The 127,895-nt window shown below is 40.0% G+C and overlaps 5 protein-coding genes and 1 long non-coding RNA gene across 9 annotated transcripts; 1 reads left to right on the forward strand and 5 right to left on the reverse strand.

Annotated features, from left to right (window-relative positions):
• Nucleotides 1-25,108: 25,108 nt before the first annotated feature.
• Nucleotides 25,109-30,364, reverse strand: LOC122361452 (gap junction delta-2 protein-like). The gene is made up of 2 exons (XM_043262205.1): nt 29,720-30,364; nt 25,109-28,903 (listed from the first exon to the last, which is right to left on the reverse strand). Exons 1-2 carry the CDS (start codon nt 29,788-29,790, stop codon nt 28,045-28,047), a joined length of 930 nt encoding a protein of 309 aa, XP_043118140.1. The 5' UTR covers nt 29,791-30,364; the 3' UTR covers nt 25,109-28,044.
• A 3,331-nt stretch (nt 30,365-33,695) lies between these two features.
• LOC122361613 lies at nt 33,696-35,804 on the reverse strand. The gene is made up of 2 exons (XR_006252985.1): nt 35,601-35,804; nt 33,696-34,378 (listed from the first exon to the last, which is right to left on the reverse strand). It is a non-coding gene; the product is annotated as an uncharacterized LOC122361613 (long non-coding RNA).
• A 509-nt stretch (nt 35,805-36,313) lies between these two features.
• On the reverse strand, nt 36,314-65,359 carry aqr (aquarius intron-binding spliceosomal factor). Its single transcript, XM_043263121.1, is given in 36 exon segments — nt 36,314-36,654; nt 37,405-37,518; nt 38,149-38,314; nt 38,895-38,980; nt 41,413-41,583; nt 43,703-43,874; nt 44,656-44,843; nt 45,749-45,820; nt 46,013-46,150; nt 48,133-48,342; nt 49,839-49,974; nt 50,228-50,337; nt 50,444-50,554; nt 51,560-51,629; nt 51,722-51,865; nt 51,979-52,220; nt 52,867-53,036; nt 53,365-53,532; nt 54,028-54,206; nt 54,527-54,668; nt 55,387-55,507; nt 57,608-57,710; nt 57,859-57,962; nt 59,867-59,980; nt 60,650-60,766; nt 61,553-61,617; nt 62,804-62,880; nt 62,967-63,067; nt 63,212-63,280; nt 63,964-64,104; nt 64,361-64,481; nt 64,555-64,590; nt 64,682-64,722; nt 64,871-64,896; nt 64,899-64,926; nt 65,010-65,359. Coding segments are annotated over 36 exon segments (4,368 nt in total). The 5' UTR covers nt 65,085-65,359; the 3' UTR covers nt 36,314-36,414.
• A 2,559-nt stretch (nt 65,360-67,918) lies between these two features.
• On the reverse strand, nt 67,919-96,174 carry paplna (papilin a, proteoglycan-like sulfated glycoprotein). Of its 3 annotated transcripts, none has more exons than XM_043263760.1 (29): nt 96,037-96,174; nt 94,405-94,451; nt 94,252-94,323; nt 92,095-92,198; nt 90,402-90,462; nt 90,091-90,193; nt 89,824-89,954; nt 88,307-88,430; nt 88,142-88,222; nt 87,884-88,056; nt 86,991-87,114; nt 83,187-83,313; nt 82,910-82,981; nt 79,939-80,143; nt 79,070-79,246; nt 78,812-78,962; nt 78,174-78,254; nt 76,625-76,781; nt 76,457-76,544; nt 75,229-75,346; nt 74,224-74,560; nt 71,586-71,744; nt 71,101-71,228; nt 70,885-70,936; nt 70,658-70,798; nt 69,676-69,803; nt 69,486-69,594; nt 69,210-69,385; nt 67,919-68,856 (listed from the first exon to the last, which is right to left on the reverse strand). In XM_043263760.1, exons 3-29 carry the CDS (start codon nt 94,300-94,302, stop codon nt 68,684-68,686), a joined length of 3,531 nt encoding a protein of 1,176 aa, XP_043119695.1. In that variant the 5' UTR covers nt 94,303-94,323; nt 94,405-94,451; nt 96,037-96,174; the 3' UTR covers nt 67,919-68,683. The 3 variants fall into 3 exon arrangements, with proteins under 3 accessions (XP_043119695.1, XP_043119694.1, XP_043119696.1); XM_043263759.1 differs by having other exon boundaries at nt 94,252-94,327; XM_043263761.1 differs by lacking the exon at nt 82,910-82,981 and having other exon boundaries at nt 94,252-94,327.
• Nucleotides 96,175-101,662: 5,488 nt separating this feature from the next.
• psen1 (presenilin 1) lies at nt 101,663-109,345 on the reverse strand. Of its 2 annotated transcripts, none has more exons than XM_043263612.1 (11): nt 109,267-109,345; nt 108,607-108,684; nt 107,149-107,408; nt 105,547-105,688; nt 105,398-105,465; nt 105,074-105,294; nt 104,888-104,986; nt 104,696-104,782; nt 103,554-103,721; nt 103,062-103,180; nt 101,663-102,693 (listed from the first exon to the last, which is right to left on the reverse strand). In XM_043263612.1, the coding sequence occupies exons 2-11, from the start codon at nt 108,640-108,642 to the stop codon at nt 102,538-102,540; spliced, it is 1,356 nt and encodes a 451-aa protein (XP_043119547.1). In that variant the 5' UTR covers nt 108,643-108,684; nt 109,267-109,345; the 3' UTR covers nt 101,663-102,537. The 2 variants fall into 2 exon arrangements, with proteins under 2 accessions (XP_043119547.1, XP_043119548.1); XM_043263613.1 differs by lacking the exon at nt 109,267-109,345 and adding an exon at nt 108,948-109,236.
• Nucleotides 109,346-109,910: 565 nt separating this feature from the next.
• On the forward strand, nt 109,911-112,188 carry adi1 (acireductone dioxygenase 1). Its single transcript, XM_043263144.1, has 4 exons — nt 109,911-110,094; nt 110,634-110,753; nt 110,840-111,019; nt 111,645-112,188. Exons 1-4 carry the CDS (start codon nt 109,960-109,962, stop codon nt 111,759-111,761), a joined length of 552 nt encoding a protein of 183 aa, XP_043119079.1. The 5' UTR covers nt 109,911-109,959; the 3' UTR covers nt 111,762-112,188.
• Nucleotides 112,189-127,895: the final 15,707 nt, after the last annotated feature.

Raw genomic sequence — 127,895 nt, forward strand, 5'->3', positions numbered from 1 at the left:
CATAAACTTGTTTATGTGGAAATAAAATGCTATATTCTCTAATCTGAGAATATTCATTTGAACACTGCATAAAAGAACCCATGGCAACACTTTATATAGATAGTCCACTTTAGACATTACGCATATTTGTCAGCAATAAATAAATGAAACAGCTGATGTCTCTACACCTGTATATGCATCACATATGACTGAATATGCGTCATCACATTATCTTTGTTTATGAAAACCGTGTAAAATAGTTGTACATTTTCTATGCACAAATTCTTTGGTCTTTACAGAATGCAGTTACTGCAACCATGTCAGAACATCCGGTTCCTGTAAAAGCTGCTTACTTTACTATTCAAAGTATCCTGCATATCATAATTTGGTGTGAAAATGCTGAACCATAATGAATTATTCATCGGAATGAATGTTTATGCAATATGTGCTTCTCAGCGGCATGCGTGGCTAAAGGAAAAAAAGTTATTTGAGGTTGCTTGCCCCATTTCACTAGACTGGTTTCCGCCCACTCTCTTACATATACACACATTTTTGCTTTGATTTGTCCTATTATAATCTTTATTAAATCGTACTTTGTGTGTCCGTAGCTCACGTGAAAATGAGCCTGAATTAATGTGATATTAAAAGTGACACATATATATATCATGCCCAATTATAGATAATTATTATCTTTATCAACAGAATGGTAAAGAATGCATTTTAAACTTTGAAATAAAAATAACATGTACCCAATGATTTTAAGTTCCTCCACCAATCCTTCTGTGAACGGTTCCATTTTAATAATGCAATGAAACTTTTCCCATAATAATGCTTTCTGTTCAAAAATATCTGCTCAGTAAGGCACTCGAGCGAAGGTGTCTCAGACGCTTACTGGATTCTCCATCTGATTGGCTGCAGCACTGGGCAGCTCTCAGGAACGAGCGGCTGATTGGCTGAAGGTGACAGTCGATACCTGCAACATCATCACAGCACGAATACGAGTCACTGTTGCAGCTGAAATGCTACTGCAGATGTTACCCTGTAGAAAAATGACACCTGCATGAAACAAAATAGTTGTGCCTTTATGCCTTATGTGCCTTATATGTGCCTATGCCTTTAAGATACATCGCTTTTAGCCAAAGACAGCGTGGCGTTTGTCCTTCACAATTCAGCAATTCTAGAATCTATTGCGCCAAGTTGTTATAAATGTTGATAGGATAACTCTACTTCCCACTCGTTCTCATAACTGCACGTTAAACATCTTCTGATTGGCTGTGATTGTGCTGTGTCATGCAGCTTTGTGCAAAAAGGAAAAAAATGCTTATCTCTGGGAATTCTTGACATCACACCTGGTTAGGACACGGTGTTAGCAGGTCGCTGCCATGCCAGGCGGCTCGTTAGCTTTCGGGAACAGAACGTGATCGTGGATACGTGTGTATGTGAACTGTCTGGGTTCCAGTGCAGGTACTTCTGGAGATATACTGACAGTATGACAGGTGTGCTGATGGCTAAACGGCTCTGTGATTAATGCACACAGCACTGAGCTTCACGTGGGAGCAGTCGCTCACTTACAGCGTGCTGGAGCAGCTAAATTTAAACACTGGTCAGCACACACACGGACCTCAGGGATTCTCACAGGCACACATAAATAATCACACACACACACACACACACACACACACACAGTGTCTCTCTCTCTCTGCCAGGACTGATAGCGACTTTAGATCCTCTTTTAAAGGAGTAGTTCATCCCCAAAACATACAGTTCATTCCAAACCTGTCTCCCGCGGAGCACAAAAAAATACACTTTGAAGAATCTTCACTCAACTCTTTTCTCAGTGACAACAAACGTAAATGTAAAAAAAAAAGGACAAAAAGAAATAAAAGTGTAGGATTTAGTAATAATCACAAATGACACATTTATTTGATTTACAATTTCAAAAATCATTTTTATAGCTCATGTCTTTTACATTAAATCAAAACTTCAGAAGACATACGCAAGACTGAAATGTCACTATGCACAATAATAGTCAGCCATTATCAGAAAAGAAAAAAAAAAACTTTAGAATGCTATATATAGATAATAAGTGCATGTAATGTTGTCTTTGATTTGATGTTATTTACAATTAAATAAAAATGTATTAACGTTTACATTCATATTAAATGTATTTCGTATCCTCCTTAAATATATGCATATTGTATTGTATTAAAGTTAAAGTTAATGTTAGGAAATATTTGCTAATTTACTTACCATCACGTAAGAAGATTTTACAACATTCTTTTTCAATGCAATTACAAAAAATGTGTAATATTCGCATAAAATCACTAATTAACCCAACTAAATAACCAAAAAAGCTTTCTGTTCTGGATCATTTGTTGATGTTTTTACTATTCCTTTAAGTGGAGTTTTGTGTGTTGTGTGTATAAGATCATGTGACGCTCTGACCTTTAAACATGTTTATGTGTCAGCAGCCCATGCATCTCTCTCTCTCTCTCTCTCTCTCTCTCTCTCCCCCCTTTCTTTCTCTTTCAATCCCATGAGGTCAGTCTCACAGTAACCCGAGACCTTTGCATTTTAAATATATGTGACATTGTGCAGCACAAAAACTGCCTAGGCCAGTGATTTTGAGGGTATTTTTAGTAGTGATGTGAATAGCATCACTATTACTATTCTTCAGATCTATTCTCATGATTAGTACAAATACAGACGCGCATAATTACATAAATCATGACAAGTTTGTTAAGACGTATCGTTTTTTTGCCTGGTTGATGATGACACAGACAAAATAATTATAATTATAATAATAAAAATCTCACCAATCCTTCTTCCCCTTGTCCCGTCTCCTTGATTTCTCTTCCATCCATCTGTCCTAGGAATTATTAATGATGGAGGTTTTGTCAACAGTAATCAGGATTAACTAGCTGATCAGCGATCTCTATTTGAGCTTACACTATAACCAGATGGCACAACATTCAGGTCATTAACTGTCTAATTTACATCGCTCAGAAGGTAGTATAAAAAGATGTTTCAAAGTTAAACGACCGTTATTCAGGCGTGTTTTACAAGAAGATTGCATTTCGGTTTTCCAATTTACAAATTGCACATTTAATTTAATTGGTTACTTGCTTTTTTCGGAATTATTTGTGAAATCGCCTAGAGATTTACGAGTGAATATAGCCTTAAAGTATATCTTACACCTTTTATTTGGATTAGGGATGTGGAATACTTTCATGTAGAATAAAGGCTTCTAATAAACAGCCAATATGTTAATAATATGCTAACTAGTTAATTGTGAGAATACTAAAATTGTAGGTGACACTTTATTTTAGCGTCTCTTATCTAGTTGTAATTAAGCACATATTAATGCCTTATTCTGACCTTATTCGTGATCTCTAATCCTAAACAATACCTAAACTTAACAACTATCTACTAACTTTTAAAGTGCAAAAGTGCACCTGAAACAAAAAGCACTAACTGTGTCTTCAGCAAGCACTCTGTCCTGAATTCTTCATCAAAGCGAGTGGTATTTGTCAACGGCAGTGCATAAAAACACATATATCAGCATTCGATATCGCTATTTTATATTTGGATTGGTTTCTAAAGGACACATACTTCCATGTAGCTATCCTTTCAAGACATTGAGGCTTGCTTTCTGGAGCGAAGGATACTAAAACCGTGTTCTTCTGTTCGGTCTTGCTCTATCACCTCACACTTTCATTAAAAAAGTGTACTTATTGAGCTCATATTATATTGCGAAACACTTTTGCTGCTGTTGAGGTGGATACGGGTAAGGCTAGGGACAGGTTTGGTGGTATGGGTGGGTTTAAGGGTGGGATAAGGTGTAAGGGGTGGGGCAACAGTGTAATATAGGTATTTTTAAAAATGTACAAAAGTACAATGTAAAAACTTGTATGTACACAATATCCATTTAAATGTAAGTAAATGGTAGTTAAGATATCTTTTAGCTAGAATAAATTGCATTTGTCAGACACCGTTATCAAGAGGCAATATTATTATTTTCTGCATTTCTTGGGAAATTAAACCCACTAGCTTGGTGTTGCTAGCTCCATGCTTACAGAAATGCCATGTGCTGTGCAATACTGCTATATATACCTATGAAGCCAGTTATATCACACACAGTACTGCACATCTGTACTGCATATAAAGAGCAAATGTAATACATATTTATGAAATATGCATAAAGGGGTAAACAGACCTTTATTTAGTCACTCCTTTAGGGCAGAAATAAAGCATCGGGTTCATATTTGCAATTCCTCCTCAGGCAGAGAAAAAAAAACAAATGCTTGAAAACACAAAGGCACAGAGAAAGAGAAGAAGCTTCTCATTAACAACCTATGAATTCTTTATCAGGTCACCAAATGGCTGCAGCGCTTGTACATCACAAAAAAATACCACGTATCTGTAGGAAATATACCCACGTGCCTGCTCCTCTGAGATGTTTGAATCACATATCCTAATGCTGCATACTAAAAAACATTTGCATTTCAGTATCAGAAACTGGTTATGGGCAGCTCTGTGCAGCACCCTGTTATGCTGCGGTAAAGAAATGCACAAAGCAATTTACTGGACTCGCTTTAATAAGGCGTTACCATCTGTAAAACTCAGCAGGGTTCATGCTTGTACGTGACTGTGATAATGAAGGGGAGAGAATGTGATTTTATGTGTGCATGTAATGAGGATGATGGGAGAGGGGCGATTTAAAGACACAGCACCATGCGGTCGAGCTGATCTGTGTTAAAGCAAATATGGATTAATCAGATATGTATGTGTAAAACTCACTGGAGTTATTTTTGTTTATTCTAAGCATTAAAGCTTAGTGTTTTCCTCTATTGAGTGCATTTTCGTTTAATCATCATAAGGATTTGGCTCAGATCAGGCTGTTCTGAGATTTTTGTCAGAATGACTTGGTTCTGCACAGGCCCCTCCCACCGTAGTTGATTGACATGAGCGTCTTACCTTAGCCCCGCCCTGAGTGATCTGTCATCAGTCTGTCGTTGTGTTGGCTCCAGCGCAGGTGAAGACAAGATGTCTCTAATTAAGTGATTGAGGTATAATGAATACAGCAGTCGTCATTTATTCCAGACATCTGAGCAAATTTTAACCAAAGTAAGATTTTTATTAAGACCCTCATCAACATCCAGTGACCCCTTAAAGAGAGGGTCTGAAAAATGGTGGCACTGAAGACTGGTGTCTGATGGTTTCACACCTAATCACGTTAATTCTTAATTATTTTGCAGTTAACTTATCTGTTTGCTGACTGCACTGACCCAATGGATCTTTTGCTGTTCATTAAGACTGGTGCATGGTTTGGAAAATGCGCTTGGAAAAAATTACAGTCAGAACTTATTTAATAATTATGCACACGCTGTACATAAATGAACTTAAAAACATTTTCATTCGTTCATTCCATTTGAAGCGTTATGCACAATGCATTTAAAAATATGAATTTTAACTACAACTGCAATACATTCGTTTGGCATTTAATCAGGCATTTAAGAGTGCAATCATAGAACATCTATGTACTACAAAGGGAAACGTTTTCCCTTTTGCATTTTTAAAATGATTCATGTAAAGATGATATAAAACCCCTTTCCGCACAAATCTGCAAAAAAATTGTGAAAAACACTTACAGTATACGTTCCAGACGCACAGTTGGCAATGTCACTTTATAAAGACGTATATGAATATAAGAGATTGAACGTGTACTATTAAAAAAAGATTATTATGGTACCGTTTATGGTGCTTGTGCATTTTCACAATATGCATTTTCAGGCCTCAAAGCCTATGTTGTTGTATAACACTGAGTTTTTCTCAGGTACCCTTAGAGACGAGACGTGGAGACGAAGAGCTTGAGTGTGATGGAGGGAAACTGCTGACCGGGAAGCACTCTGTAGTGATCATCCTGTCATCTGCCTGATTATGCAAACACCAGAACACTCAGTCAACATGAATAGTGGTCCAGAGAGTCAAAGCAGCAATAATAACCTGCAGTCTAAAAGAAGGGGTCAAATTCAGACGGATAAAGAGCAACATGTATCTGTGTTACAATTAGAAGATACTGTATTAATTAATAATTACTGTTAAGCACATCTAGCATAAGACATTTAGACATGTTAATACGGCATGAGTTAATTCGATGTAGTCATAAGTATATGTGTGTGAGTTTAACATTACTTTTTTGAAGATAGTAGCAGTATATAACATCTATATAATTACAATCGGTAAGTATAAACTGTTCCATAATTTAGTTACATGGTAAGCACATTGTTTCATAAAAGTACAATGGCTACTACTTAGTACTTACTAGGTAATTACACTGTATTATGGACACCTTAAAATAAAGTGTCACTCATTGTTTAAACCTAGTTTAAGATGCACACCAATAGTGTTTAGTGGGCACGTTTACAAAAGCTAACTCAAATGTCCTAATTGAACTACGGCCTAGTCCTGACTAAACCTAAGCTCGGTCTGTGAGATGGGTCCTTTTAAGATTAACAAAAATTAGCAGTTAACATTTTAGGTAAAAAAGTCAGGAAAATGCTATAAGAAATATAAACCCAAACACAAACAGCACAACAAGAAAACTGGACATAAAAGTGTTATCAGAAACCATTCAATGTAATTTTCAATTGCTTAGTAACCTTTTTTCTTGTTGAAAACATTCAGGTGATCTTCATCAGTGACCTGTGGAAACTCAGAGCAAGACGAAAGACACAACCGCAGGGAATAATTTATAAAACAAAACCAGCTTGGTAGGAGCAGGTCTGTGTGTAGAAACAAGCGCTGATAACAGCAGGCAGAGACTGAGCGTTTGTGCTGGGGTTATATGCAGTCTTTGATTGGCTGCTGATTGAAACCAGGTGCTGCTGATTAGTCCAGGAGCGTGAGCGATGGCGAGAGAAAACCGAGGAGACCTATGACAGACATAACCCACCAATATACACCATTAGCGGAAAGTTTACAATTAGTGTTCTTTTGTGTGGTTTGCACAATATTAATATAGATCTGTTAGTGGGGGGCAGTTACCATTGTGCTAAAGAATAGAGTCTGTGGGTCGAAGGTGTCCCAGAAAGTAAATAAAAATTATGTACAGTATTATTTAAAAAGCAATGGTTGTGCATAATGAGGTACAGTGATAGTCTCTGTGTTAATTGATTGACACAAGCTATTACTAGCTAGTAATTAACTGGAAAAATGTAAGCTTGCTTTTATGCTGTTTTGTGCATATTTATTAGGCAATACTAAGTGTAAAAAGCGAGAGGATTTTACACTGTTAAAATAGCAAGACTTTTTGCAAGTAGTGGCTTTATTATTTGTGCTTCAGTATTGTAATACATTATAAAACGATATGCAATTAATTAATTACTGAGTGTAAATTTTAATTCAGATTATTAAATGGATATCAATTATTGGTAAAAAAAAAAAGGACAATATTGGAAGTTAGTGTAAATAACCTCTGCCAACAAGGTGAGGTATTTGCATTTTATTATTGGACTTAATTAAAGTTCACAGTACTTATAAATATTGGTTTCTGAAATGTACACAGACAAAGGCAATCGGTTTCTCCAAATGGTTTGAGTTCCATCCCCTCATCAAGCTTTGAGAGGTGTCACTTACACAGACATGCACAGTATATTTAAGAAGTAGGGAGCGTGCGATGAGCCCTTGCTGTGAGGTGATGCAGTCACGCTGTGACCCTCAAGCTGCGGTCACTAATCAGGGATTTACCTCTACTGGGGCTTTTCTGCTATTTTTAGCCTGGAGGAGAATGAAGACTGTAAACCATACTGAGGACCAAATCTATCACTTTAACCCTCCATGCACCTCCTGAGAGGCTCTGAGCTCGTAGAATCTACAGATGCAGTATAGACTTGACCTTAGTACTTTAGGCTGTGTCTTCATGTTATACCCACAAAAAACTACAACAACATGCTTTTATATAGTAACAGTTTATGAACATTTCTGACTGAAAATACAACCTTTGAGACAGCGCTATTTTAGTGTCATTCTATTTTCCATTTTGGCCATTTTTCTTAGTTTTTTATGTCTTTATATTGTTATAAATGTGACCCTGGAGTCTTTGCATTGTTAATTACTTCGTTTGGGAAACTTTAAAATGGTTTTCTCAATATTACATTTTTTTTGCACTCTCAGAATGCAGATTTTCAAATATCTCAGCCAAATATTGTCCTATCCTAGCAAACCATTTATCACTGGAAATCTCATTTATTCAGATGATCTCAATTAAAAAAAAATTACCCTTATGATTTTGTCAAATAAACTCTATAGTTTATATTTAGTTTTTAGTTTATAGTTAAAATTTTTATTATTATTTTTTATCTTATGCAATGATTTAAGTTAAAGTAAATGGAAAAGATGCAACTATAAAATAAAATAAAAGTTTATGGTTTTTATTTGATTTGATTTGATTTTCCGTTTATTTCATTTCAAGTTACAACTTAGATTACTAGTCAACAACCTGTATATCATCAATGTGCAATGAGAAAACATTGTCCATACAGACAAAAAGCGATTGTAAAGTTGTCTACATTCTACAGTATGTTCTATGTTTGAATAAGTCAGGTTCTAAACAAAAGCAGAAGTGGTGGGAAAACTGCTTGTTAATGAGATGGTAACATCAGCGTCTATTCCATGTTGATTTAACACCTCATAAATACAGTCACAGCCGTACAATGTGACTCCAGCAGATGTGTGTAGACTTCTCAGGATGACTTTCTCCTGTCTTACAGATACAGATGGCAGCACACAGCCATCTGCCTTCAGGATATAGTTAGGTTGAATTTGAGGCTGTGGAAAGGGAGGATTTCAAACATGTTACCTCTGGGAGACATTACCAAGAGACTTGTTATCACTGTTATGCTGATGATACTCTATATTTCTATATTTCTTTCTATATTTTTTGTGGCCTGGTGAAACACACCAAATTGAGAAACAGAATGCATAGTCAATATAAAAAACTGGATGATGAGTACCTTCTTAATGCCCCACATTTGAGGAAGATACTTCCTTACTAGGAAAGATGATCATATTAGCCTGGTTCTGTAAACACCGCACTGGCTCCCTATCAAACATTGGATACATGAATCATAAATCTTGTTAATTACTTTTAAAGGCCTGAATGGTTTAGCGTCTCAATACTTGACAGAGCTCTTATCTGTTTGATAATACCTAGAATATCAAAATCAACTGCAGGCAGCAGATCTTTTTCCAACTGAGCACCCAAACTCTGGACAATCTCCCTAACACTGTTCAGGAGGCAGACACACTCTGTCAGTTTAAATCTAGATTAAAGACACACCTCTTTAACCTAGCTAACACATAACACACTAATACGCTTGAATTATTCAAACCCGTTACAAGATTGTCAGGTTGTTATAATTAGATCAGCCAGAAATGGGAAACACACAATAAACTTGTTTTGTATTGGTGATTTTAAAAATCAATAGTTTTTGCCTCTGCAAATTTGTATATTCATTCATGTCACGTATATTCTTAAAAAAAACTGAGCCCTGGTGTCCTCATAGCATAACATATTAATAATGTTTCTTCCTTATTCTGTTTATCGGTTCATATCCAGATCAGATGGTGGATCAGCACCTTTATGTCAACTTCCTGTACCATTCAATTAAAGCCCTCGATGACCAGAGACATAGTCAGGGTGAAATATTGCAGGTCAGAGAGATCTCTCACAGCAGTGAAGGCCTGGGTCAGAACCTGAAATGGGGCCTGTGCCAACAGAGAGATTTTATTAAGCTGTTTGGGCTACAGTTAACTAAGTCCATAGTGGATTAACCAGCTGAGATCTACTTAGAGGAATTGTACTAATATGCTTTCTCTGAGTAGACTGTACTATCTGACACAGGAACGTTTTGATGTTTTTGTTTTGATTGTTCTCATTGAAGGTCAGGCCATGTAAGCAGTTATCGATAGATTACTTACAAATTGTAGTTCATTACTGATTTAAAATGCAATTAGTAACCTAATCCGTTACACTACAAGCTTAATTAATCTAATTAAAATAGGTTTCTTGTGAAGATCAGTTACATTGTTTGTACTAATTTTGCATTGTGTCAAAATTTTCCGAATGAATAATTTTAAGGAGGAAGGATATTTTTAATATACACGTAATAAGCAATGTAAATAAAAAGCTTACTAAAAAGACATGAACATGTGACCTCTAACCAGCATCAGAGAATTGTGAACATGCAAATGTCAACTACATTCATATACAAATGTAACTTTAATTAATTAACTTAATTTACAATAAATGCTCCCAGCGACCAGCAGCAATGACTGTGACAGACTGACCAATGACATTCGTCTTATCTTTAGTGTTGAGATTGAGGTCACTGTAGATCTCTCTCTGCCTGGCTTCTGTCAGAGGGACTCACTTATCTCCTCTCTGCTCTCTGCGAGCCTTGCAATACCTCCCTTTCTTCTCATCTTCCTCCAGGGTCCTCATTATTTGTTTGACCTGGGTTTCCACAGGTGACTGCTTTTATAAAGCGCCAAGTTATGATGTAGTGCCTGTATGAATAATTTATTATGTTTGCCAACCTAGTAAAACTGCAGTTTTGAAATAAAAATGTGTTGGGAAAATACATAACTATATTCCAGGGCCCCTCTCTGACCACCATAGTGGACAAAGGTTTGCTACATTTTGAATAAAGACACCAGGACAACAGCCAAATGCCTCTTAACCTCTTAAGTTAAAAAAGTATTTTTTTCAGTGGAAACAAAACAGCCTACGCCGTCATTTTCTCTGATAAAGACAAGAGCAATGTATCATTTGGAACTATAAAGGGCTACTTTTATTGCACTCACAATATCAACAAAATGTTGCAATTTTATAAATGAAAAAAAACCCATCAAGATGCGTTTTCTTTTCTTTACACAAACTCTTCACAAAAAATGAAGGGTAACTAAGCGAAAACGAAAAAAAATCATTATAATCTTAATCCATAAGGAGACTTCTGGCATAAACTAAAGTCCATTTGTATGTGCTATAGACTATTCTCAAAATATTATAACTTTAATTTCGAAGATTTAAATTCCTGAAACATTTCAACTTTATTTTCAGAATATTTTGAATTAATTCTCATTACATTTAATCTCATAATTTTAGATAAAAATTTTTAAGGTGGCACTAAAATGCTGTCATAGTATTTCGCTATAAAAGTGATCAAAATATTATAAATTTGATCCTTTTTTTCTCAAAATTATTCTTTATTCTTATATTATTTTGACTTTATTTGTGTATGTTCATTTTTACTGTCAAAATATTTTTACTTTATTCTTTTAGTATTCCTGAAACATTTCAACTTTATTCTCATAATATTTAGACTTTTCTGTTAGTGTTTTTTAGGGTTTGTATTATATTTCGTTCATATGTTATGCTATGAGGACATCAGGACTCAGGTTTATTTAAAAAGATACATGACATGAATGAATACGTAAAAATATGCATAGGCAAAAACAACAGATTTTTAAAATCACCAATACATGTTTTATTTCCAATTTTTTTAACAAACCTTTATAAGTATAAAGATGATTTTCAACTATGTTATAACAGAATGATTTATTAAATACCATTTTTTTGGTCAGCAAAATGTGTGTAAAACAGTCATAAACAGTCACTGCATCTACAAACTAAATCTAATTTGCATATTAATGTTTTTGCTCCAACATCTAGTTAAAAAAAAGAAGTGTTATAATGGCTGTAATAATTGACCAGATTTTCATAATAATATATAATATTTAATAAAATAACGAAATATAATTTCCTTCTCTTTTCATTTGTTATGTCTCCCAAATTGCATAATAAACATGCTTCCCTGTGTCCTCATGTATCAAATAAATGTCCTCTTTCGTAACAGAAAGTCATATTTTGATCTGAAACACTTTTTTCTGAGATGTTGATTTATGACAGTTTTTACAGGACATCCATACTTAAATCTGTGGCATGTAGAGTCCCAGAGAAATTCACTAAAATTCACTAAATGTTGGCATTGTTGAGTATTATCAGTATGCAGTTTTCAGAATATTAATTGGATATGATACAGCTGATTGCAGTCGATAGCAGATACACTTTCAGGTTTTTGTTTGATGCATAATAAGCTCCTTCACTTTATTTCTTTCAGAGTAGCACCAGTTTGTCTTTCTCTGCATCCCACATAAATCACTTGCATTTTGCGCATCTTATGCACTTTATTCCTATTTCATTTATGTATCCGTTTAGTAGTTGGTGATTGCTTTTGTCTATATTTAGTTAATAAAATTAAATTTTTACGGTTTTATTACACTTGTGTCTTCCTTGTGCTGATGAACCAGGAAAAGGTAAAAGTAATTTTAATTGTAAAAATACTGTAAATGCCGAAAACCTGTTAACTGGTTAACAATAATGAATCTGTGTTTGTGGGGATTGCATGTATATTATAAAGGTACAAAGTTAAAGGTAAAATGGCTGTAAAATTAGATTTTGCTACTGTATTGTTTTTTTACAGTAAAGTTCGGCTACTGTTTTTTTGGTTTTGTTTTGCTTTGCTTTTTTTACAGTGTAGGAAGGCAGTTGTACAAAAACCTATTTTAGGTGAATATTTCCCACCGTCTCAGTGAGAACATAATCCCAGAGGAAATCCCAGAGGCCTGTTTCACACTTGTGTTTTCACACTGACAGTGCTTCAGTCATTTTCTTCATTACTACTGCGACTGCACTGAATATTTCATGAGGAGGGCCACATTTACATCCAAACGATGAACCACAGAAATCAGGCACAACGGTGAAGCTATAAACTGCTTTAATAAACGTCTGGATTCGGTCGTATTTACTGAATACACTGTGTTAGCGCCATTTAATATGCATCGTTCTCAAAAGATATATGTGTTTAAACCACGAGTAGTTTGCTTCATTATTATGTTGATAAACACTCTAAAACAATTTTTTGTAGAATTAACTTTCAATCTGAAATGGGTAGCAGTGCGTTATAGCAGTGCAATTTTAGTTAGAGTTGAATGAGGTGAAAAATGCTCTGCACTAAAAAAAAAACTGCTTCTGGGACATTGCAACGCTGCTTAATATGCATGGGTGCCCAAATATATAAGCACTGTTCATGCCTTACAGATGCAGAATATGTGGAACACACTAAAGGTTTGGAGCGCATGTTCGGGGCACAGAGTCGTTTTACTAATTCTTTTCATGCATAAAGACTAAGAGGACATTAACTGCAGGGACAGTTCACCTGAAGCCCCTCTGGAAATCCTCTCATGTCACATCTCTGCTCAGGTCAGTGCACTGACAGAGGCACATTCAGGACACGCCACTGTGACAGCCTACAAACCCACTTAAAACCATGAACAACACATCGTCGCACTTATTTTAAAACAAGGGAGATATCGTTATGAAATAAACGTGTTACACACTGGCCACGATTAACGGCACCCTTTTATTCAGTACGTTTTGAAACCTACAGCTGTAGATTTTCTCCTGAAATGTCTGTTGAGGTTAGAGAACACCTGATAAGAGATCAGAGAACGTTTCTTCATCCAGAATCCAGACGGTGCTTCTTCTCTTCACTTCACTCATTTTCTACAGGGACTGGAATGGCCAGCAGAAGCTTGCTTTTGTGCTCAGTGACCCATTTTTGTGTTTTTTTTATTTGTATTTTTTTATTGTCTGGTTGGAAGATCCAAACATGGTCCATTATAGGATTTGCAACAGAGTCATTCGTTGACTTTTTGTCTGTTGGTATTTCATATAATCCATGATGGCATGCGTCTAAATAAGATGTCCAGGACCTCCAGCAAAAATACAGGCCCACCATATCAAAAATACAGCGTTATATTTAAGTGTACACATAGGCTACTTTTTATCTCTGTGTTCACCAAATGTTCCAGTCGCGTGTGATAACGTGTGTAAATGACTTAGTGTGTGTGTGTGTGTGTGTGCATCAGGATCTAGTGATTGGTCCACGGGGCGCATCTAGGTGTTCTGGTCTCTGATGAACATAATCTCTGGGTGCTGATCCACCATCTAGTCTGGATACAAACTGTGAAACAGATTAAGAAAGAAACAAGACTAATATTAGCGTAGATGCCATTCTTTTTACGATGTCACAAGTACATCGTATTGTAGGAGTAGTGTTCCCGGTTCCAGCAAATCTAAGTAATGCAGCCTAAAAATCCTTTAATGGATTTGAATAATAAAAAGTGTGTTGGTGTGTTATGTGTAGGCTAGGTTAAAAAGATGTGTCTTTAATCTAGATTTAAACTGGCAGAGTGTGTCTGCTTCCCGAACAGAGTTAGGGAGATTGTTCCAGAGTTTAGGTGCTAGATAGGAAAAAGATCTGCCGCCCGCAGTTGATTTTGATATTCTAGGTATTATCAAATGGCCAGAGTTTTGAGAACGCAGCGGACATGCAGAACTACAATGTGATAAGAGCTCGCTCAAGTATTGAGGAGCTAAACCATTCAGGGCTTTATAGGTAATTAATAAGATTTTAAAATCTATTCGATGTTTGATAGGGAGCCAGTGCAGTGTTGACAGAACCGGGCTAATATGATCATACTTCCTAGTTCTAGTAAGGACTCTGGCTGCTGCGTTTTGGACTAGCTGAAGTTTGTTTATTAAGCGTGCAGAACAACCACCCAATAAAGCATTACAATAATCTAACCTCGAGGTCATAAACGCATGAATTAATATTTCTGCATTAGAGGTTGAAAGCATAGGTCGTAATTTAGATGTTTTTTTAAGATGGAAAAACACAGTTTTACAGATGCTAGAAACATGATTTTCAAAGGAAAGATTGCCGTCAAACAGCACACCTAGGTTCCTAACTGATGATGAAGAAATGTTCATAATCACCCTCAAAATTGTGAATATGGATCAGAATTTTACTCAGAAGAATTTCTAAGGGTGCCAATAACTGTGCCCAATGTGTATTTGAGAAAAGCATTTCATAATGATAATTCCCCCGCATTTTTAATTCATATTATCAATGGTTATTTATTTTTTTTATGATTCAAGGATCAAAAGGATTAACAAAGCAGATTCATTTTCACAGTCTTCTTTGATCATATTTACCAAGAGTGAATATATATTGAATAATTTATGCATTTTTTGATGTCTTTTTCTCTCTCTTGTACGGGCACCATGGTTTTGGATTATACCAATATTAACTCAGCATGTAAAATATAATGGCATGGTTGTTTCGGTGTTTTCAGGCCATATAATTATACAAATAAACTGAAAGTTCTGCTTTAAAAACTTAACTGTACAATGTTATTTTTGAAATTGATAAATGTTAATATTTGCAATGGCCTTGACCCATATTTTAGTGCACATATAGTTAATATATCAACTACATCTAGCAGAAAATGATTCATGTGGAAGGTGTCATTACTCACACAAATGACTTCTGAGCTGCTGTTGAATGAAATGTGACGAGGCAGACAGGGTCACGAGGGCATCGAATAAATGCATCTAATCCTAATCCTAATGTTCCTGAACCCTAATCCTGTTAGGTGACGCCTTGATTATCCGGACATGATTTAAATTTTCTGATCGAATTATTCAGTTCGTATGGATCAGATTGCATATTTACTTTTAGTGAATGACAAAGGATTCATTTAATGAATCATGCTTGTGGATCAAGGAAAAACCGTAGGTAAAAAGCACAAACTAGATTCAATTTAGATCCATTCATGCATGCACACAGCTATAAGAGGAGCAGAGCCTCTGTGAACATAAGACACGGAGCTGTTGGAAGGTTGCCAGCGCTGACGAGATCCCTCAGGCCTGCGTTTGCCCTCCACATCACTCCAGGCTGCCAGAATTTCTCTGCTGTACTTCTGGAGCCCCGTACTGATTAACAGCCAAACTATAGAATTAAAAATGCATAATCACCTTTTGTCTCTGTGCTCTAGGGAATCCCTTGCTGAATGTCTTGAGGCACGCCTGTTCTCATTTAACCAGACCCCCCTTAACTCAGTCACATCAAGCCTGTTTGATCCCAAAAGCAACACTAACATTAATTAGGAGTTGTTTACAAGCTGAAACCATTTATTTGTGTGCAAGTTGAAGATCATTTGCGATTCATTGATTTTACACCTGAAAGAGAGGCGTATGTGCGCTTTCCATTCGTACGTTCATTCTATGAATCACATATTCAATACGCATATTCAAGAAATGACCGTAAGATCAAATTTAGCATGGTTTCGGTGCAACATTTTATGAATGAGGCCCCAGGAGCGCTGTTAAAGAGCCTTTTTAAACACATTGATAAGGACTTCTCGGTGTAGTCTGAACCAGACATGAGCGGAAGACAATGTCGTCCAGATAATGCAAGTCAGAAACCCCAAATCCTCAGACTGCACTACAATCAGTGCAGTGTTGTCGAGGGAATTCAGCTTAGACAGGGCTGTGTCCTTGTAAAGGTGCAAAGTCACGAGGCTAGCACCAAGGGAAGAACCCAAAACTGGTACACTTCACCATAAAAAGTCAACCTGCATGTGAAAATAAGTGTCCTTTAGATTTATTTGGGATGCATTTTATTTTGATAGTCCACTTTCGACATTCTACTAACCATAAGTAAGTTTGCATGTCTACTAGCTCTCAGAGTAGACCGTTAGGGTATAGGTTTAGAGTCAGTAGAGTAAGTTGACATATACTTGTAAAGTTTCTGATAGTATGTAGTATGTTGTGAACACATCAAAATAAAGTGTTAGAAGATATTAATCAGACAGTCTACTAATACTCTAACGACTGCTAGTTGACTTGTTTCTTTGTCTGAAGTGGACTATCAATATAAAGTGTTACTCAGATGTGATATACAATATGCGTGTGTTGGCATTTTGAATCTGCAGAGTATGATTCAAATGTGATGTGGCTACTGGGAAGAACAACAAAGCTTTCTCCTTATTATTAATGTTATAGTGGTTGAGTCCCAGAAGCCTCTCCACAGCTACCTGCCACAGAACAACTCATAGATCTTCATCCATTCATCCAAACTAAACTGAAGTCGTTCTGCAAGGATGGACAGCGTCTATCTAGAAAGAGCTGAGGCAGCCTACAAAGAGCCTGTGTTTTGTGAGTCAGGCCAGTCTAAACTGAGTCTGGTCACGGCGCATGTTCACCAAGCACACACAACATCATTGATATTTGATTACATTTCAGTTGCGGTGACAGGTGACAAAACCTCAATGTCACTTCAATGTTAAATTGTCGTCCACGTCAGCTGATATTTTGTCAGATTGACATCAACTCAGTTTTTATTTTTAACCAAAATGACTATGTGGAATGGCATGTTGTATAAACGGTGTGATCTGGATTCCAGATCTGAACTCAGACTGTGTGCATCTGCCTCGGTTAGCACGCAGTAAAAGAAGAAAGCAAAACGGGAGTAAAGCATTTTCATCCAAAAGTTTCATCTTAAATCCTTTCAACGCACACGTTCAGTGCTCTAGGGCATCTCTAACCACGGGCACTGCGAGAACTTCAGGATGCACATTCTTTGCTCCCACTTCTTCAGTGCTGCATTCAATGCTTGTCCACACTTGTGAAGAAATAAGGACACGGAGACACACCAATGCCACAATTCTACACATCTACTGTTAACGGTCAGAGTATCTTTTGGTCCTTTTTTTTTTATTTACCCCAAAATGAAAATTTTGCCATTAATCACGTACCCCCATGTCATTCCAAACCCGTTAAAGCTTTGTTTGTCTTCGGAACACAATTTTAGATATTTTGGATGAAATGTTCAAATAAAAACAAAAATGATATTAATAATTACTTTACTTTGACAATGTCTTGAGAATATAAAATAATACCAAATATTTTGCAATTATGGCACCGTAGCGTCACCATAGCATCTTCTGGATCCAAATAGCGTACACAGATGCTCTGGTTCTGTTCAAATCAAAGAGAAAATACACATGGAATTATTTATAAAATGTGTTTTCATCCGAAATCAGGAATTCTGTTCAGAAGACGAACAAAGCTTTTGTGGGTTTGGAATGACATGGTAACTCTTTAAATATTAAAAGTAGAAAAATGAGAAAACGGCTTCTTTTTTTGTTTAAGGGTGGAAAAATGAATAAACAACTCGACAATCCTACACTTACAAATTCATTTTCATCGTTAAAACAATCAATGTGACATCAGTGGCCCAACTTCAGTTTTGTGATGCTAAGAGAATCATTTTTGGTGCAAATTAAACAAAAGTAACACAATTCTTCTCCCCAGAGTTACGTCTTCCTCCATTTTAGAGAGTATCAGCAACAGCCATCTAATTACTTTGATAATGTGTTGAGAACATTACTGGAGAATCTTCGAGAACATTCCCTGTTTGCTGAGTACTTTATGGGTATCAGCACTTCCTAGTATTAATACACACCCTAAAGGGCTAGATTAGACTCGTCAGTATACAGTTTTAACTCAGACTGTGAGTATTAGTGCCACACGGCTAATGTATTACTCTCCACATGTTTTTGTTTGCAATCCCAATCACCCTCGTGATGAATGGAAAAGCCAAGCCTCATAAACTCTATTGATTTGAGCGGCCAATCTGCAGGTAAACCAGAGAGAGAATTGTGTGTGTGTGTGTGTGTGTGTGTGTGTGTGTGTGTGTGTGTGTGTGTGTGTGTGTGTGAGAGAGAGCAGTTCTACAGCTTAAACAAAGCTCCATCATTCACTCTGCTCACTAAAGCTTTGGTAATAATTGGGATAGAATAAATGGAGCACGTTTCGTCAAACCATTAAAATATGGATCCCAGGAAAGCGCAGGGCAGCTCCTGGTTCTAGGAAATCCAGCGAGGAGGAATACAACAAAGAGGAAGCAGAACAAAGAAAGTAAATAACATTTATAACAACAGGAGAACACACACGTAAAGAGTGGATTATAACTAGTGCTCTCAAACTATTCATTGCGATTAATCACATCCAAAATAAACGTTTTGCTTTACATAATATATGTAATAGATGTATGCAATATAAACTGTTTGTTTATTATGTACACACATGCAGTATGCATTTAGAAAATATTGACATGTATATGCATTTATATTATTTAGTGCTCTCAGATGATTAATCGTGATTAATCGCATCCAAAATAAGTGGTTTTTTTGCATAAAACGTGTGTGCATTCTGTGCATATTTCATATATATATACACACACACGCAGTATATATTTTGAAAGTGTTTGCAAATACATACTGTATATTATGTGAACAAAAACTATTATTTTGTATGCGATTAATCATTCGGCAGCGCTAATTACATCTAAGTTTTTAACATTTCACAAGAAAATGTGGTGCTTTGCTGTGCAAAAGTTGATATCTGGCTGGTTGCTAGGGTATTTCCACGTGGTTGCTAAACGGTTAAGGCCTATTTCAGGAGAATATTTCCCAAAATATCTCCTTTTGATGTCTACGCTTTAGTCTCTAGATATGGCTCGGGTCCTTCCTTCAACGTAAACGTGTGGGATTCTCTATCTGAGGAATCATCCGTGTTTAATGATAGCAGTGTTCCTCTGGTTTCATCTCTTCTCCTGTCCTGCGTGTGATCTGGTTTCTCTTCTGCAGTGAAGATCCCTGCCAGACTCCCGCCGAGGCCCAGATGAGCCGATCTGAGCAGATCTCCACAGGAGCCCGTGCTGCAGACCCAACACACGTGGAACGGCAGAAAAGCACTGCGTATCCTCCGAATGAGCCTCGGTGCGCAGTTCGTTTAGCTACAGCAAACACGCAGCTGCGTTTAGACGACGTGGATTTATTTGCTGAATCATTTCTTATTAGTGGAGCATGCTTGTAGATGGGGTTGGAGATCCGTCTTGGACCTGGTTGACCGTTTGCCCGGCAACATCGCTCAAAAAGTGGCTCAGTGCACCATCGCCCTAGAAATACACCTTGTATGTGAATGTGTGTTTTGCATCGTAATACGTGGCACTCACTGCAGGGGACATCTCGTGTTTCACCCCGAGGTAGAACAGTACAATATGTTCATTATAATATCCATAACCATCTAAGGAAATCAGAGAACATCATATATCAGGTTTAGGAGGCATTACAAAATTCAGTCCACTTTTACTTTCCTTTCAATGGCTTTCTTTGTTCACGACACACAAAATCGCCTATATGTCTGCATTGTGGCAGTCCAACTAAAATATGCATATGAAGCAATCTTCCTGTGGACGTACAGCACCGCAGCCTGGCGCGTCATATTGATCACATCAGGTTTGACGTCAGCATCGTTGAGGCCGAAATGCATTTTTGAAATATTCTTTTTTTTTCGCCTCAGAAAAGTCTTTGAGGGAATGAAGCACCCTGTTCGCTAGAGATATGTGCAACGAACGCATAGAGGCAGAACCGCACAATGTCGTGCTCTAAATAGCAGCGGTGCTGACTGGGAGCTGGTGCGATGCTGCAGCTTAGACGTAGCCTCGGTAATCGGTGTTTTTTGGGACTGTCAGCCCGAGCTGTGGAGTTTATGAGACGAGCACATGACTCAGCAGCTTCATAGAAGGGATGAGTCGAGGAAATACAGACACTGACATGCTGCATTATGGGGATGTGATCAGGACTCTAAAAGCCTAATTCTTTATGGTTATGACAGGAAAGAGAGAAAGTGCAGCGAGAGAACTTTTAGACGAGCGGAACATTAATACACTCGTTCGGAAGAGCGTTTTTCGGACGTCGATGTCAAGAAACCTGCCGAGAACAAAGTGTGGTGTCTACTAATTAATGAGCAAATAAAGCAAATGCCCCCAAACATCACACTATGGCATTAGGTTTATACATTTCAGGAAAATTAAGCACGCTTTCCTTTCAAATTGCCATTGTTGAAAAATTATTTTTTAAAAAAAGCATTATTTGAAGATTCATGGTAAATTTCGCACAGCCTCTCAAAAAGTGCTGAAACAAACCAAAAAAATTGAGTTGCAGTAATTTTATAATAATAGTAGAAATTATTATAATACTGTAAAACTTACTGCTTTACAGTAACTTACAAAAAACTTACAAAAAGACTTGTAGTGTTTTTGACTCATGTCTTCAAGAACAAAGCGCCCAACTCAAAAATGAATGATCAAAATAATCACATATTTAAATATATAAACATTAAAAGTTCCAACGTTAACATCGTTTAAGGATATTACGTTTTTGTGCAAGATTTATGCTAAAATGAAAAATGCTAGATTATTTGAATCACATGATTCACGTGAGAATTTTTATGCTGCATTTAACGCGTTGCATTTACATTTTAATGCACCGCAATGTTACGTTTATGAACTAGCAGGGTGCTTGACTCATCAAAATCAAGATTTAAAAAAATAAATAAAGTGCAGTCAGCTTTCAAAATCACGCATTTGACAGGCTACTTCTCATCGATTATCACGTGTTTATATATCAAATAAATAATGTGCGTGCTGTATATGAAACCTAGATTTCAAATAGATATGCTGTGTCGTTATGCCAATTCCCTTCGTCTGTTTACAGTGGTTTAATTATTAACGTAAAAGTGCTAGTTACTGTATAAGAACGAATGTAGAAAGGTCAAAGTTCCCCAGCTTTAGAAGGAAGCTGCGGCTGTCGCTATATAAAAATCCTCCGAATCTTTTATTTATGTATTCCATTTCAAAATAAGGCATATTTATATATTTTCAACATGCTTGTCAAGACAGTAATCGTTGTTCAAAGGTAAACAACAAAAATGACAAAAGCCAGTGATCATTTTGTCTGAAATATTCATGGCGATCGCGGCACAGATGTGCTCGGCGTCCTCGGGGGAAATCCGCGCCGGAAATAATCGTTAGCTTAAAAGAACGCACGTGAAAGAAGTGTTTGTGGCGTGTGTGCTGTGTTGAGCTGGGCCGTGGGTGATTGATAGAGACGCCGCTGGGATGCGGCCCGCATAAATTCTAGCCTGAACCAGAGGAGGAGGGAGGCCTGATGGGAAATGAATCACACCATAAAACACAATCCAATACCAGAGGAGGGGAGAGCGTTCAGTGCCAAACCGGACACCTATTAGCCTTCCTCTGAGGAAACTATTCAGCCCAGCATCGCGGCTTCAAATGTGGCTTAGAAAGGCGGGGACTGTTTTAAGTGCACTTTTGTGGATTAATATTTAACTTTAATCGGTCTTTGGTAATATGGTTAAGGTTAAATACAGTTAACTGTTCTGTGTCAGACTGTTAATGAATGCATTTGCCAAAATAAACTAACAATGCATTTATTAGTCCTTAATTGATTGCACAGTATGTATACTTATATACCCAAGAAAGCATTGCTACTATAAGGTAACTACCTAGTTGTTACCTAGTTATTGTAATTACTTCAATAATGTACAAGAGGAGCAGGACTGAAATGCCATCAGTTAATAAATGCTGGTTTAAAGCTAGCGAATAATATTCACAAATGATATTGATATTATATGGTATTAAAGAGCATGCTGAAATTATTACTTATATTCATTATACGTATTTTAACATAAAAGGTTTATGCAGCGTCGTTGCATCAAAGCTTTAAACAGACTAAATAAATTCGATAAGAGTGAATTATTTCTTCCGAATAGTTGGTAAGGGGCCCGAGGGACGGCCGCAGTCACACCCCCGCAGCGCTGCGGAGGACATCCCCGGCTCCGGCTCGGCTCCGGCCCCCGCTGCAGCTGTTCCTCCGCGTCACGTGACTGCAGCGCTCGCTCGGAGAGAGACCAGCTTGCAGCCAGTGGAGACTCAGAGCTCAGTGCGCTTTCCACACAGCTCAAGATCAATTATGCAACGTTCAGTTGCGCGCGACAAAAAAAAAAAATCACGTTATCACGTCATCGCAGTGTTTGATGGCAGCAGAATAACACTACCAGACCCATTTTTCGCTATTTGCATTCCTGGTGACACCGATGGTGGATCTTTTTGGTTTGGCGTCACCGCCGAACACCTCAGAGCCGATGGTGGGGCTTTATGTGTAATTGTCTGAAAGAGAATTTTACTTCCAGAACCACCTGACTTACATCCAGCCTGTTCAATTGTGAGCCATATATGAGGGAAAAGGCCTGTTCTAGTGTTTTCACGTAGTGTATTAGGCCTAAAGAAACATCTTGTTGATGAGCAGGTTGCAAACTGGCACAATAATTAACCTCACAAATTTACAGTTTACAGTTAAGGTTACATTTTATGGGATGAAACACTCAGAGGTGTCTATAGGGTGCTTGGCAATAGTTCTGGTGCAAATGTAATAATTCAGGAATCAAACAGGGAATATTAAATGACTTCATTATAATAATAATAACAACAACAATAATACTTTTAGTGAAATTGGGTATCCTATAGACAATACCATCTTTGATTGCTTTTAGTCAAAAATAAAGTTTTTATCGTCACTTCATCAACCCCAACAAAATCCTATTTATAGTTAAAGCAGACAGAAGTAGCTGCAGAATGCCATTGTATTTACCAATAAAAATACCAATGTATTTCATTTATTTTTACGACGTAACCAATCATCATTATTTGACTAGTAGATTACAGCCTTGACCAGTTTGAATTTTTTCATGCCTAAACTCGACATCATGTTAGGTGTTTTGTGTCCCACTTTTATTAGCTGTCTTTACCGAGGCTATACTCATGTCAAATGTTTATTGGTGTGGTTAGGTTCAAGAGCTGGTTAAACTCTATAGGGTCCACATTGTATTCATACGCAGCTACAGAACTCAATTACATTTAGGTCATTTAGGTGAAATATTAGCACAATGTAAAAGCTGTCTACACAGAGTAAGTACAGTGCATCTACAGAAGTTAAAGATCAAGTCTTTCTCTTTTTTGCGAGAGGGCTCATTCGTGGTTAAGAGCTGGGTTCTGTGTCTTCTTCTGTACAATACAAACTCATATATGTATCATTTCTTTAGCTCTTTTCCCATTTTCTCTTCCATTTGCCGTTACCGCTTTCTTTTTTCCACTTGCTCAGTCTGTTTGGCCTGCTCTAAGCTTGTTAGACAGAGAACAGCTTTTTTAGTGATTAGGGTTGGTCAACCGGTGAATTTTATTGGCTGGCAAATGGTCTGTATCGTATACATTTATCAGGAACAATTGGTCTGGCTAAGAGGGCTTCTCGCTTCACCTGACAGCAGTGAGAGAGAGAGAGAGAGAGAGAGAGAGATGCTCTGCTTGACAACAAATAAAAGATAACATCAAAGGAAATTATTGATTTGTCAATTCAGCAGGCTCTAATTGGAAACTATCAGCTTGCTTTTCAGTATTCCTCGGTTAATTACAGCATTAGTGTGCGTCTTTTACCAGTCATTGGATTTGATCACAATCATTAGGGCATTATGGGATTTAATTGCTCAGATGAAGATACCGCAACAGCCAACAGATAACCTATATAGTTCTCACTTAATGAAATGTTATACTGCCAGCGCTGACTGACAGACATCACCTCGCTGTGCACGTGTGTGTGTGTGTGTGTGTGTGTGTGTGTGTGTGTGTGTGTGTGTGTGTGTGTGTGTGTGTGTGTGTGTGTGTGTGTGTGTGTGTGTGTCTGTTGGAGCTCTCAAAGTAATTGCTTTCATCACACTAGAGTCAGACGTGGCCGGGTTATGCCACGAAGCTGCGATCCTGAACCGATCCGCGTAATGAAAATGTGTTTTTATCATGATCTGACACGGATAAAACCAAATATCAACCTGCATCACACTTTGAGGCCTTTGGCTTCTGGATTGTAGGGTATTTTTTTTTACGTAACCTTTTCCCATTAAAACCACTCTTTAAAAAAAAGGTTCCAAAAGCTATTCTTTTTACACAGGGATACAGAACAAGTGTTTTTGGTTCCCCAAAGAAACCTTTTTTTTTGGAAAAGTGAAAGATGGCCATTAAAGAACCTTTATTTTTAAGAGCGAACTAATAAAGCTAACAAAGGGACATTGTTCATGTTAACTAATAATTTCTTTATACAAACAAAATCTCCCGTAATCAAACACAGATCACTTGGACTGAGATATCTAGTACCAATTCTAGTCATGGCTTTCAGTGACAATCAAACAAAGACAATCTTATTTTTCATGAACTAACAAATGAATGATAATAAGATGGGCGCGTGCTTTAAAGGAGGCATTTCTTTTTATTCGTAGCTCTTGGTGTTTACTTTGGAAATCTATCAACATCAAATGAATTACACAGTACTTTGACAAACACTAATATACACTAATAACATACGGTCCCATCACCCCGGTTAACAGTCGTTAGATAAGATCATTCTTTGACATTTGTGCTATTTTTGTGTATGCACACACACACACACACACACACACACTGAAGAGATTTCCAGCGGCCATGTTCAGTGATGTGCAGGTGAGAGCAGTTGTGCATTGCAGAGTTTCTGCGCAGCCCTTCCAGGACACTGCGGTTCAATGAAATCTCAGAGGAGCGGCATGAGTGTGTGTGTGTGTGTGTGTGTGTGTGTGTGAGAGAGTACGGCAAGAAAACAAAAGATCAGGCCCGTCACTTTCATCACCATCTTTGTAAAGAAGTGGATTTAATTCACAGTATATCATCCATCTTCATTTCATTCAGTTTACACATGTACCATCCTCAAAACCACAAGGACCGGAGGCTCAGAAAGGAACAGCCCGGCGTTTTCTGCGTTCACTACATGCAAGGCCCTTTTTTTTTTCTTTTTTTTTTTTTTTACCAATATGCAAATCGATCAGGATAAAATTGCAGTGCATACGAGGTGCTGCGACATTACGCCCTCACACCGTCGTTTGCTCTCAGATGATGAAGCTCCGGGGGGAGGAGAAACTGCAACAAAAAAAAAACGAAACACCCTATGCGTTTTGTGATTCGTGTACCTGCGGTAACGGCGTCCCATGCTAGCGCGTCCGGTCATCTCAGGCCTGCAAACAAGACAACGTTTCGTCGGTTTGGACCGCAGCGGAGACATCCCGGCGTGCGCAATGCATCTCAAGAGTCTCTCCGTCTGCGGGGTCTGCAGCGCCGCGTCGCCTGATGTATGCCACATCGCAGCATGCAGAATTACATTCATACATAACCCAATCATTTTGTCATTTAGCAGGAGCTCTAAAAACCCCAGGTCGGCTCTTGCAGAAAATGCACGGGAGAGAATGAGAGAGAGAGAGAGAGGGGAGGGGAGACTGCAGTACATATAAGGCAAGAGAGATACCAGTTCATGTTTTATTAAAGCTTTGCTCTGTCAGGTCCAGTACAGTCCTTCGGCTCTGGGCTTTCATTTCTCAGTAAGGACCACAAAGTTGTAAAAATCTCAGGAGTCCTGGAATGCTTATCCAAGGCGAGAGGAATAACTGACAGAAAAGGGAAGATCGCACCGTACAGCCAAGCCATTTTGTTCCCGTCCCCACCAGCCCGCCCCCTTCTCATAACACCAAACGTCCATCGTCCCAGGGGTCATCCCGTCAGGCTCCATCCGGGACGGTCCGTCACAAACTGTCCTTTATCCTCGGTGACCTTCAAGACGTGTCAGTTTTTAAGCATCTGCGGGGGTTGGGGGCGGTGGGTGGGGTGGGGGGTTGACATATCAATACTCGAGCGAATGCCGCATAAGATTTCATCCCCCGAAATTCTCTTGAATATAAGTTCTTAAACATGCAATACTTTCCCTTCAAGCTCAGAAGTGCAGAGAACATCTCCTCTCTGTGCACGCATTTGCTTGTCATAAATACATGGTGGCATAATCATAAAGAACCATTCAAAGAGGAGAAACAAAATGACATCTTGACGATAATGCACCGGGGCTCTGCTTCTGAGCGAAGCCTCGAACCAGCGTGAAGTGAAAGCGCGCGCCCGCTCGAGAGCGGAAGAGATGCGGCAGGCGTGGGCTTTTCACTTAACAGTACGTGAATCCCAAAACAAACTACACGGGTGGAAAGAAAAAGAAAAAAAAACAGCCCCAGAGCACAAAACATTGCTGAAACGCTGTTCCGTCGTGTGTTAGCGAGCAAAGACGGCTGTCCTGCGTGGAAAAGACCAGCGCTTTATTCCCCACCTGGCCGTTTTTTTTTTTTTTTTTTTCCCAAACGAAAGAGAAGCGACAACGCGTTGTGCCATTTTCAGTTCATTTACAGCAAATAGAGCTAAAGCAGGTCTGGACGCGGTGAGCATAATTCAAGCAATAAATCTGCTTTATGGATATGGTTATATTCTTCAGAATAGATTCTATATGTATATATGCATATATTTATATACAGGTATGGCACTTGATTACACTTAAGCGCGATTAAAACACGTCACAAATGAAAGCAGAGGGCGCTTTGGTGTCGAAATTAAGGAAATCGTCACAGACTTTAAGCGTTTGCAGCAAATTCACCCCTGCGCACGCACACACGCACGCGCACGCACACACACACACACACACACACACACACAAGGACGCGACAGCAGATTTGGAGCTCATCACATAGCCTACGTTAAGGTCAATGGTGCGGTACAGGCAACCAAAAAGAAAGAAACCGCAGCGGAAGCGATAGTGTTTGATAGCTACATGAAATATTGTGGCTCGAGACTCTCCCGATGTGCGATATTATGTCAGCATCACGTTCACTTTTTAGTGCAAGACGCCTTTACTCCCTTCAAGTACAGTAGAGCAGCTGGTTCGGTCACACTTCACATGTCAGTGCTCATGTCACAGCAGTCGTCGTGGAGCCGCTTGGAGTTTAGCGCGATGAATCATAAAGCATGCATTGTGCGCGCGCGGCACGGACAGTGTCATGTCAAGTGTCACCGCAGCTTTTTAGAGAGGCAATACGCATTCAGGTATCAGCATCTGCTCTTTGTGTACGTCTCAGAGTACAAACGTTGCTAAAAAGTCGCATTAATTATTCAGTAGTGAACCGCTTTACAAACGCGTCTGTCGTCCGCGGTTGCCAGTGGAGTCTTTAAAACAGTAACAAAAAAGTCCTACCCCGTGTTCTTGCAATTCATGAACCTTACGTGGCGACGGCACTCGTCCACGGTCTCGATCTCGGCGGCGCGCGGGCTTCGGGTTCTCGTTACGCGCCCGTTACACGTAGGCGGAGTCACTGGACTGAGTGCGGCCGAAATTGGGCATACTCATCCGGGGCAAATCCTTGTTCCGGATCTCGTAGATGGACTTCCTGCGGGCCCTCACGCCCCTCACGGCCGTTTTGATCTTCCTCCAGCCCAAGTGATTGAGCTCGGCCAGATTGAGGACCACGCAGAAGCCGCTGACCGCGAACATGAAGACGAGGAACACGGTTTTCTCCGTGGGCCTGGAGACGTAACACTCCACCTCCTTGATGCACGGGTATCGATCGCACTCGTACACGGCGGGCACGTTGAATCCGTACAAGAAATACTGGCCCACCAGGAAGCCGATTTCCAGAGCGTTTCTGAACACCACCTGGATGATGTAAAACCGGGAAATGCCCTCCTGCCGCCGCATTTTGGACTTGGCCGGTTTCGTGCCCGAGCTGGCCATTTCTTTGGCCTCCAGGCAGTCGGGCTCGGCTTCTTTGGTGGAGTTCTCCGTGTTCTGCAGTACTCCGTTCATGATGGTGTTCTTGATCTTTTGGTTCTTGGCCTCCTCTCGCTTCAGGGAATCCTGCTCCTTGTTATCCAGCGTGAGGAGGACGGTGGCGGTGGAGTAGCGTCGCTCCTTCTGCTTGGCCGACTGGTGGACCGAGTACGTGATGAAGCAGAGACTCGGCGTGCAGACCATTATGATCTGGAAGACCCAATATCTGATGTGAGATATGGGGAACGCTTTGTCGTAGCACGCCTGGTTGCAGCCCGGCTGCAAGGCGTTACAGACAAACATGGTCTGCTCGTCGTCATACACCGTCTCTCCCACTATAGCTACGATTAGGATCCGGAAGATCACCACCACGGTGAGCAGGATCCTAAAGAACAAGCACACAGAAACATAAACGTGTCAATTATACGCGGGGGAGCTGTCCGGTGCTGAAACCGGGGCTGCGCTTCTTTGCGTTCTTCACGTTCTCACCGAGTGCTGCGTATGGATTATGCAGATTACACACTCGGTACTGTATCGCCAAAGCAATGAAATACAAAGCAGACACAAATAAATAGGAAAAAGTTCACTAGTAAGGGTAGGACGATGCCCGGTGCATTCTCAACCACATTTCAGTTAACGAAAAACGCACATCTGGCAAAAGCGCGTATTTGCCTCAAAGGGTGGCTTCAAATAAAGCGATAAAACACCTGACACAAATACATTCACAAGCGGCGTGTTTCGTATCGATAGAGGGTTATTAGGGAGCTGAATAAACACAGGTGCGTTCGATGCGTTTGGCTGCGATATTACATAAATGCGTTTTTTTTTTTATTTTGTTCTATTTTCTACGGTCTTTGAAGAAGGTGTAATAGGCGGTGACGCCTTTTTTTTGTGCACACCTGGCAAGAAGCTTCGCCTGCGTTCAAACGTGGCTTGAAATGAAGCAAAAGCGTTCAAACACACCACGAAACAAACAAAGCTGTCGATGTTAAGCGTCGTTTGAATTAAAGGGTGCTGTCCGGTGCTGAAACCCTTCGCTATCGAAAGGATTGCATTGCATTTTTTTATGTAATATTTTTTGTCAGGTCGTGTTTGTTTGCTATCCTTACGCTATACTGTATTTTAAAGGGGGGAATGGGCGACTGCACCCGACCGAAACGAGCTGAATCTCGGCGTCAGATGCACTGACATTAGCTCTTACCTTCCGATCATAGTGGAGTGCTGCTGAACAGCAGCCTCCAAGAGCCTCTCTAGTATGGTCCATTCCCCCATCGCTGCTCATCCGCAGACTCTGCTCCAAATCCAGGGAAAAGCGTGGATATTTCCTCCCGCTGTCCGCCGTTACGAGCTGCGCCAGCTGTGGCAGTGCTGATGCTGGAAGATGCCACGCTTCTCCTCGTCTTCCAGTCTGGAGTGGAGTCATGTGAGCCCTCCTATCTTCGATCTCCACATCAGATTGATGGTGTGGGTGGAGGGCGGCGGGCTTTAATATGGCTTCAGTGCCGTGGAGAGCCCTGCTGCGTCATGTGGGGCTTTATCGCGAGCTGCCAAAACGCGCGGCTTTCATATGTGTGATGATGAAGGTGAAGGTGATGATGATGATGATGATGATGATGATGATGATGTTCATGCGCTGGGAATGAAGCCGGATTCTTTCCGGGGATGCTGAACTCGTGTCATGGCGAGGAGAGCGGAGGTGACCTCCACCTTTTTTTTTTTTTTGGGGGCTTGAGGTTCATACTTGTTGCTGCGTGTAATGGAAAGACGACACAGCTGTCGGAGCGCAAACGTCCTTGAGGAGAGCCAGGACCTTCAGCTCCGCCCTGTTCACGTGAAGCAGCTCTGGACACAGTGAGGCGAAAGCGTCAGCTGATGCTCTGTTTAAGTAAAGACACTTTTGACCCCGCCCATCGGACGCTGGTAGACATGCGCAGTTCCGCCAAACTATCTTTTTTTTTTTGCAGTTTGACTATTTTAAGGGACTACAGTGTCCCCGAAGACATTTGTTCACTTTGACAAACACGGTGTCACAATATTTCGTGTCTTGGCGTTTTAACATTTTATCAATTATCGCCCCAAGTCTTAGGGATAGCACTCTTGGTGTGCCATTTGCATTTATAGGATGCATTTTAAAAATCATTTCGCTAATGCACTACACACGTTTTATCTTGTAACCGTGGTAATAGCGTCTGTTAAAAATGCTGCATTGGTAACTTTCTGAGAACGACCTTCCATCAAAATGCTATTCTGGTAGCTTCGTTCAATTGTTGGATGGAGACGTCATATATTAAACATGTTCAAGCAAAGTATGGCACAGCAAAAAATTATTATATCGACAGATATTCCCACACTGTGCGCATGAAGAAAAAAACACCTGAATCTTTGTACGAAGCTGGCAAAACTAGACCAGTCCAAGAAAAGTTCCTTAATAAAATAAAAACGTCAGGTTTCAAAGCGCTCCCATCAGGAAGAGGAAGAGATGAACAGCTCAGCAAGAGAGAGAACAGGCTGTACATGTCATGAATCTGTCTTGAATATTCAGTAAAACTACTGACCGTGCAAGAAAAACGGCGCTAGACCCAAGAAGTCACATGCTTCGTTCAGACATCAATGTCAGTAAATCACGTTTTACAAATGCACCAAAATGCTGCTCTTTTTCAAACAATCATCAGAATATCGGGCGTGAATCCACACACGCTCAGTCAGGAGGACGGTTCTGTACGTGTGAGGGTTAAACGAGGAACGCAGTGTGGGGTTTATCACATATGGCAGAAGCGCAGAGAGGCATTCAGGCCTTTTTCCATCCTTGATCTCAAACACAAATGAAATATTTAGAAACTGAGTCCAACCACGGCGGCTGTCGAATGTGCTTCCTCCACCGCATGCCGCGAGGCAGCCCTGTGTGTATGGCCCCGTGCTGCCAGCACAAACTTGAAATTAAAACCAGGCAATTTTGGCTGGTGAAGGTTCCCCTCAGGACTGCTGGGAGGAAAAAAGAGGAAGACAGACACGCACACAGAGACAGACGGAGAGGGAGAGAGAGAGAGAGAGATAGGCTGTGCACACACAGGAACTTGTGCAGTCAACACAGTATTAACAATCTAATAACTAGATAGATAAGACTGAAGGACGGACGGACAGACGACAGATGGACGAGTTAGGCAGACGGAAAAACCAAGGATGGACAGACAGACAGACAGATGGATGGATGGACAGACAGACAGATAGATGGACAGACAGACAGACAGGTGGACGGACAGACATGGAAAGACAGAAAAAAATGGAGGATGGACAGACAAAATAAACAGATGGACAAATGAAGGATGGACAGACAGACAGATAGACAGATGGATGGACAGACAGACAGATAGACAGATGGAGGATGGACAGACAAGATAGACGGACAGATGGACAAATGAAGGATGGACAGACAGACAGATGGACTAATAGAGGACGGACAGACAGACAGGTGGACGGACAGACATGGAAAGAGAAAAAAATGGAGGATGGACAGACAAGATAGACAGACAGATGGACAGACAGACAGACAGATGGACAGAGAGACAGACAGGTGGACGGACAGACATGGAAAGACAGAAAAAAATGGAGGATGGACAGACAAAATAGACAGACAGATGGACAAATGAAGGATGGACAGACAGACAGATGGACAGAGAGACAGACATGGAAAGACAGAAAAAAATGGAGGATGGACAGACAAGATAGACAGACAGACAGATAGATGGACAGACAGATAGAAGGACAGACAGACAGAAGGACAGACAGACAGATAGATGGACAGACAGACAGATAGATGGATGGACAGACGGATGCACAGACAGACAGATAGATGGACAGACAGACAGATAGATGGATGGACAGACAGACAGATGGACAGAGAGACAGACAGGTGGACGGACAGACATGGAAAGACAGAAATAAATGGAGGATGGACAGACAAAATAGACAGACAGATGGACAAATGAAGGATGGACAGACAGACAGATGGACAGAGAGACAGACATGGAAAGACAGAAAAAAATGGAGGATGGACAGACAAGATAGACAGACAGACAGATAGATGGACAGACAGATAGAAGGACAGACAGACAGAAGGACAGACAGACAGATAGATGGACAGACAGACAGATAGATGGATGGACAGACGGATGCACAGACAGACAGATAGATGGACAGACAGACAGATAGATGGATGGACAGACAGACAGATGGACAGAGAGACAGACAGGTGGACGGACAGACATGGAAAGACAGAAATAAATGGAGGATGGACAGACAAAATAGACAGACAGATGGACAAATGAAGGATGGACAGATAGAAGGACAGACAGATAGACAGACAGACAGATAGAAGGACAGACAGATAGAAGGACAGACAGACAGATAGATGGACAGACAGACAGATGGACAGAGAGACAGACAGGTGGACGGACAGACATGGAAAGACAGAAATAAATGGAGGATGGACAGACAAAATAGACAGACAGATGGACAAATGAAGGATGGACAGATAGAAGGACAGACAGATAGATGGACAGACAGATAGATGGACAGACAGACAGATAGAAGGACAGACAGACTGTGAGACTCTGGTCCTGCAGAGGGCGGCACTGAGCGAGCTGCTGGAGATCTGAAGGTTTCTCTGGTTACTCTGCTTGGATCTGCAGTTCCTGACGGTTCAGTTCCTGCCGTCTCTCTAATCTGACACCACAGTCAGTCTCCAGTTACTGCTTCCATACAAACTCAGCACAATCCCGTGTGAACTCACATTTCCTCTTATATCCTGAACCTGCGGATGAAAGCCAGCTCCGATTCTTCAGACACGAGACTAAACATGTCCCTTAACCCGCCAGCAGATTTAAAAATAGCAGCATTTCCACTTTAATATTCATCAGAGATGATTATTATTCTCGGCACAGATGTACCATTTCATCATCACTCCTAAAACAAGCCGCCCTCAGAGCGTCGCTCAGCACTTGAACATCAAACTTAAGAAAAACTCATTTTGGTAAGACTTTACTCAAGTGATCGGCTCTCACTATTAACTAGTTGCTTATGACTAGCATAATAGCTGCCCTAATTCTGAAGATCTTTTAATCCGTCCCTATACCAAAAATTAACTCCCCTAATAAATACAAACAGGTAGGAATCAGGAGTTTATGGAGGCAAAAGTTAATTTTTTTATTTCAAGAAACAAACATTTAGTCAAGTTTTAGTTAAAGCTGCAGTGCATGGAGCCGAAAATCAGTTTATTCATTAATGCGTGAGACACCGTTCAGAGAATAATCCACAATAATGCGTTGATACAAACTCACACTTCAGCTCATTCTTGACCTGGAAAGGACCTGGTTTTGAAGAACTGCATCTTGCGTCCTCTCTAAAGAAGAGAGGTTAACAAACTCTTCTTGTAATGCAAGTGTACTGTATTTCAACACCGTAAACTCAGACATCGGTGGCAGAACATAATCATTTTCTATATTCAAACAGCCCAGGAGAAACAAAGGAAGCAAAAAAAAGCATCTGTAAGGCTTTAAGCATCACGTTCTAGTCACAGAGAATCAAAGGCACAGTTCACGTAGATTATTAATACAGCTGAAGTGAGGCCGAGCTGTCGCTCTCAGCACAGTGCTTTGCCGTGCCGCATGTTCAGGGCACACTTCCTGCCCAGATTGGCTCCCTCCATCAGCAGGTCAGCGAGCCGGTCCAGACCCAGGCAGACGGTGAGGGGGGCGACGAGGCCGTACAGACCCCCCAGCATGATGCTCAAGGGCCAGCCGAGAAGCAGCAGCACCAGCAGCCAGACGATGCCCCAGATACACGAGCCGCACGACATCCTGCGCTACGGGAACACCAAACACAGCCTTTTAACATTTCATTCACACACTGCTCTTTTTTTTTTCAAACTTCACCAAGCTGCGCTGTTCTCCAGAGGAAGACTTTGGGTTTTAATCAGGATGCACACCTGCCTTCAGAATATTAATACGTCACTCCCTTAAAGGAACAGTGCACCCGAGAAATGAACATTTGCAGAAATCTAAAACACATCTACCTCTTGGATGGCCCGGGAGCGTTCCCTCTAGCATTGCATCAGTGTCTCATCAACATACAGTGAATGGGTGCCGTCAAGCTGCCCGGGCTCTTATTCTGACGGCACCCATTCACTGCAGAGCATCCATCGACGAGCAAGCGATGCGATGCTACATTTCTCCAAACCTCGATTAAGACACTTTTAAAGAGATGAGCAAACTCCTTCAGGATGAAAACCAGCTTTTAAAGAGATGACAACATTTCCTGCAACACTGATGGCGAGCAAGTGCAATAAAAATAATTCAAAGTAATTCATCTGATGATCTGTTGAATAAAATCGTTTAGTGCATTAACTAATTAAACAACAGGACTTTACAACTGTGTCAGTAAATGCTGAAATGAACATTACTTGAGATTATTAAATACTGCAGAAGCATTTTTTGTCCGTTCAAGTTGAACCTTTAAGTGTAAAACTTAAGTTTTTTTTTTGTCTTGAATCTGACATTTGAGAATGAAAACGTGTCATTTAGTTTGATTAATTTCAGTCGATTACAGACGCACTAAAATATATATTTAAGTGCAACAGCATTACCTTCATGCATCTTCTCCTTCATGAGAGTAAGAAGTGGCACATCTTGCCCCGCTCCACGTTTTTGTATTTAACCCAGTAACTGTTTTTACATTATTCATTTATTTTTAAAGCAACGCCAAAGGAAAAAGAAACCAAACGGGGCATTTCATTTTTTTTTGATGCACTAAACGGTTTAAAGCCATTAAAAAAAAAGTGAATGAGACATGTGACCAGCGTGCGGTCTGTCAGACAGTAAAAACCACGGCTGGATTGAGGAAATCACACCATCACGCTCTGCTCCTGTGCTTTCGTTTTAATGTCCAGCTATTAATGAGAGCATTTACAAAAATCCTGCAAGCTGGTGAAACACTACATAGGGCACACTCTTTAAAGCCACATCAAATGTTAAATGACACCGAGCAAACACTGCTAGTCTTCAACCTGTGAAAATGAAAGGACTTACTGGCAGAGAGCGTTGAGTTGCGTAAGAATTCTTCTCGAAAGATCTGTTAATGTTTCGTGGAGTTGCTGCCGACAGACGCCAGAGACCCCGATGAAGCCGTGTTTCCAGCGGTCGCTCACAGCTCTGGCAGCGTTCAGGAACGGCTGGAGAAAGACGTCTTTCACGAGTTACACAAGCGACACATTCATGTGATCTACACTCAGATATGTGCTCAAGTTCACCGTTTATAGGACAGGGAAATTACCATCAGACAAAGCTTTAAAAAATAAATTATTCAACTTAAATAAAAGAATTATTACTGAAACATTAAAATGACATTATTTTAATTTATTAATAATTATTTTTAAATAATTTTATGAAACTCATTTCAAATTTACTATTTGAATGATGGTATCTAAAATATATAGATGGTATCTAATAGAATAAATAAATATATATATATATATATATATATATATATATATACATACATGCATACATACATACTGTATATACATATACACACACATCTAAGGTGTGTATTGTGTATATTTATGAGTATTTTAATTTACACAGAGCATATACTTTGAAAATATTTCCATGTCTATATTTACTTTTAAAACCATACAGCTTTAATATATAAAAAAATCGCGATTCAAAAACGCGATTAAATCGCAATTAATGGTCTGATAGCACTGATATATCTAGATAAATAAAAGGCATGACATAAAGACTTCATTTTTAATTTCTTTTTATTACAAAAGCTCTCTTACAAAAGATGAATGAACATTTAACCCTCGATGTTCGGTAATACTCTGTATGTGAGCGAGGTCCTCTAGGCCTCTCCGTCCTCGTCACTGTCTCCGCTGTCGCTGTCTCTGCCCGGGTGTTCAGGCATTTTACTATGATCCTGCTCTTCCTCCTCCGTCTTCGCCTGTCCCTCCTCTTCCTCAGCGGCTGTGGGCTGCTGCTCTTCACTCGGACTCTGAGTCTCGGGACGCTCTTCCTCGGCCTCCATGGGCTCCTCTGAACTGAGCAGCTGACGAGGAGGATCCAGGAGCTGCTGCTGCTGCTGCTGCAGGAAGAGAAGCAGTGCGTCGTCAATCAAACATGACGTGAATCAGAGAAAGGACAGTGCCTTTGTTAAACTGCACCAGTAATATTTTGTCCTAAAAACACGACTCATTTCTAAAAACATTTTGCTGCTTTAAAACAACACCAATGTCTATAAGGTCATTCTAAACCCTAAAATGAGTGTAAAAACTTTTAAAAATAAAGTTGATATAAACCACATATTTAAGCATAATGTTAAACCTTTAGTTGGTAAGAACCAAAACAGCAGATGGGCTAAATGAAGACAGGCAGTAAGAAACGCAGAAACAGCGGTTCGTTCATTCATTCATGTTAATGAGCATTATACAGTACGCAAAATTCAAAGTGAGCTCCCTTCAGTCATGCATTGCTGGATTTGCACAAATCAGGTGAATGGAAATCCAGTGTCAGAACTGCAAATAAACTGCATTTAATTAAAAACAAAATCTCTATAACAATTGAGGTTTTTAGACTGTCAAATGAAAATTAAATTACACCGTTCTGTCCCTAACTGGGCTCAAAAGCCAAAAGGTCTCATTGGGACCTCGCTTTGTTCGTGGCAGAGTATAACGTTGAAAAACACAGCTGCTTCGCATGCAGATTCAGTCAGTGTTTAGCTTACTCTGCAACACACTGGATCATTTACAGTCAAACACAAGACAGAAAACAAATACGTTTCTTCAATCACGTGCTTCACTGAAGGATAGCTCCTCACACGCTCTCCGTTACTTACTTGTCTGTGCTGCTGCATGCTCTGAATCATGTGCATGTACATGTTGTAAGCCAGGTTAGCCATCTCCGGCATGTCCTTGACCACCTGATCAGGCCGGGCCGAGCGCCCCTCCGTCTGGATGGAGGGAGAGAGAGAAGCAGAGTTATCCACAAAACTCGGTCACAAGACTCAAATTTGAAGCAATGTGCCGACATACACAAAATAGAGAACCCGTGAAAGCATTATTAGCCTGCGCAAAATATTAAGAATCATAATAAAGCATAGTGCCATTGTGCGCTACAGGTTTATTATGACCTATATTATTACATTAATATGCATTTTAACAGTTTTGTTCAACAAATCATATGATATGACAAGTCTTAAGCCTCTCACTTAGGCCTATTTCATTATCATCAGCAAAATAATTGACAAAGTAATAAATGACACTACATCACCCAGGAACACGAACTCTCTTCACACACCCCAAACGACGCGTACGCCCGGTCAAATTTTTTGAAATAACTATATAATTAGAAGTTTTAGTATTTCTTGACTTTTTCGCATTTCCAAAATACACAGAAACAGCCGATTCCAATCAAAAGTTTGGGTTTCGATGGCATTCACCACATCTGCTGTATAAAAAGCGCAAGATGAGCGTAAGGGTGTATGCAAAAGCTATCAGAACTTTTTTTCCGACGGATTTTTGAAACTACCGCAGATACCCCCGTTCCTCCAGGCGTGCTGAGAAGCGCCGGTGGTACTCACAGAGCTGTAGTATTCATGGGGCCGGATGTGCAGCTGCAGAGGTCGGCCGGTCAGCTGGCTAAAGGCTGGCGTCAGCTCATAGCAGTTCTGAAACAGAGACACTCGAGCGAATATGTAGAGGCCGAGCCTCGCACGAGACATGGCCACGACCAGACGCCGCACGTCTCTGAGTGAAGAGGAAGACAGAAAACATCGGTCACAGCGCTGATTTAACATACGGTTTAAAATTTGATTCGACCTTTAACATTCCGCTTTCGCTTCGGTTTCACCGTTATCAGAAATTGATGCATTTTTAGTGTTAGGTATTGCAGCACTTAAACTAAATGAAAAATTTTAACTACATTTTACCATTTTATTTCAGTCGATCTTCATATTTAGAAAAAGCTAACATCGTAGAAATGATTCATGAAGTATTGAATTGTAAACCATAGCTTGAAATATGCCTTGGTCAATTTAAAAAGGGATTTGTTAGGTTCATATAGTCATGTGAAATCTTAAAAGCATTTTCATAACCTAAAAACACTTCAGTTTCCGAGCCAAGATATATCAGTCTCATTCATCTTAACTTAAGACTGAAATAAAAAAAATATAGAAATAAACTAAACTACTAAACCTTAATCGTAGTCTCAATGATAACGCTGGTTTTGCTACATTTTGCAACACAACCAATTTGTCATTTAAAGTGATTTTTGTTACTTTAAACTACATATTTACATAATAATTGAAGAGCCACAGGAAGTGCTCACCTCAAATGTCCTACAGCTTTGGTGCGGACCAGCGAGAGGATGATGTAATCGTTCTGTTGACCCTGGAACCTGTCCACCGTGGTCACCTATAAGACAGAGGGCAATGCGTTATATAAACCACTCAGCGGCTCTTTGTCCAGTTTAATGAGGGTTTATTTAAACTGAAGAGCATGGGCTCCACTGCAATGGCTTTGAAAGCTACCGTCTGATCAGATCTAGATTTCTGAAGTTATGGACAGTCCGTGACACTTTTATCCACAGTGCACAGAGCAAAGGTTTGTTTTGTACTACATAGAAGAAAACCAAGTAGACGGAATAGAAAAAGAATAGGGAACGCCAATGTTAGGCTGCGTTTAAACAAGTGATCTTCGTGATCCAATCACGTGATCTGATCATCAAGGTCTAAGTGTGCATGGAGCTGCTGTCGATCATTCACATAAAAGGACTACGGGGTTTTTAGCAACATTTCGTTCACTATAACAAGCAAAGCTTAAAAACTCAGAGCAATGTCAACAACATATCAAGAACCCCAAAGCATAGAATTAGAATAGAGTGTGTTTTAGCCGTTTCTTGAAGAGGGTCAATAGGCAGGGGTCAATCCACCAGAACTGTAAACCCAGTTAAACGGAGCATAAACCAATTAACAGCAACATCTGCTCGTCACTCAAGTACCGGCTTGTCAAGCACTGAAACGTGTTGAAACGAGCCAGACCTAAACTGTGCATTTGCTTTAAACCGAATACAAAGCCTGGTTCCGGGCTGATATTCTTCAGACGTAACGGCAGAACGCAGCACCAGCCTAGTGTTTGATTTCCTGCGGCCGCGTGTTAAAACAGGCTGGCGTCTCATTATCATTCCGCTCTTCCTCGGTCTCTGGCTGGATCTGTGCCTCTCAGCAGATGGTGTCCGATGTGAAATTCATCAGCAGGTCTCGAGGAGCGTGGGCACGTGCTCGAAGCATGAGGCGCATACTCAAGCGAGACCGGCCCATTTCTGTACTGAAACGATGTTAAACGCTAATAAGACACCGAGCTGATCTCATCTTCAGCAGAGCGTCCGGTTTAACACCTCGTACAGGCCTTCCAACCAATCATTCTTTAGGACAGACTGACACCGATTTATCAAAATACCTCTTCATTTATTAAAAGGTCAAGCAAATATGACATGCTTGCAGTTGAGAGAAATAAATTTTGAGATATAAAGTCAATTCTGAGAACCTTAAAACCTTTTAACTTGCGATTGCAAGTCTATATCTCACAATAATGGGAAGAAAAAAAGTTACAATTGTGATTGTATATTACATGTACACCTACACAGAATCAGAATTCCAAGATATGTCGCAAAATCTGACTATAACCTGACTAAAACCTTTTTTTTTATTCAGTGGCAGAAACAGGCTTCTGTTTAGATGCTTGACAAATGTTATCACTACAAACTCAAAAAAAATCATATGACCTCAAAAGACTCTGAAATTGATCATGGATACATTTTACGGTCCCATTAACTTCTAATGAAAAGTTATTGCTCAGCACTGTTAAATTTCTCATTGTTGTTCCACAAAGTAAACAATGACTCCTTTAAACTCGGTCTCTTCCAGTGAAGCACAGAAGAATTGCGTTCATTATGTCTCCTAGAGGCAATGAGATTGCTGTTCTGCAGTCTTGAACGCTCATAAACTAAATGACTTGCAAACGGCGCTCATCTATTTATTTGGTTTGCTCTCAGTCACGACTCTAATGAAACGTCTGACAGAAGCCACCGAGGGATCAGCCTGCACTGCTCTACATTCTGACAGACTGTTAGCAGCCAGCAGGACCCTCGCACGCTTCAGGCGGTGTTCACACTTGGCATCTTTTCTGACGAGAAAAAGTCGACAAGAGATTTTTCTTTGGAAAAATAAAGCGCTGGCAGCGTCCGTTACAGAAAAGCAGCCGAGATAGTCTTTTGTTGCTATGGCAACGGCTACAACAGCAGCCTAGCGGTGTGCTGCTGCAGAAATGTCAAGAAAGCGTAAAAAGTTGGCTCTTGTGTAAGCTTTTGAAGTTAACGGGGAAGAAAGTGTTGATTCACAACGATGGAAGGAATCCTTGTGCACTAAGACCGATACGATTAGTTTATCTATCGGCTTCATTTTTTCCTGTTGTCATGGAAACGATAGATCTCGCTACTCGCTTGGCCATCGGTCAACTATCAAAAGGGCGCTTTTTGATAGTTGAACCGCTTTCAACTCCGAAAGATGCTCTGAGCTGCAGAAAAAGACGCTGGCGGTGGCGTTTTACAAAGCGCTGAGGACTTTTTTGAAAACGGTTTACTCCTTTATAGCCTCAGTGAGCCCGCCTGCCAATCACCCTCAACAACAACCTGTCCACCGCTGCAAAAGAGGCAAAACTGAGACAGCTGGGCAGAAAATAACCTGATGTAGAGCACAGAACAAGCGGTTCACGCACACATTAATGCGTAGGAACACACATCAGCATCGAGGGCTAAAACACGAAACCGTGGCATCAGCTGCTCTTACTTTACTGGGCTGTCCGAAGAAGGAGTTGCTGGAACACCTCTGGTTGATGACGTCTCGTATCAGGTGTTTCTGGCCGTTGTAGGTGGTCAGTATGCTGATGCGTTCGGCAGGATATCCCAGCAGACGCATGTACATGTACAGCGCCACCGCATACTCGGCCTCCGCCAGATTCTGCAAACACACACGGGTCACATGCATTCAGCATCTCTCACATCTCTCACAGTCTTCTCAATGAATTTGATTTCACGACATGAGTAAATGACAGAAATGGGAGCGTTTCGGGTTCAAGAGAAATCAAAATAGAAAGTAAAGAACGAAAGAGCGTTAAAGTGCCTCCATTATGGATTTTTGGATGAAAACATCCAGTGCACGGTGTATAAAGTTATTGTCTCTCAAAAGTCGTTTTTTAATACAAATCCCAAGCTGTTTGATGTTGATGTCAACATGAAACGTTAGCATATTACCCGCCCACTTGTTGGCCTTTTCACATTGATCTGAATGAAAATGGCAATTCATTTTTGGCCACTAGGTGTAACTTTTTGAGCAAGTAAGGTAAAACACTTTTCTTGTATGTCGACCTGTGTTTGGGTAGTCCCAAAACCAAAATATTAACCTTTATTATTCATAATGGGGGCACTTTGAAGAAACTAGACTGATAATCAGTTAACCAATACCAGTTATTTTCAGCTGATTGATTTTACGGCAGTATAAAGACAACGTAATGAGTACATTTACAGACCAAACAGCTGTACTCAACTTAGCGCCTGAAACCATGCACATTTAATATTGCTATAACAAATGTTCACATGCGAGTTCTGAACAGGATAAAAATGTAATGAACGATGCAATTTTTGTTTAAACAACTCAAACTCTTAAAGCTTAAAAGATCATGCAGATTAAATAGTTTATTGTAAAAAAAATAAAAATAAAATAAATTATTAGCCTGAGAAAATTTTTTTTTTTCTTTATATTCTCAAGAAATATTTCAGGTTGGAAAGTCAAAAAATATATATATATTTTCCATATTAGTCATCTATCAAAATGCTTATGGATACAAAAACAGTGTGTAGACACAATTCGACAGCAAAATTGGAAAACCCAAACAGGAACATGTCATTTCTAATTTGACCGAAAAACTTTGATCATTATGCAAGCACAAACAAGCATTTGATTATTAATCTGTTGTTAAGTATTACAAATAATGGGGAGAAAAAAAGGATGGCTAAATCTATGGCTTGAAACTGTAGGTGGAACCACTCTGGACTTCAACTTTATATAACAGAGCGCTGCTGACATGGCAACAGCTCCAGTAGGACACTAATAAGAGTACAAACCTAATAAGAGACGCACGCTTCTTCAGCGGCAGCAAGCACTGAGCGTGCAAACAATGTCCTTCCTATTGCTCTGTGAGAGACTAATTCATACGGTCCATTAGAGCCGTGTGTGTGTGTGTGTGTGTGTGTGTGTGTGTGTGTGAGAGTTGGCATGGATACTGTAATGAGGACAATTCCCTCCAGGGCCCCAGTAAAAAGTAGCAGGGCACATAGTGAATTACACACTGCATGCCATACGCTCATCACTTATCAACAGTCCTGAGTTTCAGTAGCTTCGACGCAAACCTGCCAGGACTCTCAAAAAACCATGTGACGAAAGTCAGGCCTCGTCTTTCCTCAACTTAACATGAGAGGTATATGAAGATCATATTGAAATTCTTTCCATGCCTTCAAGAAAATCCTTGCTATTTTACCTTTATATAAGATTTTTTTTTTTTGCCCCTGAACTAAAACAGTCAATTACAGAAAATAATCCAAAACAAAAATATTAACTATAGAACGGTCAAAAAGTGATAAAACATATCTATGGTGTGATTACAAATATAATGCATATTATATTTTTTGTAATACAATGTTTTGTTTTTCCCATTTAGCTAACAAAAAAAAATAATAATAAAAAAAAATTGCAAAGTACATTATTAAAATCAGCTTTTAAATCTAAATGTTGTTAAAAATACAGATTTAAGCATTTCTGTAATAAAACCCGTTTTCATTTAATGAAATATATTCTTAAAATCAAACATTATTTTTGTGTCATTTTCAAATTATTAAAAAACCTTTAAATGATTTATTTACAGTAAATAAAAGGATTCTGACAAAAGATTCTGCTGTTCTTTGCAAAAATGGAAAAAAGTACATTTCCGTCACATAGTGAACGATTTCTGAGGTTTTCTGAAAAAGACGCTCGTTTATGATGACTCGGGGGAAGAAAGAAATGCTTGCGAGCTCGTGCTCACCTGATAAAAGTATGGGTTGGGTTCTGATTCACCCACGCCGTTGAAGTCCTCCACATTGACGAGCTGGAAGTCGTAGGTGAAGCCAGGGTTTGGCGCCTGGAACTCAGGCTGGAGCTGAACATGAGGGAGGTTTCCCAGCTGCTTATAGCGCCAGTTATACAGGTTACACAGACTGCCACACACACACACACACACACACACACAGGGAGAGAGAGAAGAGAGAAGAGAGAGACAGAGTCAAAATAGGACACTTCACTCAAAAAGTGTATCTGAGGACAGAACGGCTCTGCTCTGAAACCTAGATGTTCAACCAATTCAACAGCTTCTTATAGCATCAATCTAATTTTACACAAAACATTTATTTTTTTGGTATTTTTCTGTTATATGGTATATATACTGGTATTATACTATTACAGCTTTGAGCTCTTATTTTTACGCAGGGATTTTGACGAATTAATCGATCAAAGTCAATAAGAGATGCGATTTTTCCTACATCATTGTTACCTATAGGGCATATTGTTGTGGACACGAGTAGGACAGATGTATTCATTTCTAATACTGTTTCATTAACCTTTCCCTAGCAAACCCATGATTTAACTTAAATGCGGAAACAACTTATTTGATCATAACGAATTCTTAATTCATAGCAGTTCATTTTTCAGTATTGAGGTTACAGATTAATCGATTGTTCATTTAAACTATGATAAAACTGGCAATGCTAACTTGCGCTACAGTGTTCTTATTCATTTAGATTGTGTTTTAGTAGTTTTGTTAAGTAATCTTGCCATTACTGCAGAGGATCTATTGGCGAGCAAGTAATGTAACGCTACATTTCTCCAACTCTGACGAAGAAACAAACTCATCTGAGTCAATGTGATTCTCTTGAGGCAGCTTTGAGCTTTCACACATGGGTACATATCGAAAGCATCTCTGAAGTCTGAGAAAGGCCTGACCTGGCCCGTGCTCGGCCCTGAGCGTCCAGGTCTACAGTGGGGACTCCCAGACGCACAAAGCGAGTGAAGAGCGACTGCTCCATGTTGGAATATTTCTGAAAGGCCATGTTCTTAATGACAGGAGGCAGCTGATGGTGATCGCCAATCATAATCCAGCGCTTGAGTCGACTGTAGCCATCCTCTGGATTCTGCGTAACACGAGACAGAAATGTTTGAGTCAGTAAGGTTACATTACAACTCCATTTTGATGAATGAAAACAGCGGCACGCGTCAGCCCGAAATCCAATACTGGAGTCTTACTAATTTTAGCTCAAGCACATCGCACTCTCTTACTGCATGCGATGTGATTTTTGCTGCATTTTTTGTCTTCGACAGCTGTTTGTAATGTGATGCCCTGCATCCGGAGAACAAGTCCCTTTTGAACACTTTTTGTCATTAAAACAAAAACATTTCACTGATTTTGTTATGATAAGTGTATTAAAGCCTACACACACACACACAAATTTTGATGGCTTAATTTTATTAAATTTTTTGCAGGGATGTGAAAGTGTAGGAATAATTTCTTCATTCACGTTTAACAAGATTTTTTTTTTTATACTTTTAAAAAAAAAAAATATCAGTCAATCTTGAGACATGGAACAAAAAAAGTGTAACTGCTACTAGATGTAAAAAAATAATCCCCTTTTTTTCTCATTATTATACTAAATCTTATTGTCCTCTTATAACATCTAAAACAGTGTCTCTACAGAGAAAGGTTCAACCGTTCATATGCTTTAAAATTAAAAACATTCAATAATGAAAAATGAAATATTTCATATTTGTGTGAAAGTGTAATCTGTCTGCTATATATATATATATATATATATATATATATATATATATATATATATATATATATATATATATATATATATATATATATATATATATATATTTGTTTTTTTTCCCATTTCTCAAAAAATGACTGATACATTAGTTTTTATTTAATTGTCAATGACAGCTATTTCACTAAAATAAAGTTCCTTCTAGCAAAATTTCAAATCATGTCAGGAATAATATAATACAGAAGATTTTAGGACAAAGAGCGCTGTACCTGTAGCAGTAGTGGGATGAAGGTCTCAATCTCCAGGATCTGAGCTGCTTCCTCCATCAGGATATTATCATACTAGAGAAAGCAGTATGTGAATACTGAGGCAGTGAACATGTTAAGTGCAGACTAAAAAGACAATCCAATCAGTTTATTCTGAAAATTTTCAAAACGACTAGTTCAAAGCGCATCCCAACAAACATATTCCCCACATATTTCATCGAACGATCCTGAATGGGAAAGTGCTGAGATCCTCTAAGACAGTGATACCTTGAAGCCCAGCTCCACCAGGTCGTGGCGTTTGAGGGCGGCGTGAGTGCAGGTCATGGCGATGATCTTGGCCTCTTTCACCAGCAGGTATTTGGATCGGTCCAGTCCACTGCGCAACAGCTCGAACGCCCTGAACTCCTGCAGAACAGAAGACGCGTCTACGATCACACCAATCATTCCAGTCACGATTTGCATCAAAAAAAAACTTGAAAGGTGACATCCATTCATGCAGCTGATGCATTAAGTGTTTCTGACGTTTCCCTGCAGAACGAAAAACGTTTTTTTTGGTCCAAACCGAGCAAAAGCATGCCATTTGGAGCAATTATTTTATAGGACCAAACGGTAAGATTCAGTTGTGATGCTTGTAATGCAAATCAATGAGACATCTGTAAGTGTATAGCAAATACATGACACAAACGTCAGTCATCACTCTACATCTCCAAATGCGGGCATTGCAGGGTTAAACGTGAGCGTCACCACGCGGTATTTTAAATGACTATGAATTTCACAAGGTGAGGTTGGCGTTTAAACGTCTAGCGGAGGAGATTGTGTTTCTTTCTACTTCCTGTCATTTGTCAGAAACTGCATCTCCAGTTTCCTCTCAGCATGGGCGGCGCACGCAGATATTGAGTATCTGTTTCTGTTCAATCTGTGCACTGAAGAGAGGTTAACCCAGCTGGATATTTTCAGGACCGCATCCACTGGGAAATGAATATTTGATGCCCTTCTGCATTAATATTAATCCCATCAAAGCCTTCAATATTGATGAGTCCACTTTTTAACCCCGAGTCTTCAGCCGTGACGCTCGAGAGACAGCGATGCCCAAGCAGACAGACCCAAACACACACAGCCCCGCCGCTCTGACGCACAACTTTATTACAGGAGCGTGTCTTTGTTGTCAGCAGATGAGCACAAAGGATGAAAGGATGAGAAATCAGCATCAAAGAAAGGGGCATGCCGGAATAATGGGCTTTAAAAAGACAGGAGGGAGATTATTATTGATAGGTTTCTCTTCATGGATGAACAGACTATAACAAGCTGTGATCAGAGCACACACACACTCAACCGATAGCGGACATTACTGATAGCTAGGTTGGACCACACTGGCCGATATTAATATGAATCATTCGTTTTTAACTAATGTTTACAGAATCTCAATGTTAATACTTTGTCATTCTTTTCAGAGACGTCTCTGTTTTCTGGGTGAAAGTCTTGTGTCATTTATTTCTGTGAAGCGCAGCTGAATTTTCTGCATCATTACTCTGTCACACGATCCTTCAGAAATCACATTTTATGTTTCAGGATTCACTGATGAATAGAAGGTTAAATGGGTCGTATTTTGTTTATTTGGTGTAATGCAATGTGTTTATGCAGTTTAAGGTGCACAAAACACGTTATTTTCCACATACAGTACATTATTGTTTCTCCTTCAAGCGCTGTCTTCTGAAACTGGGCCACTTGTACAAGGCGCATCGTTCTAAAAAAGCGAGGTGTACTATGATTGGCCGGCTATTCAGTGTGTTGTGATTGGCCGACGACAGCAAGCGTTTGATGGAAATGTTACTACACAACTACACTATGATAATTATAATTAACTACTGATCATGACTTATACTTTTCACATGTTGCATTGTGAATATAACTTAACTCTGATTTCTAGTCGTGTTCTCTTTTAGAAGCACAAAGAAAGTCGTTTCACTTTCACAACGAAACACAGCGTCTCCAGAACATGGCGCCCTCAGCGACACTACAGACAGAAGAATAGCTCCGCCTTCTTTCTCTGGATAAACATTTGGGCGGAGTTATGAAAATAAACCCACTCTGTGACGTAGAGAAGTGTTTAAACGAGCCGACAGGTCATAACTTTTACAAAGAATATCTCTTTGGTTTTAAAACTTTCATCTTCGCAACTTTAGAGATCTTATCTACGCGCTAACAACTTGTTGGAACGTTTTTAAATCGTATCATACGACCCTTAAAAAAAAAAAAAGCGCATTAATTTGAAACAGAAATCTCCTGATCAATATAATGAATCATTGACCCTAAAACTTGAAAGGCAGTGTTCATAAATGTACAGAGTAAGGCAAAAACCATAATTAACAACCCAGTTTGAGCCCTACCTCCAGCTGGGTGAAGATCTTGCGGATGTGGCGGTAGCAGCCCTCAGCGATGTCCATGTCCTCCTGATAGGACTGGCCTTTGAACACTGGCTGAGGAGCGTTGGAGAAGTACTTCTGGAAGGGGAAGTGTGACGCCACGTCCTCCGTCTTCACCTCTCGACTGGGCTTCGGCTTCACTTTACTCATGTATTCCTCCCAGCGTGACATTACCTACGACACCCGAGAAAGACCACCAGACAGATAGCATCAGCGCCTGGGGACTTCACGGGCAGAACTCATTAAGAGCTCTTCACTGGACACACGGCCTCGTCACGATCCACACTTAATTAATGCGCGAGCGTAATCTGTGATCTGAGCTAATGGTCCGTACAGGTCCCCTGAGGTGCTGATATGAATCTACTGGCCACAGCGTGACGGATCGAACCGCAGCGAGAGATAAGAGCAAAACAAACCAAAGCGGACCTGTGTGAACCTCAGCTCAATGCTGCGCTCCAGACCAGCTCCATTAGTGATGCACCGAAATGTTTAGTCGGAAACTGGCACCTAAAATAAAATGCTAATCATTTAATTAAATCAAATTTAATAAAATAGACAGTCAAAGAAAAACCGAGTTGTGCATTTATATAGCATTTAATCTGCACATAAAGCAGTTTTTATATAGTAAACAAATTCCACTTTAACCTGTTATATGGTGGCTCTAATTGTATTGCTTGTATTCAAAACAGATTTACTGATATTGATCAAAAAAGATAACCCTGATTACATTCTGTGGTACTCTCCAAAATGGCAGAAGCTTTCGGGTGCAAAAACCCTTTAAGGTCTTTAATTGAAACTTGCGTGACTTTTCTAGGTATAAAAACTGCCTCAAACGTGACCCTGCTATTCATCTCAGATAAATGGGATTTAATGGAGGGTCGGATCACAGGGTACTAGAACATCCAGGCACAGGAGCAGCTTCTTCCCTCATCAACAAATGCTCTCTTTGTGCACGAATCCCACTCTCAAAGTCCTGCAAGCACACTTGGCAATAAGGCCCTTTCTGATTTTCATGTATATCATAATTTGATGCTTTGTTTTATTTGCAGGAAACAAACCATGCAGTAGCATCGAGGCACAGCTAAATTTCAATTAACAATTAAAATCATCTCTATTGTAAAAGACACGTCACTGCACAGCATACTACTATTACTTTCAATGCTACCCAAGTAAGGTAATAGTTCGAGTTCATTCATTCTGATTGGTTCGAAGCTGAAATATACAGACGCCCCATTGGGCCGATGTTGGAGCCGTTGAGTCGTTCAATATATTCAGTGATTACTGTGGTGAATGAGGTCTGAGGAACTGCATTGTTTGGTGGAAAAATAAAGTTTTTATTAATATCATTACACTTTAGTAGCCGTTTTATTTTCTGAAACCTTGCTACGTACAACAGAATAACTGTTTTATAAAAAGCAGTAAGCCCCGTGAAGCTGCAGTTTACAAGGAATTTTTAATAAACCAAGCCCTTTAGCTATTATAAATTCACTCTAAACCACTGCATTTTGGGTCTTATTGCTTTAATCTATCATACGCCATCTATTTTTTAAAACTTTTTAAAAGCAATTTAAAAGCAGACATTTGAGCTACCATCTTCATTTCTACAGAAGCCAAAGAGAATCAGATGCATGAAGCAGATTGAGGGGAGAGGGGAGTGTGTGGTTGAGTACCTGGTAGAGGTAGAAGTGTCCAGCGGTCTCGCAGGTGTAGGAGACATCTCCAGGAACATCTAGACTCTCCTGCAGACGCGCCACCTCCCGCAGGAGCTCCAGACGGCGAGACAGAACGTAGTTCACTCTTCCATACCTGACACAGACGAGAGGACAGTTCACGCTCTACTCTACTACCATGACGTCCGGGACAGAAAACCGTTTGCTGACTCCCAAGAACATGTGCTCCTAATTTGAGCAGCAATTTAGGGGCACATTTAAAAACAGAACGCAAAAAGTTTCCTATTTCTGCTTCTCATTCTTCAATTAGAATTGATTTGGCCTACGCCACTTGTGTGTTGATGTTAAATGTGTGTGTGTGTGTGTGTGTGTGTGTGAGAGCGCTGCACCTGCTGAAATCTTTCTCAGTCTCCAGTTCTTCTTCTCCGTGTCCCAGACGCAGAAGGTGACGCTCATCAATGTCCAATGCCATAATCTTCTCAAACAGCTGGTTCAGAGCCTGAACGAGACAAACACACACACACATTCAAAAACACAGTAAAGAACGATTTCTCAGTTCAACTAACTGAAGCACTTCTTCGGTAATGGCGTGTGTGTGTACCTACCTGATTTGAGTGTGTGACGATGAGCGTCCTTTGCTCGGGAAAGTTGTGGTACAGGTTGGAGATGATCTGAACGGCCACGTCTGTTTTTCCTGTGCCGGGAGGACCAACAACCTACAGCAAAAAAAGAGCAAGATAAACCCGCAGGGAGAGATTGACAGACACTTTCATTACAGACTGAAAGCAGCCAAAGCACTGAAAGAAATATCAGCGACTGCAGTCAGAGATGAATATCTCTCTCATTATTGGCTGGGAGGAAAATAAGTCACAAGGAGGAAAAAAATAAATAAATAGAAATAAATAGAGACATATACACGCGGTCAAACTATTATTTATTTAGACACATTCAACATTTCTCACATTATCACAGTTTGCTCACCGCAGTTTAGAAATTGGTAAAGAGTTCAGCTGTGACAGAACAAATTAATCTTGAAAAAGTCAGATAATTTTGATAGAAAGGTATGCAACAAGCTCGGTTGAATAGCTGTCAGCTGTTAAATTTAAGTATTAGATATTACATTTTGGTTAACCAATTACCAGGCATTTACCGTTTTGTTCCAACTGTTCTGTAAAAAGGTTGCATCAGCAATGAAAGAAAAATACTTAAAACATGGTCAGGTCAAATTTGGGTACAATATAATCAGTTTACTTCATTTTGCTACCCTCGCTTACATTAACTTAAATGTCCTGCACCCACTAGTAAATATAAATGCATGCATACAAACAAATATATGGAAAAAATAAAAATAAATAAATATAAAATATATATATATATATTCATTCATTTTGCCATTAATTGTAATAATCCATTAATGGTTTGCTCCACACAGAGATCTGATCATCATCCGGTCTGTCTGGAGTGACATGAAGAAACTGAATTTGACTTTTATCGTTTATCTTATGAAAAGAAGTAGTGTTCTAATAATGTTCATTTCAGCATTTAGTAATGCAAGTTGTTAACATTTATTAATGCTAACATGAACAACTATATTTTTATTAACTAACAAAGAGTTAACAAAGAGTGTAATACATGCAGCCCTCATTGCTCACATATATTACTAAACTAAACTAACGTTAACGAACGAGACCTTTTTGTAAAGGGTTACCGAGTTTTCTTACCATAGTAAGTCCCGGTTGCATCCCTGCACGAATGGCTTCAATCTGCGTTGGTGTAAACTGGATGGTGTTTCTGTTACAGCGGACAAAAATGATGTTTATATTGAGTGAATGTTCAGGCTGATAGCGATCGGTTCAGCATAAAAGGTTTGGTCCTGAACATACCGCTTGGGCTGGTTGTAAGGATACGGGCCTCTGTTAGGAATCACATGAGGCTCCACCACCAGAGTGAGATCTTCTTCCTCCGGCTTCTCCTCCTCGTTCGCTCTACGCTTTTTACCCTTCGCATTCTGCGCGGGGAACCGAATCCTGGTGAAGAAAACAGAACATTTCGTTATAAAGCAATAAAAACGTTGCCATTTGAATATGATAACGTGCGTGTTCAACGTCGAACTGTTCATCCACTAAAGACGACCCCTGACCTGAAAGGCGGGACCTGTTGAGCGGGATCTTCCTCGGTCACCTTCACCGTGTGATTGGGGAAACAGGACTTCAGGTGCTCGATGGACAGGAAGGTGTCATTGAAGTCCAGAGAGGAAATCTGGTTGGGCATCTTTGAGTAATGGGCGCTACCAGGATCTCCATAACCCAGGATGATGTCGTGAAGCCAGTCGGGCACCACACACTCGGTGTTCATCAGGTTACGAATGGTCTCCAACACGGCCTGAACACAACAAGAACTCGTGTTTGATTACTGCAGAATCACCAAAGCACTATTTTATTGACGTTGTTTAAAAGGCTGTATCTACTTCTAGTCTGATCACACACTTCCTGGCCAGCCTTTTTTAGGCTAGTATTTATTAATATTTCAGAATGTTAGCTTAATAAATGAATAAACGGGTCTCAATAAAAAAACTCTACTTATTAGCCTTTAAATATGATGAAAAATTAGTTTTTACTCATTTCAGTATGGAAAGCATTAAAAAAAATTATAATAACTTGCCATTTTAAAACAAAAAGCAGATTAAAAATCAGGAATAAAAAAAAAATAAATAAAAAATTCAGAAAAAAAAAAAAAAAAAAAAACAGTATTGCATTATCTTGCAAGTTATTTCTGTGAAAAAAAAAGCTATGAAAAATTACCTTTTCTTATTCAATAGTGCAAACGATTGCTTTTATTTTTTATATTTTACTGAACCTATGAACCAATCACTTAAACTATAAATGTAAATAAAGTTAGACATTCTGCATAAGCAACTACGTTTTTTCCCTTCTTCAAATTCAAGCTTTTATTTCCGCTACTGTTTATTTAAATACATTTACATTTGCTATGCTTTTAGCAGGCAGGCATGTTTCAGGACTGGTCTGACCTTGAAGTTGTTCTCTTTGGGTTTGCGTCTCATGATGATATTGAAGGTCTCATAGGGGTCTTCGGCTCCGTTCTGGATGCTGTTGGTCATGTCCTGCTGGTACTGGTTTGGGTCGAGCCATACACGAAATGTCCTGGTGTCGCCTCTTAATTTGGGCTTCGGATCCGGACCTTTGCACGAATAAAACCATAAAGGAGTCACGAAATAACAGCGATTCCTCATTTGGAAGTCTCTAGGGGTTTTTCTTTTTTTTTAGGTAAAAACCCAAATGCATTTATATTCGAAATTGTAATTTTGTAATATTACTGTTTTTGCTATATTTTGGATCAAAAACAAACTTTCGTCTGGTAGTATGTTATATATAATAACCTATAATAATCATATATCCACTGCATGAGCCTGATTATAGCCCCTTCATCGGTAAAAGCACGGCAGCCCGAATAAACCTTGCAGTCTGGTCCGTTCCTCACATGGTCGAGTGAACGCAGTAAGCCTTACCTTCCTCAATGACGCGGCCCTTATCATCCAGCATGCCCTGCACCTCACAGCCTCTCACGTACACCAGACCGGCCTGATCCACAAACGGCTGCCGGCGGTCAAAGCGCGTGCCGTAGAGCAGCATGGGCCGGACCGTGATCAGAAAGCAAACGTCGTGCTTCCGCAGCCCTGTAAAAAAAAAGACGAGACGTGAAGACACGTGAAGGACGAAAAGCTGCTGTTCTACTTTCATCCGTTAAACTCATATTTAGCAATTTTGTTGTATTTCTGACATTGTATTATTTTATCACATTTTATTTGTAGGTTTTTTTTTGTACTTTAAATAAAAATTTAATCAATTAATTTAAATTAAAATAGTTGCTGCTATGACAACTAAATGTATACTCTAGGGGTGTCTTCAATTAATTTCTTTAGTCGAATTGCTGATAGTTGAATCATATGTTTGGGGGCGGGGTCAAAATACATTACCAAGAGCGCAGTCCGACATTCGATAATCATAATAGCGGCTAATTTGCATTTAAAGAGACGTGCTCTAATACAGAGTGCTTTCACTCATCTAGACATTTTCAAAATGATCCGAAACGTCACAGTTAGCGACTTTAAAGCATAAATGCGCCCTTTAAAGTTATTAATAAAATAACTGTAATAAGGCCAGGGCTTTACCCTCCCACTCGTTTTTGATGTTATCCCGGACGTTGAGGTTAAGGGTGACGTCAGCGCGGACGCGGGCAGGCCAGTTCTCTCCGATGTTTGGCTTGGCCACCTCCACGATAGAAAACGAAGCTATGGTCTGCGCCATTCTGGCCCATCCTCCGAACACCACTCCTCCGTACTCCGACTGCCTGCGGGACGCACGGCACAGCATAAACAAGGACGCTCACGCCGCTCTTCTCCTGACAGCAAGCATAAATCCCGTCAAGCTTCAAAATTGACAATAAATTACAATCCCAAGTACTTTTAAGTTAGAAAATATATCTCGACAAGGGCACATGTAACGGTTCGAATCAAAGCAACTGCCATGACTTTCCGTTTCTTCTTTTTTTTTTACGTTTTCTCGCTTTAAAAACGCCTTTGATTGAAAATGGCTCTTCGGCGGGATATAAACCTTTAGAGGTTCATCTGGGTATGAAAGCTAAATCTTTTGTTAAAACGCAGGACAAACCATGGCTTCATCCGTAACACGACGTCTTCGATATCCTGACGGATTTCATAGGTGGACTCCAGGCGGAAGAGGTTGAAGTTTCTCAACAGATAGTCGTGGAGGGTCAGGAACTGGAGGTTCAGCTTGGGCAGAGCTAAACACCCTGCAGATCAGACCACAAGCAATCAGAGGATTAGACTGGTTCACTGCTATAATTGTAGTGATGCACTGAAACCAGTTCAGTTTTCAGTGTTTTGGTTCAAATTCATCATTTGGTACAATGCACTTATTTTGTGCATACATGTTTTTACACTGTAGTTATATATTTTATGTAACTGCAATTAATTTCATTTATAATTATAAAATTACCCATACTACCAAACCTGCCCCTAACCTTAAGAAAAGTGTTTTACAACGCAATATAAACCACCTTCATTTAAGGCCACCTAACATAAAGTGTGACCAAGATAGATAAAAAATAAATAAATAAATAAATAATTAAAATAAAACCTATTCAAAACCATTTCAAGCCAAACTGTTATTTTTAGCAGATTTTGATTCATTAAAATAATTATTATTTTTGTTGTTGGCCTGTAAAACGATAACATTTACATTTATTAAAATAATTCTTGTACATTTTTTTTTTTAAGTTCTTTTGCATCTCCCATCATTCATCTTTTGTGCTTTATGGAACGTGTAATGCTTGGAAATAATGGAAAAGAGCAGCTCGTTCTTCAGCATTTCTCCTTCTGCGCGGTTTTTTCAGCTCATTAAAAATCGCATTACTAAAAGCAAACAAATTTTTTGTTAACCTCCCTGATTCGGTATTTGGCATAACAGTATATGATGATTAGAGGGTGAGCTCATGTGGAGACGCCCACCTTCTCCAGAGTAGTACTCGGTGGGAACGATGTTCTCGTCCCAGATGATCTTCTCGGTGGGGTACAGAGGCATCTGGTTGAGCTGCTCTATCTGGGAGATTCGTCTCTCGTGACGGGACACCTGTACAGAAGAGAGAAAGGGTTCACGTGGTCCGTCATGTCTTGGCCGGCTCCTCCGCTGACCACAGAATCATCTGCCCACTGGACAAAGCATGCTGGGTAAACCTGTGCAATTACGGTTTACCCTTCAAACGCAGCAGATGGCCAAATGTAGGCTACATACATCACAGCGAAAGAGGGCCAATCGCATCCCATGAGCGTTTCAAAGGGACAGGCAGGCAGCAAAAGTCTCGTTTTCTCCAGAACATATTGCTCCTTGTTTAAAATGTTGCGTTCGAGTCCTTTCTTGCAAACGGTGCGGTGCAAATCCCAGTCTCAGAGCGTTCTTGAAAGAAATCGTCTGAATTAAGTTTCCCTTTAAACTTTTCCTGCACTTCCCGATGACTGTAAATCCTTTCTATCATGTTTCTGTTCAAATTCAAATTAGCCGACGCTTGGAGACCGCTCTGCTGAGGAAACATTAAACAATTTCAATGAGAAAACGAGTCGGGCGGCTCGCGTGGGACGCAGCTTTGAGAAAATCAAATGAATTAATCGGGGGGTGTTTGGGCAGCTTATCCTGTTGAAGCTTAATTAAGTGTTTTATCTGGTTTGTGACCTGCTCTGACTCCATTGTGGGCCGCGGCACATGCACGTAACCAGATTTCAGCCGCTCGGCGCGCAAACGACCGCCTGACACCGGCTCCATCAACACAGCCGCAGCGTAACAGAGGAAATGCTCAGGTTCTTGATGAGATTTGGAGGGAGTAATTAAAAGACGCCGAAGAGGGACCACCGACGGGCCTAGAGCATCTTAAACATCTGCAGCAGAGGTTAAAACACACAGCCTCAAAGCCTCAAACTGAGGACTTAGCAAGCAGAGAAAAAAAAAACCCTTTTAAATATGTATCCATCGACACTACATCTCTCTGAACAAACTTCATGGACGGCGGTCTCTCGAAACTAATGAGCAAATGGTTTTCCTCACATCACCCACTACAGGGCCAGGAATTAAGTCTTAAACATTCAAGCGATTTAAAGCAATAAGTCTGAAAGAACACCAATCAGAAATTCTAGCACTGGATCGAATTCTCTTTCAGGTTTTTTTGAGCTTAAACGGACAAGGACAAACTAATTATGTCAAAATATCCATCTTGGTAAATATCCTTCTGTTGAGTCTAATGTATATAATCAAAAAAGATGTCTGATGTGTATCAGTGTATTAGTGCATTAGTTGTTAAAGTGACAGCAGCCTAATTTACCAGCTGTCATTAATAATAATCAAAAAACAAAAAAAATCTGTCCCTGCCTTTGACCCTAATGACTGGTTGTGTGGTCCAGGGTTACATTTGTTCATTTTGAAAATGACTTTTATACTAGTGTTATTGCATTAATTATTGTATTAAAATTATTGTATTTTTAGGGTGGGGAAAGAGGAGAAGAAAAAAAAAAAAATATATATATATATATATATATATATATATTTTTTTTCTTCCTCTTATAATGCAACTTATTTGAAAAAATAAAAATAAATAATAAAATATAAATATATATTTTTTTTTTTCAATATTCAAATCTCAATATTATATACTCCAGCAACTTAAGACAGTTTTTTTTGTGGTCCAGAGTCACAAATTTCATTTTTTTCACATTTGATTAATACCTTTCTGTATCTTATTACTAGCGTTCGATTCAACAACAACAACAAAAACACAAAAGAAAACAGAAAGCACTGTTTACTTGTGTTTAATACAGCATGTGAGAGCATATCCATAAAACATGCCTGCGAGAACGCATTATCTATCAGGACGCAGGAACACGTCTAAAAACGTTCCTATGCTCGTTAGGACGCGTGGTGACGTTAACGTGTGCTGAAAAAAAAAGCTCTGAACTGTGTGTAAATGTGATCAAATGTTCTCAATCAGAAACGTGTGAAGCTAGCTTTAAACAGTCTCAATAACACGCCATATGTTATACTGAACAAAACATATCTGCGGTCTACATTTCTCTCAACTCCCCCGACATCTTGATTTTGTTGTTTTGGCAAGCTTGTTTTAAAGCATTCTGGTGCAGCAGAAAAAAAAAAGGAAACATTGTTTTATACTTGGGATATCGTCCCTACCAGCAGCTCCAGGAGGAATTCTTTATCGTAAGATGTTTCTTCTCCTTCAGGAAGCTCAGGGAGGAGACACAGGTACGCTGACACCCGGTGGAGGGTATTGGGACTGCGAGCAAAAAGACGAACAGACAAAACCAATTAAAGCAATCGTAAGGTACTCATTTTGGAAACCTATCTGCAGTTCTAAGACTTTCTCATCAAGTCCAGGCTCTCTCTCTAAAGAGATAACATCACATATAACTGCCGTCACCTACCTGAGATGGCCGAAGTGTTTGGTGAGGGACTCTCGCGTGTCCACAGCGGCCACATTAGACAGGGCAAAATCATTGAGCTCAGGGAAATGAGCAAACGCTGCTCTCTGAAAAACAAACACCAGCCGCAGAACTTTTGAAACAACTGACAAGAGCAATAAATCCTCACACAAACCATACGACTACTACTGAACAGACTCGGGTGAATCGGGATTTTTCCTCACTGAACCTAACATCACGGGCTTCGGATGGTCCACTAATGGGCTCTATGCTTTTAAAATATTAAATTAAATGTTATTCTGAAATGCAAAACCACTACGATCGATGCATTCAGTAATTGGAACAGACTATTATTAAAACTTATTATGCATTATAATTGATCATTAATTACAGAAAGCATAGTGTTATAAATGTACACTGTATTTTAATGAAACTACATTAACGAAATACATTCAAAAATGCTTGAATTGTTGTGGAAACGCTTCAAAATCTATGAAACTGGTCAATGCTTATCAAATAAACGAACACAGGAGAGCAAAATGGCATAAGTGATAATTAGATAGAAATCTTTTGAAATCCCTGAAATGAGCGTGGGGCCCCCGACGGACGGCTGAGGGTGCGTGTGTGTGTGTGTGGTATAGTGTGTGTGTGTGTGTGTGTGTGGTATAGTGTGTGTGTGTGTGTGTGTGTGTGGTATAGTGTGTGTGTGTGTGTGTGTGTGTAATGTGTGTGTGTGTAGTAAGGTGTGTGTGTGTGTGGTAAGGTGTGTGTGTGTGTAAGGTGTGTGTGTGTGTGTGTAAGGTGTGTGTGTGTGTGTGTGTAAGGTGTGTGTGTGTGTGTGTGTGTGTGTGTGTGTGTGTGTGTGTGTGTGGTAAGGTGTGTGTGTGTGTGTGTGTGTGTAAGGTGTGTGTGTGTGTGGTAAGGTGTGTGTGTGTGTGTAAGTGTGTGTGTGTGTGTACGTGTGGTAAGTGTGTGTGTGTGTGTGCGTGTGGTAAGGTGTGTGTGTGTGTGTGCGTGTAGTAAGGTGTGTGTGTGTGTGTGTGTGGTAAGGTGTGTGTGTGTGTGTGTGTAAGGTGTGTGTGTGTGTGTGTGTGTAAGGTGTGTGTGTGTGTGTGTGTGTGTAAGGTGTGTGTGTGTGTGTGTGTGTGTGTGTGTGTGTGTGTAAGGTGTGTGTGTGTGTGTGTGTGTGTAAGTGTGTGTGTGTGTGTGTAAGTGTGTGTGTAAGTGTGTGTGTGTGTGTAAGGTGTGTGTGTGTGTGTGTGTGTGGTAAGTGTGTGTGTGTGTGTGTGTGTGTAAGGTGTGTGTGTGTGTGGTAAGGTGTGTGTGTGTGTGGTAAGGTGTGTGTGTGGTAAGGTGTGTGTGTGTGTGTAAGGTGTGTGTGTGTGTGGTGTGTGTGTGTGTGTGTGTGTAAGTGTGTGTGTGTGTGTGTGGTGTGTGTGTAAGGTGTGTGTGTGGTGTGTGTGTGTAAGTGTGTGTGTGTGTGTGTGTGTGTGTGTGTGTGTGTGTGTGTGTGTGTGTGTGTGTGTGTGTGTGTGTGGTAAGGTGTGTGTGTGTGTGTGTGTGTGTGTGTGGTAGGTGTTTGTGTGTGTGTAAGTGTGTGGTGTGTGTGTGTGGTGTGTGTTTGTGGTGTGTGTGTGTGTAAGGTGTGTGTGTGTGTGGTAAGGTGTTTGTGTGTGTGTGTGTGTGTGTGTGTAAGGTGTGTGTGTGTGGGTGTGTGTGTGGTAAGGTGTGTGTGTGGTAAGGTGTGTGTGTGTGGTGTTGGTGTGTGTGTGTGTGTGGTAAGGTGTTGTTTGTGTGTGTAAGTGTGTGTGTGTGTGTGGTAAGGTGTGTGTGTGTGTGTGTGGTAAGGTGTGTGTGTGTGTGTGTGGTAAGGTGTGTGTGTGTGTGTGGTAAGGTGTGTGTGTGTGTGGTAAGGTGTTTGTGTGTGGTAAGGTGTTTGTGTGTGGTAAGGTGTGTGTGTGTGTGTGGTAAGGTGTTTGTGTGTGGTAAGGTGTTTGTGTGTGTGTGTTACCTGCAGAGAGGTGATTCTGTCGTAGTGAAGCGTGGTCATCTCTTTCTGTGTGAGTGCATTTCCTGTCTGATCACCGATCTCAAAGCCAGTGTAGAACTTCAACATGTCCAGGAGCTGAACACAGTGACAACCACAATAGTTCAATCTCTCTTCATCTAACAGTCACACCGCCCTTTAAGCCTGCGCACTACTGTAATAAACCTAAAATAATCATTACATTGAGATTTAGTTATTTATCAGCTGCTTTCATCCAAAGAAGACAATGAAGCAATCAAAATAAACAAAAGAGCAATGATACGCAAGTGCTATAACAAGTTTCAGCTAGCCTAATGTAGTACATGAAGCAAGGTTCTTTTTTTAAGAACAGAGCGTGCTAGTTTTATTTCTGCCGATTCTTGAAGACGGCTAAAGGCTTGGATTGAGTCGGGCTGATCACTTCTCAAGGAGATACGATTCATTCAGGAGTCAGTGAAAGTGATGAACGGTAATGCACCGGTCACAAGCTTCTAGAGGCACACGAGTCTGAAGCAATGAATCAGAGCTGTTTCTGTAGGTAAACATTATCGCTTTGGATTGAAAGCAAGCAGCTATTGGCAGCCAGCGCGAATTAATAAAGTAATAAGCTTAATTGATAATTAAAAAGTCCTCTATTTTAACTCAAATGTTAGCAGAAGTGGTTGAAAAGGCTGTACAGTTTAGTGAGGGACTGACAGATGTTTTGTAGGGATGCACTCTTCGACCAAGGTGCAAACTCCAGAGGAAGAAGAAGAGGAAGCGCTGTACCTGGCAGAAGAGGTGACCCTCTTTCTCCCTGTCGGTGAGGTGAGACAGCTGGCAGTTGACCACCAGATGAGCGTCATCCAGCACCGTGTTGAACCAGCGGCGGGTCGGGAGGAGAGCCTGCCAAAGACAAGCCAAGGTTACCAATACGCTCAAGCTGCGATGGACGAAGCCACAGATCTTTTCTTCTGTGTTCTGATGCACATCAAAGCGCAACGGATCATCCGGAGAAGTAAAAAACGGTTTATTTCTACGCCTTGGATGTTAAGATGCAATGCTAATTTGTGCACAGTGGTAGATAGGTTTATTATAGCACTAGTATGCTTGAAGAAGCTACGACACGGTTCAAAGTTTGTGTAAAAATGCTACAAAAAATAGACTTTCTTTTAAACCGCGTTTAAAGCTGCTTTTGCCCTCGGTGCACTTGAGCATAAATTCTCATGGTAGCTTTCTCGAAGCGTCTTGGAGATTGTTCTCCACAGCTCTTCAGGGTTTAGTCCGTCTCAGTTTGCTCTGGTTCCTCGTGTCTCTCCAGACAGACTGATGAAGATCAGATCTCTGCGAGGAGCACTCACAAAAATCTCCCTGGATTACTACAATCGACGGCAAAAGTTCGGAAATGTAAATAAAAATAGAAATAACTGACTATTATATCCATTTTTAGCCGCTTCCACAAATATTATTAAAAACACCTTTTTCTCTCCGTGACATAAAAAGTTTGTTGCTATTCACGTATCACTCACGAAGAATGCAACATCACGAGGTCAAAAAAGTTTAGGATGGAAACTAACGCATGGATTGATTGTTCACAGCAAGATTTAGAATTTTAATTCCATGCTGACTTTCCTTTCCATAACGAGGAAAACCGAAAGCGGCATCAGAACAAAAGCTGGGCTGCCAACTCACCTCCAGGTCGATCATGAACTCAATGAATCTCTCACAGTAGTGAACCTTCTCCATGGCGACAGGGCCTAGAGCAACGTGAACCACAAAAACACAGATTAAAGCAGCGACGGCGCCTCGTTTCAGACGCCGGATCTGGGTTCGGAGGGAAGAGCGGCAGCATGGCCTCTTGCGTGCCACACACCATCAGGCCTGAACAGGTGGACGATGGGAAGAGGGCACGTCAGCCTGCGTTAGCAGAGCGCTGAGAGGCGCCCGCGGGCGAGCATCAGCTGCTCCGAAGCTGGGTCACGTCACAGAAGGGTGAAAACAGAGACTCTCAAAACAAAAATAAACCACTGAAGGAAGAGCGAGGCCTTACGGGAAACAAACCAGCCACATCTTAAAGGATTAGTCCACTTTCGAATTAAAATCTCCTGATCATTTACTCGCCCCGTGTCATCCAAGATGTTTATGTCTGCTTTCTTCAGTCGAAGAGAAATTAAGGTTTTTGATGAAAACGTTCCAGGATTTAAATCCAGGCCAAAATGTCAGTTTCAGTGCAGCTTCAAAGGGCTATAAACTAGATCAGGTGATCAAAGGGTCCTATCTAGCAAAACAATCTGGAACATGAGAGAAAAAAAAGTATATGCTTTACAAACACAAATGCTCGCCTTGTCCTGCCATGCATGTAATTTGACATTAAGTTTAAAAGGTCAGGCTTGATGTAGGCAGAGGTGATGAAGTCACTATTTTTTCAATCACATCCAGTATATACACACAAAATAACCATTTTAAACAATAAACAGACACAGAGACATTTGAACAGTCCTCCTCATTTGTGTTCATAAAGCATATATATATATATATATAAACATATACATACATATATACATATTATATATATACATATTATATATATATACATAATGTTTATATATATATATATATATATATATATATATATATATATATATATATATAAACACATGGGGGTGAGTTAATTATCAGGAAATCTGAAAGCAAACTAATCCTTTAACTGAAGGGTCGTAGGAGTAACGGTCCAAACATCACCTTCAGCTGCTTCTTCTCGTGTCTTTTTATGGTTACTGTACTGATTGCCAACAAGTGAACATAAGAATAATTTGGATATTGTTGGTAATATTTCGAGATGAACACTTACTGGACTGAAGCAGCTCGTCTTAAATATACGCTGGATAAATACAATCAATGATGTTTAACTTCAAAAAGAACCTGGGACATGAACAGGTTTACCTGCAGCAGGGATAGACATGAGCACCACCAGGAACTTCTTGATGAGGGAAGCCAGAAAGGTGCGCTCCTTCTTAGCTCTGTGAAAACACGGTTCATGAGACTCGCAGGACACCGCTTTGAGGGCTTTCAGCTTTACGGAGGGAAGCGTGAGGCTCTTTCTTACTGCTCCATATCCTGCGGGTCCATCTTCTCGTAGTTCTTCTTAATGAGGTTCCAGAACTTCTGCAGTTTTGGGACCTTGCCGAGTTCCTGCTGCAGCCTCGTCTGGAAAAAAAACAACAACACAAAATCCGGAGTCACTTTCTAACAGTGGCCATGCGAGAGACACGAAGAATAAATGCGGCTGATGTAACGGTCCGCAGGAAGCAAAGCTCATATAAGAAATGTGAAAGACGCTGCAATATTCACCGGCACCAGACACATCCACATGGGCAGAGAGACCAGCTTCTGCACCTGCTCACGGATCAAGTCCACTTCCTGTAGTCACAAAGACAAATATTGTTAGTTCTGTTTTATGAGGGACGAAGCAGAATCTCATTTTACATTGTTACAGAGCTTTTGAAGACATGTTTTCGAATCAACCGCTGTAGTATCATCACCGATGTCCATGCACGCTCATCAAAAATTTGCACAGTGCATTTATTTCCGAACGCAATAAAATCCTCACAAACAGAAAAAGGTGAGAAAATGCAGATTCACTAAGGGCAAAATTTTCTCTCCCAGCATCCATCAGCTCATGTCTTTTTTCGAGACTGCGGCGTTCCTTCCACGGCATGGTCGCAGCATCTCTATCATGTAATCAGGGACATCATAGGCCTACGACGGTCATTTCTATTGCTGCGCACACCGAAAGCCTTCCACGCATGAGCAGAAACGTGCGCGGTTAGCATGCAAACACTAGACGTTCTCATCATCGATGCAAATGCACCATCTGCTTCTGAGCGGGGAGACACCGGGCCTTAAATTAGCTTCAACCCAGAAACAGACGAAAACAGCTTCGAATCGAATCCGTCGTTATACGCGGTGAACCTCTGAGCTGAAGAGCATTGAGCGCATTTAAAAAACACCGACAACGTATTTCAGGCTTGTGCCCGGAAATCAACAGGTCGCGTAGAAACGCAAACACAGAAGGATCTCAACAATTGCTGACGATAACTAACCAGACTGTTGAAGCAGTGATCGAGGAAGAGCAGGAGCACCGTCTGCTCCTTCAGAGGCAGGCCGAGCCGCTCGCCCGACAGACACGACTCCATCACACACTTGAAGAAGTGAGGGAAGTGTGCGGGCGCTTTCTTAAAGACCTGAAGAGACAGAACACACACACACACACGCTCGCATCAAAACCCACACTTCATGAAAAAATTAAAACTCGCACAGAAATAAAGGAGTAAAACGAAGTTGAAATGTTCTGTTCTGGTCTCTTACCAAAGCACCAAACCTAAAAATGTTTCTGTTCAACGACATTAACCTACAGAAACGTTACTTGCTTCACAAAACAGTGCATCTGAAGTCGGTTTCACGCGAGATCTACCCGTTAATCGACAGTTCAACACAAACCTCCCAAGCGGGGACATTTTCTCGAAACTTCTCATTGACGATGCAGCAGATGGACATGAGGTAGCCGTTACTGGAGGCTTCAGGCGTGTAGTTCGGCCACAGGTAGTTCTCCAGATACTGGCTGCAAAACCAACGAGAACATCAGCAAGCCACGAGCGCTACAGACCAACAGAAGCTGTGCGGAAATCACCAACCTGAACTCCAACAGCATGATTTTCCTGATGGCGAACCTAAAGACAGACAACCAAAGTCAATACGCATCAAAGACAGTTCATTGAAAACACCGTCGAGAGAACGAGAGAATTAAACATCAAGTCTTACTTTGATTTAAGAATCTCATTCTGGTAAATGTCTTCAATGACCTGCAAACAGAAAATATCCAACGTATCAAGACACATCCTGAAGAAAGCTAGAAAAGTAACCTGAAAACGCCATTCTGGCCATACTTCAGGAAAAACTATACATTTTGAGTCTCTGTAAAACCAAATTAAAAGGAGAATTAAACCTCACCTGAGAATCAAATGCTAGCTTGTTCTGACATGAGGAGCCCAGTATTTGTTTGAAAGCTTGAAAGAGAGAAACAGAAAGCAGGAATAAATGAGCAGACCTGGCGCCAAACTGAAGAGTTCATGAAGTTATCATAACTCACCTGAGTGACATATTCCGCGTTAATCTGAGACACGGGAGGAGCAGAGGTCTTTATCACTCTCGAGTCCTTCTGCATGATTTACACAACCATTAATAACGAAGATCAAAATAAAAAAACAACCCCGTTGCTCGCTGATCACTCCAGGCTTCGGTATATCAACCTTAATGAATGAATGTGTCATTCAAATCATTTACTGCTGAAAACAAAAAAAACAATCATATATACGCTGCAATCTTAAGCAGTACAGCTAATCAATACACGCTTTGTTTATAACAGAAACGTCATGAATACGTTGCGTAGCTTTAGCTGTATGCTAACATGTGCAACTGAAAGTCGCGGCTAATGACAACTTCCGCTTTCTGGATGCCCTTTCAAAATAAAAGCCGTAAGCCTTTTATTACGGAAGAAGAGATATTTGGAGACTTCTCTGTTTTTAAAACTTACTCAACTTAATTTTTTTTACCCGATGAAGCTCGGCATAACCAGAAAAAAAATATATAATATTGCTAAAAATGAACCGCGTACTAAGACCGTATTAATTTACGCGACTACTAACCATACGCTTTTAAAAGGCTTCCTGATAATATTCACTGTTGTTGTTTTTTCCAAAATGTCATTAAAGTTTTGGCGTTTGTGTCTGTGCTTAAAGTTCGGGTAGTTGCAGCTCTTTAATGTCGGCTTTGTCAAGGTTTCTGTAGTTTAAGGTGAATAATGAGGTTTTCTGTCACTTCGCTGCAAGTTCAGAACAGGTATTTGGCACCATCTTGTGTCTCAAATGACAGCTACAGATAATAGAAGATGACTTTTAATAGACAGAACCCCGACACAAAACATCGCTCAGAAGAACGAGCAATGGCTCCAGGGTATCAGTATTAATATACTGATAATATACAGGCTTATATTTCATGTCTAAGTCAGTCAGTGTATTTGCCACAATCAGGTGTTTGGTTATTTTATGCAACACGCAAATATGATTACAATACTTACTTTTGATATAATAAAAATGACTAATTGTTTACATGAATACTAGGGCTGTCAGTTTAATGTGTTAACTTGACTAATTAGTTATGAATAAAAGACCTGCACACCATCTTACATTTCATACAGTTGATTATTGACAGATATGATGCAGGGACACAACTACATAAATGCAGTTATAGCCATCTGGAATGTCTTCTATATCTTTTTTCCATATTTATACCATATTAGCTCTATCTATTGCTGCAGTAATTCAGGCAACAGTTGGCCAAGATTTCTAAAAATCCTGTCTTTGTATTGGTCTTAAGTAATATTCTAATTTTCTGAGATACTGAATTTGTGATTTTCATTAGTAATCATCAAAATGAAAAGAAATCAACATTCGAAATATCAGTCTGTGTGTAATGAATGAATATAATATGCAAGTTTTACTTTTTGAATGGAATTAGTGAAATAAATCAACTTTTTGATGATATTCAAATTATATGACCAGCACCTGTATTTTATAATATAAGACGAATGTTTGTTTTTTAAATTATTTATAAACTATTTGAAAGCTGTGCTTCATTTTCCGAGAGATGTGAGGCATTTTGTGTGTGCAATTATTAGATTTGTGTGTAAGGTTTTGAAAAAAAGAGGCAGTTTTAAAAATGTGTGTAAGCAGTTTAATTCTTTTTTTACTTTTATCTTTGAAGTTTGAGTGATTTGTTTAATTATTGGAAAAGAATAACAACTTTTCGTTTTATCTACTGTATTACAGCACAAAGAATGAATGAGAAAAGTAAAATTTCCATCCTCTTTCTTTATATACCAAAAATAAAATCTCATCAACATTTACAAAATGTACAATTTAAATTTTAAAGTTGAGGAGACTTTTCTACGTGGAGTTTGTGTGTTTTCTCTGTGTTGATGTTGGTTTCTCTCACAAGTCAGAGACATACAGGGCTGAGTGTGAATATGAACGTGTGTGATGGACTGGTCGTCCTGACCCAGGAAAGGCTCCAGCCTGGAAGTGTTTGGGAAAGACAGCAACTCAGCCACGAAGTGGAAGGCCACGTAAACTGATGCAGCAGTGGAGACCTGTTCTCTGGAGTGACGAATCACGCTTCTCCATCTGGTGATCTGATGGACGAGTCTGGGTTAGCGGTCGCCAGGAGAACGGTACTTGTCTGACTGCATTGTGCCAAGTGTGAAGATGATGGAGGGGGATTATGGTGTGGGGTTGTTTTTCAGGAGCTGGGCTCGGCCCCTTAGTTCCAGTGAAAGGAACTCTGACATTTTGGACAATTCCATGCTCCCAACTTTATGGGAGCAGTTTGGAGCCGACCCCTTCCTCTTCCAACATCACCAGTGCACAAAGCAAGGTCCATAAAGACATGGATGACAGAGTCTGGTGTGGATGAACTTGACTGGCCTGACCTCAACCCGATACCTTTGGAATGAATCAGAGCGGAGACTGAGAGCCAGGTCTTCTCGTCCGACATCAGTGTGTGACCTCACAAATGCACTTCTGGAAGAATGGTCAAAACTTCCCAAAAGCGCACTCCTAAACCTTGTGGACAGCCTTCCCAGAAGAGTGGATCGGCATCATATTGAACCCTATGGATTAGGAATTGGATGTCACTTACGTTCATATGCGAGTCAAGGAAGGGGTGTGAATACTTTTGGCGATACAGTGTATAGTCAATAATAGCCCAAAGACTGCACAATTCTAAAAGTTGATGACTTCACAAAACCACTTTACTTGTCTTTTCTTTGTACTTTAGCCTTCAGTTTACCTTCAACTGAAACCCATTTTACAATGTTGAATGTGCTCATTCTTGGTAAACACAGAAATGAATCGTAAGTATCAAAGAAACGTAAAGTTTCACATATTTCAACAGAACATCATTCAATCAACTTTTTTTTAAAGTATGAGTTGCCACACATAATGGTGTAAATGTTTATTTCTTCATTCAACAGAGTAGCAATGGGTATTAAATAGCAAAAAAAGCAAGTCAATGAGCTACCGGCAGATCTAATGAGAACAGCTGCGCAAACAGCACAAAACTAGACCAACCAATCAGGAAACGTTTTGGCATTTACTGGTTTATGTGGCATAACCAATTTATTTGAAACATGGCATTAATATTAAAACATACTAATATATGCATTACTGTGTGTACGTGTCACTTACAAAAACGAATCTAGTAACGACGTACCGAAAGTAATGTCTTAATGATACATTGAAAGTGAAATGAGTTTTCCATTTAGCCCAAACGATGTTTGGTAATCAATTAATTAATCACATGTATTTATTTACAGACACACCGTTGCATATAAATGTTTAAATCAAAGTTATTCGAGGCATGTTTCATATCGACCTTTAATTTGTAGCTCAGTTCACTGTAAAAGATTAAACACGGTCATGGTGTCAGTAATAACAACGAAAAGTATATAATATAGTGCATTATTAATACACGATACAACAACAGCACAATAAAGACATAACCCTTACTTTATTACAGTGTCACTGACCTGTTAATAATCCAAACTTAACATTTATTTGCACACACACAAACATAAATAAGCTCTGATCTGAACGGGCCAGAATACTGAATGCCTGAGGTCAGTGTTGCAGGGGATGCTGCTGATATTCAGTCACGAGGTGAGTCTCTGTACACGGCAGGTAAATGTCAGTATTCACTGCACGTGACCTATCTGGTCTGTCCGGGCCGTTCTTTGTTCCTGGCGTATCTGGCACAGCTGGCGCAGCAGAAACTGGAGTAATACTGGCTGGAGCACAGGCGTGCGTACACTATCAGCCTACAGTTCGCCAGCTCGGGCTGATCCACGCAGTCCAGAGGCGACCCCTCACTCCCACTGAAATCTGCACATACACATAAAAAAGTCAGAAATTAGGCTTAGGTGGAAAAAAAAACTATTAAAATGCAGACCATTCCAGCCTATCGCAGCTGGGGCGATTACAGAGAAACGTAAAACGTGAGGTCTTTATGAAGATCTTTAATGATTTATCTTCGTGTTGAATCTGAATCTGTTTTATGCGCTTCTTTTACTTCCCTGGTATAAACATACCATTTTTTGAATGTAAAAAGAAAAGGGAAAACATATTGAAATGAGAGACGTTTTTGTGTTGGTTGCAATGGAGTGATTAAGAGTGCATTTCAGTTTAAGCATGACCGTAGTATAGTCTTTTTGCCCTCTCTTTCTGGCTCCGCTGACCTTGTTGAGGGGATTTGGCCAGTCTTATTTCAGCCGCCGCGCTGACGGAGTACGTCCCAGTGTAGGCATTGCAGGTATACGTCCCCTCATCCACTGACTGGACATTATTTAGTATCAGCGTCCCGTCTGCTGACACATGCACGCGATGTCCATCCGGCCGCACTGGCACACCGTTCCTGTTCAGAGAGACAGGCATAGCAAGATCAGATGATTTATGCAGGCTTCCTTCGCACTCAATACGAACCACGAGCTAGAAGACGCGTTCTCCGAACTGACCGCGACCAGCCAACGCTCACGTTGTCCCCGATCACCACGCAGGGCAGCTGAGCAGTGCTCCCCTGCGACACGTCCACATCCGCAGGGGCTTTAGTGATCCTGACGTCACCTGGGGAGAAACGGGGCAATGTTACAGGCACGCTTTTGAAAATGTTGCTTTTGATTCAAATACTGGAAAAAAGAGACGCACCGAAAACCCTGAGCTGGATTTGGCGTTCTTCAGACTTCTGGGCGTCTGTGACGGTGCAGGTATAAAGCCCCGAGTCATCTGACGTCAGCTGGTTAATCACCAGTGTGCCGTCTGAGTGCTGAGAATGCCTGCGTTAGGAGACATGTCACTTTTAATATCGTGAGAGAATGTGTTATCTAATTAAATGTGCACTAATTGCATGCATTTATAAAATGTCTTCTTTTATTTTATTGACATATTAAAGGGCTCATATGATTTCAAGTTTTCTTTTTAGTAATTATGTCCTCACTGGATGCCTAATTTGTAATGTTTTTATTGTTTTTGTGTAAGGGGCGTGACTTTCCATCAGACGCTTGCTGTATTCGGCCAATCACAATGCAGTGAATATCTGGCCAATCATAGCACACCTCACTTTTTTAGGATGATGAGCTTTGCACAAATCGAGGGCTTCAAGGAGAAACAATAAATGTACCGTAGGTTTGATTTTACTTATCCCACATAAACACATTGCATTACACCAAATACATAAATAATGTTCTTTTATCGACATCATATGACCCCTTCATAGGTTTTTAAAGAGGGAAACCCCTCTTTAAAACCCTTCAGAATCAGTGCATGTGTTTTAGAAAACAGCCTTTAAAGATACTGTAATTGAAATGAAACGCATAAAGAAACACTTAAAAGTGCATGCCTAAAATGCTTTCTATGCACTAGGCTTAAAAGGCCATAATCTCATAGCTGACATATGCATGAAACAAACAAACAGTATTTGCGCCTATAGTGTCTTGCTTGAGTCTCCTTTGCTATTTGTACGGCACGCAGAGTTGCTGCCTATCTAGTGCATTCCAAACCAATCAAACTTAAGGTTCCACTGCGCATAGGATGCAACTCTAAAAGGGAGCCGACTGTGAAGACGGCATCGAGCAAGTCAGCTCACTGGTGCCTGAAACAGAGCTATAGAAAGGCGTGCAGATGAAGGCACCTGAGTGAATTGAGCGGCTGTCCAGCTCTGCTCCAGTGAACGGTCACAGCATGCATGGCTGAGATTGGCAGCACTGCGCACCGCAGTTTGGCCGTCTGGCCCGCTCGAGCCTCGACCAGAGACGAATAATCAACGGTGAACCTGACAAACGCAAAGGCCGAGGTGAGCGATGGGAGAAAACACACGCTGCTTAAGTACACCGACGTTTAATGATGCATGTCTTGCACCTGGAAGATGAATGTGATGTGTACGACTGGGATGAATCTGTCTCCGGAGTTCCTGCATTTGAAAGAAAATGTAAATATCACCGCCTGATATGGCTCGATTCCTTCGTGCACCAGATTAGAAAAGCATAGAAAACACAGCTCTCTCACAATTAATGAATGTCATCAATAGCAATACGTTTAAATGACTAGCAAACGAAGAGACTGCATAGGGCTAACCTGAGACAGACAGGTGAACGTAGCGGTGATCTCTCTCTTGAGCTCTCGTGGCCACGCACAGAAACCAGCCAGAATCCTGCAATGTTACAGGACCCGCCAACAGAGAGCCGTCCGACTGCAGCCGATGCCTGAATGATCAAGTACTCATCATGTTAACACACACATGCTATAAAAAAGCTACAACAGGCTTTTTCGTGCAGTCGAGCTTCGTCTCTCTCTAAGAAAGTGAGAATGTTTTTGAAAGATAAAATACGTATTTCAGCGTGCACATTCAACGTTGAAGACAAACGTAGTCCCCAATTAATCATAATTGTTTGACAGCACTAATTAAAACAACATTATATCATCATAAAGCAGACAATTACATACATAATTAATAATACAGATTTTTAATGCTTTTGAAAGAGGTCTCTTCCTCTTCTTATATGATATTTCCATTATCATACATTGCGTATAGAAGGATATGAAGTGCATCGGGTACTGACCTGTTGAGGTCAACAGGGACACCGTCCCGTCTCCACTCCACGATCACAGCAGAGGAGGGCCGAGGACTCACCCTGCAGGGCAACACCACCTGCTGACCAACCAGCCCCTCCACCATGGAGGGGTCCGACTTGTCTATACTCACACCTACAGCTCTCCGGCTGTAGAAAAGGACAACAGGCAGCAGCAGGAAAGAGACAGGTACACAGACAGAGAAACACGGGAAAAGACAGAAGGGAAGAGGGTACAGACGGACATGCATAAGAAAAAAAAGAAAGAAAGAAGACATATGACTTTATGCTTTACTGTTGGGAACAGCAACATCCCAGCAAGCATAAAGCTCAGCCTGACCGGCTTCAGCTGGAATACAGGATCCCCAAAGAACAACACCAGACCAACATACTGACAATAACCCACTACAGACCATGCACAGAGAGAAAACTCCACCAGAAGAACCTGGCTCTAGTATACCATCCACACTGCAAACGATGCTTTTCTAGCCTAGGTGTGTTTGTTTCCAGCCAATAAAATCAAGAAGGATTTCTAGACAAGGAAAAAATACTGGCGGATTATTTTGCTTGTCTAAAAAAATCCTTCCCGATTTAGATATTTTGGCTGGAAACAAGACAAAACATTTTTGCAGTGCAGTTTCTAACTGATTCAGATGAAAGATCCGAAGAGGTTACAAAACTGGATGGTTACTATGTATGAGCTTCTCTTATGGAGCGACCACAGAGTGCTGCAGGGATGACCAAGTTTTGTGGGTCAAAACCTGGAGTGTGCATTTCAGTACTTCCGGTATAAAGAAATGCCTGAAATATGATCTAACTGATTCTATGACATAAAATGCATCAGAAAAAAACCTTTCTAGAAAAAAAGTGCTTGTTAAGAAGCATCTAAACTAGGTTATTGAAAACTCGAAGGCATTGTCGCAAACGATTCTAACTCAAACTTACAGGAAAAATGTTTTTTAAATAAAGACTGTTGAAGGTGGTGCTGATGCTGTAGTGCGTTCATAGCCTACGCACATAGCTGCCTGTTTAATTGTGAAGATGAACATGAATGTGTAAGGACCATAAATATCTGCCAGTCACAGTACTTGTTTTAAAATCTGGGGTTTTTGTTGAGGGAATCAGGGTGATGTTCACTTCCAGGTTGGTCTGCAAAATTCGGTCATCGCTGCAGCGCTGTATTGCCACATCTTAGATCAGCTTGTTACCATGTTCTAGCTGTGAATTTCAATATCATACATCTTCTTTCCTTATTCAATGCAGGGAAGAAAATTCAGGTTATACAGACAGTTACAAAAATTGACAGGAAAGAGTCAAATATTACTTCTAAAACAATAGGAATATCTCCCAATGACGAACATGAAAGGAATTGAGGGTTAGCCAGGTCTGAATAAATTATTTAAGTAGCAACAAGGTTTAGCTTCTCCGGACAAGATGGTCGGAACAAAATTACTTCTTTAAAAGTGATCATTGTTTGCACCACTTGACAACCTTATCAAAAGCCTTTGTGAAAGAATACCATTGTCTTCCAGAATTGCCCTTGAAGGACATAAAGATAATGAATTCCTTGTTCCATGGAAGAAATCCCATTTATTACTTGATTACTTCATTTAAAGTTAATTGGTTGATGAGCAAGTCAACTCTAAACCTTAAATCTGACAAATTGATTGGATTGTTGTTCCAACAGGGATTCTGATCCACGAACACTCGGCAAAAATCACAGCAAGTGTACAGGTGAGGCGTTCTACTCTACAAAAGTCTGTTACACGTACTACAACTACACCGGACTCAGCAGAGACACACAAACAGTCAGGGATGATTAGGACACCATGGCAGATTTTATTAGTTGCGGTGTAATGAATCACGTCCCTCACACACCTGGGATTGGGAAGCTGAGGTATACTAAAATGAACTATACACTAAAGCAACAGAAAGAGGAGGATAACAGTCTGCGTCAGTGGAAATAAACCAGTCCCAAAAGCACAGCAATGTCCAACATGTCATAGTGAACAGTGTCAACGTCTACATGGAGTGTGCGTCAGAGTGTATACTAATGCAGTAGATTAGTAAGATTAAGAAGCACCAGGCAAATCATAATACATGAAAATGACATTACGCAGCGTTGCAAATGTGTTTTAGAGCGTGTACACAGGGTCCAAATTTAACAAAAACGTGCTAGTTGGCTTATTTGGAAACTTGAAAAAATATATATCACTAGTTTTAGTCTCACAAATGGTTAAACTTTATGAATGGTAGATCTTATCAAATTCTTTTCAGAAGCAATTTTTTTCCCCTGAGAAAACAATCCAGTCTGTATATGATGCCATGTGGACAAAATCTTTTTGAATATTATATTAAAAATACGAAGAAATATTGGCAAATGTGGCAAAAATGTTATTTTGGACCCTGTGTGTACATAACTGCGTGCAGAACTCTGTTAGTGAAGCAATGCTCACTAAGACTACCTTTGTAAAAAGCATATGCATTTAACACGCCTATGTAAGTCTCTGTGCATGGCCTGCGGCTCTTCTCTTGGCTCTTCAGCAAACCACAGAAGAGAACTTGCAGGGGCTTGGGTTTGGGCCTGGGAGGGGAGCAGAGCGATCCAGCGTAAGTTGGAGAAACTTACCTGGCAGCGGGGCTGCTCTGCTGCATGGCACTGGGTTCCAGCCGGTGAGCCCGGTGCATGTGGGTCGCACCACTAGAGCTGTGGTGGATCCGTGCTGGGAAGCGGCGTCCACCGTGCTGCGAAGACAAGACGTGCGCCTGGTCCTGCTGGCTCAGTTCAGACCTCAGGCACATTCTCTGGCATTCCTCCTCCGAGGCAAAGTTGTTGCTGTTGCCATGGCAGCCACCAAACCAGAAATGCATGCAGCGCGAGGCAGAGCGGTCGTAGTAGTAACGAGATGTCCAATTATCACATGGCCCGACAGAATGGGGTAGGTCACAGGACCGAGAATGCTGTGCTGAAGAGCAGAGGGGTAAGAGATGCTATGCGATCTGTTTTTTCAGTTTGATTAGCCAACAGCTTTTCTTCTTTTTCTTCAAATACCAGTATTGTAGTCGAGACTAACTCATTCAAACCATATTAAAAATGAGACCAGAACAGTGTCATCAGAATCAAGACAGAGTCCACATGCTCCTAAACCCATGATAAACCTGAACCTTGAAAATATGGATTGCTTTGAATTACTTTGTTTTTGTCTTGCAAATATGTGACCCTGGACCACAAAATCAGTCAAGTATCACAGGTATATATGTAGCAATGTCCAAAAATACATTGGGCTTGGTTTTCCTATCGTAAATATATTGAAATTATTTTTAATTAGTAATATGCATTTCTAAGAACTTTATTTAGACAAGATTTTTTTAGGGATTTTCAAATAGTTGTATCTCAGACAAATATTGTCCTAACAAACCATACAACAAGCTTATTATTATTACACATATTTATTTCAGCTTTCAGGTGATGTATACATCATTGTAAAATCATTACGACTGGTTTTTTGGTTTAAAGTCACATATTTTTATGGGCTTGGTCCTTTTGGACTCAACCCCTCTTGGCTCCAACTCAAATGAGCTAGTCTCACTTGCAAGACTTTTGTAACACTCTTACATATTATGTCAAACTTACTATTGCTGGGGGGGTTGGAGCACCCCTCCCCATGAGTACCACCAGCAGCTGTTACACCATCATAGCAGCAACCATAGGAGGACATCTTACAGTCTGTGGGCGCAGATGGTATGTCTGACTTTGTAGAGAAAATAACAAACAAAAATGACAGAAAAAAACAAAGAGAGAAAAAAGACATTAGGGAATTTCTTTCTGAGGGTGTACTATGCACTAATGCATATCCTTTATCCTTTATTCGAAGCTGATTTCTGTGGGCCTAAATCTTTTCCAAGGAGTCTGTATTGATGACACCTTTTAAAGGTACGTGTTTTTCTAGGAGGCCTCCCTGCATTCCTACAATGAGGACAATCCTGTTTTCAGTGCTCAGTCCTTTGGGGCCGAGGGCAACTTCATTGACTCCGTGCTGGCAGCCAATTGGGGCCAAAAGGGGTAAATGAACAGTCTGTATGGCTCTCCACCAAAGACCTGCCAGCTTGCAAGTTGGCATGACAGTTCACTGTGCTATTCCCTATTACCAAAGACTTCAGTCTGTTCAGGCTTCCAGAATCCCTCCACAAAGTCTAACTGAGGGATGCCCGACACTGCTCCTAACGATTCACCGTCTTGCAAAGTTTAGTTCCAACTCTAATCAAATACACCTGCTTTTCATTTTCAAGTGATCCTGAAGACCTAAATATTTGCTTCAGTTATGTTTGATTAGAGCTGGAGCTAAACTTTACAGGACAGTCTATTGCCAAAAGCAGTATTGGGCACTCCTGGTCTAAGTCACGAGTGTGAGTAAAATGTGTCTGTTTTTTTTTAATTCTTCCAACTTGAGTGCATGTTTTAAAGCTACTGATTCTCACTCACTGGGAGAGAGAAGAGAAAACGCAGGGTGCAGAGAAAAAGGCATGGGCGCACCTCAACTGATGTTATAAAATCTTTTGGGATACATTTATTTCTATTGACGTCTTTTGGGTATGGGATTTGGATGTTTTTTTAAGTATGTTGTAATGTTTTATGTTAATATTTAATGTTTTTTGTTCAATATGCACAGCACCTTGTACTTGAAAGTGCTTTATAACGTATGTTTGATTTCACAAAGAGTAGGACTGCGGTAGGTGCATGTAATGACATCTAAAGGTGATTAACTCTTGTTAAAATGATACAGAATGGACTAAATTGAACTGCTGAAACACTGTTCTGGAGCATTCCAAACCAATTTGTTAACTGCAAATGAAACACTCACTGCTGAAGACCAGTGTGGCCAGGAACCTGGACAGCCCTCCTTGTTGGGACCTTGGGCTATGGTCACGCCATCGTGACAGCAGCCGTACCTAAGGGAAGTATATTTGAATTAAATTTATAATAACTTACTGTTATACTGTAAGAATGAAATTATGCGTTCCATGTGTACCTGCTCCATGTGCACGATGGTAGGCCTTGGTCTTGGGGGCAGCCTTGGCTCTCTGGTCCAGTGGCTGGGGTACTTCCATCAGGACAGCAGCCATAGTAGCTTTGGCTACAGTGATGCGTGCCAAAAGGATTGTGGACAGCATTGTTTTGAGGAGTTTCTGTTGTGTTAGACAATTTTAAAAAAGTACCTTAATGAATTTTTCAGACAGGGAGCTTCTTCACAAACACAGAAAACAAAACATTCTTATTACAGAGCACTTAACAAATCTATCTACATCTGTCAAACAAACCTCTGTAGCAGTTATTACGATGCAAAAATAACCAAGCAATGTATAAATTAAATTATTAACCAGAGCAGTGTCACAGATTTTAATACTAATATTGGCGTCGAAACCTCTCTGAACTCTCAGTCCCTGAAGCCTTGCGGATTGCTAAAGCTGATTCCAAATGATCAGTTCTTATTCTACTGGATCTATCTGCTGCTTTTGACATTGTCAATAATCAGATCCTCCTTTCCACCCTCTCATCACTGGGCATCACTGGGATTCTACTCAGCTGGCATTTTGGTCACTAGGGTTCCTCAGAGATCGGTTCTTGGAACCCCCTTCTTCTCCACATACACTACATCACTAAGTCCCATCATACAGGCACATGGCTTCTCCTACCACTGCTATGCTGATGACACACAGCTCTACCTCTCTTTTCATCCAGATGGTAGCTGAAAGGATCTCAGGCTGCCTGACAGACATCTCAGCATGAATGAAAGATCATCACCTGCAACTCAACCTGGCCAAGACTGAGCTGTCATTTCTAGGCTGGACTACTGCCATGCTCTTTTGGCTGGACTTCCTGCCAGCACAATCAAATCTCTACAAATGATTGAGAATGCAGCAGCACGATTGGTCTTTAAAAAGCCCAAAAGAGCCAGTGCTACATCTCTTTTACGTCTCTACAGCTCACATCAAATTCTGGACACTGATGCTTGCGTATAGATCAGCCACAGGCTTAGCACCCGTCTACTTCTACTCACTATTACAAATCAACATTAGTGGTACCATTACAGAGGCTCAATATTACTCTCCTGTACATTCTCATTCACCATTCCTGGCTGGTGGAATGATCTTTCCTCGTTTGCATCTTTAAGATGAATCGCTTTTAGTATTCGCCATTTGTACTGTGAATAGCTTTGGAAAAAAGAGCCTGTAAAATGAGTAAATGCAATGTAAATGTTATTTTTCTTAGTCCTACATAAATACAGTACATAATGCATCATACTGTACAATAACAAAGTTATTATTGCTTTGTATTTATTTTTTTTCAGATCAAGACAAATCTCAGATGTTTGTTTGTGTACACAAAAAACATCTTTGACCAGCATAAATTTCCAAGCTAGTTGTAACTAGTCTGTGCTGGTTTGATTCTGGTTAAAGTGGTCTAGACAAAGCTGGTTAAGCTTGAACATACATATAACACAGATACACATTCACAGAGACACATATAGTACGGACAAATGAATAGATAGATAGATACAACTGTGTTTAGAAACAAACCTAATGTGGGATCCTCGTAGTATGGCAGAAAGCCCTGAACCGTGTTATCGTGACCTGTTGGGTCCTGCATGCTGGGCACCTCTGCTCATACCAATATAAGAAAAAGAAAGAAGTTTAATAAATAAACTAGATTAAGCCAATTGAAATACAAGTGAAATTCAGGAAATGTTTTTTTAAATATTCCACCATTTTTTAATTGACATATTTAATACTGATAAGACATCCCTTTTACAGGTCATCACAATCAGACCTGATGTCAATTAACTTAATTAGCTGCTAGATGTTCTCCCAGCTGAATCTTTTCACTTTTTTCAGTCCTTTGTTGCCCCTGTAGCAGAAATGAGCTTGTTTAGTGGATAACTTGTAACATTTCCCAGTTGAAACATCTGTTCTCTATGTTCTGTTGTGAATAAAATATAGGCTCGTGTGATTTAAAAGCCTTATAGTTTTTATTTAATTCCAATTAAAAAAAAAACATTTCCAGAATCCTTGTTGTACCTTAGAGTTCATGTATCATATGTGAAAACGCTGTGCATTCATGTTTAGAATATGCATATGCATAATTCTGAAAAAAAAAGATGTGACATGAATGGAAGTGTGAGGAGCATAAAAAAAGCTAAAAAAAAAATCTTTGGTACCCTGAGGCCTATAGCAAGGCTGGGCGTTGCATCTTTCCACGGTAGAGGGTTTGGGTTTGGACTGGCACTCTTCTACCCTGTACAGGTTTCTCTGTCTGTCTGAACAGATCACCTGCCGTTCCCGCAGCCCCGAGCCACAGCTCTTGGAGCACTTGAGAGAGTTTATGAACAGGTAAGCTCATGTTATGTTTAATCAAGAGGGAGGGTGCATGCTTACCCAAAGGCTTGTCTGTAAATGAGCTGTGGATTCTTCCTTACCAGGCCCCAGTCTCCTATATGCCAGCCAACGGGGCTCCTGCAGACGGGCATCTCACAGGCCTGTGTCCTGGGCGGCTTCGGTTGCGTCCCACATGCGTAGTCCTCCAGAGAAGCTCCGTCTGAACCCACACACACCACATCTCTCGTCTGTTTCCCGGAGCCGCACGTCACAGAGCACTACACAGACATCGACAAGTTTGAATTCATACCGGAATCCACTGCAATATATAATTTTAAGATGTTGAATACAAGGAATGTTTTTTAAGCAGTTTCTATTTGTTCAAAACTAAATAAAAAATGCATGCAGGTATGATTAATTAATGCATGCACCACAGTTTGTATTAATATATATATTTATCTTTGTTATTTATTATTTAACAATAATATGCTTTTTATAATGCAATATTCTCAGTTCATATCTGCTCAGGCCAATTAAATAAAATTAAAATATTTAACTTATGGTTAAATGTTGACATTATCACCAACTAGCATTACTAAGGTTTTTGGAGCTATTTTTTATTGCTATTCATGTTGACTAATGTAGCATTTGTACATTAATAAAACAAAACATTTGTTGTAAAATGTTAGCAAGGATTTACAGGTTTTTTAACCATAATTCCACAACTCTTCATTAATGTGTGTGTGTTTGTGTATTTTTTCAGTATTAACAATTACTTTTTACAAATATTTATTTAGGAATGCTAAATTGTCACGAAAATAATATGACAATGCAAAATTAAGACGTTTTATTTAAAGGAGAATCTGCCCTATTTGGCCTATTAAGAGCATTTTAATTTTAGGGTGCACAGGTTTTTAGATATTCACATCAATACGTTCTGACAATTTTATCTGAAGTGTAGTTTATATACCTGGCTCCAACTGGAAACTCTGTATTGAGCGCATTTCTGCATGTTACAGTTCTGTTGGTTGAGCGGTCTGGGAGCGTAGGAAGCACACTGGGAATCCTCAACCACTCGCGACCCTGCCGAATCGTGAGACATACACTCCACTCTCCTGACCTGAAGACCCCCGCCGCAGGTCACCGGACACGGGTTCCACTCGCCCGTCACCCAGCTGACACACGAGCAGAGAGAAAGAGGAACAACGGTGAGTTAAAGCATTTAGAGGATTCATTTCTCCGGCCTACTCAACACCAGCTCCCACAGTGCCAGTCTAACCCAAAGAAAATATTTTCACGGGTATGAATACAACTGATCAATTTATGATCAATTTATGATCAATTATCACAAAAAACATTGTGACTCGTCTTTCAGTTTTGCTCTTTCAATGCCAAGCAACCAAGGCATAATTCACTTTTCATTCTAGCAGATGTACTTCTGTTTATTCATTACAGTATATATATATATATATATATATATATATATATAGATATATAGATATAGATATATAGATATAGATATAGATATATGTAGGATTTGCTCCATGTAAACAGCACTTTAACATCCCATGTTAAATGTCCTATTCTGGAATCCACATTTGTAGCAATAGCCAAAAATACATTGCATGGGTCAAAATGACTGAATTTTCTTTGGTGCAAAAAATCATTAGATATATTAAAAATATTAAAACTTAATCTTTGATCAGTAATCAAAGTATGCATTGCTAAGGACTTCATTTGGACAACTTTAAAGGTGATTATCTCAGTATTTAGATTTTTTGCGCCCTTAGATTTTCAAATGGTTGTATCTTGGTCAAATATATCAATAGAAAGCTCATTCAATCAGCTTTCGGTTGATGTATAAATGTCAATTTTGAAAAACTGACACTCCAGGGTCACATATATTTATTTTAATAGCATATTGTAAAGATTTCTTCACAGTCTATTTGATTCTGTTTTGAGCACACAACTGCCGGACAAGTCAAAACGATTTACAGTGGTAATTGATAGCATGCCACAGAAATTGCATTTAACCTAGAATATTTGAGAGAAAAGACATAAGCTATTTTAACAGTTCGCAAATACACACCTACATTAAACAAACATATAAAGGTTTCTGCATTCTGGACAATGACAAGGACAAAGCAAGTGTTCAGCAGAAACACTTGGCCTGTAAAAGTTGAGCAGGTGCTTGCAGAAACCTGAAGATGAGAGAAAATTATGAAAATAACGGTCACGGGGGGACCAAAGAATTCTCTCTCTCTCACAGCGAAAAGCAAAAGCACATGTTCTCTGGCAGGTCGATCTGCTCAGGGACCACGACAGTTTCAGGTTTCTGTACATAAACATCAGAAGAAAATCCCAGGGGTACTTCCGTGACAAGTGAAAGACTTATTATTTTAACAGACCAAACGCTGCTTTCTACTTCACATGAAATACACATAAAAGGCAAACTAAATCAAAAGAACACAGACCGGAGACACTCAGACAGTGAACTCAACGAAACATCTATATCATACATGTAGGCCATGATTTACTACATTTTTGCATGTAAAAACTACTCATCTACTGATCTTTGGCAGCTAAAGAATTGTGTTTTCAGACATTTAATTTGCCAGATATTCACAGCATCTCTCTTAAAAACAGTAGACACGTAAAATATTTCTTGGATATCAAGCAATTTTTTTAAATGTAAAATATCTAACCTTCAGTGTCACACCATCCTTCAGAAATCCTTCTAATATACAGATTATATGAAATCAAGTAATACTTGGTAAAAGGTTTTAATTCATATAATGTGTCCAACCTGCACAATTATTCGTCTGCAATGAAAACTCTGTTTTGGATCTTAGTAAATCAGGCCCATCATGTATATAAAAGCTATACATGTAAAACAGATCTATAGTGCCCACAAAACCTAACACACAATTTCTTACCTAGGAAACAGACAGCAGCTCAGCTCAGAGCTCTACAGTCCAGGAATCAGTCAAATATTTACTGAGGTGAAACTTCTGCAGTGTCTAAAACGCAAACCCTCCTCTGTCCCACGAGTGAAGCTCTGAGCTGAACAGTTGCCCTGGGCCTTGGTTCATCTTCACATGTGAAGGAACAAGCGCTCACAAGACATAAACATCGCACTAAACATGGAAAACAGCGGTGCGAACTGAACTCAAACACATGATGTGAACAATCTCTTAGATGTGCCAGCCAGGATTATATTATTCATAACTTAAAGAAAATATATGAACATTTATTTGATTTCAGCTAGGTTCATTCTATATTCTATGGAATTATAAATGACCATTAACCAACAGGAGACAACATGTCTCGTTAAACAAATTAAATATTAACTGTAATTCTTTAAGTAAATACTGTAGGACAAAAAAAAGTTTGGGAATGTCTGCATAACTTGAACAAACATTTCAAAGAATGGTTTCAAAGATTAGTTTAGTAACTGGCACAATTAATAATCTCATGCTCTTGTAAACACGTACTCGCACTGTAAACTTGTAATATTAATACCATGGCACAAGGGTGTGTTTGTACCCGAACCCAGATACATGGACAGCAAATTAATTTACATTCAGTGCATTCAGTCAGTGTATTCAATAGGACACGTATTGAATTATTGTAGAAGGTAAAAATTAAGAGGAAAAGAAGTATTAAGAAAAATAGCTAAATAATAAATAATTGACTGCATTTACTGGCCATAGAGGTCTTAAAGACACTGTTGGACACAGATGGACTGTTTTTGATATAATCTTGTGCCGTATGTACTGGGAAATCAGTTACACGTAGACGCTTAAAATTCTTTAGAAAATCTTATAATGTAGTCCAGAGGCACATGAAACATGTGAGATTCCTGAGAGGTTGCATAGTCTGGACACAAATGTGTGTTTGAGGTCATGCACTGCAGTATATCAGCCTCTGAAGGCTGTTACCTGTACACTTGCACATAGACTCGTGGTGCTTCCATGGGCCTCCACAAGCGTGGCTCGTACACATACGCCATCCTTACAGAACAGGAACAGTACAGCCAAAGCTGTGAGACCCAACGGTTCTCCACAAGTCAGACAGCAACCGCAAATTACAATACAACATTAAAACGCATTTGTGGGCAGATATCAGTTGTGATATTAAATAAACACTGTAAAGAGACAATCCTGGTGTCAATGCACCAAACGCACTACAGGTGGTTTTGAGCTGAAAATGCCGTACCTGCGGGTTTGTGGACACTGCTGTTCATTGCATGTGCGGTTACTGAGCGGTCGAGGCAGGGAAGCACACAGGTAATCAGAATATGCTTCATCATCAAAGGTACAGAAGACCAGACGTGACTGGTAACCTAAAATATATGGGAAAAGAATTGCAAACTTACAGAAAAAGTACAAATATATCATGAATAAATGCATAACAAATATGTGAGGAAATCCAACCATACAATTGCATTCAGGACATAATATTATTAGCTACTAACACACTCGTTCTTAACCGTGGGTCTCAGCTACCTTCCAAATGGACCACTAAATCATTTATATAAGGCAAACAAGTATAAAGGCTTAAAAGAAATCAAGATTTAAGCTGCATTTTTTAAAATTAGTTCCATCAAGCCAATTTTATTTGTGATCCAAGGCTCTCGCTGTATTGAAAAGCCTGGATATATGGATAAAATGTAAATAAGCTCTAAAATATCTTAGTTGGTAAACATTGGTCAGATATGGCTAATTGAGCAAACAAACATGGAAAAAGTACACATGTATTGTTAATAAAAAAGTTTTGATCAGTTTTCATGTCTTCATGTCTTGTTTTCAGTTTCATTATCCATTTTTGAACCTGTTAATTAGTTCAGCTCTCCTTCGTTCCCTGTTTATTTGTTTCTTTGGTTGCTGATTAATTAGAATTTTCAGTTCTAGCCCTCAGTTTCCAGTTCCCCTTTGTCCTGCATTTATTTGGTTTGTTTATGTTGTAGTGGTTAATATTTTCTCAGGTTTCATGCTTTGAATCATATAAAAATAAACCTTCCTAAGGATCTTCTTCAACTTGTGCGTCATTACACCCACAAACCCATGAGAATGCAGAACAAAACAAGGATTTAATAACCCGAGTTGAAGATTTCCTCCTTACCAACAGAACGGATAACCTCTGGTGTGGTATGTGGAGGAGTGCTTGGAATACTCCCTCCTTTTGAGCTGGAGCGATACAATGCTCAATGCCTACTTTTGGATGGGACTAAAGTTATTAAAATTAGCTATTTCAGTTACTTTACCCTGTTGATTGGAATAGGTCCTTAGGGGACCTTTTAATTACATACTCTGTCTAATTACTCTGTAATTACTCTGTTACTCGTTGATGCAGTTAATGAGGTCAGTTACTATCATCAATTAACCTCCATCCACACAAAAGCGTGTGGGCTCAGCTCCAGCTCACCCTAAGCCTGCACCCTCCATATACCTTACCACTGGGAACATGTCATTCAGCCCACCAAGCTCCAGCCCCTGAGTACAACCCAGTGATGGCTCCAGCACCTGACCAGAGTTCAGTGATGGCTCCAGTCCCAGAGTATAGCCCGTGATGGCTCCAGAAATTGGCCCAGTTATGGCTCCAGCCCCTGACCGGAGTTAAGTAATGACTGCAGAGTACAGCCCAGTGATGTCTCCAGCCCCAGAGTTTGGCCCAGTGATGGCTCCACCCCTGATCAGAGTTCAGTGAGGGCTCCAGCATCAAATAATAACTCTATGATGGCTCCAGCCCCTGACAAGAGTTCAGTGATGGCTCCAGCCCCAGAATATAGCCTGTGATGGCTCCAGAGATTACCCCAGTGATGGCTCCAGTCCATGACAAGGATTCAATGATGGCTCCAGCCCCAGAATACAGCCCAGTGATGGCTCCAGCCCCTGACCAGAGTTTAGTAAAGATTGCAGCCCCAGTGTACAGCCCAGTGATGGCTCCAGAATACAATTCAGTGCTGGTTCCAGCCTCTGACCAAAGTTTAGTGATGGCTCCAGCCCCAGAGTATAGCCCGTGATGGCTCCAGAATACAGTCCAGTTATGGCTCCAACCCCTAACCAGAGTTCAGTGATTACTCCAGCATCAGAGTATAGCCTGTGATGGCTCCAGAATACAGTCCAGTTATGGCTCCAACCCCTAACCAGAGTTCAGTGATGACTCCAGCATCAGAGTATAGCCCCATGATGGCTCTAAAGTACAGCCCAGTGATGGCTACAGCCCATGACAAGAGTTACGTGATGACTCCAGCTCCAGAGTACAGTCCAGTGATGGCTCCAGCCCCTGACCGGAGTTCAGTAATGATTGCATCCCCAGAGTTTGGCCCAGTAATTGCTCCAACCCCTGACCAGAGTTCAGGGATGACTCCAGCATTAAAGTATTGCCCAGTGATGATTCCAGCCCCAGAGTTTGGCCCAGTGATTGCTACAGCCCCTGACCAGAGTTCAGCAATGGCTCCAGAGTACAGTCCAGTGATGATCAACCCCTGAGCCCAGCCCAGAGTCAACTATGCTATCCATAATGGCTCTGGCAATAATGTATATATGAGCACACATACCCACAACTCATGACCTAGAACTCAAACTAGAGTCTAAACCATAGTCTGTGATGGCTTCAGCTATTTATCCAGCACGTGAACACTAAAAATATAAATATTTTATTTGTTCATCTGCAAGTCAATGTGACAACAGAGAACTGTAAACATACACATGTTTTGTTACATTGCTGAATTGTAAACTTTTATTATTTTGTTTTCAAGTTAAAAAAATATTTCTGGCTGAAAAAAACAAATGGAAATCCCTTCAATTTATGAAAAAAAATGTATTAACCTAAAAACAACAATCAAATTACATGCTCAAAGTCTTTCAGGTTTTAAATATTTTTTTGAGAATCAGCAGTTTCAGCATAAGCTGCTGTATATCGGCGCCCAGCCCCATTCTCCCTACCAGATATTCATAAAGACCGTTATTATACACCATCATGTGCATCACATGAACAGCAGCCCTCCCAAGCTCTGATGATACACTTCTCAACTGCAATTGCTCCTGATGTACTTCAGTGAAAACAACATTCACAAAGCCTGAAAATTCCTGCTGTAGTCTTTAATCAGAGATGAAATATGCCAGAAATTAAACACCCCCTTCAAGTTAAACAGTGCCACTTTTGAGCTTTCCTTCCTCAGGATGTGCCGCTTGGCTCTACTGGAGCTGGTTGCCTTGATACACATCCTATCTGTCCTGATCAGTCCAGTGTGTTTGTGTGTTTGACATAAATCTATGCAATCTAAGCCTAGTTAGCTGTTTCTATCAGTAATTTTTAAATGATGGCATTATTTTCGGTGATATACATTATTGTGTAAGTTGATTCAGCAATATAATAATACAGCAATATATAATAATAAAATAAATAATATTTTTTACTTGAATAAAGACAGTTAATTTAGATTAGTTGCCATTATTATGAGACTAAATATGAAACAGAAATCTGAACCAGGTTCAAAGTACTTGTGTCATGTTGTTGACATATTAGAGAGGGTTATTACAGAGGGAATTTAGTTTTTCTCCTATTATAACTCCATAAATCCGAAACAATGCTAAAGCCAAAAAAGCACCATGAATACAGCGTTACATAAATCAGCTTACATAACACTGTTATCTAAACAAACCCCTCTGTAAAGCCCTTCAGAATAAAGACAGAAATAAAACTTTCAGCCAAAGTGAGTATTTCTGACTCGTTCTCAGCCACTAAAGATATGTATAATAATTGAAATCTACAGATGATAATAGATCAATTGTAATAAAACACTTACATGTGTATCTTGAATGTTTTCATTCCTCTTGTCTAAAATATAGAAGCAAAGGATTCTGACTAGTGCATTAAATTACAATGGTTTTTTGCCTGTAGTATCTTGCCTTAAATTAAACACAGACACTCTTCATGTGTCCTTCTACAAAACCCAAAGGCTAAGCCTGCCATATTTTCTCAATGCAAACTGCTTATTGGTGCTCTAGCACTGACCTGAGCCGCATTCTTTGCTGCAGGCAGACCAGGAGCCATAGCTCCAGTAATATCCCTCCACTGAGCGTCCGTTCGGCAGATAATACTCATACTCCACTCCCTCATTGTCCTCTTGAGTGATGAGCTGTAGAGACACAGACACTGACGGTCATAGCGTTCAGCGTAAGACATTTTTTAAACAGGTGAAGGCACACAGTACTTTTTTGTTTACATTTTGCGGGCTCTTTATTGTAGTGTTCTTGAATTTTACAGATACTGACGGATTTGTTTTGCTCCTTTTTAGGTCAATTTCTCTGAATTTGTTGAAGCAATTTAACTTACAATCGGCCACTTAAACTTGTCTGCTAAAATCTGATCTTTAATTCTCATGCTACACTGTATGCTAAGTTTAATGGAGTTCGTGTCAACGAGAGCGACTGCATTTCATTCATTACCAGCTAATTTCAAGATTAAAGACTGCAACAGGAGAGAGAGCGGCATCGGCACCGGAAAGATAAGTCTTATTACTTTTAATGAATATGATGTGAACATCTGCAGCAGTGCGTGCTGCATAAAAGCTGTCATACCTGAGACATCATATAGCCTATAACACGCTCTCACATGTTTATTATTTTAACATTGAGGGAGGAGTAAAAGTTACATTTGTGGTTTCAACAACCAGATGCATTTAAACTTGTCCAGTTTTGTCTAGAATGCGATCCTCCTAAAGCTCTCTTATTGCCATTATAAATGATATAACCCCAAAAAAACACCCAAAAATGCTTTTTCCTTTCTTCTAATTCTCGTTGTTAGTTGCCTAGCTTATATTAACCGTAATTGCATTAAAAAGCTTCAAACATAAAACAACAACAAGCAGCGATGCCCGGCAGTTCTGCTGTTAAACCGGCTCTCACCTCTATCACTAGCGGCTCAGTGGTCGGGCCCCGGCCTGTGATTATCTCAGGTGTTTTTTCACCCTCGGTTCCCCTCTGGTAATACAGCACAGTGCCAGCCACAGATATGGCATGAGAGAAATCGATCACCCAGTGTCCGTTAAGGTAGTACTCACCACGCAGGTTTTTGATTGCTGTCAAGAGGAAAAATGCAAATATAAAACAATCAGTGATGCTGAAGAATAGATTAGGATTAGGATTTTACTAGCACACGCTCACCGAGGTAATTGCGCATTGGTTCTGTTTCCTTGATGCTTATAGAGGTCGCCCCGACAGGGATGATGAACATCTGATTGTAGCCTGTAAGCAAGAGATGAAAAAATTGTTCAGGCACGGGAACATACATATAAAAAGTAACTGAGGTTGCATCTTGGGTGAGATTACCTTTGGGCAGGTTTCGCATTGAGAAGTTGTTTTTGACTAGGCTGCACGACTGTCCGTTTCCTCCACACTGTAGACAGGGATCCTCCTGCTGGAGCGACTCCAGCATGTGATCACAGCCGAGAAACTGCGAGCAGGCAAAGAACAGAAAGAGCACTGTAGTTCTCCAAACACCCTCCAAAGTCAAGGTGAAATACAGGGACCGAGGCCGTGCAAAGACAAAGATGCTATTGTTCACCTCCACGCTGTGAGATTCTTAAAGTCCACCGAGAAACCTCAAACAGCCAGTTGAAGGCTCTTAGGCTTTTTTTTTTTAACAAAAAAAGAAAGTTCGCTGTTGGCTTTCTACTTTTAATATTTAAAGCGATTGTGTATATGCTGCTGATCTGAGTTATTTAAAAAAAATGAATTCCAAGAATTTAAAGCTCCTAGGCACGCATAATATTTACTAAACCACAGCAGGCAAGAAGCAGCTGCACTAGGGATGTGAAAAACTACATATTTCCATAATTGACTAGTTAGTTGGGTGGGTTAGATGATTCAAAAAGAGAATGATGTCATCATTTTCTCACTCTTCATGTTTCATAATGTGTGCTGATTAAAGTCTACGTGTGAGTCAGTGTTATTTTACAATCACCGAGAGATCAGTTTGAATTATTATTATTTTTAAATAAACATTCTATGTTAAAGTTTTACCAGTCTTTTTTATTAATAATATTTACATTCATTTGAACCTAAATGAAAATGAAAAATGTTGGCCTTGGTAATTAGTAATAATTGGTAATATGCTTTTTTGTTCTTTTTTTTTTTCTTTAAGTTTTTTTATGTTTTTCTTTTCTTTTTTTTGGTACCGCTAGTTAACATTAATAACCCTCATGTGAGCAAAAGCCCAAATTAACCGTTTCATTAAATAATGCGATTTTCAAAAGACATCACAAGATAAGACATTCATTCTATTTCTTCTTATATGCATTACTTTTACAATCTCTTTACAAACTTTTAATGGAGGGACAGAAGTATCTCAGGTTTCATTCAAATTTCTTCCACTTGTGCTTTGAAGTCTGGGTTTGGAACAACGTTGAGTAAACGGTGACAGGAGTTTCGTTTTGAGCGAACTATACCTTTAAGAAAGACCTCCACGGTTGGGCTGTTCATTTCCGATTAGACTCATTTCTTATAGGGGTTGCACACAAAAACTGAGAACTTTAGACTGAGCACTATAACAGGAACAAAGCAGGCGCATTGAGGTCAGCCAGTACCTGCTCTGAATTTTGTTCCTGTGGGCATGGGATTTGTTACACAAGCAGTGTTTTGATGGCTTTAGCAGGGGAATGAAGTTAGTAACCACTCAAAGAGAATTTACAGAGAGTGGTTTTGTCTATACATTCATCCAATCTAAAGAGAAAATAAAATGTAGATGCTTCAGGCTTCAGTTATCCAGAAGTTGACCGGTTAACCATCTGGTTGAAACGAGCAACTCTCACAATAAGTGTTGATGACCGAAGCAGACCGAAGCTAACCTTGCAGAGGCCGTCCACACAGATGTCCTTTCCTCCGGGATGGCAGGGAGTGCCGTCCACCACCACGGACTTGTGCCGATAGTAGAAGTTCTCTCCTCTGGGAATGCAGCTGAGCTCACAGGGGTTTTCTCCTGAAGGGGAGAGAGAAGATACAGCACTGTCACCCGCGCAGAATTTCGACTAAACCTCTAGTATTCCAAGCTAAAACGTTCATTTTGAAAATCACAATAGCTCTGCCGCACAGAATCACTGCCTGTGCGTACATACCGCCGTAGTACGGCAGCCATTTGTAGCGCTTTCCTTGAAAATCAGTGCCATCAAACTGAGAGCACTGCTCCTCTCTGAAATCCCTGGATCCCTCGGGACAGTCCTGATGAGGTTTGGGGTCAGACAATTCATACTTTTATTCAGCAAGGAGGCATTCAATTGATCAAAAAATGTATGACCACAAACTTTCGTATAGATAATGCAAGGGAAAGTACAACACAAAGTGACCAAAAGCAATGCGCTTTATTAATGGCACTAACTGATCAAATTTGATTTCTAACATGCACACGGGACAGGTTTGCAGCGTGTACCTGGATATTACACGAGCGATAGGACTTCTCGGGACCCACACAGCTATGACCTCCATCGGTTCTGTAGAAAGAGGACACATAGAGTTGAGGTTTTACTAGGACGTTTTCACAAAACACAGCACCGCATCTGATAAAACCACATATTTGCAGTGAGAATAAAAAAAGTCTTCATTTATGTGACGTTCACATCAATCCAATTCAAATTCAGCCTATTTGTATAGCGCTTCTCACAACACAAGATTACGTGAAAACCAAAATCAAGTGTCTCATATTATAGACACGTCTAAGGACGCATACAATCATAAGAAACACACCCACGCAGACACACAAAAGCTCAGAGATCACATCAAGCGCTCTCTGCTTATAGGTGTGTACCGAGACACAACAAGGTCTGCGTTACTTCACATGTTTACTCCAGAGGCGTCGTCCCGTCCTCGTCCACCGGGAACATCAATACTGAACGGACACAGCTGCGTGGAGTTTCCAGTATTGCTAAATGTCATGTCAGCGCAAAAGTCAGGGAGCTGTGTGTGATTCAACCAAAACCTCGCTGGGAGAGAGACGTCTGAAAGTCCCAGAAACATCGCCTCAGGGGAACGTTCTAGTCTTGAGCGAGAAGTGTATTCAAAAGATCAAATTTCTCGCAAGTTACTGAGTTCACTTGTAAAGCTCAGCTTCTGGGAAGTCGTGACACACATGCACCTTTATGTTTCTCAACGCATCATGAATGCATGTAATAAGAGGGCTATTACGACATTACAGTTAGTAGGAATACTGCGCGAATACAGTTTCCTGGGAAAGTATTATTTAGCTTCGTTTGGGCAAGGCAAATCATTTAAAGAGGAGTGGTACGTTTATAGAAAATCTGCCTCGTTTTCAAATGCGTCGTTCGCTGAGTAAAACGCAAGACTAAACACGCAGACCAGATTCCAACACCCAGATTTATGACCAAAGCTCTCAATGTCCTGGTGGAGACTTTTCTCAGACAAGTCCATATCACTAAAACAATTATACAATGTACCAAGTTCCTCTTAAAGTGCATACTTGAGCTTGACCTTGCATACCTGACTAAATCAGCGTGTGTGACAAAAGAAACACTTCACTTAAGTTCTACAAGATGAACAGACGATACACTTTAGAAAATAAAGCTTACAGTAAAGTTAAAGTTTGTAGTAAAGCCATGCAAGAACCATTTTTGGTTCCTCAAATAACCTTTCGTTAATCAGAAACATTTTTAAAATCTCACTATGAAGAACCAATGGAAAGTTTTCCACATTTTTATATAAAAAGTACATCGTTTGTATATCATTTTTTCAGTCTAGATGCCAATACCAAACCTTTATTTTTAAGAGTATTTTTAAAGTAATATCTTAAGGATATAAATAAAGAATAGGGATAACTAACCACCTGGAGGCCAGGCATGTCTCCCATGAGCCTTCTCTACAAAGCCAAAAGATGTAAACAAGGATGATGACTTTGCTTTCGACCGTGGGCTCTACACCTACACCGAATAATGACACAGCTGCCTTGACCTGCCTTGACTAGATACACGTCTCAGTTTACAGCCTACTTTTCAACTAGATATTCTCCTTTCGTCTACAGAAGAATCACTCACTCTCTGTGCATTCAAAGGAATATTCAATATCATGAGTTATATCATCAGTGAGCTAACTCAAGTTAAGTCGTCACTCACCGCTGGGTTACACAGCGTCTCGTCCTGACGGTAACCCCGCCGCCACAGCTACGACTGCACACGCCATACGGGCCCCACTCATCCCAGAAATCACCCGTGGGTTGCTGTAAACACGGTTAGCAGGTTAGCACATAGATATATAAATATAAATGATATTTGTCAGATCACATAAAGTTAGTTAACCCTGAAAGGGACGAAGTATACTGGGGGATATCCGCCTGTTGTGGGAAATCTACTCACTCTCCAATGAAAGTTGATGTAGTTCACATATTTACCCAGGTGGGAGGTGCCTGACTTGTTTAAAAAGCACAATTTTATGAATGAAATACTGTTTTGTAGTCTGTGTCTATATGTTTGTATCGCAGGGGGTTCCATATTAGGTGACTGTTTTATAATTGATATTCTGGCAGAAAATGATTCATCTGTACCCAAAAACTGTGTAAGAAAAAACTGGGTGTAGCCCAGTGGTTATTTTTGGTGTAGTGACCAAATAAACTCTCACGGGAATCACAATTGTTGTGAGATTGTTAGACGTACGGATTTGATTTTACAGCAACTGCGTCAGAAAATTCAACCCTTCTATTAGACAACTGTTGCATTTGCAAATTTATTTATTACTATTATTTCTTTTGCATTGGAACAACAACAACAACAAACAGAGGAAAAGTAAAATCTGACACAATTACACACAGAACCCAAAAAATGCAGTGGACAAAATTATTGGCACCCTTAACTTAATATTTGGTAAAATTGAATTTTGGCCAGTTTTTTTGCAAACTTCTCCAGGTCTTGAAGGATGCCTTCTCTCGACCGTTTTGAGATCTCCACTGGTGTCCTATGGGATTCAGATCTGGACTCATTGCCGGCCTCATTGCCGGCCTTTGCGCTTTGTTTGTAACCATTTCTTTTTCTTTAAACAGTCCTTTACCAAAAAAAACTACTTTTACTTCTACTTTTGTCTCATCTGTCAACAGAAGGATTGTGGTTTTGTCATATAACTCCAGTCTTTCTTTCTTATGCCTTTGTGTCCTCCTGGGTCTTCTACCTTTTCATTCAGATGGTGACAGATGGTGCGAGCTGTTGTCCTCTGTGTCTGCAGATCAGCTTGAATTAGTTTGGAAGTTAATCCGGGTTCTTGATCCACCATTTAACCAAACTTTGTTGTAATTTTGCTCTTCTGTCCGCTTCCAGAAAGGTTAGCTATGTGCCATGGATTGTAAACCTCTTGATGATATTAAACATGGGAACATTAAGATGTCTAGAGAGGGACTTGCGGCTTTAAGATGTCCATGTTGTTCCACAATTTTTTCTCTCATATCCACAGACAAATCTTTACACTTCTTTTTTTTCTCCGTGCTCAGTGAGACGCACAACACAAAGGTTGAGTCAGTTTCTTTCAATTTTAACTGGTTGCAATGTGATTGTACTTGCCACAGGTGTGTCTAAATACAGACTACATGAGCATCATGTCTCTTTTCCAAAGCAATTTGTGAAATGCTTTGACAAGCATCGATAAACATTGTTTCATTTTAAGTGAAGTTATACCCCCAAAGCAAAAAAAAAGCTGAGATAACTGAGATAACACTTTCTGCGTAGACTATACTTAAAGATATTTGGAAACATCCAAACACTTACTCTAAAAGTCAATGTACAGGATTCTGAATGCAGCACTAATACAATGACATCCAGACATGAAATACAACTTCTATTTTCTTAACACATTTTCTTATAAATTCACCCATGTTTATGTTTCTATCGAACCTACGCAGCCAGGTTTTCTCCATTCATTTAGTCAGATTAAACTGAGAGCCACGCCCACATCTCAACATCCAATCAACAACTGATGCATAGAAAGTCCCACCCCCTACACAATATCGTTTTCATTGCTCTAAGTGTGACTTAATTGCTCAAACATCTCCAACTATTTTTGAGGGACACTACTTTTAATACCACCCTGCTGTATTTAAAGAGTTCAGCTCAGTGATTCTATGTAAAAAGGTTTGCCCCCTTTATGCACTGGGATGTTTTGCTTAACCGTTACACATCTCTGTTTCAGATTTCCTAGCTGCGATCAACCTTACATGATGATGTGATGGGTGATTTACTGACTGGAACTGTCATCTGTTATAGTGTACTGTACTGCAATATTTCACTCACCATGAAAGCAGAGGCCAGAAACAGCTGTAGAACAGCCACAACCGACAGCATCCTGATGGCTCTAAGTCAATCCTGACTGGATACAACACACAGCACACACGTTTAAACCACAACACCTGCGCCGCACGATATTAATAAACCTGGACAATTTACCTGCCAATTTTTCTGCCAATTCAATGTTCACACACCCAATGTCCGTCCTGCAACAGACAAAGGTGTGTGTTAGTTTTCTGTTCGTCTGGAAAAGCCCTGAAGCTGTGCATGCTCAAACAGACAAGACACATCACCTCGGCTCAAAATATGAATTGCAGGAAAAAAAAGAAAACATTAGATTGTCAACGCAGGAACGCATCGGTTGGGATTTAGCATTTGGAATCATCGCCACGCAAATCAAAACTTATTTACTTTCGAGCCATACACCGAAAAATGTGCACAGAAACAATGTTATCGGCATGCGCTCTAAAACATATTTAATGCACTCTACACTATATTAATTCACAGTATGAAGGTAAAAAATGATGTTTACACGCTGCACTTTCTGTGGAACCAAAATTCTGATTTTGAAGTGAGAAATGATGAAAATAGCAAACAGGATGCAGTTTTGATGGACGGATCAGTTGTTTCGACTGAAGTGAAACAGTCGGATTCATTCAGATCATCTTCTTGCACATACAGGATCATACTATTTCTCTCAAAAACACCATCATTTTAGAAGCTGCTACAATTTAGTGGCATTACAATTGATTGGCGCACACACACGGCCGTATAAAAAATTGAAATACATCCAAATGAATTATTATTTTGTCCTCACATCATCCCTGTATTCACATGAATCCAAAGCAGCAAGTTCTTAATTTCTGAATGGTCCTGGCGATCTGAACGCACCGAGGTTTGTCTGCAGTGTCAGTGCTGTATGTGTGGCACTATTATTCGAAGCAAATTGCCGTAACTGTCGTTTAGGGCAGCCAACGGTGAAAGCGCTTCGGCTCAGTGATGCCAGTGCACCCTAGACTTCCGGGCAGTCGAGCAACACACTCAGAAATCCCATTCAAACAGCCTGAAACGAGCTACGAAACATCTTTAATGCAGTCAATGGCGGCTTCGCTGCCAGTCTGAGCATGCTGCCACCTGCCAGTCCTGCTGCAAGTTATGCTTCTTCTAAAACCTACAGGTGCTGTCTCAGAATTTGTTCAGAAGCGAAGCACATCTCATAGCTTTTCCAGGCATTTAATCTGTGAACTTGTATATGTAATCTCTCCCATTAAAACACACCGAACGTCACTGAATTGAGCATAAGGCCAAAATATACAGCACTGAGAGCTTTAGTGCATCTAAAACTAAACTGTCCTTCATTAAATAATGCTGACTGAAATGCAATAGGCATTTCTACTATTAACATTAATTCCACACCATAATATGTAATAAATAAATGTGAATGAAGGATATTTAAACCCTGTTTGGTTCATATAAACACGCTTTGCTTCAGCTGCATCAATTACTTTCTGACTGCTTACTTTCACTTTAGTGTTTTTTGGAAAAACTAAGCAAAAAGAAAAGAAACCTCGTGAAAATGACATTCTTTCAGATATTAAACTCTTTGATTAATCCAGGCAGAGTGAAACAGGACAGAGATCGATGAAACTATCACTCGACAAAGACTAAATGAGCCGCTCGTGTTTCAGAGAGAAGCTCACGAGCGGGTTTTTTTTTTTTTTTTTTTTTTTTACCTCACACAGAAACACGCCGAAAGAGAGATGAACAATGTCTCGTAAACATGTAACTCACGTTGACTGGTTCCGGCTGTCGAAAGAAAGAAGAGCTGATTGCATGTCACGCTGATGAATCTGCTCTCTGAACTCTCTATCTCTCTCTGAGGAGCGCGAGGGAGGACTGCTGTTAACGTCCACACACACACACACACACACACACACACACACACACACACACACACACACACACACACACACACACACACACACACACTCAGGGAGAGAGCCACACACACACACACACACACACACACACACACAAACACACACACTGGGAAAAGAAGCGTTCAGTTGTAACATTTTAATAGCGGGGAAAAGTCCCCTAACAAAAATAGCCTTTATAACAATCGTTTCCGCCAATTAACATGTTCACAAATGTCAGAGTTGCAGTTTTTCATACTGTTGTACAATTGTGATAATGTTCTGTTACGAATTATGAGGTGTAACTTAATACATTTAATAAATACATTTTTATTTACCGCCTCAAAATAAGTTCGCGGGCTATTTGCTTAGTGAGAAAATGAATAAAGCTCTTAACTCTTTAACTTTTTCTTTAGTCACCACGACTCCAGTATTATTCACAAACACAGAGCAAAAATATCCAGAGGAACACAATATTAACTAATGGTGTATTTTAACTGTTGTATAAAAGCAATATTACACTCACAATCATGATGTTGGTCTGAATATCGCCATGGTTTTACATTTTTATATATTTAGTGATATATCATTGGGAATAAATCACCCAAAAGCTGGCATTACACCTCAGGTGTGCATGCATTTTCAATTCAATTATTTATCTTGCTTTATGGTATTTAAACAACAACAACAAAACACAGTGATACATAAATGAATCATAAATGAAGGGCTCTTCCATCATACTTTCTATCATATGTATTTAAATGTGAACTAAGTAAAAAGCGAGTCAGACTCATAACTTTTTAGTCTTATTATGGTTTAATATGAATACGAACCTATTCATAGACATCTGAAAATGAACATTCAATCGTATTTAAACAAATATTGAGGTTATCTTATAAATAATGAATATTCAGTGTTGAAAAAGACATGCGTTGGTCTCCTGAGGCAAACGGAGCACTGTCCTCTAGCTTCAGGAGCTGGTATTGACTTGTAGATCCTCTTCATCTTCATCTTCATCTTCATCTTCATCAGAGAGATGTTTGATAGTCATCACACCTGTCTGATACCGGCCATTTACTGACTCTAACCATCCAGGAGACAGAAGAACAGAGTAAAGTCATCCATGCGCCATGCTTTACCATCCGAATGGAAATTTCGTAATATTTATTCTTTCACAGCTCCTCATTCTAATTTTATACATACTCCAGTACTATGTATGCATGTAATTTTTTAGCCACATTTTAGTGTTATGTTTATATACGGCGATCAAACTTAAATGCACACTAAACATTAAAATTCATTCCTTAAAATGAAATGTTTTTCTTTTTTGGAAATAACCTTTGCCACAACGCTGTATTAAACTTAAGGTAATCGGACTGAATCAGCAGAGAAGCACTTTAGAATTCTGTAGAAACCATAACATAGCAAAATATTACATAACAACATCACACAGTGGAGACAGATAACACCATATACATCCATGGTGCTATGCAGGTGTTTTCCACAGTGCACTATATAGCATAATAATAGCCAGTATCAAAATATTTGGTAGCACTTTATTTTACAGTCCTATTCCTCATGTACTCATCGATGTTATTACAACTAGGTAATAATAATAATAATAATAATATGTATGTAAGAGCTTGGTATTAACCGTACCCCATTTAGTTACCTTTTACTACCAGTACTTTCTGAGGTAGTTACACTTTAAGTGCACTGTAAGTACATGTAAGTACACATACTGTAAAATAAAAAGTGCATTTAATGTTTGGGGCAATACAAGGGTAAAATCACTCATTTTAATTAATAATTGACAAATTTTTCATTAAAATTAGAAGGCATTATAAAAGTGAAATTACTGCACCAATGTTAAACATTCTGCTAAAGAAAGTGCCAAAAAAGCTTCCCAAATTCGACTGTTTCCTTGCGTTTATAGGACGCAGGGACTGAGAACAGGCCAATTTCCGGGATTTGATCAAGTTTAGATGGACTGAAAAAAAAGCATACCTCTTTTTCCCCCTAAATTGCGAATTGTGCCAGGGACCAAAAACGCACAAGAGAATCCTCTAATGCAAAAGGAGTGATTAGTTTTTGTAGTGCTGAGATTATAAAGCGAGGGGATCATAAATCAAGGTGAAGTCCTCATACAAAGGCATTCTGAAAAGAGGTGGCAAAGCTTGATCTAGTCATCTGTCTAAACCGATTAAAGGATACATTTGCATATGAACTATTCAATTATACAGGGCACCAAAACCCACGTTGGTGTGATCTATAAGCTAACCACCGTGCTATGGATTTAGGGTCCAAAAGAGAGCTCTTCCACGATCGCTTTAAATCTAATGACCCACATTGTCCAGCAGGATTCAGCCATTTAACATTTGGTTAGATAACCCTCTGTAGGTGGACCGTGTGTTCAGACATTCATCAACCAGAGTGATTTTACTTTGTTAAATGGAAGGGGTTCGCTTCACAACATGCTTTGTCACTGACAGAGTTTCACAACTACCTCATATTTCAAATACAAATACTGCCACAGAAACCGAACAGTCAAGGGGCTAAGGTACGTTTAAATCAACATCAGCACTGGCATTTTTTACATCGGTTCACTCTCGGACCTAAAACACACCGGCAGATGCACGCAGTGTGTAATTATTAAAAGTCCACATAGTTTCCACATGTCTCTGTAATCAAAAATAGTCACGTGGGTCGCCATTGGGTCCGCTTGAGGTCTTTCAAAGCTGTCGGCTGAGCTTCTGGGCTTGCCTCTCCTTTGCGTCGAAGGCGTACTTGGTGTCCTGCAGCTGCTCGATGACTTCCTTCGCCTCCTTCATGTCCTGGGCCAGCTGGTTGTACTTCTCAGCGAGCTCCTGGTTCTCCCTGCGGAGCTCCACCACCAGCTGACTCAGCTCCTCGCTCTGTCGGCCGCAGTGCAGCTTCAGCTGCTCCATCTCCACCAGGGTCACCTCCATGCGCTTCACCAGGCCTTCCAGTTTTTCCTTCGACATGGTTTCTAGCGAGACGTTGTCGGTCTGGGTTGCAGAGTGTAAGAGAATGGTTGTGTCCTTGGTTGTGACTCAACTAATCACTAATTGGCTAATCCCCTAGCGCTGGCTTGTCTTGTGTGTCACAGGACACTCCCTCACACTTCCTGTAATCCCCTTAGAGGAGCTATCCTCGGCCACATCTCCTGTTGTTGCGGTGGTCCAGATGCTCAAGACTCACCTCCAGAGATTAGAGAGTCTTACAGCCTCTCATGGCCTCAAGTAAGCCAGCTTAATACCGTACTGGGAATCGAATGGAAAACAGGCTATCAGGAAAAAGAGTGAACAAATTTAGCTGTGCTTTCCTCACACTGCCACAAATAAGTTTTAAAGAGCTCTGGGCTCGAACATGACAAGGTATTCTGGGTGGTTATTTACAAACCCAGCTCCAAAGACACATTACCCTGCCCTCTCATTTTTTTCCATTTCCTTTGCCTGCAACATTTACACCACTTTCAAGATATAACGTACATCTTTTTGGGAATCGAGCCCACAAACTTATAGCTACTATAGTTGTGTTCTACTGCAGGGACGTGCAACGCTGGTTCTGGAAGTCCACTCTTGCTGAGTTTAGCTACATCTCTAATCAAACACATCTGAAAAATCTTCTATATTTTTTTCAGGGGGGTTTGATTAGGGATGAATTTGGCTCCTGCCCCAACTAAACACACCGGAAACACCTTATTAGGGTCTTATGTTCACTAAAGCCCCATCCACACAAAGATTTAGCTGTATTTTTTATTGTATAGGCGTTTCGTCCAGATGGATAAGGCACTTTCTCAGAGATGAAAAAAAGCATGATAACGATACATTGATGGCCTAAGACACGAAACCAGAGGTGTGTGTGAGAAAATGAACAGTATTTATATTGTTTTTACCTCTTGTTAACAACCAAATGATCTGAGGGGCACGCACGCTTCCTCTGGCGTAGTCTGGTTTCATTTGGATTTCTCTGTGCATGTTTTTTCATCTCAAAGAGAAAGTTCCCTTTATCTGCCATTACATGTCTGACAGACTACAACGGTTTGACTCTTCGGCTCTAATGAAAAAAAAAGACACCTACACTTTAGATGCCTTTGGGGTAAACTTCAAATTTTTGTTTCAAAGTGAACTATCCCTTTAACACAAATTTATAAACGTATTGTTCCATGTTCGATTGTAAACCGCACGTAATGTTTATGGGCATAGTCCAAGTCTTCTTCTCCGTTTCATCTCTGTCACAGGATTATAGAGTCCTATAATGGTCTGGGATGTACTACATTGTTTTGTGTCAGTTTGGTTTTGTTTGGACACGGATATCTTTTAAAAAAAAATAGGACTGTAGGAACATATATTGCAGTGGTGGCCAACGTCGGCCCTGGAGAGCCACAGTCCTGCAGAGTTCAGCTCCAAACCTAATCAATCAAAGTTCTAATGCAGCTTTCCATTTCAGTTTGGAAACTGGAAATCCCATGTTCCCAGTAGGAAAGACTGATTACATGCTTTTGTTTAAAATGAATAACTTCTGAAAATGTTGAAATTTTAAACAATTTTCATTATAATGTTTACTTGACAAATGCTCAATCTACTGTAAATACTCAACCTGTGTGTAAACGCAAGCCTTTATTTCAACTCCACCCTCCATCTGGCAAATCCCACAGATTGGCTGTGGTTGAATTTAATCAAAGCGTAGGAAGCTACTTCCAAATTACAGACAGGTGGGTCAAATGGGATTGGTACTAAAGTCGGCAGAACCCTGGCCCTCCCCAGGCCTGGAGTTCAAGAGCCCTGAGGTTCTTCATTCGGCGCTAATCTTTAGTTTTTGTGTGTTTTTTTTTAAGGTGTCAAATATTAGTGATGTGCCAGTGCTTGTTGTAATTTTGTGAAAATCTGTTGATTTCTCCTGTTGCATAACAAGATAATTGCAGACTTCAGGTGAGACGCTGAGGTGGAATGCGAAGGCTCAGCTTGATGCTAATCACCAAGGTACAATCACAAAAGAAAGCCAGGGCCATCCCAGCATGCCGTGCCAAGCTGTCACCACGGAGACCGCTACTACCTCTAGAGATTCTGGCAATGTGCCAATTCCAAAGGGTCAGGGACTTGAAAGAGGGGCGACAGTCCTGCGGAAGCTCTGAAATGTTCCCACCAATTTCGGGACCTTTAAAATTAGCAAAAGTGAACAATAGGTCAAGACAATGAACCCCAAAGTAATGTGACTTGACTGTTCCTTCATGTCCTCAGTGCTGGCCGGTCCAGTTAAGCCTTACATGAGAAGATTTTAGGTTTACTCCAGGTGAACACCTCTACCAGGTAATAATGAGGGTTATACGAGGTGGTGACCTGAAGGTTAGCTTATTATCTGGCAACCCCCTGATGATAAAACGGTTAGAACCCCATTTACATGATAAGAGTATCTTCTTGTGATCAGATCAATGACTGTGAATACTTGAGGCTAAAAACAAAACATTTCAAAGGAGATTGAAATTTGCTCAAATGAGCAACCCCTTTATTTGTGAACCTTTCAATTTAGTTACAAAACATTTGCATTTTCTTTAAATGACAAAAGGTGTGGATACTATGAAAGTAAAAGTCATTCGATCAACCATTTTGCTGGTAAATAAAAAAAAAAAAAAAAAGAAGAGAAACAAAACATCAACAACAAAAAAATTAAACGAGTCTCCTGACATCTTTTGCGAACACACAGGAAATTATAGAGAAAGTTTATACATTCCAAAAGGCGCTCTCACGCTTTTCAGGAGAGCGAACAGTAGCTTGGATCAGCACTTGATTTCACGCTAGAGTAGCCCAGAACATCGTCTCAAACATGGTCAAATGGTTGGTGTTAAAAACAAAAACTTAAAGCATCACAGGCACTCTCAGAAGACCAACAAAAGTGATCAGTACCTACCTCTGTGTCTGCAGCCATATCATACACAGAGCTTTGGGTTAATGCTCATTATATCAGAGCTGGAATTAATGTAATGCCTAGAAAGTGAATCCAAGGGTGGACAAAGCAAGCTCTGGTCCCATTCCATACACCAGAGTTCATCAAACTTTGAATGAAGTGATAAAGTCAATCACTTTGATCCATTCTTACATGAAAGGTAGTCAGCGTACAAACAAATGTTCAGCATATCGCCCGGAGATGTTACCAAAGCCAATATCAGGATCAGACGAACCGCCGGAGAGGCACTGTAATTAATAGAGTCATTCAATGCCAAAAACAGCGAATCCAGTCGTGTGTCCAGAGGAAGAGGAGAGGTGTGCTAGTCTACAGGGTTCACGTTCCCTGCAAGAGGATTCTGGGAATTAGCTGTAAAGTGGAGTGCGTGAGGAGTGACCTCTTCTCCGTGCTAAATGTAGAACTGATGAACGGCCAGCTGATCCATGAACGGCCGCACAAGGTTATCGGTGGCAAAGTAAAAGACCAGGCCGAAGGTTATGGAGATGGGGAGAGCTGGAAGGGCCTTTTTGAAGATGGCCAGGAGGAGCAAAGTTAGACATAAACCCTGTGGAGAAAAATAAAAAAAATCGGACTATTAAACAAAACACGCAATAAGAGGGAACAGTTGGTTTGTGTTGAGATGTTTGGAGATGGCACTTGCTTAAGTAGACATCTGGGAACAATTCATCTGTGCATGTTACTGCAAAAAGTTTATATATATAAAATAAAATGTGTATTAGTTTTCTTTTCCATCAGACTGAAAGAAGTCTTTTAAGCAAAAATCACAAAACTGACCACTGCATGAGAAAACAATGGATTTGCTTTAAGTGTCTTGTCTTAATTATCCTAACACTTTCTGGGGCCTTTAAAAAGAGAGAATACTACCTGAATTACGCATGAATTATGAAATACGTATTTCTTTGGTATGCTTACGATGAGAATGGCCACAAAGCAGGCTAGCGTCGTGTTCCAGTCCCCGCTGGCTGTGGCTGATGCTTTACCCACCAGCATACTGTAAAAGATGAAGTCTCCCAAACCCAGCTTCACACCGCCTGAAAAACACACACAAACATCAGCGTGTGCACAAAGTCCTGCTCAATGGGCCAAAGAAAGCAACCGTATTTTACAGCCAATATGTCAAATGATCTTCAATTAATGTCCTGTTTTTGGCATAAAATAAAAATGTAGCCCTTGTTGGCTACTGCTAAAAATATACCCGTGCTACTACTACTACTTGTGACTGCTTTTGTGCTTCAGGATCACATATACATTTTCTTTTTTTCCATTATTTATTGATTTAAATTCTATTAAACAACATTTTCTAGTTGACTACTGCGGCCCGTTCCAAGTGGTTCGATTAAAACTATTTGGTATTTTGAAGGTCTGATCATGTGACACAGACGGACGAGATGCTGCTACACTTACGCTCTTCGTCGTCTTCTACGGGCGCCGGGCGAGCGGAGGGCATGTCCTGGATCTCTCGTCTGCTGTCCTCAGTGGACTGCATGGGGCCGAGCTGATGCTGCTGCTGATTGACCCAAGCTGGGGTGAAGCCTCCATCATCCTCCGGCTGAGCCGTGGGTGCCATGGCAACTACGGGAGGCAGACTCAATGAGCGACAGTCGTCTGAGAAAAGTTGAGCTTAACAAATGAGCAGCAACACAAAGAGGCAAATACCAATCAGATGCAGCCGGCGCTGCTCACATGATCCACATTTATAGTAGAAAGACTTATATGAAGCGTGACCAGTAGGAATAACTAGTACCGTTTTTTTAATGCCCGATGACAATGAAGATAGTAATAACACATTAATAACAATTAATAATTTATAATTATTGTATTTAACTACAAATTAAGAAAGATTTATGCAGTAAACAGCAACTTTTTGTTTCACAAATAAATCTCAACTAGAAAACCAAAAGGCTACAGATGTAAACTTCAGAAGCTCTCAGAGCTAGATTTTTACGACATTGGCAAGTTTTACAAAATTAATGGATATAAATGCATATATGCTTACAAAAAAAGCAAAAGGTATCATAGCACATACTGTTCTATTACTAATATATATATATATATATATATATATATATATATATATATATATAAAAAGTTACTGTATTTTTATATACCACTTTTTGTCTTTAATAGTTTTTGCCTAATGATTCATAATTATTAAATTTTTAATTTGAAAACTAAAAAAAAAAAAAAAAAAAAAAAAAAGTTTTATTTTCGACATCTCATTGGTCAAACACATCACCCAAAAGAAACTGAAAAAAATGTAAATCAAAACTAATAATTAAAAAAGGCAAATAATTTGTTTTTATTAGTTAAAAATTTACAACATTTTAAATAATGAATTGCCTTCTTTTTATGTGTTTGTAATCAATAAAATAGCCTTATATATATATATATATAAATAAATATAGCCTTGGCAAGCAGAAGAAACTTCTTTCGAAACATTAAACTGACTCTAAACTTTTGAAAGGCAGCATGGATATCTTCGGTCAATGTTTTCTCTCTAATGAAGCATTTTTTGACACCGATCTGAGTCTCTTGCAAACACTCACCCTGGTTCTCCTGTTGAGGAACTGGATGGCTGGAATTATTCCTGGTCTCAGCGCTGTCCGCCATATTAAACAGCCACACCATGGTTGCTGACGAATCAAACGAACATGTAAATATGACCAAAACAACCAAACCTTCAACTAAACTTCTGAATTCAATGCTCCACAGGCGGAGTAGACAGAAGTGCTTCTTACAGGAGTAAATGAGAGCGGGAAAGATGGGTTCGTTTCTCTCCTGAGCAGTTTCCACAAGGATACGCAGAGGTCCTTTCGGGCACAACACGGCCAGCAGATCTACAGCAGAGCAAGAAAGATCAAAACAGCCATCATGAGCGCTTCAGCCGTGAGACGAAGCAAACGCACTCATCTTCAGAGACTGACCGTAGACGGATATAGCAGCGAGGATGAGCCAGGCAGTCCACTCCGGCAGGTACTTGATGAAGACCAGGGCCATGAGAGCGCTGATCATGATCAGATAGGCCTGCTGGAGCCGCAGCGGACCCTTCCAGTGGATACAGATCATTCCCACCACGCCGAAGTTCCAGATGATCACCGCCAACGTGAAGTAGTCCATGGCCACGTTGTACGTCTTGAACACTTCCCTGCGGTGCAGAAACACGTGTGCAGCTGTCATCAGAAGCAATGCTTTCATAACAGGCACGCACATGTACATAAGCAACACTAGGACAAAGAACCGGATCTCACCCTAAATAAATGAAGGAGAAAAAGAAGAGCAGGAGAAGGTTGGAGAAGAACAGCCAGGCTTGAATCACCTGCAAAAAAAAAAAAACATGGAGAAATGCATCATGAGCTTGCAGCGTGGGTCAAGAAGAGCCCGTGAGCGTCCTACAGACCTTGTAGCATCGGTACTTGTAGAGCACCACCAGCACCAGGGTCATGACCACTATCACACTGATCATGATGGTGGCGTTGAGCATGGAGTTGAGCGCACGCTGCCCCACCGTCTCGGTGTCCTCACGGAACGGAGTGTAGATCCTGCCAAGAGACGCAAGCCATCAAAACACTACATTTCAATACAATTCAACTGAACACCTCAACAAACTTGCAATCTTACGGTACAACTTAACGTACATAAAGTCAGAAATGTTGCCTTGAAAAGAAACAAAAAGCTATTTTATTTCAGTAATTGATCATTTGAAGAACTTTTCATAAAAACGAGCTCATTAAGCCCTCCTCTAGTGATCCAAATAGTAATTAAAGATCTGAGACGACCTTCATTTATACTTTTTTCTCTTCTGCTGCTGCTTTCATATACATATATAATATAATCAAATCCTCAATAAGATGAAACCACACCCCTGACTGACATACGCAAAAACACCCCTCTCCCAGAGAGTGCAATATCCATAGAAATACAGCGGTGCAAAATACGTCTCGGAGGACGGAATCGCTCGCTGCTCGATTAAACTACTGTTTATTTGCGTACTTGGTCTTGTTTTAATAACAAAGGTAAAATAAAAATGAGCTAGGTTTAATAATATGATCATTATAATTAAGAACCGGAAAATATGCAACGGTGATTGCGTCGTGGAATCTCCAGAAAGCTTCAAAAAGCCACGGCTCAGTCGTTTTGCGTCTGATTCCAACAACTCACAATCATTTAAAGGTGAACTAAATGCTCATTTCACAAAGCAACAGTTGATCCAGTAATGCAGGGTCGGCGGAGCTTTAGCACCGTCTGGAGGAGAGTCACAGCATCGCTGGACACACTGATCACTTCCATCCTCCCAGACACTGCTTCAAGCTTGTGCTTTCCGATGAGGCAGAGAGCGGCGTTTTCCAGCACCGTGATTGTAGTCGGTGGTTGGCCGAGTGGTTTTGTTTTTAGGAGGTCTCTCTGATCATCATCTCATCATCATCTCAAGCTGCACGACTGGAGGAGTCCTTTATCGAATCACGCAGACGTTCAACGTTTTGCTCGATTTATATTTCAGACCTACCTTTACAGTTTTTGTTAATGCTTTGAATGAGATTTTTGGGGTTGCATGCTTACACTTTAAATTTAGTTAGTCATTTTTGACATTTTAATAGCTTTTTTTTATGTCTTTTGTGTGTTTTTGGCACATATTATAGCACAAAGTTAAACTATCTGAAAATCTGAAATAATTCTAAATTGAAATAAGCTAAAAATGTCTTAAAGCCATTTATAAGCACATACTAAGCCTTATTCTACACCCCCAATACCTAAACTTAACAACTAACTATTAATAAGCAGCACCCTGCCTATAATACACAGTAAGAGTGAAGTGATTGAGAGCTGAACTGTGATCTTTTTGGGAGATTTTTGCCTACAAACCTATCCTCTCCAGGATCAAGTCAGGACGTGATGCTGATTAGCATTCAGCGTTCTCTAAGCATGAGGAAACCAATTCTGTCAAGCAGCCCTGAAGGGCACAAGTGAAACCCAACTCCCTTCTTTTAAATGCCGTACTCACAGCTGCTGGCCGTCCTTTTGCGTGTAGAAACTGACCGACTTGATGGTGGCCACGACCACCACCATGCACAGCGTGACGGGGATGAACAGCATGATCACGTGCTTGGCTCCGTACTTGAGGGTGAGCTCCTCGTCCTCGTCCTCCTCGCTGTCCGTGACCACCTGCGGGGGCCGGGCGGTGGGCGGCTGGCCGTTCAGCTCCACCTCGGTGCGGCCGGGAGTCGTCTCCGTGTGCCGGCTGACCTCCGGCCCGTCGCTTGACTGCAGAGAGAGAGAAACTAAAAATCACAACAAGACTCGGTGCGCGTCTCAGTGCTGTTCGGGGGTCTGTGAGTCTCTGCATTGTTTAATGTATTGTAACTTTTTCCTTCTCTTTTAACCGACAATCATGCAAACATTACTATACCTTTTAAAGGTTTACTTAACAGAACGATGCAAAATAAAAAATACTACCGATGATATTTAAAGTTTGGGGAGAGTACTTCTTTTAAAAGTCTCTGCTCATGAGGTTCAATGCATTTGATCAAAAATAGAGTAAAAATGTGAAAAAGTATTATAGTTTAAAGCGACTGTTTTCTATGTGAATATATGTTAAGCTGTAATTTATTTCTGTGAAGCGCAGCTGAATTTTCAGCATCATTACTCCAGTCTTCAGTGTCACGCAGGCCAGAAATCATTCTAATATTCTGATTTGGCACTCAAGAAACATTTCTGAATATTAGCAAGGTTAAAAAGAGTTTGTTTTTTTTAAACCATGATGCATTTTATTTTTTCAGGATTCACAGATTAATATAAAGTTCATGAAATAGAAGCACTGCATGTATCAAATTATTATATATAATAACTGGAACGTAACCCTAAATTAAAGCTCTCTCTCTAAATATAATTACACTATAAAAATGCATAAAGTAAATAAATGCTTCCAACTGATTAAAGAGCAAAGGAACACAGCTATAAAGAAAAATCTGAATGCTTTCGAATCGAAATATACAGCAAGATTAAATCCAGATAAAGAATGTTTAAGTGTAAACGGATGCTTTGAGTCTTTAAGTATTATCAAGCGATATCTGATCAGCTTTCCTGCTAGCCTTCAAAGATTTATGGCCGTGAATCTAACAATGTTATCTGCACAGTAAGAAAAAAAACAGCGATGTACGAAAGCAAAGCCAAGTGTCAAAGTACTGCGGCGTCCGTCACGAGGAAATGAGTGAGTTTTCCAGCTGTGATCGCTGACAGAACGCTTGAGATAAAAAAAAAAAAACCCCAATAAATACCTCCATCTGACAATATCATGGGTGCGGTCACCTACACTACTGAGGGCACTACAAATAACACTTCTACAAAGGAGCTCAGGAGGAGATCGTTCACCAAGAAACTATTGAAAAGAAATAATTCCCATATGACCTGTTACTTGCGTGCGCTGAGGGGGACCACAAAACATATAAATCACATTGCTTACCACATTGTTGACAGCATTTTCCACATTATCAGCCATCGGTGCTGTGAAGTGACCCAGGGATCATAGACACAACAGGATCTGGATCACAAAGCACAAATAATCATGTCAAGTTAATATTTCCATCCACGGCAGGTCAGTTATTTGATTATAAGACCATTTACGTTCAGAAAGAAGAACCTGAGGTGCGTATTAAGGGTATATTATATTTATGTTATATATAAATAAAAAACACTTCTGAGGGGACACCGGTGATAGTGCCTGGAATCTGTGATATATAAAAACTATTATCACACACTATGGTTCACTAAAGCACAGACGGCTTTAGTGTATCTTGAACTCACGGTATTATTGTGGTATTTGTCTTAACAGACAGCTGAGGAAATACTGTTTCCTTTTCCTCTCCAAAACGACTCCGAATCGAATTATTTCCGTTTCAGGCAAAACAACCGTTTGTGACTAAATAAAGCATCGATTCATTTGACATCAGCGTAGCTCGAGGCTAGTCAGCGCTTCTGATAGCCGCCTGGTTATCAACCGCAGCTCTAGATAAATTACGCGAATCCGCTATAAGTGAACACTTCAAAACGCAAAGGAGTCGTCCCTACTTTTGCACGCGAAACTGTTCAAGTAAGCACGTTTAAAGATGAATGTGTGACAAACCTGGAATCTGGATTCTGGCTGATAAAAGCCCTCAATACTGTGAAGCGGGACGCGGTGAGACTGACACGGAAGCGCTGAGAAAGGTCAACGCTTGGAGCTTTTCATAATAAAAGTTAATAGAGAATTCAATGGCATGAAATTCACTGTTGCGTTCAAGTTATTAAACTTGAGAAATATGTAATATGGAAGAATTGATTTTTATCTTAACAGTATATATATATATATATATATATATATATATATATATATATATATATATATATATGTATATATATATATATATATATATATATATATATATATATATATAATTGAACAAGTTTGATGTACATTGTACTTGTTAAAGAGTAGAATGTATACCCCTCAATTGTAATTTTATTTATTGATTTATTATAGTTTTCCCCCTCACATTTCTATTGTTGTGAATTGTTTTTATGAAGTAAATAAATAATTAAAAAAATAAATAAATAAATATATATATATATATATATATATATATATATATATATATATATATATATATATATATATATATATATATATATACTATACTATACTAATTTACTGGAATGTTCCACGACCACACCGGTTAGCAATAAAGAAACATGCGCAAACGTATTATAAGAGACTTTTATTTTGAAGACCGGAGCTTCCGTTCAGTTATGTTTATGCTCCGCACGAGGAGTGAGCTGTATGTTAAAGATGAGCGGGATAGAGGCTTGGTATATGGACGAGTCCAGCGAGGACCAGAAGCTGCCTCACAGACTGAAGCCGAACCAGCCCGTGACTCTCAAACAGCTCGAGCGGATCGGAGTTTATTACTGGAAGGTTCGGTCAGAAATGACGCACAGATTAATAATGCACGCGCATCACGTTACAGACAGAAACTCTGCGCCTGATGTGTATTTTTGATGAAGGCAAACAGAGTCAAATACGAAAATATAGAATCATCTTGAAAAATAAATGATTTTTTTTCTTGTAATTTATTCATGATTCATGTTTCTTACCAACATATAAAACATAACCCTTTATGGTACTGTAAGTTAAGTAGTTATAAGCAAACAATATTGAATGGCATTCAACTATGATGAACAGTTTAGTTTTTTACTGCAACAACAACCTCATTGTGACCAATATACCTTATTTACTTTAAATAAAAATAAATGTTGAATAACATTAATTAAAATAAAAAAACAACATACATTAATTTAAGCTAGCTGGAAAAAGTAAAATAAAAAATATATATTTTTAATAATACTATGTATTAAAAAAATAAAATAACAAAAACATAAAAGAATTCAAAATATTAACAAAAATGAATAGTATTTTAGTGGTACTGAAATATTTCTGGTTGTCTCTATTTTTAGTTAAATGCTGATATTTATGAAAATGACCCCGAACTTCAGAAGATCCGTGACGAAAAGGGTTATTCCTATATGGATATCATAACGATTCACCCGGATAAACTTCCTGATTATGAGAACAAAGTAGGTTGTGCAGATTACCTATATGCAATGTGTATGAAATAAAAATCCTTGTCGGTGTATACTATGCTCGTTTTTGTTCTTTCCAGGTGAAAATGTTCTACGAAGAACATCTTCATCTTGACGATGAGATCCGCTATATACTGGATGGATCGTCTTACTTTGACGTGAGGGACAAAGATGACCGCTGGATCCGAATAGCTGTGTCTAAAGGGGATCTTATCACACTGCCGGCGGGAATTTACCACAGATTCACCGTCGATGAAACCGTATGTGTCTCAGAATCCACCGAAATAAAGCGTTTCCATCCAGTCGTGTGTGTGTGTGTGTGTGTGTGTGTGTGTGCGCGGATGGGTTAAATGAATCACGCTTCTTGTCCACTTCACACGCTCACACCCTCAGGCCAATCCAAGATCAGGCTGAGTGTGTTCAGGTTTGGAGAAATGTGTCTCAGCAGTAGATGCTCTGTGAATGGGTGCCGTCAGAATGAGAGTCCGAACAGCTGATAAAAACACGCTAATCCACGTCTTGAGAAGACAAAAGGAAGAAACATTAAAAAAAAGCGGTCCGTTTTGACGCGAGAGACATCGGAAAACCCTGTTAATCGTTACGGATTCAATTTCTACGTTAATAAACATCTTAACGCCGGATTTGTTTCAGCTTCTGTCTTCTCCAGATGTTAAGTGATGGACTGTGGATGTTTTCATCATCTGTCTGGACTCTCGTCCTGACGGCACCCATTCACCGCAGAGCGTCCGTTGATGAGACACCGACGCCACGCCGCAGTTCTCCAAACCCGTTGAAGAAACGGACTCAGCTACAGATTGAATGCAAGCGTTCTTTCTCGGGTCAGCTCATTCTTTAACCGGAGCGGCGTTTTGGTTTTCTCTTCAGAACTACACCCAAGCCATGCGTCTGTTTGTCGGGGAGCCGGTCTGGAAGGCCTATAACCGTCCAGCTGACGACTTCGACATCCGTGAAGCCTACGTGAACTCCCTGAGGTGCCCTTGATCGGTGACCGTCGGGAGAATCAAACTCTGCTGTGCCTTTAACAAACACTTTCGACGGGAGCACTAGATCTAATAAATCATTACTAAATAAACCCACGACTATTTTAATGTTTTGTAGAATTAACTACATACTGTTCAGCTTTCATGAATGACTCGTTTGCATTCTATACTTGTACTGATTATAATTTAGCAATGCTGCAAGGAAACACTGAACTAAATAAAGACCAGTAAACGGTCTTGTTAGACGAGAAACTGTTTGTGTGTATGATCACTAACACGCTATTCTCTAGACATGCTGTACTATTCATACAGTAAATAAGCAGTGTTTATAGACATATTATGCTATCGATTGACTTAAAAGAGACTATTAATTCGATGATGTAAAAGTATATTTGTTCTATGATTAAATAAAACTCTTATTTCCTCTGCATCATAGTTGATCACAGCGTCAGAGACGTGTGAAATGTTGCATGATTTCTCAGAACGTTTCTTAGAAAGTTTGTGTAAACATCCAAGGATGGGAACATGTATAGGTTAAAACACACACACACACACACACACACACATATATATATATATATATATAAGGACACAGATTAGTGTGCATCCTAAGAATGATTTATTAGTCAGAATGGGAGATGCCAGACTGATTTGATTATACCATTACAACACTTTGATAAATCAGATTTTTCTGTCAGCTTTTAGTCATATAATAGTCTTGGGACTATTATAACCCTAACCCTAACCCCTAACCCTAACCCTAAGCCCTAACCCTAAACCCTAATCTAACCCTAAACCCTAACCTAACTTAACCCTAACCCCTAAACCCTAACCCCTAAACCCTAACCTAACCCTAACCCTAACTTAACCCTTACCTAACCCTAACCCTAAACTTACCTAACCTAACCCTAACCATGACCCTAAACCATAACCTAACCTAACCTAACCTAACCCCTAAACCAACCTAACCCTAACCCCTAACCTAACCTAACCCTAACTTAACCCTTACCTAACCCTAACCCTAAACTAACCTAACCCTAAACCATAACCTAACCTAACCCCTAAACCAACCTAACCCTAAACCCTAACCTAACCTAACCCTAACCCCTAAACCCTAAACCCTAACCCTAACTTAACCCTAAACTAACCCCTAACCCAGTGGCTTTCAACCTGTGGGCAGCAACGGTAGGGGGGGCCGCCAGTTATTATCAATAGAAATAATAATATTGCTAATGTACGTAAAAATGTGTAGTAATAATTAAATATCATAATTAATTAAATAACAAAAAATAATAATAAACTGTTACTATGCGTTCACTATTCCAGGTCGTTGATTGGTTTAAAAACAACCCGCCGATTTAGGCTATGTAACATATTTTTGCTGCATACATGCCAAAACAGATGTAAACATGGATAAATGGTTGACAACGGGATCGCTGAAAAGGGAAAATACTTCATCTACATTCATTTAAACTTTTTTGCAGTGGGCCTCGAAAATATATGTGTTTGGTTGTGTGGGCTGTGAGTTAAAAAAGATTGGGAACCACTGATCTATAATAACACTTCCTCCAGTGAAAGAATAAAAAATCTGTTGTCTCTCACAATAAAATCTGTTTGGTTTGTAAATCTAGGCAGATTTTTTTACTGCTCTCACAAAAAGAAGTATGTTTGAGTGTGTTAACAGGATATTTCTTTTAAACTATAGGAAAGTATATAATTTATTATGGACTCTACTTCTTATGTTCTTCTCAGAAATAGACATAAAATATCATTTGGATGTTTGTCAGTCTTTGTGGCGTTGATCGACTCGACATCTAACTTATGTTTTAATTATCATTGTAAATACAACTCAGCCTTTTGATGAAAATATATATTTTTTTATTATTATTTATGAAAGTTACCCACATTCAAGTGTTAAAAAAAATGCATTAAGCTAGAAAGAAATGTTTTTGATGGTATGTGTGTTTAAATATTCTTAACAAAATATATAAAATATTAAAGGGTTACTCTACCCCAAAATAAAAATGTTGTTGTGAAGCAGGAAAGCTTTGCTCGACTCTGGTCTTCAGAACTCAATTAAAGATATTTCAGATCATAAAACCGGATGTTATGATCTCGTTCAAAAAGTCTCGTAGCATCATAACGTTACTACTGAAGCATTCTGACCTTGTCTTTCATACTTTTCTACACCTTGAAGCTTTTAGCACGTAGAATTATAATTATAAGACTGCAAAAACGATAAAGAGCTTGATTGGTCGTGTCTGGTGTTTAATAAGACGCTTGTATTAATCCACAGCACAAAATACACGCGACATTAGACCGTTTTTACTTGAAAACAGCTTAAATTCCCGCGAAATAATAGCAAACGGGCAGCATGTTGCGATCATTTCCTAAATAATAGTTTTATTTCCGCTCCTCCTAAAAAAAAAAACTAGCGCTGTGAGTTTTGCGGCACAGAAGCCCCGCCCACGCCGCGAAACGGACCAATCACGTGGCAGCTCTGCAACGGCTCTCCAGCAGCAGCAGTGGAACGTTGATTCGATTGTGACGTCGCAGTTAGAATGCTCATTCTTTGCTAAATCACTTGCAGTTAGTTGATCGTTTTGGTGTTTCTAACTTTGCCCGTGTTGCTGTCTCGATAAAATGTTGTTTACTCTGCTTGGAGTAATTGCTTTAGTTCTGAGAGAAAGGAGAAAAGTCGAGGACATCGACTCAGGTGAAGATGGAGAAGTGGAGAAGAGTGATGTTCCTCCTGTGAGGAGTCCTGATGGTAAATCAGCTGTCACACCTCGGCACTTTTTCTGGACAAACGGCTTATAAGTTTTATAAAGTCTGCAACGTTACTAGAAATTTCAGTTTAAAGTTACACAATGAGAAAATGTAAAATTCGTCATAATCTATTCACAAAATATTAAGTGACATGATAAGATAGAAGTTTACCAAGCAGCTAATATTCACACGACTCAAGCAGCAAGACATGCTTTTAAACCGACGCTCCACTTGAACTACTTGAAAGCAAACTATTAAACGTTAAAGTAAGAACGTGTCTGGTGTGAATGCTGGCAAAAGTACACTTCATCATTTAGATTGAACTTAATTGCAGTAATATGAGTATTTCTTAATACTGCTGTGTGTTTGTGATTATCCTCTTTAGGTCAGACTTCTGAACATATCAGCAGTGACCCTGCAGTCCTCTCCTCTGCTGAGGAACCACTGACCGGTCACCCTGAGGTCAATGAAGGCTGGATAGACCAGTCTTCAAACCAAGAGCTCAACGGAGTCGTGAGCAAATGTGATGTTGACCCGCTCCAGATCGTCCCTGAATTGGTTGTGGACGTCCCGCCTTCAGAGGAGCCTATGGCTAGTGACCCTGAGGTCAGCCTTCCTGAGGCTTCGGAGGATCCAGCGGAGGACACTGTGGCACCTCGGTCCAGCCAGCTGGAGGACGGGGCAACAGCTTTGGGTCAGTTTCTACCAAAAAAACACACATTTGATACGAGATCTGCTCTTGCTGATGGTTTATACATTATCAAACTTGCATCGCATTTCATAACAGCTCTTTATTTTCTTGAAACAGCCATTATTTCCTGCAGCGAAAAGGGCTTTGAGCTGAACGATGGAGGCTTTGAATCCGGCCATGCAGAGATTTGCACGGATGATCAAGTTGCAATGAATTTTCCCTCCACAAATGGAATCAAACATATCTGCTTGGTAGGTAACTTTATTTGTGAAATGTTCTAACCATCATGAGATTGTCTATGTTCTAGCAGGATTATTCTGAAGCCCTTCCGTCGGAGCTGCAGGATCAGCCCTCGGAGGACGAGGACACTGAGACTAACTCAGAGGTTCCTGAAGTCCCGTCCCTCCTGACGACCCACCAGAGGATCTCAACACTGTCCTCTCAGGCCTTTCCCGGAGATGGAGGATCTGCTGTGGGAAGGGGATCCTCTCTCTGGCTATGATCCTCGGCGTCTTCTTCAGCATTTATCTGGGTCCCATGGCCCTGATGACGATTGTGCTGTGCGTTCACATCAAGAGCTTCACCGAGATGATGACAATCGGTTACCTCTGGCACCACCTGCCATGGTTCAGCACGTTAAGCTGGTACATCCTGATGTACTTGGGCTGTTTCCTCTCTGGGGAAACTCTCTCGAGAGAACTTCTTCAGTCTGGTGCAGAAGGAGGAGCCTATGCGCCTGCTCGGCCAATCCCACGGCTTCATTCCCTTAGTCCTGTACCTCGCTGGGTTCAGCGTGTTTGCTCTGAGTCTGCTGAAGAGACGCGTGTCCTGAAGCTCTACATGCTCGGCTGGACTCTAATGATTTTGGCGACTCTGTCTCAAGTAGTCATCCGTAACCTATTTGACGGCATGATCTGGTTTATAGTGCCCATATCTTGCTTTATTTATAAAGGCTTACGAGTTTGGCTTGTTTTTGGTCGCACCCCTCTCTTCAAGATGTCTTTTAAGAAGAAATGGGAGTGCAGTATATTTTATTTACTCAGCTGTGTTAAAATGACACCACTTTAAGTACCTTTAGTCTAATTAAATTGTTAATTATTATTCTTTAAGTTTCATTTTAAATGTTTATGCCATATGAGAGCAATGTCTTGTGTATTAAATAAAGTGCAAAATAAAATGCAAAAAACCTTGGTTCAGTGCATTTAATCAAATCAAATATACATATTAAATATACATTTGTTGTGTGCTTTTACATTTTTTTTACATTAAAACGTGTAGAAGCAAACATTATAATGAATCAGTTGAACCACTGAATCAGCGTTAAAGGAACACTACATTTTCAACATTCAACAGATCTCTGGGTCTGGTGATAGCACTTGTAGCATAGCTTAGCATAGATCAATGAATCAGATTAGACCAGTAGCATCGCGTTCAAAAACCACCAAAGAGTTTCGATATTTTTACTATTTAAAGCTTGATCTGTTTCCCGTGATGTGAACCACAGACTTGTTTTGCCTTTTATTGTTACGTTCTCTGTAGTTTTTTTTCAGTTGCCTTGAGAGATTTGTTTTGGAAAATAGAAAAGTTAAGACAAATCCATTTAGCAAAGGAATGCTTGTGTAGCAAACTAATGTTTACATGATGCTTAATGTGCTAACTCCAGAAATAGAAGTTGAGTCCATAATCTATAATAACACTTCCTCCAGTGAAAGAATAAAAAATCTGTTGTCTCTCACAATAAAATCTGTTTGGTTTGTAAATCTAGGCAGATTTTTTTACTGCTCTCACAAAAAGAAGTATGTTTGAGTGTGTTAACAGGATATTTCTTTTAAACTATAGGAAAGTATATAATTTATTATGGACTCTACTTCTTATGTTCTTCTCAGAAATAGACATAAAATATCATTTGGATGTTTGTCAGTCTTTGTGGCGTTGATCGACTCGACATCTAACTTATGTTTTAATTATCATTGTAAATACAACTCAGCCTTTTGATGAAAATATATATTTTTTTATTATTATTTATGAAAGTTACCCACATTCAAGTGTTAAAAAAAATGCATTAAGCTAGAAAGAAATGTTTTTGATGGTATGTGTGTTTAAATATTCTTAACAAAATATATAAAATATTAAAGGGTTACTCTACCCCAAAATAAAAATGTTGTTGTGAAGCAGGAAAGCTTTGCTCGACTCTGGTCTTCAGAACTCAATTAAAGATATTTCAGATCATAAACCCGGATGTTATGATCGCGTTCAAAAAGTCTCGTAGCATCATAACGTTACTACTGAAGTATTCTGACCACGTCTTTCATACTTTTCTACACCTTGAAGCTTTTAGCACGTAGAATTATAATTATAAGACTGCAAAAACGATAAAGAGCTTGATTGGTCGTGTCTGGTGTTTAATAAGACGCTTGTATTAATCCACAGCACAAAATACACGACGACATTAGACCGTTTTTACTTGAAAACAGCTTAAATTCCCGCAAAATAATAGCAAACGGGCAGCATGTTGCGATCATTTCCTAAATAATAGTTTTATTTCCGCTCCTCCTAAAAAAAAAAACTAGCGCTGTGAGTTTTGCGGCACAGAAGCCCCGCCCACGCCGCGAAACGGACCAATCACGTGGCAGCTCTGCAACGGCTCTCCAGCAGCAGCAGTGGAACGTTGATTCGATTGTGACGTCGCAGTTAGAATGCTCATTCTTTGCTAAATCACTTGCAGTTAGTTGATCGTTTTGGTGTTTCTAACTTTGCTCGTGTTGCTGTCTACGATAAAATGTTGTTTACTCTGCTTGGAGTAATTGCTTTAGTTCTGAGAGAAAGGAGAAAAGTCGAGGACATCGACTCAGGTGAAGATGGAGAAGTGGAGAAGAGTGATGTTCCTCCTGTGAGGAGTCCTGATGGTAAATCAGCTGTCACACCTCGGCACTTTTTCTGGACAAACGGCTTATACGTTTTATAAAGTCTGCAACGTTACTAGAAATTTCAGTTTAAAGTTACACAATGAGAAAATGTAAAATTCGTCATAATCTATTCACAAAATATTAAGTGACATGATAAGATAGAAGTTTACCAAGCAGCTAATATTCACACGACTCAAGCAGCAAGACATGCTTTTAAACCGACGCTTCCACTTGAACTACTTGAAAGCAAACTATTAAACGTTAAAGTAAGAACGTGTCTGGTGTGAATGCTGGCAAAAGTACACTTCATCATTTAGATTGAACTTAATTGCAGTAATATGAGTATTTCTTAATACTGCTGTGTGTTTGTGATTATCCTCTTTAGGTCAGACTTCTGAACATATCAGCAGTGACCCTGCAGTCCTCTCCTCTGCTGAGGAACCACTGACCGGTCACCCTGAGGTCAATGAAGGCTGGATAGACCAGTCTTCAAACCAAGAGCTCAACGGAGTCGTGAGCAAATGTGATGTTGACCCGCTCCAGATCGTCCCTGAATTGGTTGTGGGCGTCCCGCCTTCAGAGGAGCCTATGGCTAGTGACCCTGAGGTCAGCCTTCCTGAGGCTTCGGAGGATCCAGCGGAGGACACTGTGGCACCTCGGTCCAGCCAGCTGGAGGACGGGGCAACAGCTTTGGGTCAGTTTCTACCAAAAAAACACACGTTTGATACGAGATCTGCTCTTGCTGATGGTTTATACATTATCAAACTTGCATCGCATTTCATAACAGCTCTTTATTTTCTTGAAACAGCCATTATTTCCTGCAGCGAAAAGGGCTTTGAGCTGAACGATGGAGGCTTTGAATCCGGCCATGCAGAGATTTGCACGGATGATCAAGTTGCAATGAATTTTCCCTCCACAAATGGAATCAAACATATCTGCTTGGTAGGTAACTTTATTTGTGAAATGTTCTAACCATCATGAGATTGTCTATGTTCTAGCAGGATTATTCTGAAGCCCTTCCGTCGGAGCTGCAGGATCAGCCCTCGGAGGACGAGGACACTGAGACTAACTCAGAGGTTCCTGAAGTCCCCGTCCCTCCTGACGACCCACCAGAGGATCTCAACACTGTCCTCTCAGGCCTTTCCCGGAGATGGAGGATCTGCTGTGGGAAGGGGATCCTCTCTCTGGCTATGATCCTCGGCGTCTTCTTCAGCATTTATCTGGGTCCCATGGCCCTGATGACGATTGTGCTGTGCGTTCACATCAAGAGCTTCACCGAGATGATGACAATCGGTTACCTCTGGCACCACCTGCCATGGTTCAGCACGTTAAGCTGGTACATCCTGATGTACTTGGGCTGTTTCCTCTCTGGGGAAACTCTCTCGGAGAACTTCTTCAGTCTGGTGCAGAAGGAGGAGCCTATGCGCCTGCTCGGCCAATCCCACGGCTTCATTCCCTTAGTCCTGTACCTCGCTGGGTTCAGCGTGTTTGCTCTGAGTCTGCTGAAGAGACGCCGTGTCCTGAAGCTCTACATGCTCGGCTGGACTCTAATGATTTTGGCGACTCTGTCTCAAGTAGTCATCCGTAACCTATTTGACGGCATGATCTGGTTTATAGTGCCCATATGTTGCTTTATTTATAAAGGCTTACGAGTTTGGCTTGTTTTTTGGTCGCACCCCTCTCTTCAAGATGTCTTTTAAGAAGAAATGGGAGTGCAGTATATTTTATTTACTCAGCTGTGTTAAAATGACACCACTTTAAGTACCTTTAGTCTAATTAAATTGTTAATTATTCTCTTTAAGTTTCATTTTAAATGTTTATGCCATATGAGAGCAATGTCTTGTGTATTAAATAAAGTGCAAAATAAAATGCAAAAAACCTTGGTTCAGTGCATTTAATCAAATCAAATATACATATTAAATACACATTTGTTGTGTGCTTTACAATTTTTTTTTACATTAAAACGTGTAGAAGCAAACATTATAATGAATCAGTTGAACCACTGAATCAGCGTTAAAGGAACACTACATTTTCAACATTCAACAGATCTCTGGGTCTGGTGATAGCACTTGTAGCATAGCTTAGCATAGATCAATGAATCAGATTAGACCAGTAGCATCGCGTTCAAAAACCACCAAAGAGTTTCGATATTTTTACTATTTAAAGCTTGATCTGTTTCCCGTGATGTGAACCACAGACTTGTTTTGCCTTTTATTGTTACGTTCTCTGTAGTTTTTTTTCAGTTGCCTTGAGAGATTTGTTTTGGAAAATAGAAAAGTTAAGACAAATCCATTTAGCAAAGGAATGCTTGTGTAGCAAACTAATGTTTACATGATGCTTAATGTGCTAACTCCAGAAATAGAAGTTGAGTCCATAATCTATAATAACACTTCCTCCAGTGAAAGAATAAAAAATCTGTTGTCTCTCACAATAAAATCTGTTTGGTTTGTAAATCTAGGCAGATTTTTTACTGCTCTCACAAAAAGAAGTATGTTTGAGTGTGTTAACAGGATATTTCTTTTAAACTATAGGAAAGTATATAATTTATTATGGACTCTACTTCTTATGTTCTTCTCAGAAATAGACATAAAATATCATTTGGATGTTTGTCAGTCTTTGTATGGCGTTGATCGACTCGACATCTAACTTATGTTTTAATTATCATTGTAAATACAACTCAGCCTTTTGATGAAAATATATATTTTTTATTATTATTTATGAAAGTTACCCACATTCAAGTGTTAAAAAAATGCATTAAGCTAGAAAGAAATGTTTTTGATGGTATGTGTGTTTAAATATTCTTAACAAAATATATAAAATATTAAAGGGTTACTCTACCCCAAAATAAAAATGTTGTTGTGAAGCAGGAAAGCTTTGCTCGACTCTGGTCTTCAGAACTCAATTAAAGATATTTCAGATCATAAAACGGATGTTATGATCGCGTTCAAAAAAGTCTGGTAGCATCATAACGTTACTACTGAAGCATTCTGACCACGTCTTTCATACTTTTCTACACCTTGAAGCTTTTAGCACGTAGAATTATAATTATAAGACTGCAAAAACGATAAAGAGCTTGATTGGTCGTGTCTGGTGTGTTTAATAAGACGCTTGTATTAATCCACAGCACAAAATACACGACGACATTAGACCGTTTTTACTTGAAAACAGCTTAAATTCCCGCGAAATAATAGCAAACGGGCAGCATGTTGCGATCATTTCCTAAATAATAGTTTTATTTCCGCTCCTCCTAAAAAAAAAAAAAAAGCACTTTAAAAACTAGCGCTGTGAGTTTTGCGGCACAGAAGCCCCGCCCACGCCGCGAACGGACCAATCACGTGGCAGCTCTGCAACGGCTCTCCAGCAGCAGCAGTGGAACGTTGATTCGATTGTGACGTCGCAGTTAGAATGCTCATTCTTTGCTAAATCACTTGCAGTTAGTTGATCGTTTTGGTGTTTCTAACTTTGCTCGTGTTGCTGTCTACGATAAAATGTTGTTTACTCTGCTTGGAGTAATTGCTTTAGTTCTGAGAGAAAGGAGAAAAGTCGAGGACATCGACTCAGGTGAAGATGGAGAAGTGGAGAAGAGTGATGTTCCTCCTGTGAGGAGTCCTGATGGTAAATCAGCTGTCACACCTCGGCACTTTTTCTGGACAAACGGCTTATCGTTTTATAAAGTCTGCAACGTTACTAGAAATTTCAGTTTAAAGTTACACAATGAGAAAATGTAAAATTCGTCATAATCTATTCACAAAATATTAAGTGACATGATAAGATAGAAGTTTACCAAGCAGCTAATATTCACACGACTCAAGCAGCAAGACATGCTTTTAAACCGACGCTTCCACTTGAACTACTTGAAAGCAAACTATTAAACGTTAAAGTAAGAACGTGTCTGGTGTGAATGCTGGCAAAAGTACACTTCATCATTTAGATTGAACTTAATTGCAGTAATATGAGTATTTCTTAATACTGCTGTGTGTTTGTGATTATCCTCTTTAGGTCAGACTTCTGAACATATCAGCAGTGACCCTGCAGTCCTCTCCTCTGCTGAGGAACCACTGACCGGTCACCCTGAGGTCAATGAAGGCTGGATAGACCAGTCTTCAAACCAAGAGCTCAACGGAGTCGTGAGCAAATGTGATGTTGACCCGCTCCAGATCGTCCCTGAATTGGTTGTGGACGTCCCGCCTTCAGAGGAGCCTATGGCTAGTGACCCTGAGGTCAGCCTTCCTGAGGCTTCGAGGATCCAGCGGAGGACACTGTGGCACCTCGGTCCAGCCAGCTGGAGGACGGGGCAACAGCTTTGGGTCAGTTTCTACCAAAAAAACACACATTTGATACGAGATCTGCTCTTGCTGATGGTTTATACATTATCAAACTTGCATCGCATTTCATAACAGCTCTTTATTTTCTTGAAACAGCCATTATTTCCTGCAGCGAAAAGGGCTTTGAGCTGAACGATGGAGGCTTTGAATCCGGCCATGCAGAGATTTGCACGGATGATCAAGTTGCAATGAATTTTCCCTCCACAAATGGAATCAAATATATCTGCTTGGTAGGTAACTTTATTTGTGAAATGTTCTAACCATCATGAGATTGTCTATGTTCTAGCAGGATTATTCTGAAGCCCTTCCGTCGGAGCTGCAGGATCAGCCCTCGGAGGACGAGGACACTGAGACTAACTCAGAGGTTCCTGAAGTCCCCGTCCCCTGACGACCCACCAGAGGATCTCAACACTGTCCTCTCAGGCCTTTCCCGGAGATGGAGGATCTGCTGTGGGAAGGGGATCCTCTCTCTGGCTATGATCCTCGGCGTCTTCTTCAGCATTTATCTGGGTCCCATGGCCCTGATGACGATTGTGCTGTGCGTTCACATCAAGAGCTTCACCGAGATGATGACAATCGGTTACCTCTGGCACCACCTGCCATGGTTCAGCACGTTAAGCTGGTACATCCTGATGTACTTGGGCTGTTTCCTCTCTGGGGAAACTCTCTCGGAGAACTTCTTCAGTCTGGTGCAGAAGGAGGAGCCTATGCGCCTGCTCGGCCAATCCCACGGCTTCATTCCCTTAGTCCTGTACCTCGCTGGGTTCAGCGTGTTTGCTCTGAGTCTGCTGAAGAGACGCCGTGTCCTGAAGCTCTACATGCTCGGCTGGACTCTAATGATTTTGGCGACTCTGTCTCAAGTAGTCATCCGTAACCTATTTGTGGCATGATCTGGTTTATAGTGCCCATATCTTGCTTTATTTATAAAGGCTTACGAGTTTGGCTTGTTTTTTGGTCGCACCCCTCTCTTCAAGATGTCTTTTAAGAAGAAATGGGAGTGCAGTATATTTTATTTACTCAGCTGTGTTAAAATGACACCACTTTAAGTACCTTTAGTCTAATTAAATTGTTAATTATTCTCTTTAAGTTTCATTTGAAATGTTTATGCCATATGAGAGCAATGTCTTGTGTATTAAATAAAGTGCAAAATAAAATGCAAAAAACCTTGGTTCAGTGCATTTAATCAAATCAAATATACATATTAAATATACATTTGTTGTGTGCTTTACAATTTTTTTTTTTACATTAAAACGTGTAGAAGCAAACATTATAATGAATCAGTTGAACCACTGAATCAGCGTTAAAGGAACACTACATTTTCAACATTCAACAGATCTCTGGGTCTGGTGATAGCACTTGTAGCATAGCTTAGCATAGATCAATGAATCAGATTAGACCAGTAGCATCGCGTTCAAAAACCACCAAAGAGTTTCGATATTTTTACTATTTAAAGCTTGATCTGTTTCCCGTGATGTGAACCACAGACTTGTTTTGCCTTTTATTGTTACGTTCTCTGTAGTTTTTTTTCAGTTGCCTTGAGAGATTTGTTTTGGAAAATAGAAAAGTTAAGACAAATCCATTTAGCAAAGGAATGCTTGTGTAGCAAACTAATGTTTACATGATGCTTAATGTGCTAACTCCAGAAATAGAAGTTGAGTCCATAATCTATAATAACACTTCCTCCAGTGAAAGAATAAAAAATCTGTTGTCTCTCACAATAAAATCTGTTTGGTTTGTAAATCTAGGCAGATTTTTTTACTGCTCTCACAAAAAGAAGTATGTTTGAGTGTGTTAACAGGATATTTCTTTTAAACTATAGGAAAGTATATAATTTATTATGGACTCTACTTCTTATGTTCTTCTCAGAAATAGACATAAAATATCATTTGGATGTTTGTCAGTCTTTGTGGCGTTGATCGACTCGACATCTAACTTATGTTTTAATTATCATTGTAAATACAACTCAGCCTTTTGATGAAAATATATATTTTTTTATTATTATTTATGAAAGTTACCCACATTCAAGTGTTAAAAAAAATGCATTAAGCTAGAAAGAAATGTTTTTGATGGTATGTGTGTTTAAATATTCTTAACAAAATATATAAAATATTAAAGGGTTACTCTACCCCAAAATAAAAATGTTGTTGTGAAGCAGGAAAGCTTTGCTCGACTCTGGTCTTCAGAACTCAATTAAAGATATTTCAGATCATAAAACCGGATGTTATGATCGCGTTCAAAAAGTCTGGTAGCATCATAACGTTACTACTGAAGCATTCTGACCACGTCTTTCATACTTTTCTACACCTTGAAGCTTTTAGCACGTAGAATTATAATTATAAGACTGCAAAAACGATAAAGAGCTTGATTGGTCGTGTCTGGTGTTTAATAAGACGCTTGTATTAATCCACAGCACAAAATACACGACGACATTAGACCGTTTTTACTTGAAAACAGCTTAAATTCCCGCGAAATAATAGCAAACGGGCAGCATGTTGCGATCATTTCCTAAATAATAGTTTTATTTCCGCTCCTCCTAAAAAAAAAAGCACTTTAAAAAACTAGCGCTGTGAGTTTTGCGGCACAGAAGCCCCGCCCACGCCGCGAAACGGACCAATCACGTGGCAGCTCTGCAACGGCTCTCCAGCAGCAGCAGTGGAACGTTGATTCGATTGTGACGTCGCAGTTAGAATGCTCATTCTTTGCTAAATCACTTGCAGTTAGTTGATCGTTTTGGTGTTTCTAACTTTGCTCGTGTTGCTGTCTACGATAAAATGTTGTTTACTCTGCTTGGAGTAATTGCTTTAGTTCTGAGAGAAAGGAGAAAAGTCGAGGACATCGACTCAGGTGAAGATGGAGAAGTGGAGAAGAGTGATGTTCCTCCTGTGAGGAGTCCTGATGGTAAATCAGCTGTCACACCTCGGCACTTTTTCTGGACAAACGGCTTATAAGTTTTATAAAGTCTGCAACGTTACTAGAAATTTCAGTTTAAAGTTACACAATCAGAAAATGTAAAATTCGTCATAATCTATTCACAAAATATTAAGTGACATGATAAGATAGAAGTTTACCAAGCAGCTAATATTCACACGACTCAAGCAGCAAGACATGCTTTTAAACCGACGCTTCCACTTGAACTACTTGAAAGCAAACTATTAAACGTTAAAGTAAGAACGTGTCTGGTGTGAATGCTGGCAAAAGTACACTTCATCATTTAGATTGAACTTAATTGCAGTAATATGAGTATTTCTTAATACTGCTGTGTGTTTGTGATTATCCTCTTTAGGTCAGACTTCTGAACATATCAGCAGTGACCCTGCAGTCCTCTCCTCTGCTGAGGAACCACTGACCGGTCACCCTGAGGTCAATGAAGGCTGGATAGACCAGTCTTCAAACCAAGAGCTCAACGGAGTCGTGAGCAAATGTGATGTTGACCCGCTCCAGATCGTCCCTGAATTGGTTGTGGACGTCCCGACTTCAGAGGAGCCTATGGCTAGTGACCCTGAGGTCAGCCTTCCTGAAGCTTCGGAGGATCCAGCGGAGGACACTGTGGCACCTCGGTCCAGCCAGCTGGAGGACGGGGCAACAGCTTTGGGTCAGTTTCTACCAAAAAAACACACATTTGATACGAGATCTGCTCTTGCTGATGGTTTATACATTATCAAACTTGCATCGCATTTCATAACAGCTCTTTATTTTCTTGAAACAGCCATTATTTCCTGCAGCGAAAAGGGCTTTGAGCTGAACGATGGAGGCTTTGAATCCGGCCATGCAGAGATTTGCACGGATGATCAAGTTGCAATGAATTTTCCCTCCACAAATGGAATCAAATATATCTGCTTGGTAGGTAACTTTATTTGTGAAATGTTCTAACCATCATGAGATTGTCTATGTTCTAGCAGGATTATTCTGAAGCCCTTCCGTCGGAGCTGCAGGATCAGCCCTCGGAGGACGAGGACACTGAGACTAACTCAGAGGTTCCTGAAGTCCCCGTCCCTCCTGACGACCCACCAGAGGATCTCAACACTGTCCTCTCAGGCCTTTCCCGGAGATGGAGGATCTGCTGTGGGAAGGGGATCCTCTCTCTGGCTATGATCCTCGGCGTCTTCTTCAGCATTTATCTGGGTCCCATGGCCCTGATGACGATTGTGCTGTGCGTTCACATCAAGAGCTTCACCGAGATGATGACAATCGGTTACCTCTGGCACCACCTGCCATGGTTCAGCACGTTAAGCTGGTACATCCTGATGTACTTGGGCTGTTTCCTCTCTGGGGAAACTCTCTCGGAGAACTTCTTCAGTCTGGTGCAGAAGGAGGAGCCTATGCGCCTGCTCGGCCAATCCCACGGCTTCATTCCCTTAGTCCTGTACCTCGCTGGGTTCAGCGTGTTTGCTCTGAGTCTGCTGAAGAGACGCCGTGTCCTGAAGCTCTACATGCTCGGCTGGACTCTAATGATTTTGGCGACTCTGTCTCAAGTAGTCATCCGTAACCTATTTGACGGCATGATCTGGTTTATAGTGCCCATATCTTGCTTTATTTATAAAGGCTTACGAGTTTGGCTTGTTTTTTGGTCGCACCCCTCTCTTCAAGATGTCTTTTAAGAAGACATGGGAGTGCAGTATATTTTATTTACTCAGCTGTGTTAAAATGACACCACTTTAAGTACCTTTAGTCTAATTAAATTGTTAATTATTCTCTTTAAGTTTAATTTGAAATGTTTATGCCATATGAGAGCAATGTCTTGTGTATTAAATAAAGTGCAAAATAAAATGCAAAAAACCTTGGTTCAGTGCATTTAATCAAATCAAATATACATATTAAATACACATTTGTTGTGTGCTTTACATTTTTTTTTACATTAAAACGTGTAGAAGCAAACATTATAATGAATCAGTTGAACCACTGAATCAGCGTTAAAGGAACACTACATTTTCAACATTCAACAGATCTCTGGGTCTGGTGATAGCACTTGTAGCATAGCTTAGCATAGATCAATGAATCAGATTAGACCAGTAGCATCGCGTTCAAAAACCACCAAAGAGTTTCGATATTTTTACTATTTAAAGCTTGATCTGTTTCCCGTGATGTGAACCACAGACTTGTTTTGCCTTTTATTGTTACGTTCTCTGTAGTTTTTTTTCAGTTGCCTTGAGAGATTTGTTTTGGAAAATAGAAAAGTTAAGACAAATCCATTTAGCAAAGGAATGCTTGTGTAGCAAACTAATGTTTACATGATGCTTAATGTGCTAACTCCAGAAATAGAAGTTGAGTCCATAATCTATGACAGTGGCTTTCAACCTGTGGGCCGCAACGGTATTGCAGGGGGGCCGCCAGTTATTATCAATAGAAATAATAATATTGCTAATGTACGTAAAAATGTGTAGTAATAATTAAATATCATAATTAATTAAATAACAAAAAATGATAATAAACTGTTACTATGCGTT

This window comes from Puntigrus tetrazona, chromosome 17, assembly GCF_018831695.1.
Source record: "Puntigrus tetrazona isolate hp1 chromosome 17, ASM1883169v1, whole genome shotgun sequence".
Classification (NCBI taxonomy): domain Eukaryota; kingdom Metazoa; phylum Chordata; class Actinopteri; order Cypriniformes; family Cyprinidae; genus Puntigrus; species Puntigrus tetrazona.

What these genes read in the sequence shown, in the direction of transcription:
- LOC122361452 (XM_043262205.1), bottom strand. Translation starts at nt 29,790, where the DNA reads ATGGGGGAATGGACCATACTAGAGAGGCTCTTGGAGGCTGCTGTTCAG. An exon ending in CACTCCACTATGATCGGAAG is followed by an intron (nt 28,904 to 29,719) that starts GTAAGAGCTAAT and finishes CTTGTTCTTTAG; the next exon opens with GATCCTGCTCACCGTGGTGG.
- paplna (XM_043263760.1), bottom strand. Translation starts at nt 94,302, where the DNA reads ATGCTGTCGGTTGTGGCTGTTCTACAGCTGTTTCTGGCCTCTGCTTTC. An exon ending in CTGAGCCGCTAGTGATAGAG is followed by an intron (nt 87,115 to 87,883) that starts GTGAGAGCCGGT and finishes GTGTCTCTACAG; the next exon opens with CTCATCACTCAAGAGGACAA. An exon ending in CAGCCGCTCAATTCACTCAG is followed by an intron (nt 69,804 to 70,657) that starts GTGCCTTCATCT and finishes CTCCTAACGCAG; the next exon opens with GCATTCTCAGCACTCAGACG.
- psen1 (XM_043263612.1), bottom strand. Translation starts at nt 108,642, where the DNA reads ATGGCTGATAATGTGGAAAATGCTGTCAACAATGTG. An exon ending in AAAATGCTGTCAACAATGTG is followed by an intron (nt 107,409 to 108,606) that starts GTAAGCAATGTG and finishes CTCTCTCTGCAG; the next exon opens with TCAAGCGACGGGCCGGAGGT. An exon ending in CGCTGCTATATCCGTCTACG is followed by an intron (nt 104,987 to 105,073) that starts GTCAGTCTCTGA and finishes GCTCTGCTGTAG; the next exon opens with ATCTGCTGGCCGTGTTGTGC.
- adi1 (XM_043263144.1), top strand. Translation starts at nt 109,960, where the DNA reads ATGTTAAAGATGAGCGGGATAGAGGCTTGGTATATGGACGAGTCCAGC. An exon ending in TCGGAGTTTATTACTGGAAG is followed by an intron (nt 110,095 to 110,633) that starts GTTCGGTCAGAA and finishes CTCTATTTTTAG; the next exon opens with TTAAATGCTGATATTTATGA. An exon ending in GATTCACCGTCGATGAAACC is followed by an intron (nt 111,020 to 111,644) that starts GTATGTGTCTCA and finishes TTTTCTCTTCAG; the next exon opens with AACTACACCCAAGCCATGCG.